This window comes from Lissotriton vulgaris (genome assembly GCF_964263255.1).
Source record: "Lissotriton vulgaris chromosome 5 unlocalized genomic scaffold, aLisVul1.2 SUPER_5_unloc_1, whole genome shotgun sequence".
Taxonomy (NCBI): domain Eukaryota; kingdom Metazoa; phylum Chordata; class Amphibia; order Caudata; family Salamandridae; genus Lissotriton; species Lissotriton vulgaris.
Window position 1 is genome coordinate 2,087,603 of NW_028240613.1, and position 144,179 is coordinate 2,231,781.

The following is a 144,179-nucleotide window of genomic DNA, read 5'->3' on the forward strand; positions in this document are numbered from 1 at the left end:
AGAGAGTATTATGGCGAGAATCATATATTTTAATATATGAATTTATTGTACTTTAGAAAAAAATAGTGCTTATGAAATGCACAAATGTACACAATTACAATGCACATCTATAATTACATTCACAGTTGAGTCTGAAAGCATTACTAAGTAGACATTCCCTCATATTAATTCCTAATGTTTCCTCAGATAAAAGAAGACATAGCTGCAGTGGCAGCCGACATGGCTTGCGGGTGGCGGGAGGAAAGGGGGCCATTGCCTGGGATAGGGAGGAGTTCCACGGGGGGGGGGGGGTTAAGTGCATAATATAGAAGAAAATAAAAACGTACCTTGGCGCCAGTCCCTCTTCTCTGCTCCTGCTCTCCTCTTCTTCGTACAGGAAGCACAGCCAGGCCCACTGACCAAACACAACACTGCAATGTAGCGTTGTGATTGACCTGAGTGCCGTGACACGGTGCTAAGCCAGCGGATGGAGGGGTGGGCATGTTCTCCATGCAGGCCGTAATGCAGCCTGCATGGAGAGCAGGGAAAGTGCGGATGGCTGGTTTGGGCGGCCCGAGAGGGCCGACCAAACAGTCCCTGCGCACATAGGAGTGGGCAAACCACTCCTCCCCTGACCTGCTCAGAGAGCAGAGCAGCCCCGCTCACCCGCCCGCAAAGCGGCATGAAGAATAAAATGATAATAACGTGAAGTTATTATTTTATGTTTCGTGCTTTACACTGCTCAAAAGCAGTGGGCGACGCTCCTCCATTATAGCGGAAGAGCCGCCACTGCATAGCTGTAACATATATTCAGTGAAAGTATCACATTTATAGTGGGAAACTGACTTATATCAGGGACTGCTGATTGGAGAAGGTACACTTGCCCTTATCCGAGGGCTCGGAACAACACCTAAATAGCTGGGTGCACTTCCGATTTGAAAACAACCTACCAGTTAATCTTCAAGTAGTTTCTAAACATTAAACAGCTTTACGATGTGTGGAAATTTCTTTCATTATCCATCTTCCATTCTCCAAGGTGGATGTACTTTTGCATCAAAAGCTGGAGGCCATCAGATGCTGGGATACTTCACTTAATGATGCTTTAAAGAAATGGTATATAAAATTGCATTGTAGTTTATCAAAACTCCGCTACCACGATTCACTTTTTGCAGGATGCAAATATTTTTTGGGTACAAGGGCTCTAAATATAGCATGCCCAGCGTCACTGGGCTCGCTTCGGAGGATGGTAGCTCCCCTATCTTTAAATCTATTCTTATTAGTATTGATCTGCTCCACTAGAGCAGTTCACATTTTCAAGGAGCAATTAGGCAAGCGGGATCCAGCTTGACAGCGCATCAGGATCAATAGGGCAACCATTATCTTTACACTTCTCAAACACCTCTATGATCTCGGCCACAGGGCCAGTGGTATCCAGAAGCTTATCCCTGGCATGCTTGTCAACACAACCATCATAGAACTTTACAAACTGACCTATCTACTAATAGGTAAGTTTGTAGAAATCCAATACAGTGGCAACTGCTGATCTTTAAAAGAGGCGGGCGTAATACTTACCTGGAGTTCACCTAATTTTTTCTAAGTTTGCCTTGAGAGTGGCCCATATGTTAAGAATTACCTTCAATGTGCATATTCCAGCATTTTTTATGGGAACGCCTTATACCAATAACTACATACAATATTCCAGTAGCAGAATTATGCCAGTGATATTGCCCATATACCATGGTTGACCTATATGTTAAAAATTACCTCCAGTATTTCGGAGGCAGCATTATTTCATGGTTTTCTTCCACAAACTCTCAACCTTTGTCACCATAGGCCATGAGTGCCCTCTATAAGTCAAAGAATTGTCGCCAGTATGCCAGCACCAACACTTTGCCATAGGTGTCCATTTATGTCAAGTATATCTTCTAGTATTTCGGGGTCTGCATTTTGCCTTGGGTGCCCTCACTTATACAAAGAATTACCTCCATGTGCCAGCATTTTTCCACAGTGGCCACTTACAAAAACACACACTCACCCTTTCACACTCAATGTCTCTGGACCCTGGTGCAACTTTACCTGCTGCACCATTAATAGCTACATACCTAGTGCCCATCCAAGCTTTATCACAACCTTCATTCACTCACCCCTTATAATGCCCTTACATTGCTTGACCCACTCCCTCGCACTAACTTAAACTTATTCATACACTCTCTCAAACTCAGATTCACATTAATTGACACTCAAACCCATTCAAACACACTTTAACTCAATATGAAGTTCCTGTCATTCACTCACAAACACTCGCACATACACACGCATGCACAGAGAAACATTTTTCTTTTACTTCATAATCAGCATAATAACATGTATAATTCAGACGAAATCCTTTAACAGCAGCATAACAATTCAAAGATAATATTAGATGATATAAGAGTTAATAAAAACCATTATAAATATTAAAGTTAAGAAAAACATCTTAGCAATTCCATTGGAACTTGATTATACATGGGTAAAAACCAGAATAGACTTCAGGGCAAACCAAACTGTCTCTAATAAAAGAGAGAGGGACCCTCTACCAAAGGGATGGGGTACCAACTGTTGACTTTGTCAAGAAAGCAATTCCCTCTGGCCTCAATAATCAAAATAGCATAACATCAAACATATAACACACAAAACAAGCAAACTAAAAAACAATGCAGTAGTGATCAAAATTCTGAAACAGCAAATAAATTACCAAGTGCACAAGTTTATTTAAAATATTAGTTAAAAACTTTCACGGAGAAGTCACGCGGGAAGTCTACTTGTTCCGTTTTGAAGGAGCATCGGCCACCATTGAATGGGAAGACTAAGACAGCCCCATTTTATCTTGGAGTTGGCATAAAGATTACATAATTGCTTCCATATCGGGATGTTTTTATCGATTTAACCATATTACCGCGTGAATATATGATTTCCAGACGTCATTATATTTCTGGGGAAGACAGCTAATAATTTCCTGAAGAAGACGGCTATATCTTTCTGGCTCGTCGAAACGCGTTGAGGATTGGGGGAGAGAATTCTAATTACTAACTAAGGACTATTCTGACTGATGCTGAATATAACCTTTTTGTGTTCCTCCTTCCCATTTACTTTAGGAACTTGTGTGATGAACTGTAAAGAGTAATTGTTCCTTATATTGACTGTTTTCCCTTGATTGTGATTAGTATATTTTTATTTCGGTTTTTAACTAATATTTTAAATAAACTTGTGCACTTGGTAATTTATTTGCTGTTTCAGAATTTTGATCACTACTGCATTGTTTTTTAGTTTGCTTGTTTTGTGTGTTATATGTTTGATGTTATGCTATTTTGATTATTGAGGCCAGGGGGAATTGCTTTCTTGACAAAGTCAAACCAAACTGTCCCCAGAAACTTGCTCACAGTGTAAACATTAAAAATCAGATGTGCTTCAGTTTCTGAAGGACTAGAAGAACCAGAATAACCCACTTACTGGGTCTCGGCGGCGGGGGAATCGCTCAAGTCTTCCATACCCTCCATACGTAGTAAAAGGAGACACAGGAGCCTTCGTCTGCACGAGGAACCCAGATTTATTCAAATAGCCCGGGCTATGGAACAGAGTCCCAAGCTTGTCAGAAACAAGACAGAGGAGGCTGCTGCTTTACTCCGCAGCTTACAAGCCCATTATACTTTTTCATTCTGGTCTTTTGGCTGTTAGTTCATTGTTCAATCAGGGCAGTGTTTGCAGTTGATAACCAGATCCAGACGGCGTATGTAGATGGTGACCTGATCAAGGCTTGGTACACAAATCATTGTTCACTCGGCTTGATCAAGGCTCAGTCTTTTAGGTCATTGTTCACTCAGCTTGATCAAAGGCCGGCCTTTCAGGTCATTGTTTAATCACCCTGATCAAGGCCCAGCAATCAGACCATTGTCCAGATAACCTGATGACGGTGTCAAGGATGTTTACCAGGCTGGGAGCAAGAGATGGAAAAAAATCATTTACACAGGGTGTGAGTGTCTCATGGCTTTCTGTTGAACTGCAAGAACAGGGGGGGTTGGGTGTGCGACAGTTCCTGGGCACAAATGCAGGCTGCAAGATGGCTGTTGTCGTGTTAGTTAGATTTTCTTCAGGCATCAGCAGTAACAACCAGGTGGGTTGTGTGGAAGTGTTTGACACGAGATGGCAATGAAAAAACAATGGAGTTTCAGTACAAATGATGCCGATCAGAAGAACACTTTTCCTCAGACTAAAGCGTACAAAAAGGTAATGGACGAAATACTTGAATTAATCTCAGTCGTTGGTAATTACAGTAGCGGCCCGTGGAGGGAGTACCCCGGGGCGGTGAGGCAGGGTGGGGGTGGCGGTATTAAACTCCGGCTCATGGCCGACTGGAGTAATGTAAATAAATAAAATGGATTTCATTGCACACGCTGAAAGCATTTTACAATATACACGAAAAAACGGAAGAAAACATTACATTTAAAAGATGGGTCTGTCTAACAAATAAAAGAAGCACATTTTGGTTACTAGTTGTTAAACAAAAGGTCAGGGCGTCTTTGCATGTTACTATCTCATGTTTTAAAAACATTGGTTTTAACAGGGGCATAACAAAGGCCCCTGCAGCCCCCGCGGTGCAGGTGGGCCCGAGCTCCAGGGGGCCCCTTTAGCCCAGTACCCTGTCAGCAGAGCTCCTGAGTGTGGTCGGAGGGGGCCCCCTTTGTTCACTTTGCAGGTGGGCCCCCTCAAGTTTTCTTACACCACTGGGTTTTAAAGGAGTGTGATGTGTTTGTAAGTATTGCGGGCAACTTAGCAGGTATAGCATAGATTCTCTCCTATAATCACAGAACCTACACTTTGCTGTGGTAGGAACCTTTTTCCAGTTCACTCTAGGGGCCCGATGTAGGTGGCCGTTTCAGGCCATTTACCGACCGGTAAAGGCCGATTTCGGCCGTTACCGACCGGTAAATGGCCAATCGGTATGTAGGGGCCTAAATCCAAGGCCACATGTAGGTAAATCTACATTTACAGAATCGGTAAAATTACTGATTCGGTAAGCCCTAGGGCTTGTATGCCTGCCACATGGCACCCAATCCTGTTTAGGGGGTGCCAGGGGGTGTCATAGTGACACCCCCTGCACCCTTGTGAAATTCAGTATTTACCGATTCGGTAATTACCGAATCGGTAAAGCCTATTGATTCCTATGGGCTTTGAAGCCCATAGGAATCAATAGGCTTTACTGATTCGGTATGTACCGAATCGGTAAATACCGACTTTTACTGATTCGGTAAAAGGGAACATCTGGATTCCCTACATACCCACCCCTCACATTTACCGATTCTTAATTACCGAATCGGTAAAATTCGGTAATTTTCGGTAATTAAGAATCGGTAAATGTTACTTACCTACATCTGGCCCTAGATGTGTTAATTGGGAGACTATGAGCCTTGCTTGAATGATTTCATTTCTACATTCCTTATTTAGTTCCACTTTAAGTTATTCCTGCATCTTCATTCTTTATACAATTTTGAGATTAACTTTGCATGGGAAACTGATTGCGGGTTTTTCAGTTCCACCTTCCATGAGAGTACCTTTACCTCCTTCTTTAAAACATTTTTTTATTGCTAAATAAGAAATGGAACCTTTCTACAGAAGAGGTCTTCAGATTGTCAACGATCAGATGTAAATCCCTGATGGCATTAGCTAAATATAAAGACCAAGGATTGGCCTCCTCCTTAAAGATGGTCTAGAAGAGCATCTTGAGAGTGCCAGGAGTTGCCCTGTGGACTGAGTAGTAATATTTAATAAATGCTGCCTTGCAGTCAAGCTTCTGCCTGGTCAGTCCAAAAGTCAAGCGTATCAGGGATCGTCAAGTGTATTTGAGAAAAATGGAAAATCTATCTAGCTGCAGTGCATTGCAGTTTGCCCACCAATGAAGAAAATGTAGTTGGATAGGCTTGATGTAGTTGGATAGGCTTGGTGCCTGTATGCAACTGTCAGAAGCAATTTAGCTTGGGTCATTTTTATAATAGCCTCCGTTCATGAACCAGGCAGAGAGCTATTTAATTTGTACAGTGCAAATATCACCCCTGTGGCCTTTCTTGTAATATCTTTTAGCTGTAGGTTTGTTTTCCCACTTTCTTTCATCCAGACATTCAGGTAGTTATATTTTGACAGACATCTTATTTTTAGGCTGCCCAGCCTCAAGTGCTGCTGAGATTTGTTCTTATATCTCCCAGAAACAAGCACCTTAATTTTTTCACATTATTCACCAGCTTGTTGCTTAGGTTGTATTTGTTTAACTCATCAACAGCACACTGCATGCCAACTGTTGTGTGATCAAGGATGACCAGAACATCTGCATACTGAATAATCTGTAGCCTGTAGGATCCGTTTCTTGGCAGGATAATGTATGCTTTGATAATGAAAATTGTTCTTCACTCTTGTGTAGGACATTTTCAATTCTTTTAAGGACACGGAGGCAAGGATTATGCTTTAACTCTTTCCTTTATTAATCAGCAGCCTTTTTTAAGTACATTTTCTTTAAGCTTCATCTTTGAGTGAATAACTAACAGTCCCAAGAGTAATTGGGAATGGATTAAGAAAAAACAGCCAATGAGGATCCAACAGTAGTCCATAGCCATGGCCAATCAGGAACCATATGTCTCTGTTATAGTCCTCTCGCCGCTTTGATCTCCGACTTTCTTCGCACGCGTCATGCCACAGTAATTTTCCTATTGGTCCAATTTAGAGCCATCCGAACCTGAGAACAAAAGAGACGGATCAGGGATATTCGATGTACTGAGCATTTCAAACAGACAACAACTTGCAGGATAACTTTATTATGACTTTGCCAGATTAGACAAACAAAAAATGTATTTGAAAAGTATTACTTATTACTTAGGGTGGGTCTTTTATTCATATAGAAAAACTTCTCACCTGGTAGGTTAATCCTCACCTCTGTGTCCTTAATAGAATTTAAACTTTCCTACACAAGAGTTAGGAACAATTTTCATTCTATGGCAGGACTGGGGGCGAGGATTATGCTGGTTCAAAGCTTGCTCACCACCACATGAACCATATCCAGCACTGGCTTGAAGTAAAATCTCTTAAAAGTGGAGTCTGCGGATTCATAATGTCCTCCAACCTTGCCCCAGGGAGAAAGCCTTAGAGGCCATTGCTCACCTGGTAGAATGGGCTCCGAACATAGGCAGGTCAATGCCCGTCTCCTGCATGACCCATCTAACCCATCTTGCAATCGTGGGTGAGGAAATTGCAGCGTGCGTTTTTTTTAATGCAATGAGTAATTGTCTTTCGCCCGTGGGGCGAAACTCCTCAGACATCAGCTCATATTCCTTAAGACAGTGGACTATGCAGAGTTTGGCGAGTCAGGGAAGGCTGGGTATTCTATAACCCTGGTATTAGATTTGGTTCTTCTAGACACTGTGAAAGACACCCCTGAAGGGGAAAATGTTCTGCCCGTTATATCCAAGGCCTGAACATCGGAAACTCTTCTGCAAGAGATAAACACAGCAGCATTGCCAATTTGGCAGACAGTTCTTTGCGGGACAGGAATCTGTTTGGTTGCCAAGAGAGAAACAGGTTGAGAACCCTGTTAACATCCCAAAGAGCTGAATATCTTGGCGATGGCAGTAACAACAGCCTAATTCCACGCAGGAGCCTACCTATGCGGACATGCTCTCCCACTGGAACCCCATCAACTGGGCAGTGTCCAGCGGATATTGCAGAACAGAAGGTGTTTATGGATCGCTAGGCCAAGTATTCAGTTGCCAATTCCACCAAGAAATTGACTTTCTGCACTACCTAAGTGACTAAGGGACCAAAACCCAGTTGCAGATACCAACGTGTTATGTTATATTATGTTATAGGACATTTGTATAGCGCATTATCACCAAAGAGGCCTCTAAGCGCTGTCCGAGAGGAGGCCATGAGAAGAGGCGGAAAGACAGAGGGGTGCTTTACCTGGAACTCCAGGCTTCTAGGAAGAGAACAGTTTTTAATTTCTTCCTGAAGATAAGCAAGTTGGTCTCCTTGCGCAAGCTTTCCGGCAGTCTATTCCAGACAGGCGGCATTGTGTTTGAGAAGACTCTTCCACCCAAGTGATGACCGCTTAAAGCGTGGACATACCAGGTGACCATAAGGTCCAAGCTGACCTGTACCTTTTGACTGTACTGTCCTCCCAAGCTTTGTCCAGGAGTTCTTGAGCCTGGTGCGAAAGTCCTCGGACTGACCATCATCCCCTGTAATGCACCATGCCATTAGCGTTAGGGCGCCCTCCAGGACTAACTGGTGGAGATCTCTGTCCGGATTGAGAAGCAGGTATGGAAATCAGGGGAGTAAGATTTGAGAATCCCAGGAATGTTCCAGTAGAACCTGAAACCACACTTGAGATCTCCAAATCGAGGTGACCAAAACCACTTCTGCACATTGGAGTTGCATCTGGGCCGAAACTCGGGTGATCATGGCGAAGGGAGGAAAGGCATAACCCTGTTCCTGGATCCAATCCTGCAGAAAGGCATCCGTTGCAGCCTTCAGCGGATCGGGTCTCCAGCTGAAAACCTGGGGAAGCCGGTGGTCTAAACGTGACACAAACAGATCCACTGAGAATAGACCCCTTCTGCTCTGTAGGTGTGCAAATACACCTGGGTCTAGCATCCACAGGCTGGAGTCTCCCAAGTGGCATGAGTGCCAGTCTGCCCGTGGGTCTCCTGTCCCGGAAGGTATTCCGCAGTCATGGAAACATGATGCTCCAGGAAATACTGCCAAAAACTGGTCACCAGGTCTGAGAGTACCTTGGAGCACGTACTCCAGAGATGGTTGATAGATCTGACAGCAGACACATTGTCCATCTTGAGTGGCACACAAGACTGAGCTCTGTCCTACATCCAAAATCGGACTCCAAAAGAGCCTGCTAGCAGCTCCAAACAGTTGATGTGTAATGATTGTTCTTGAGGAGACCATGACCCTCCTGTGGACAAATCGCCACATCGAGCGCCCCAACCGGACATGCTGGCGTCCGACTCTGACTAGGTCCAGAGCAGAACTAAAGATCATTCTCCCATTCCATGCATCCATGTGTGAGAGCAACCATAAGATTTCTCCCCTCACCTCGTCCATGAGGCTGACAATCTTGAAGTACGTGAGGCCCTTTTGGAGATAGGTTGCCTTGAGTCATTGTAGGGCCCGGTAACATAAGGGGCCCGGAAAGACGGCCTGATTGAGGAGGAGAGGAGGCCTACTAGATAGGCAATCTGTCGCAGCGAAGTGCGAGGTCTGGCCAAAGTACAGCGTAATTTGTGTCTGATTTTTGTCATCTTCCGGGAAGGCAGACTGAGGGTGGAGGTTGTGGAATTGATTGTAAATCCCAAGAAGACCGCTGTCTGAGATGGAGTCAGGAGGGATTTCCCCCCTCTAAGTGGTCTACTGTGGTTTGCAAGTGGAGCGACAGCTGGGCGGGGCACTGGGCCATGATAAGCATGAGTCCAGGTACACGATAAGGCGGATTCCTTGCGCTCGCAGGTGTTCCACCACTAGTTTGAGAACCTTGCTGAAATACCAGGGTGCAGAGGACAGTCCGAGGAAAAGACTTGAAAATTCGAACACCTGTTGGTGCCACAAAAATTGAAGGAAGCGCCAGTGCGGCAGGAAAATGGGTGTCACCAGGTACACATCCTTGAGATCGAGGCTGTACACTCACCAGCATTAGGGTTATTGGATTGTCCCTTGGAGCCTCGTCCTTGGAAGAGCTGACCTCTGGTGGGATAGAAGCTTGTGAAGCTTGCCTGGTCTTGATAGCCGTTTCCACGCCTGGAGCCTTTCCCTCTGGAGTAGGGTTGGAAGGCAAAACGGCCAGCCGAGGAGCGCCTACCACGGCCGGCCCCTTGAAAAACTTGGGGGGTGGGAAACCTTTTTTTATTGAGGTATGGGCTTTATCAGGGGAAGTGAAGGTGTTAACAAACTTCCAGAGTTCATTAATAAACAGCTCCCCAAATAGTACACACTGGGCCACTGCCCCTCCCTCTGAAACAGCTAGGTCTCCAAGCTTCGGGTCAACCTTGATCAGTAGTTACCATCTGCGCTCCGTGGACAGTGCGCATTTGGCATTACCTAAAAAGATAATCACCCTATGCGCCCATCCCGAGAGATCTACTGGGGAGACCATGGCGCCTGAAGTCTTGGCATTCTCAGCCATATCGAGGATCTTGGTTAAGGGGCCCACTGCTTCCAGAAGCTTGTCCTGGCGAGCCCGCCATGACCGGTCAATCCCCTTTTTTGGATCCTTTACAAACTTGGTCAGGAAGGTGGCCATTTTAGGATCTATATTTGGTGTTTGAGCCACTTTCCCCTCTAGAGAGGGTCTAGGACATTCTGCTCTTGGGCCGCTATGCGCCTCCTTCTCTAGCAGCTTGCGCAAGCGTTTAGCCACATACTGCGTCACCTTGTCGCATGGGACCGAATCCGCCGACCGGGGTGGAGAATCTGGTCGGGGTCGAGCATATCCGACTAGTTGGCCTCCACTGGTATCTCATTAGGAGTGGAGTGGGGGAAGGTCACCAAGGTTTGGATGAGCTTTTTACCTCATCTGAGGGATCATCCTTTTGGAAGTCTAGGGATGGCGGTTGGGCCTACCCGTGAGTCTCTGGTTCCGGGGGCAGTAGAGTAGAAAGGGTCTTTGCCATGAAGGCATGTTTCAGGTGCTCAAAAGTGTCAATATCTACCCTGTCCTCTTTAGGGCTCTTTACTGGACGCACATCAGGTCAGGAGGGACAAGGTGAAGAGAAGGTGCAGCAGGCGATGGTTGGGATCTCTTTGCGCATTTGCCGGCAATAACCTGGATGAGGCACTCTTCTGTGGGGGCTATAGCTTCATCTATAGTGTGGTAGATCGAGGCATCTACCGCATTGTAAAAATCATCATCCCCTGGGACACTGTCTAAAGGGTCTTCATAACCCCCTTCTGAGGTTTCCATCGTAACTGACAAGCTCTTCAACCCCAGGGAAGAAACAGTTAAAGGATTGTATATATTAAACTATAGACCCTAAGTGCCACACATGCAGCACCCACTCTTATAAGGGAAATACGGGCAGACAAGCAGCTGAAAACTTTAGAACTGCTGGTTCAGTCACAGATGTCTTGTGGGCTGAGCCGCATGCAGGGGTTTTAACCCAGAAAGCACCTCTCCCCTGGTGCAACAATCAATGGGGAATACTGCCTGGGGAAAGACTGTGCTCTCTTATGGACCTTCGCGGTCACTTTCAAAGGCTTCACCGACCTCATCAGACATCTCCAGAAATGGTTACAGACCCTGTAAACAGGGTGTAAATTGGGTATTACAGACCCCTTCAGCGACGTCTACCTCCAGGCAAAGGCTTGAGGCGGCTCCGACTCCCAAAGCGTGACCGATCCTGTCAGTTGAAACTGAAAGGAATTGGGCGTTACGGGGAGTAGAGAGCAGCTGGAGTCATGTGCCACCCAGCGGGTGGAGGACTGCACCATGGCGCAGCACCAATAGCAGCAGTTGCGAAGGAGCGAGAGGCGCTCCTGCGACCGGCAATAGCAAGCGATATACGCTAAAAATGGGAACAAGCAATATTAGGCAAAACATATTTGACCATTCAAATAAGTAAGCATAAACCACAATCCCCAGTGAGGTGAAGGCCTGCGAGCAGCGAAGAAAGAGGGGGATCAAAGTTGAGAGAGGACTATAACAGAGACATGTGGTTCCTGATTGGCCATGGCTATGGACTACTGTTGGATTCTCATTGGCTGTTTTTTCTTATTCCATTCCCAAGGACTCTTGGGACTGTTAGTTCGTTGCTTTAAGATGAAGCTTAAAGAAAATGTGTTTAAAAAAGGCTGCTGTTTAGTAAAGCGAAGAGAGTTAAAGCCTAATCCTCAACTCCGGTCCTGATATAGAATTACACTGCCTCGGTCCACTGTGAAAAGATTGAACAAAATGGGGCTAGCACAAAGCCCTGTTTTAAGCCCCAAATGATGGGGATCTGGCTGGTGACTTTATTCCCTTGGATAGCTTAATGCGCATCCATGTGTTGGCGTAAAGAGAGTTGATTGCTTTGAGTAGGGTAATTGGTATGCCCATTTTTACTATTATAGTCCAAAGGATGTTTCACTCCAAAGAGTAGTCCACAAAGCATGCAAAAAGAGGCAGGTGGCCGTTCATTGTTCATTTGTCCTCTAAACCCTATTTGATAACAAGCATAGGCAAAGCCAATAAGTCTTGCTTATGTGAGACTCATTGGCTTTGCAAAGGTTTTTTAGCTATGTTGCAATTGGCTGAAAGTAATGTAAAAAGCTGTACGGCACAGCCAGTGTTGTACATATTATAGCGCTTTTTTCTTTTTTTCAGTTATGCTGCACTGACGCTAGCGCTGCTGAATAATATGGCTAAAACATAATTGACAAGACCAACAGATCTCGCTTAGGCGAGACCTATTGATATTGCCAATGTTTGGCATGAAATGCTATATGGTAAGTTATGAGTATTTATATCCTGTTTACATTGGTGGAAGTGCTAATGTTATAGAATGGAGTATGCCGTTGCCAAGGTGTTAGTGTGTCCTGATTCAGAAGCATTTTAGGGCCATATAAAATCTGTGGAAATGTACCATATAAGTGCTCTGAATGTAACCTAAGTTGTAGGTAGTCAGAAAAGTTCACTAAGTTACAGCTTTTATTACACTTATGCTTTAGGCAATGTGTTACTTTGGGCGCAATTGTAACAAATGACCACAAAAGCACTCCTGGCTGCTTGTTTGGTAGTAAAATATAGCAATAATCGGTGTTCAATGGGTTTCCTAGACATTTTGCCCCTGAGCCACTGCACCTGCTGCACCATTAAAATCATGCCCCTGGTGCCTGCAAGTTAATAGCACCTGTGACTGCTTGTTTAGTAGTAACATATAGCAATAATCGGTGTTCAGTGGTTTTCCTACACCTTTTGCCCCCTGTGCCACTGCACCTGTTGCATCATTCAAATATACCCCTAATGCCTGCAAGATAATTGTACTTGTGGCTGCTTTAACCTTCTTATAAGCATGTAGGTTCCTTCCCATTTGAGGCACTTAAATCGCAAGCTGAAATGTTATTCTTGATGGATGGTGGTCACCTTCAGGGCACTCTGTTACATTAAAGTCCTTGAGTAATTTCAAAAGGAAGATGCTCATGAACCTATTAACCAGTGTTGATATTCCCCTTTATGTGTAAAGGGGTTTTAGGGATTTTTTAGATGCTTGAAAGAGGGATAAAGAATTGAGGTTATAAACCTGGAAGCAGTTAATCACTGTCCTCGTTAAGTAGTCTGGAGAGATTGTACATCAGCTAATTGCTTGCCCAGATAATTCATATTAAAGTATCCCATCAAAATAATCTCATGGGATGCAACTTTGTAAATTAGCTCATCAAGTACTTCACAGAAACCTTACACTAGTGATTTCTTATCCAATCTGTGGAGATTTAAATAAACATTGATGAGAAGTATTGCTTTGATGTATCTGCTAATATTAAAATCATGGATTATTATGACTACCTGGCATGCAGGTTGTTCTATGTTGAGTGCAGTTGTCATTACATTTAAATTCGTGGTAACATAGTTTGATAGACCTCCGGATGGACGGCCAAATAGTTTTAGATGCTATTTGATGTATTTTGTAGTATCCCGAAATCAGTGGCAAAATCACTGCCCATGTTTCCTGTAAATAAAATACGTTGCCACGTTTTATAAATTTAAGCGCTTCCGTTTGATTAAGAATCGCCCTAGCCCGTCGAGGTTCCGTAAAATTGTGCTTTATTGGCCGTGCTATCTCAAAATGCAATTGGCATTTGTTAGGAATAATGTGCATTCCTTGTGGCTGATCTGGAAGCAATCCAGCTCCAGTCTTGGCATTATTTTGCCAGCTTAGATGTAAAAATAATGCAACTACTTTGCTGGTTCCAATTAAGATTGAGATGAACTGTGAAGTTTTTTTTCGTGATAAGTTCAGTTGCACTGTTTGTATCTTTTAATACGCTTTTGGTTACTGGGTTTGAACTGCCCAGTTACCTGATGTTGTTGACAATAAAGGGATATTTCTCTGGTTCTTTGATTCTAATGTCAATGACCCAATGCTTGAATGCTAATTTTTCAAATGCATAGGGAATCTCCAGGTGACTATGGTAGATGTTGTGTTTGGAGAAGAGTGGGTTGTTTCGAATTGAATTCTAATGATATCCTCAGACCCATAGTGATGCAGAGAGGGGAAATACTACAATAGGCACAATATGCTTGACTTATTGAGTCTGTACTACTTCGCCAGGATGTGAATAGGGAAGTAAAATTAAGATCATTTAGTAAATCTTGATCTTCAAAGTGGTTTGTGACTTCCTCTTGAAGGGTCCCACCCGTTCGTATTCCTCCTGCTGCTGGTTGATGAATAATTGATGTAATTGCTAGTTTGATTATTAAGCATATTTTCTTTGGACCTTTCCCCTTTTTTTGTTGGGCCTCATATTTTGCTCCTATTTTATTTTTTGGGTGTAAAACATGTAGATAGATTGACTCCTAATCTACCTACTATAGGGTCTGGGATTGTTGTTTGGATTGCCCAACATCCTGTGCTGCTCCTGTCGTGAGGTAACAGCTGTTTTTCCTATTAAAATTCTGTCTGTCCACATCCGTAGCGGCTACATGGATATTACTTTGCCTAGCTTGAGACCGGGCCATCTCCCTTGGGGATTTGCCATTTCTATTGCCCGCTGGTTCATGGGTGTTTTCCATCACTTCTGTACATGCTGTATTGTCGCTGGCATGCAATTTGTCCAAATGCATGTGCTGGACTGGAGGCCCATAGTCGTTTATTGTAGCGTTTCATATCTTTGTCGACAAGACGTTTCAGTACTTTCGGAAGAGTACAGATGTGATCTACTATTTGTGAGCAGGTGCAGTTTGTCAAATCTGTAAAGAGTGGAACTTCCTTAATTGAACATCTAGGCTATTAACATCTGTGAATATGCTGTTTATGGAATTGGCAACAATTGCATCAAGTCAATCTGAAGTTCCAATCTGTGAGATTGCCATGTTAATGCATTGGTTGCTGCCAGTAAAGTAGAGTTAATCCACGAAAGTATGGTGTTGGTTGATAAATTGCAAGTCAATTTATTCATTTAAGCTGTTTGATTAGTCCTAAAAGGAGTTAGTTCAATTTCTTCTAACAATTTTCCATCTGAATTATTCAGGAGGAAACTGCCTGTATTGCCAGGCTGATTTACCTTCCCTTTGCTTCGGTTGAGAGTGGGCATCAATACTAGAGTTTTTCCAAGTTTTCGGACTTCTTCCACAGTTACCACTGCCACCTTGTGGGAATTATTGATTTGCACCAGTCTCTATCTATAGTACGACGTTGCTGTATTGCTGGGATGAGTTAGTAACAGTTGTAATTGCTTGAGTTTGCTACGATAAAGAATTGTCTAATGGGTTTATATTTGAGGAAGGTAACATTATTTCAGTCTTACTGCCCTTATTTCAGCATCGCTGAACTTGTGCTATGTTTCCAGCTATTTGATTTAAACTGGCATCATCCATGGATACCATTTAGGTGACACCAGGGGTCGTCCTGGTGTGCCCCTCGTGACTCCTTGCACGGCCTTTGCGACCCCTAGACTCAAAGGTAGCAAAGGCAGTGCAAGGAACAGCAATTAAACAGTGCTCTCTCTGAGCTGTTGTTACTTTCTGTCGCCTGTAGGGAACGTAAACGTGTAAAGCACATTCAGTAAAAACAAATGCTACCATATTAAACTATGTGCAACCTGGTTGCTCCTTTGTGAGATGCCCCTAAACATTTTTGCAACTTGTGCATGAAGGCATGAACTATATATTAAAAAAAAGTAACAAACTTAAAAAAAAGTGTTTCTATTTCTCTAGCTGCCCCTGGAGGGGAAGGGGCATAATATAGAAGAGACAAGAGAGAGAGAGCCAGGGAAAGCGGAAGAATGGAAGGAATAAAGGATACTACAAAGTAATGTGATAGATGAGAAGGTGTGTGTGCATGTGTATGAGAGACAAAAGTAATACAGAGCTGGGAGAGATAGAAAAGAGTTGTGAGCGAGAAATGCATTACAGAGGTTAGAGGGGTAGGGAAACAGAGACATGCAGGAAGGAGACTGGAACATGAAAGGAAAAACAAGCCTTTGCAATGCAATAGGTCTCGCATTAGGAAAGTTTGAGCTATTGGTCTTGTAAATGACAATTTATTTATTTATGTGTTGGTTTTGAAAATAGCTAAATTAATAGCTTTGTCATTTACAATGCCAGTAGTTATAATTTTCGCAAATGTGACACCTATAGCATTTGTAATGCAACATGTTTTGTATTTACGTGACTTAGATGTATTGATATTACAAATAACAACGGCTTTTAATTTTTTTAAATAATTAATACTTAAATAAAAGTGATTGTAATGTATAATGGCAATAGCTTAAACTTTTGTAAATAACTTTTGTGAAGATTATGTTCAGTGTATTTTATTGTGACGAAAATCCAAGAACAGAATTGAAATATTAACATCTTTTTGTGACGTTTGTAATAAAGCTTGAAACATTGAGAGAACATATTTGAACCACTTGTTGTTGAATGGTTGCACAGATTGATGCTGTGGTGGCAACGTGTGATGCTGTGGCGTTCAGTGATGCTGTGGTAGCGCATAGTGAAGTTGTGGTGCCCCTGAGTGATGCTGTGGTGGCCCTGAGTGATGCTGTGGAGGCCGTGAGTGATGCTGTGGAGGCCGTGAGTGATGCTGTGGAGGCTGTGAGTGATGCTGTGGAGGCCGTGAGTGATGCTGTGGAGGCTCTGAGTGATGCTGTGGAGGCCCTGAGGGATGCTGTGGAGGCCCTCAGTGATGCTGTGGAGGCCCTGAGTGATGTTGTAGTGGCGCATAATAATGCTGTGGTAGCACATAGTGATGCTGTAGTGCTCCAGAGTGATGCTGTGGTGGTACTGAGTGTTGCTGTGGTGTTGCTGAGTGGTGCTGTAGTGGTGATGAGTGATGCTGGGGTGGGGCTGAGTGATGCTGGGGTGGCCCTGAGTGGTGCTGTGGTGGTGCTGAGTGGTGCTGTGGTGGTGCTGAGTGGTGCTGTGGTGGTGCTGAGTGATGCTGTGGTGGTGCTGAGTGATGCTGTGGTGGTGCTGAGTGATGCTGTGGTGGTGCTGAGTGGTGCTGTGGTGGTGCTGGGTGATGCTGTGGTGGTGCTGAGTGATGCTGTGGTGGTGCTGTGGTGGTGCTGAGGGATGCTGGGGTAGCGCTGAGTGATGATGTGGTGGTTCTGTGGTGGTGCTGAGTGGCGCTGTGGTGCTGCTGAGTGATGCTGTTGTGGTGCTGAGTGGTGCTGTGGTGGTGCTGAGTGATGCTGGGGTGGCGCTGAGTGAGGCTGTGGTGGTGCTGACTGGTGCCGTGGTTGTGCTGAGTGATAATGTGGTGGTGCTGAGGGATGCTGCGGTAGCGCTGAGTGATGATGTGGTGGTGCTGAGTGGTGCTGTGGTGGTGCTGAGTGGTGCTGTCGTGGTGCTGAGTGATGCTGTGGTGGTGCTGAGTAATGTTGTGGTGGTGCTGAGTGGTGCTGTGGTGGTGCTGAGTGATTCTGTGGTGGTGCTGAGTGGTGCTGTGGTGGTGCTGAGTGGTGCTGTGGTGGTGCTGAGTGGTGCTGTGGTGGTGCTGAGTGATGCTGTGGTGGGGCTGAGTGATGCTGTGGTGGTGCTGAGTGATGCTGTGGTGGGGCTGAGTGATGCTGTGGTGGTGCTGAGTGATGCTGTGGTGGTGCTGGGTGATGCTGTGGTGGTGCTGAGTGATGCTGTGGTGGTGCTGAGGTATGCTGTGGTGGTGCTGAGTGATGCTGTGCTGGTGCTGAGTGATGCTGTGGTGGTGCTGAGTGATGCTGTGGTGGTGCTGAGTGATGCTGTGGTGCTGAGTGATGCTGTGGTGGTGCTGTGGTAGTGCTGAGTGATAATGTGGTGGTGCTGAGTGATAATGTGGTGGTGCTGAGTGATGCTGTGGTGGTGCTGAGTGGTGCAGCAGGTGCCTGAACCCACAGAGGTGCCAGACCAAAGTTCATCCATGCGGATGTTTGCGAACCCAGGGTTTTTGTCTCAACCACTAAGTTTAAACTAAATCAATGCTCAGTGAGTAAAAGGCTTGTGAATTTCAGGGGCACCCAACGAACAGTTTTAATGTCATTGGTTGTTTAGGAAACATATATTAGGAGTCCTTATCTAAATGTGTCCCTTGTAATAAATATAAAGGGAGTAGAAGGATTAGAGCGAGAAGGAAAGAAACATACAAACAAAGAAAGGGCATGTAGGTGAAAATAAACGATGCAGGAAGGAAGGAAGGTGGAAAGCATGTAGACGAAGGCAGAAAGAAAAAAACAGAAAGAAACTAGGTTATGAGAAAGTTTAAGGACAAGAAGACGAAAGCAAAGGGAAAGAGGGAATTGTCATACATTTAGAAAAAAAGTGAGAAGAGAAAGGCGAGGAAGGAGGACGTAGAGAAAGGGAGAACATAACAAAAAAATGAAGGATTGCGTGAGAGTGTAAAACAACAGGAGATAACTTTATACTGGACAGGCGGGTGAGAGGGGGAAAACCAAAGATCAAAGAGGATGAAGCGACGGAGTCAGAGGAGGGAGAAGGTAAAACGGGAAGAGTGAGAATGGAATAGACAGAGAGAACAGCGATATGAGCGGAAGACAAAAAAAGTTATCAAGGTAAAGCTTTGTAAACAAGCCACAACAGGCAATGAAAGGAAACGCTACTTTCTTAAGTTTGACATTTAAGATGTTGCTGGAAGCGGACATAATTCATATGGTTCTGCCAACTCTACATGCAAGAAATATCAGCAATATATTTTGAGGCGGTTGCGAACTTTGAAAAAATAAAGCTGACGGTAAAACGAGATGGTGTTATCAACAAGGGGAGGGGCGCATAGGCACAAACGAAGCGCCTACCAACAACCTTTTAATTTTATTATTGCAAACTGAGAAAGCAACAAGGGGCCAGGCAAGGAGCACAGAGCAGGGGACTGTGCGCCCGGCAGGAGTAGCACCATACATTACTTCAAGTCGAAATGACCAGCGGGGTCGATCCAGCGGGGGCGACGCAGAAACAGAAACCTTAACGGAAAACCCCGCGGGCCGAGCGTGGCCTTTATTTACAAACCGCACACAAAAGTAATATTTTATGATCCAGAGTTGCTGGTGCTCCGCGGGAGTCCGCAGCTTTTGTCGGGTTGAGGCGACGTGTTCCCAGCGACAAAGGAGGAATGAGAGAGGGCAGACATGTCAGATGTGCTGTGTTTATGCGAGAGACACACTCAGACCAGACAAGGGGGAGGGGAGCGAGTAGGCATCTGACACGGCCAGTGCTGGTCCACCCCCAGAGACCAGCGTGACAGTGTGTGCTGGATTTGGGGGATCATATTCGTACCGTGGTGAACAAGGCGATTTGCAGATGATTTCACACACGGCCCCTGAACATATAATAATGAAAAGAAGGAAGGGAAGGGACTGAAGGATTGAGGCACGAAAACTGGAAATAAACGCAACAAAGCAGACGCGGCAAAGAGGGAACGGAACTAGGAAAACAATTGGGAGACGCAGAGATAGGTAATAACAAGCTCTTGGCATTGCTGTGGGGGGGCGGGGCGGGAGCGCATTGGCGGGGAAGCAGCAGCCTTTGATGTGCATTAGTGTGCACTCCAGAACCTGTTGAACACCGCTGATCTACTCATTCCGATCAACCACAAATAATCCGATGTAATCCTCTGGAGAAATTATGTTGTCACACACCTCTCTAATTCTGCAATAAAACAGCATTTAAAACTGCCCATGGTGCTATTGAGTGTAGCATTCGTTATCCGGACGGGGCCTTTAACTGCTTTGCTGGTTCACAGACATGTTTTCAGAGCACTGGTATGCCCGATGGTTGCTTGAGGATCGAAGCAAGATCCCAGATTGTTTCAAAGATAGATTGTAAGGTGTGTTATCATACAACAATAAGAAATATCCTGGCACTCAAAACATTTAAAACTCAATTAATGACACAATTCAGTCCAAACTAGCAAGAAAACACAGGAGAAGTACTCTTAACACAGGAAACAGCAGAGCAGGCCTCGCGGCCGTGAAAGTGAAAGGAAACAGCAGGGATGTAATTAGGGGGGAGGAGAAGTGAGGCCGAGCGCGCGCTGGGGTGAATGCCTGAGGCCCAGCGCACGCCGGGGGAAGCTTCAGATGCCTGTGGGAGGGAGGCTGATGGCTTTGATGTGGACGCGCTTTCTGCACGAGTGCACCACACGAACTGTCCGAAATCCGCAATGGTTTCAGAGCCTGGTTTGCCCACTATACTCTCGTCTATTATCCCTTGCGGGATTAAAAGGCGAGACCTAACAAGTGAGAGGTTAAGACAGGTGAGAGCTGAAGGCGGCCAGTGAAAGAGGTGTGATAAAAAAGCAGATTGGTATGAGACATCTCAGAGTGAGTGTGAGCGACCGAAGAGAGAAAGAGACCAATGATAAAGACACTGACTCGGAAGAGGCAACTGAGAGAGTTCAGGAGGATAGGCAGGTGGAAAATAGATTATAGCTAGGAGAGAGGTGGAGACATTTCAGAGAGTGGCAATAAAGATGTAGACAGGTAAGAGACAGCTGAAAGAGGCAAAGAGGGATAGGCAGGAGAGAGATATTGGGTGGAAAGAGAGCCGACAGGTTATAAACAGACAACTGATAAAGGGAAGTGTGAAGAAAGGACAGATGAAAGATAAAGAGGAGGTACAGAAAGAGGTGACAGTGAAAAGAAAGAGATTGGTGGGGAATTTAACTGTGAGAACAGAGGAGACATGTCAGAGATGATAAAGAGACCGACAGGTGGGAACAGATGGCTAAAGGTGGAGATAGATAAAAACGGGTTCGATGCGAGAGGGGGACAGGTAAAACAGTAAAAGAATATAGAAAAGGGAGAGTAGTCAGACAACAACTTGGAGAAACAGGAGAAAAGATGGCAGTTAAGAGCAGTAGCGGTCGGCAGTAGGTGTTTCTATAGGGCGGTGACGTGGGCAGGAGGAGGGGCAGGGTGGGGGGAAATAATGTATGGATTACGGAGTTTTACAGGTAAGTAAACATTTAAATACATAAAACGAATTTCGTTGCGCGCACTGCATCACATTTGGTGATGCAGTGTGCGCAACGAAATTTGTTTTATGTATTTAAATGTTTACTTACCTGTAAAACTCCGTAATCCATACATTATTTCCCCCCACCCTGCCCCTCCTCCTGCCCACGTCACCGCCCTATAAAAACACCTACTGCCGACCGCTACTGGTTAAGAGTAAGAGATGGGCAGACGAGAGCAGTGATATCGGAGATGACGCAGGAGAAAGGACAGCAACAGAACAGGACAAGAGTAATGTGAACCACTGTAGAGAAATACACAATTTAGAAATTAAAGTTAGAGAAGGGGAGAAATAAAAGAGGAAGACAGGGGCAAGGAAAGCCGTCATTTTCTTTAGCAAATAAAAACGGCACAGTTTTCCAGTTGTACAGCACTCTAGCACGATGATGGACAGTAGAGCAATAATGACGAATGCCAGAACATTCAATAGGTGTGCTTGGAAATTTTAGACCTTTTTTTTTTAATTAGAAAATAGGCACTGCACTTATTTCATGATCGTGGATTTTAGTGAAATCACTTCCTAGGATAACTTCAGGACAAAGGTGAAATGATGTCCCTTCCTGTGATGTCACTGGGGTCAAGGGTCCTATGATGGCACTTCCGCTACCCCTGGCATTTTGGTGAATTGACGTTCATTGCATCATCTATTAGTCTTAGGGGTTTACTGGGAAGTTTGGGCGTAGAGGACATGCTGTAGCTGATTTGCTAGAGAGCATAAGGTACTTTTTGATTGTCGAATTGGCTACCTTTATTTTATTTGTGGGCAGGTATAGTGTCCACACTGGTTATTGGTGGTGGAGGGAGGTTGTTCCATGATTGATACCTTCCCACTTGACCTCTGTGAACCTGTAGAGTTGGCTTTAGTTTGTTTACATTTTTCTTGACCTCTGTATCTTTGAGTCCTGTTAGACCTGGCATTCTTGGGGTGGTTTTCCCCTAACGTTTTTGTTTTCAGATCTCCTGTTTTGCTGACTTTTTTTATTGGCCCTAGGCCTCTGTGCACTTTACCACTGCAAAACCGCCCTAAATTGCCTGTGCTCCTTTCCTAAAACATAGTAACAGTGGCCTATAACCAATTGATATCTTTAATTTACCTGCAAGCCCCCAGTAAAGTGCCACTACCTATGCCCAGGGCATGTAAATTAAATGCTACTGATGGGTCTGCAGAACTGCACCACCCATTTAAGTAGCACTCTAAACATCTCAGGCCTGCCATTGCAGAGTCTGTGTGTGCAGTTTTAAGCTGCTCTTTTGACCTGGTTAAGTAAACCCTTTGCTAGGATCAAACCTTTCTTTAGAACACACATAAGACACCGCTAGTGTAGGCCCTTGATATCCCAGAAGGCAGGCTGCAATATATTTAAAACGTTGGGCAATTATGTTTACGTTTTACATGTCCTGGTAGTGAAAAACTCTTAAATTGGTGTTCCTTGCTGCATGGCCTACTTCTCCCATTGAATATAATTGCAGTTACCTAACTACATTTTATAAGTGCAATTTCCAAATAACCCCTTTATATTTGGTGTTCTGGAATTGCAATTTGAAATCCTATCTTATTGTAAAGTTGGATTTTAAATCACAGTTCTGAAAATGCCACTTTTAGAAAGTTGACATTTTCTTGCCTTAGACATTTGGTACCGGCAGTCTGCCTCTGGGTCACATGACTGGGTATGGGTGACAATCGGGCTTTATATATTCCTCCTAGAGAACCACACACAATGGGGAGCTTAGGTGTGACTGATGGGCCATAACTGTCAGGATGGAAGGGAGAGGCTGGGCCCTGCCCCACTTACACTTGAATAGGCTGTGTCCTGTCTCCAAACAAAGAGCTGCATACCCCCCCCCCCCTGTAGTTAGTCTGGAGCCAGGGCTAGGAAGGCAGGGCTCCTGTGCATTTCAAAGGCAAGTCTCTAGAAGCTTCTCCTCACTTCAAAGGCACAACTGTCTTTAAATACTGGACCTCAGACACCACCACTTCAGCACACTTCTGGACCTGTGTATACTCTACCAGGAAGAAGGACTGCTGAGCTTCTGAAAGAATTGCCACTCTGCTGGACTGAGCCAAACTGAGCTGAACTAGCTTGGGCTAGCTCTTGGTATCTGTTATGCCAATGCTTGCTGATCTTTTTCATATGTACATTTATTTTGCTGTGCCTGGTACAACACTACTACTGATCCCTGCTGAGCTCCTGTGCAGCCCCCGAACAGTGGGACCCAGGAGCTGTCTGAAATGAGATTGCCATCAAAGCTAATGGGCAGGTGCAGAAGCAATGGGAAAACAGTAGAAATCGGGAGATGGGTGTTAGAGACGAGTTTCTAGCCTGTGACGGGAAGGCCTCATGCTCAAGCTGCATCAGCGGCTAAGCTGACCGGTTATGCGCTCTGACCGACTCTACTCATCGGTGCCTAATGTGCAATCCAACTCCACCCGTTCACCTTGCTGCTCCAAGCTCCGGTCTCCAGACTCTCTGCATGATCCATGCAGCCCCACACATCTCCTCAAGACCTCTGACCTCCAATTCTTTCTGATGCCACATCCAACGTCTCTTTTTCATTCAATTTGTGCTCTCTATCCCCAATCAAAACAAGATCAGGCTTTTCATTCTTCTGATCTGTTTTTCTAAACTGAACAGTGGCAGCAGAAAGGGGAGACTTATGACAACATATTTATTTTTTCCACGTAGAGTACATTAAAGAAGACATAGTGTCAACGCATCTTTCTACAAAATGTGATTGGCTGCACTTCTTTAATCTGACTTTCATTAAACTTGTCTAATATCTTTTTGCTAAAAATTACTAGCAGCTTTTGGTGGATTTAATTTCGAAGTACAAATTCTACTTTTGTGTTCTTACCAATTTTCCTTAGATGGTTGTATTGTAGGTTGTACATGCATGCATGGGTTTAGAGATACAAGTGATATCAACACAATATTTTGTATTACAGTGCATAACTTTGTCTTATCTTAAATTTTCTGGCTTGACCTGCATTCATGAATTAAAATTATTTACCTAAAGTGAAATCGCAGCAGTTGGATTTGCCACATTTGAAGAAGCATGTTTTTTTTCAAAAAAACAGTTTTTAAAACTTTCATAACTTCGCTATCATGAAGAATATTGCAGGCCGTAGTTCCCCTTTTAAATGTCATGGAAGGTTTGTAAGATATGGAATTCATTATTACTTGAATCTAACGTTAAGATATGCCAACATCTATTCGAAATATATGGTAATTTTTTCAGCATTGGATCTAGTGATATATCTATCAAATAGTTTTATTACTTAATAATGTGCTTCTTGATACCTTTCTGGTATGTTCAGAGGTTTTTGTGATCACATTAATATTGTATCCTCTTTCTCTAAATGTAATGATGATAATGTTTCCTTTTAGATACATAAACATTTGACTCTAAGAAATTCTCTAAAATGGATACTTTCAATTTCATATTTTTGATAGCCTGAATCAATACATAAAATTCGTTTACAGCAGTTACTTAATAAGCACCCTTACTGTGTATAGTATTTTATCAGTTATAATCCAAGAACGCAACTTTAATAACATTGAATTGCAGACATAGTTAAATAATAAGCTCCTTTCTCTTTAAACCTTCATGAATTTCACTCAGCTCTTCCATAGTCCCTATACAAAGTGAAAATAAAATCACTCATGTACATTCAAATGATCAAGTTTTCAGCTAATGATGAACATTTTCCTATCAACCCATGAAAAGGATAGCATAAGAGGGAGCAAACCATGAGCACATTTATGTTCCCCATCATTGTTTGGATAATTTTTTTCATAGTAGAAGTTACGGTGTTACACAAAAAGGCCGTTCTAATTAACATTTGATTATGTGGAAAATGATGACTGATTTAGGGATGAAATATTTGGTAACAGTTGCCAGATTATTATTCATTGTAATTTAAAGATATGTTGGTTCATCTGAAATTACTAATTTACGGTAAAAAAATAAGTTGTATCTGTAGTGTAAGAAGCTAAAGTACAGACCAATGCCGCTAAATACATATCTACATATACAAACATACTTTGTGTGAGAGATTGAATACCATCTAATGTGGGGCTTCCTAGTGTATGTGCTGCGCATTTGTAAATCTTAGGTACCAAAGAAATGACTGGAAATACTGAAGTTAGGAATTTAAAATACCTTTATTCATCATTATTTAAGAGTACGTCATTAAATAATTTTTCTAGTAGACCACATAAGTCACTTTGAGGGGTGTGGAGTTGATATAAAGTGTTCTGTTCATAACATTGTTTAGTGCTTAAGTGTCTTTAAGGAACAAGACACTGTTGTGGTGTTATTCAACCAGTGCAAAGGCAGCTGTTATGCTTTAGAGGACCACATACCCAATGCAGACATTGAATTATATTTGTATTGTTATTTATATAGCATATTCAAAACCACATATGAGGCTTAAACACTTTCTAAATTGTTGAATAGGAGAATACTCCATATGTATTATTTGTGAAGGACTCTGTGGTCCTAACAAAGTCAGGGGAGTAATTATATTGTATGGGGTTACTGACAGATGTGTAGGGAATAAACCTGGACCTTTTCTCATGTGTTTTGTAAACAATATTCTCAAGGTACACCCTTGGCCAGAATTTGTGCACAATATTCTTTGGTCACAGAGGCGATGTCTCGACCCAGCATTTTCAGATTGTTAAATCAGTTTTCTATCCAGTTGTAAACTAAGTCCTGAATTCTGAGGAAAAATGCCTAATTAATATTAATTATGAAGGCCGCTGTCTGTGACCCTCTGTGATTAGATGGAAATGCAGGAATGGGGCCTGCAGTAGACAGCAGAGCACTGGATTTGCATTTCTTGAATCAGTTACCAACCCCCGAGAATAAGTTACTAGCACAAACAACTCAGGGGTTGCAATTCGGGAATAAGAGGGTGGCTTATTTGAGATTCTTTAAGAATTGCAAAAGCCGTTTTATGAGTTGGAAAGACCCAACTGGTAAAAGGGATTTTGTACATTGGAAAAAAAATCCTTTTGGGGTAAAATCACAGGGTTGTAGATGGCAGCACATTTTTTTGTGTATCTGGCCAAAAGTGTTTTATATTGACCTAAACCACTAGAGGGCGATAAAAGACAGATTTTCAATCTGTCCCGCTTTGTTTCAGTGACCAAAATATATTTTCGACCTTTGGACCATTTTAGTGTCTCTGACCTTGAAAAGGCATTTTGTGAATATTCTGTGGCTATATTCGTACTTATGTCGGGTTATCCCTTTCTATAAGCATCCTTTGTAAGAACAACACAGTTGGATTAGACTAGATACGTAATGGTTTAACTTTTTAGGCAATCGGTGGCGAGTCAGAACTTTGATTCATGACAAGGAACATATTAGTTGCAGTCTATGGGCTGACCACTCCCCCGCGTGCCTGAGTGACATATGCATTTCAGATTTATGCGGCGTGACATTCTCTTCAAACTCCTACATCTCACAGAAGGAATGCTCATCAGAACAGGTAAGAATACCACAAGCCCTAAGTGTAAAAGAAGCGAGGTCTCATTTTGAACCAGCGGTCTGTAAATTTGCAAAGTTTGGTTTCGCATTCCTTTTTTGAGGGAACCCTTGCATGGATCTTGACTTATTCTTAGTCCTTTTCCTGCCACTTCTTTTTTTGCCCTTTATCTTCCTATTTTTAATCATTTATGGAATTAAGGAGTGCTGTTTTCTAGAGCAATAGGCGGCTTCGTTTTCACAGCCAGGTAATATCTGCTTTAGATGCCTGAAGCTGAGCAGAGGCGATTTCCTGAATGAAAAAGAGGGTCTCCTGACATGTCTTTTTAAAAATGATAGAAGTGACAGGAGTCGGGCATACTAGGACATTCTGAAAAACAAGTGAAGCGGGAAAAAGGTTAAACATGTTGTTTCTTTGAAACTGTTAACGAGTACACGGTGACACAGAAAGTAATCGATGGGGATTCTTACATTCATGTCAGTCGCTGATAATTATTTTGGCCACATTCTATCATTTTAGTTGGTCTGTCTCATCACTGTGAGGAGCAACCACACTTACTTCAGTCGTGGCCCAACATCAAAGGGACGGTCCAGCCCTACTGCTGAGCAATGTCCCTTCTGAATGGGGATAGAAGAATCCGGGCAGGTCTGAATACTGAGACAGCCTGTTGAGTACAATTCTAGATTCCGCAAGGAAGGTGCGACTCCTCAAGTATCCACGGTACCAGCCTTTACAGAATAATGTATGTGAATATATGTGAAAGATGTAAAGTATCTTCTTCATGCAGTCTTGCAATTCTTGATTGAAGATGAAGGTAACACTGGAGAAATCAGCAAGGCACCTAACTCCTCCTAACATAAGGATGTAGGAAAGAGCCAGGCTATGCTAAGGAAAGTTCCCAGAAGGAACACGAATCAACCTGCTTGAAGCAAAGAATTGGGGACAGAACTCATCACAAGGGATGAAGATCACGACGAAAAATGAGGGAACGAAATGGGCTGTGATGCATGTTCCACTCATAAAGCCTCCATCATATGTGTTTCAAACAAGAACTGATATTACAGGAAGAGACAAAGCAACATTTTGGAGGCGAGGTGCTGGCGAGTGCTAAAGTGCAGCAACGAACCATGCAACAAGGATGCTCCGCATTGGCCTAACAGTGGCATCTGGCAAGGCGCTGATGGAGAGTGTGTCCTTCTGGACTCAAGAGTTCTCGCATTTGCTCTCAGTACTCTCCTCTATGCTGATTCTTGTACGACTGTAACACTTGTTTGCCTCCATCAGTGAAGTGCAGCTTGAGACTGATGGCATGGCTATCTCAATACACTCATCTGGGCATACCATCATTTTAGGAGACTCTCTTAGCACAGAAAGCAATGGATGGAATATTTGAATTAATCTCAGCCACTGGTCATTACTCTGGAACGCATTCCATTCCACTGGCTTTTAACTCACCTGTGCCATTACAGACAGGAACCAACCATTTGCACATCAATCCTGGTCATGCCTCAAAAGGGACAGCCCAGCCTGAACTGCTAGGCAGTCTTCTGAATGGGAACACAAGCAATGCCAGACCAGTGATGGGCTTGTAGAACCTCATTGGTGAGGTAGCTTGAGTCCTATGGCACAGCAAGCTCAGGATTCACAAGGCTCTCAAATTCTGCTGGATTTTAACATACTGTGCCGCAGGGTCGCAACTCCACCATTAGGTTGAACCCACAGACTCTTCATTTGGTGGCTGATAGGATGCTACATCTTTTTCAGGTTTACACCCAGCTGCATCTGTGTTAACCCGTAGCTGCAGAAATAGTTGATGATTTAAGAATTGACTTCTCCAGTTATTACACTCCACTGCTCTTAGGTGTATCACAGCCTCAATGTCTTTTCTGGCGCCTTCTTGAACGATGTCCCTCAGCAAACACAAGTATTTCACATCTTTCTCAAGGTCACAAATGTGTTATCCTTCCCTTAGATTTCTTACACTCCTTATTTGATTTATTTATGTGCAGAGTGCAAGACATACACTCTTAATCACGAAGGCACTAGGATTCCAAACACAATAAAAGAATAATCAATCTATTCTTCATATCACACTTTCCTACTATACATTCCACATCACATTCCAACTTCTTTTTTTCCCAACTCTTGTTCCTGGCTGCCCCCTTGCTAGTCTCATCATCATCTTTCCCTGTTCCACTCCCTTTACCCATCACTATCCCTGCACCACTAACCCCCTCACACTCATTACACAGGATCACATTCTTCTCTTGCTCCTGCTCATGTACCCTGCCCCAAACTATCTGTAATCCATCTCTGCCTTCAAATGTCTGCACTCCAAATTATCCTCCTATCATACATGACCCTTGTACACACTGCGACCCAGGACTCATGACAAAGGAGTTGGACAGTACCTACCCCCCCCCCCCAATTAATGGCCACTGCGGGCCTTTCCTTCTCAATAGCCCCATTGCCTCTTTCACTAGTGAGGTTCCGTGACAATCGTAAGTGGTGTTTCCGACTCGCACGAATATGGTCGAGTCTGGTATCTACGAACCGCAAATGACGAGTTTAGTGGGTGTACACAGTTTCGCTGTACTAGCCTAAACCGTTCGTCTGTTTCGTGGGTTTATCTATCTGTACCCACGGGTTCCATCTTAGATACGGCATCCATTTTGTCTCTTGCCCTCAAGTAGCCAGCGAACGGACGCTGTCCGCTTCGCGACCCTGGGATTCCCAAGACTCTTGCGGAAGACACGTTTCCTTTGAAAGTGTCTTTATGATGAGGGGGATGATACTGTAAGGCAGATGGCCTCGCTCGAGGCTCATCTTGCCGTGCCGGTCTATTGTCTCAGCCGTGCATCTCATTAGGCACGTTCCTTTGATGCCTGCAGCTCGTGTTTCCTGATACCACCCCTTTTACACCCTTTCCGATCTCCCCACTGTTTCTGCCTTCCTCTACACCTGTTCCTGTTCCTTCTTCGATCTGTTTACTGCCGATTGGAATGTACTAATGGTGGGAAGATGGGTTTTTACAGTTGGGAACCACCAAATGTTTCCGTACTTATGTTCCGGGCCTTGAATGCATCAAAGCAACCCCTCTTGGAGATTATGATGGGAACCAAGTTGTAAACCTTTGTGTACCATGTTAACCTATGAGAGAGATGTGTATAAAAGGAGCGACCCACAGTAGCAATTTGAAGCAGTCTCCTCGAACATACACGTGTTGTACTTCCTGTGACTTCTGTGTTCCCTGCAGTAAATAAACCTCGAATCTTTGACGCCGAAGGAAGTGTCCCGTGTCTCTGTCATTTGTACGCCGGAACAGGTTACCCACGAAGGTTTCAGGTGTTGTCCCCTGGCACCGCTGGGTCTTAGAATAACCCAGTCCTTCAGTTGGCGCCCAACGTGGGGCTGCATCAGTGGTACCGGTCCAAGCCCGACGATCGTGAGGAACTTCGTGTGAAATCTCCGAGGGAAGGTGCACCCCGCTTCATCGATCCTGTTGTCGAAACAAGTGGCCCGACGACTTTTCCCGCGAAGATTCCCGCCTCCTGACGGCTGCGACGGACTGCTGCCCTGACTGTAGACCTGTTTTGGCGCCTGGCGTAGACCTTGGTACAGCGAGACGATTGACGGGCCTTCCTGGTGACGCCATCGATCTTTGAGTTAAGTATTTGTGGGTCGCTCCCAGAGTCCTTAGTTGTGGGTGCTTAGTTGTTGCATGGTTCCATTGCATTTGTGGTTCTTAGTACTTGGTTCTTTGTTGTGATATTTGACGTCTGAAGTCGCCAAAAACCGAGGGTATTTGTTCTTTGCAGGGACTTGGTAAATCCCGTAACCCTTGAAGTTTGTGAAACTCGGCTAATGTGCAAGATGCCTGGTCGTAGTACTTTGTTTAGTTGCTTTAGAAAATGTGGTGCGGATTCCCGACTGGAGGACTCGTGTCCGATACCTCCGGTTGGAACTCCAACTTATGAATTATATAGCAAGCATGGGTTAGGTCCGATTGCCTTTAATGAATATTGGATTCACTACACCAGAAAGGACGGTGTCCTTAGTTGGCCACCTCATGGTAGTTTCGAGACCCCGATTTTAGATAACCTCGAGGCTAAATTGTTTAAGAAAAAGTCAAGGCCGGCCATGTTTGATGCCTTTCGGTTGTGGCGCAAAGAAGCCAAACAGAAAGAAATCAGACAGACAAAACGTAATCAGAGAGATGGAGTCGCTGCCATAGTAAAGAAAGCAGAACAGTTTCAGCGAGATAAGGAGGAGAAGGAAAAGGAAGTTTTTGATAGGCTTCAGCGTATGTCTATAGATAAATGTTACCCCGCTCTGCCAACGGAGTCGGATAAGAAGGAGGAATCGGTTGAGGACCCTTTACTGTCCTATCTTCTGAAGTCACCACCTCCGTATGCACAGGGTACTGCAGCTCCTGTGGTTCCCCCTGTGCCTGTTCCTCAACCTGTTCCTCAACCTGTACCCGTTCTTCCGACTGTTCCTGCTCCTTTGCCTACTTCTGTTCCTACTGCTCCTCTGCTTGTACTTCCTCATACTCCTGCTCCCGCTGCTGCTTCTGTTGTACTTACTCCTGCTGTTTCTTCTGTTCCCGATTCTTCTCTTGTTAATCCCCTATGTTATACTTCTCCATCTGTTCGACGTCGTACCCCCTCTGTTGCTGCTAACTTCTTTAATTCTCTTGGACCTATTCTTGAGTCCGCTGGTTCGGACGGTCCTCAAAGACGTAGTCAGCTTCCCGGTAATCGGGAACGTGCCGCGTTGTATAATATGGCGATGGGTTGGATAAAACACCCCCTTAGAAATCCTCCACGTGCGGTGCTTGATACGTTCTGTCAATTCAATATACCGACACAAAGATAAGTTTTTGAAGAAATGTGTAAGGTTTTACGTGATCAAATATCGGCCGATGCATCTGACGATATATTGACTGCTTTGACTAATCTGCAGCTTCAGTTTTCGAGCGGAATGATAGTGGATTCTAATGTTCGACGCGCTGTTGAGCAGTTGTTATCTTTTCGTCCCTCTATAATGCCTCGAGCATTGTTTGTGGAAGACATTGAGGGACCACTAGACGCGCCTGGTCAGTATCCCATGCGCGAAGTTCCTCCAGTGTATATGCCAGGTAACCCTGGTGCTGCTCCGCCGATCCTGCCACATTTTCAGAGAGTGTGGATCCATCTTCCTTGGAAACGATCTGAAGTTTTGCAGGTAAAGCAATCTCTGCCTGACCCTCGCAAAAATCCTGCAGGGTACTATAAGGAGTTGTCGCAGCTTGTGGATGCTACGATAATGAATCTTGCTGATATTGATATGCTGTTTGGCAACGTCGTACCGCAACCGGTATGGGCAAAGATTCGTCAGGAAGACCATGCGGGAGAATTAGGCGGTGATTGGAATGCATTGCGGGCTGCTGACGCTTTGCAAGTTGGTGGGGCCAAGCCTGATCAATTAATTACGGCTCTGCCTCAGAGAATTATAACTCTTATGAAAACGCTTATGCCAGCCATGAAAGTAAATTGGGACAAACTGTCCGCTTGCAAACAAAAGTAGGATGAGAGCGTCTCTGATTTCTTTACGAGATTTGAGGAGGCTTTCATTGACCACAGTGGTCAAGACATGGGTATCGAAGGTGGTCAGAGGTTGTTTGTGGACAAGTTTGTTTCCAATTTACTGCCTGACTTAAGCAACAAATTACGAAATTCTGAAAGTGCGTGGGCTGTTTCTACTTCTGCTCAAATATTGGCTACGGCTCAATATTATGAGAATAGGGAGAAAGAGGAGAACGATCGTGCTGACAAGAAAACGAAAGAGCTCAAAACTAAAGTGTTGTTGCAACAGGCATACCCTCCGCGTTCGAATCAGAATGACTCGCAACAGCGTAATCGATCGCAGTCTCAGTCTAATAGGTCACAATCACGAAATGATTCCTCATCACAGAGATCGTCGTTAGGGTACAATCAGTGTGCCTATTGTAGACAGGAGGGTCATTTGAAATTCGATTGTCCAGTCCTCAATGAGCGTAATAGTGGTAATTCGTCTAGAGGAGGTCGTGGTGGTTCTCAACAGACATCACGTGGTAGAGGTCGCGGTGCTCAGAACGATCGTTCCACTAATACTTCTGACTCCAATAATTGTTTTGATCAGCGCGGATCGTCGCAAGGGCGATCTGCTCAGTACAATGTAGATGATTATTACGTCGATCAGGATGCTGACGACGGCAATTACTAGGACAGCCATAGACAAGGAGAGGGAGTAGTATCAGTTCCGGTTGATCAGAGAGGGCCTTACGTCGCAGTTGCCACCTCGGGCGTCGTTGAGCCTTTTCTGTTGGACACTGGTGCAGCGAAAAGTTCCATAATGCATTCGAAACTCCCTGGCGCACCTTTGTCTGGCTTAACAAATGTTTCCGTTGGATTCTCTGGCGCCCCTGTTAGCAATCCGGTTTTGCGCCCTTTGCCTCTTACAATTGGGCCGCGTGAGCTGAAAGCTCCGTTGATTTTGACCACTGGTTGTGGTGAAAATCTTTTGGGCCTGGATTTGCTGAAACTTCTGTATGCGACTTTGGATTGTTCTCCTGCGGGAGTAAAGCTTACTTTGGGTGAGAGAATTATCTCTCCAATGTACTTGTCTCTCGATAAGCTTCCTCCGGAATTGAGCTCGCTTCCTGCATCTTTGTGGGCAACAGGTCCCAATGACGTGGGCCTGCTTGACATCTCCCCTTATGTTGTTCACTTGAAATCTAATGTGCGACTGCCACGTATTCCCTAGTATCGTATCTCCCTTGATGGTGAACGAGCATTGTTAGCTATTATCTATGACCTGATTGAGAAAGATGTTATCGAGGAGACACGGGGAAACGTGTGCAACAGTCCTGTGTTGCCCATTCTGAAACGTACTGATCCTTCGAAACCACCTGTTTATCGTTTTGTTATCGATTTACGGGAGGTAAATAAAATTGTGATTCCTCAGTTCCCTGTTGTGCCTGACATCACGGCGCTACTGACTCTGATTCCAGCCTCGGCATCTTGGTTTTCAGTGATCGATCTGAAGAATGCGTTCTTCAGCATCCCGATTGCTGAGGAAAGCAGAGACCTTTTCGGTTTCTCTCTTGGTGGTCGCAGCTTCCGGTTTAAACGTGCTCCTCAGGGCTACTGTGAAAGTCCATCGATATACAGTCAAGCCTTGAAGGGCCAACTGGATGCGTTTGTGTTGCCGGCTGGTGCAGCCTTGATCCAATATGTTGACGACTTATTGGTGGCTGCAGATACTCAGGACATTTGCAAAATTGCCACGGTGTCGTTGTTGCAACATCTCTGTGACTTACATCACAAGGTGTCTCCTTCTAAACTTCAATATTGTTGTCAAGAAGTAACCTATCTAGGTCACTTATTGTCAAAGGAGGGAAGAAGGTTGACCCCAGAGAGAATTGCAGCGATTGCCCGAATGACTGTGCCAACAACTCAGAGAGATGTGCGTGCCTTTTTGGGTATCACGTCATACTGCAGGCAATGGATTCCAAATTTTTCATTGCTAGCGAAACCATTGGTGGCTCTTACGTGCAAGGATGTTCCAACTCCTTTACCATGGACGGAAGAATGTCAGAAAAGTTTTTCTGAATTGCGTGACGCGTTGTGTTCGGCTCCTGTGTTAGGTACCCCTGACTACAGTAAGCCATTTACACTATACGTTCACGAGAGAGAAGGTTGTGCGTTGAGTGTTTTGACGCAACAATTCGGTGGTAAGCAGCGTCCATGTGCATATTTTTCCTCGACCTTGGACCCGGTAGCTAGAGCATTGCCGAGTTGTTTGAGAGCAACAGCGGCAGCTGCGGTGTCCATCCGACAATCTGCAGGATTTGTCATGGATAATATGCTTACGGTGATGGTTCCGCACGCAGTTGACACTCTTTTGAATCGTACGAAAACTCAGCACTTGACGAGTGCGAGGTTGTCTGGGTACGAGTTGACGCTTTTGGCAAGTCATATTCAGATAAAACGTTGTAATGTCCTGAACCCGGCGACTTTATTGCCAATTAGTATGGAATCAGATGAAGTAACAGCTCACGACTGTTACTTAAGGACTGAGGAGGAAACAAAAGGTCGCGTGGACCTTAAAAACACTCCTTTGGAAGATCCCGATGGGACCTTGTATGTGGATGGTTCATGTTTTAAATTGCCGAATGGTGATGTGACGACTGCGTATGCTGTGGTAACTTTGAATACTGTTGTGGAAGCTGCGAGATTGAATCAGAACTCTGCCCAGGCTGCAGAACTGATCGCTTTGACTAGAGCGTGTGTGTTGTCGAAAGGGAAATGGGTGAATGTGTTTACCGACAGCCAATACGCTTTTGGCGTCACCCATAGTTTTGGACGATTGTGGAGAGAGAGAGGTTTTATGACATCCCATGGTACTAAGATTCAGCATGGACAGCTTGTGAATGATCTTTTGGATGCACTTACGTTACTAAGCAGGTAGCGATTGTTAAATGTAGTGCGCATCGTAAGGTGACGGATGATGTTGGTCGTGGTAATGCGTTTGCGGATGAGACTGCTAAGGAGACTGCCCGGAACCTTAGCACTAGAATGTATGTGACGAGTTCGGTTAGGTGGCCTACAGAGACTAGTATGTGCGAGGATACCATCGAGAGTGTGAGAACGATACAGAACGAGGCCACCGAGACTGAAAGAACGAAGTGGAAAGAGAGTACGGGAAAGTTGGATGCGAATGGTTGTTGGATTGATTTGTCAGAGCACAAGAGGTGGATGTTGCCAGATGCGTATGTGCTAGCTGTTGTGACGATGGCACATGGGTTAGCACATATTAGCGCGAAAGGTATTTGTAAGTTGTTGTCCCCTGTGTGGAAGAATGATGGTATCACGAAGTGTGCTGAGAGATTGGTGAAGAATTGCATGATATGTATGATGTACAATCCTGGTAAGGGAACCCCTACACCTCCTGGCCATTTTGCTCCCCCTTCATGTCCCTTTGAAGTGATTCAGCTAGACTTCATCCATATGGAGCGATGCAATAACCTGAAATACGTTTTAGTTGTGGTTTGCGCATTCTCCCGATGGATCGAAGCCTACCCTCTTAAAGACAATACAGCCCTGTCCACTGCGAAAATCCTACTGAAGGAATACTTTCCTCGGTATGGAATGCCACGGATTGTATGGTCTGATAACGGAAGTGAGTTTGTGGGGAGTGTGATGAAGAGTGTGTGTAAGGGCCTTGGAATTACTCAAAAATTCCATAGCGCCAACCATCCCCAGTCAGCGGGTTTAGTTGAGGGGTATAATGGCACCCTTAAACTCAAACTAGCGAAGATTCAGGCTACGACTGGTCTTTCGTGGCCTGACGCTTTGCCTCTAGCTCTGTTGTCAACAAGGGCGACAGTACACTCCCGAGTAGGGCTCAGTCCCTATGAAATAGTGTTCGGCCGTCCTGCGAATGTTTGGGGGGTTCCTAGACCGAGTGTGTTTTCTGATCTTGAGTATCCGATGTTGATTGATTATCTTCATGATCTGACTGCTAAACTGAGGTTAATTCACCAACAGGTCTTTGAAGCACTGCCGACGCAGACGGAGGGTCCAGGCCACCAGCTCCAGCCCGGAGACTGGGTGGTGACGAGGAACTTTGGAAGAAAGAGAAATCTCGAGCCTCGTTTTACTGGACCCTTCCAGGTCCTCCTTGCCACGAGAACTGCTGTCCGTTTGGAAGGCCGGAAGAACTGGGTGCATGCCACCCACACCAAAAAGGTACCTATACCTTTACCGGCAGACTCGTGGGTGAGGAAAGGCATTGCTTCGTCTGAAACGGAAAGATTGCAGACCTTCGTACCTTTTAGCGACGCCGAACCTGTCGGAGAATCCTCAGTGCAGCAGAACGACATTGTTGAACATTTGTCACCGCAAAGCTCAAGATCTGAACAATTGACTGATCAACAGAACTCTGTTCCCTCATCGGATCCATTGTTTGACGAACAGACACGTCCTGGAAAGAGCCGATACTTTTTGCGATCTAATACCAAGGACAAATAAAATTTGCTCTTATTCCTCGACATTTACGTTACCCCATTGCCACGATCAGTCTAAACACTCGTATAACTGTGATTTTTTGTAAATATTGAGTTTTTTCCACCTCTGTGTTTTTGCTTCCACAGCTGAAAGACTTTGTACATATTTGTGAATTAAGATACCTTGCATCCAGGTGTACCGTAGGGCCGCGCGTGTACTTCCTTCTGGTTAGTAGGTCTTGACACTAGGTCAAAGGCCGTCGGTTCCTGGGAACTCCTAGGGATTGACTACTGCTACACAGAACGAAGTGCGTCAAGAAACGTTGCGGACGGTTTTAGGGGATGGCGTTTTCAAAGCTTGTGGATTTGGAAAAAGCTCAGGCGCAAAGATTCAAACCTCAACAAATTACTCATACAAAATGCTTTATGTTTCAGGTACTCCTTCTGTTTCTAATTGTTTCCTCGTTATTGGCGGGTGGGGTGTATTATATGATACAGTACTTCCTATCTCCTGCCATACCTACTCCTACTTCTGAACATAAATTTATTACCACTGTGTCCCCTCATTCCTTTCACATCTTACCTCAACACGAGCAGGCTAGACGTGCAGAATTCAGAAATAATTCCTTTATTCAGCTCCTTCATCAGCATCAGTTAGTGGTTAATACTACAAATTGTTGGGTGTGTGGGTTAATGCCGCATACAACGGATAAGGGAATTCCATATCTGGTCCTTCCTTATAGTTCCCAGGGTTCAGCTCGAGCATTTCAAACAATGTTTCGAAGCGCACTAGATTCCTACCCCAATCGAGAGCCACGTCCTTCCCACTTTGGTCCTGGTCCGTATCACAAACCTTTGGCTATAGCGATCGCTGATTTAGATAGGGATATCTATGAGCCGTCGCTCATCCCAGAGGAAGAGGTGCGAGCCTATAAGGACCTGAGTGAGGCTGAGTATAGTGCGCTTGTGGGTGAAAGACAGCTTAGAAGCTCGTCTCCGATATGGATCGTACCCCACCTTAGTAATTTCTGTCTAAAAGGTCGTGGCCGAAGACCGAGAGCTCATCTTGGAGAGAGTGCTTGCTCCGAGACGTACGTCTTGCCAATGCTCTCGTCCCCTGTGTTTCTGACTGCCAAGGGTACGTACTTTGTCTGTCATGATCGTGCGTATACGTGGTTGCCCTCCGACTTTGCGGGCACATGTTATATCGCAAATTTGTTGCCTCCGACGTTCAACGCAGATGCAGACTATCACAAGACTAGAGTTGTGAGAGGCGTGATTAGCGAAGAGGACACTGCCGGTCAAGAGGCAGGAGACTTTTTCAAGGGTTTCTTTCCGTTTTGGGGACCTATGGTCAATAGTAGGAACCTGAGACAGTTGACTCGAGTGGTGGAATCGACAGCTAATATCACTGCCAGTGCCCTTGGTAATATCACCGCAGAACTTCAGGCGGATAGGCTCATGACGTTACAAAACCGTATGGTTTTAGACGTTGTTTTAGCAGATCGAGGTGGAGTATGTAAGGTGATCCATTCGAGCTGCTGTATTTTCATTCCAGATAACGCTCCGACTGTCTATCAAGCCATCTCAAAGTTGCATAAGATCTCTGAGTCCATACACATGGACGTAGGGGATTGGACCCTACTTGGGTGGTTTTGGGGCCTAATGTCGACTTGGGGTTGGAAGATTCTGATGATCATCGGAGTCATTGCAGCATTTCTGTTCACGTGTTGCCTTTGTGTGCAGTGTGGTCCTGCCTTATGTGGCCTCTGTGCTACAACATGCATAAGACAGCCGCCTGTTACCAAAGGAGCTCAGATGGATAGAGTTATGTTGCAGCAACATCTAGATGGTCTGATGAATATCGAGTATGATTCTGACTAGTGCTTGCCTACATGAGGGCAAAAGGAGCGTCTGAGGTTCCGTGACAATCGTAAGTGGTGTTTCCGACTCGCACGAATATGGTCGAGTCTGGTATCTACGAACCGCAAATGACGAGTTTAGTGGGTGTACACAGTTTCGCTGTACTAGCCTAAACCGTTCGTCTGTTTCGTGGGTTTATCTATCTGTACGTTCCCCCACTTCTTCCCACTGGAAACAGCAACCATCCTTGTCAGGTTGCTGCTCGACTGGCCCTGGGAGTGGGGGGGCAGAGAGGAGTGGCAAGAAGCACTGCTACCACTTTTCTTACAGGGGGCCGATATTGCAGCACTGCTGCCACACTGGCCCGTTGTGAGAAAAGCGGCCCGCGGCCACAAAACTGTCCCCACCCCTCCAGCCCACCGGTTGAACTGTCCGGTGCCCGCTACCGCCAGTCCGGCCCTGCTTTCCATCATACATCCCGTTCTGGGCCTCCTATCTTAAACCTCCTACTGAACTCCAAAGCCTTTCCCCCTTGCCCTTCCCTGGTAACACTCCAAAGTCTTTCTTCTGCCTTCTAGTGGCTTGTGGAAATAAACCCTTTCGGGTCCCAAATTGGCCCCCCACCATGACACTACTATTCCTACTCCCCTACACTAATCACCATCTGTACTGCATCTTCATCAGTGCTAAATCCATAAACAATCATGGTCGGAAGATCAATGATCTAACCATTGACTCTTACCTGGACTCCCTCCTTATAAAAGAAACCTGGTTAGGATTAGACACCTCTTCTAAAACAGGGCATCACAGAAAACAGGTGAATGAGCATAAGTCATTGTAAAGAGTTCCTTACCCACTAAGAGCTTCTCTGATATTTCAACCACAAACTGTGAATCCACACTTGTAGATGGTCATTGTTTTTGACAGAGCGTTGGTAATTACACCGCAATCTCTTAGTAACGTCGTCAAAGATTTTTCCCCATTGGTCATATGGCCCTTTCTTGATTCACGTTAAGCATTGAGAGGGAGAAGACAACAACAATACATTTCGAATTTGTGAAGCCAATGTGACTCCACAATAAGGACCAAGAATCACCAAATATGGCAAAAGGAATTTATTTTGGATTACCAGTTAAAGGCGGTGGCGTAACTCAGGCCCACGCAGACTCCGCAGTGCGGGCGGGCCCCAAGCTCCAGGGACCCCCTCAGCACAGTACTCTGGCCGAGAACTCCTGATTGAGTCCGGAAAGGGCCCCTCCTCGTGCCTTGCAGGGGGCCCTCTCAAGTTTCGTTATGCTAAAGAGTTTTTATTTTGGATTCCCAATCAATCAGAGTATAAGCAAACCAATAGTAAGTTCAATAAGTATAACAATACAGCAGATAAGCTGAGATATCTCAGTAGATTGAGTCGAAGTAAATTGAGATACATAATAGTGACAGACACTACAGTAAAAAAAACTGATTACTGCAAACGGGTGTTCCATAAAGAAAAAAATTCCCTTCTCTCTTCTAAAAATAAGTCAAACATAGGGTCATTTACTAGGGGTCTCTATTGCAGAAGCTTAGAATGTGTCATCCCGATCAGGCTTCTGTCTGTAGAAGTCTTGGAAAAAGAAATAAGCGTTTAGCATAAAGCTTTACTCTTGCAAGAATAGGGCAAGCAGAAAGATCTGTGACCCTTGAAGTCTAAAGGGAATCTCTCTTCTCTAACTGTGAGAACACCAAGTTAAAAGTAACAGGAGATTCGGAAACATCCTTATCTCCTTTCACAACCACCAAGAACCAACCAAATAATTCCTCCTGTGCATCTGCAACATTCCTTCAGTTTCCCACTGCACCGAAGCGTGGACTGTAGTTATCAAGCTTGAACATCTATCCGTCCTGTTACATAATGAACAGAAGGCCTCTTTCGACCATTAGTTTTCCACGTGTGTTTCCAAGTTCTTCCTTCCAGGCCTTACTATTAGCAGTCTAATACAAACAATAAGCCATCCTCTAACGAGAATCATGATAATACACCTGCAAAGAAAGAAAGAACATGCTAGCAGGGAAAAACATGCTAGCAGGGCAAAATGCACTTCAATTGATGCTTGTAGCCAGGCTAAGTTAAGTTAGCAATTAAGATGAACTTCAAATAGATGATTATACGTACACACGTGTAACTTGAAGAATAATTGCAAAATGTGAATAAAGAATGCATGATTACATGTTTCAAATAAACATTAGTGTACACGTGTATAAATCTCTAATCTCTACAATGATTACATTTCATTAATGCATTTAAATGTTTCACACATGTTAATAAAGTTAAGGCACCCAGTGAATTTAATGTCAGTTATGAGTATATAATTGCATTTTGTGTCGTATTATGGTAAAGTCTAAGTTGCGCTGTTCCATTTCTTACAAGCTCCTTGTCATTCCTACTATTCTACAGACTTTCCTTGCACAAACCTGACTTTTTAGAAGCAATTGATCACATCAGGTTCAACTACTGGTTCACAAGGAATGAGCCCCTAATGCCCACAACCCAAGAAAAATAGTATTGATTCAAACCTTCAACCAATATAGTGAGACTAGAGCACTGAGCACTTCACATTTGGGTCAACAAAGGGGGTGGTGCCAACTTTCTTGATTACAGACAGCAGTGGGTGCTGTAAAACAATGTGGAGCCAGCTCCCATAAACTACCACCAAATGCTTTTTTGGCTAATGTATCCAACTGGCAGGACTTCCCATCATTGATATGCGCCAAATGATCCAGGTATGCCAATCGTCATTTCAGAAATCAAGCGAATGGGACTTTTAAGGTAGGCCTATGCATCTATTCCAACATCTAAATGTGTCGGATCACCGGTATTGCAGTGTTACCCTCCACTCACTAGGTCTCATGACTTCCAGGCTAAAAATTTCCAGGGGCTGCTTTCTTTCTACAGACCGCGGGCACATGATGAAAAACTGAATTACATGTACTGCCCAGTATGTAATGGAAGGCCGACATGTTTGATTGACAAAACATTTTATGGCAATTTCTTCTGTGCAAAAGGAACACAGTATCACCCATTAGTTCATCACATCAGTTGTCCACTAGGTGAGAGCCTACCCGTGAACAGTTGTGCTAAAATGCTGATTGCAATTATGTGTTCATGACCACCTGCAATGCATAGTGCAGTTGCGTCCATATAAAGATATGCCTCGTGGGTGACATCAACACATGGTTTGATAAACCCAAACTACCTCACATCAGATCCCTCTTATCTAACCTTGAATATCCTAACCTTTTCATTCTCATGATTTCAACTAGACACACCCCTAATGCAATCTTCACTTCCATAGGATTCATCATCCTAACAGGAAACACCTCACTCCCCTGGAGTGACAAACAATCCATAAACCTCCATCTCCGTCTTCCATGTGCACTGAATATACCACTTAACTCAAAGAGAAAGACTTCTTCATACATTGGAAGAAAATCAACATCAGTTCTCTCTGATTTACTATTAAACACTAAAATTACCACAGAACAGCAGTTTAACCTAGAGTTAACTACCACCTTTCACACAAAAATCAGTCTCTGAACCATGATCCTCAGAAAACCCAACACAAACTGGCTGGATCCAGGCAGTAAAAGCTGAAAACAGAGTCGTTATAAGAAGTTGTTCAACAGGAAAACAAGCTTTCTTTGTAACCAGTGCCACATACACTGTCTGAGCAGTATTGGAATTCAATGTACTACCCTGCCAACAGATCTAATATAATTCTCCTCCTTCCATTCACATGTATTCCTTTCCTATCTGATGAAGGTATACCACAAGAATACACCATTGTGCCATTCCTATTAAACACATTCCACAGTACACTTTCAGAAATCATGAAATGATTTACAGTCACATGGGTGGTAACCCTTCATAACTGACTGGATTTTTAAAGAACAATATAGACCTGCTAGTTTCCATTCACCCGACACTGCCACCAAATTAGTTCAACCCATCATCATAAACTAAACCTATAAACTGATTCAGATTCATCGAGCCATGGAGACCCCTGATAATGGTATATGAAGTGAAATGCAGTGCTATCTTCCTTTCAGCCGTCTGCAGCACTAACTTAAATATGCATTGTGTCAAGTCTGCAATGACAGTCCTTCGCGTCTGTCACTCAGTGCTTGAGGAGGAATCCTGGGGCATTTCACTGGCCCTGCCCCACATTGCCCTCTGTTATACTACAGCCATCTAAAATTGGATAGACGAATGAAGCACACGTGGCACGGCTTAATACTCACTACTAAGCTTCTGTATGCATGAAGCTGAGTGCCTCACTTTGGCCACTGCCTCATACAACCAATAGCGAGAAAATCTGGGGATTATCATGTGGCACTCTCAACAAACATACTGCCGCTCAGACACACACCAGCAACATCGCAAAACGCCTAAAAAATTGGCACTCTTTCAATGCCCAGTCACACTCCAAGAGCAGATAAAGCCACAAAAACAATGCTGAAGCTCATCGTCATAGTCCAACCAAGGTTTACCAATAGCAACATATGTCCATTCAATATAAGATAAATCTTGATGCACCCCCACTCCATCTTATAACCTCCTCGTCGTCTCATACCATCAGCAATGACATTTGACTCATTACTACAGGAGAACTCAAGGGACATCCACCACCCAAACACAAGACTAACAAGATATGCTCAATGAATTGTGCACCCATCCTCACATTCTGGCACATACTACCAACAACAAAAATTCTCGGCTACACAAAGTTATCTCTTTGGACATGTACCACCACCCTAACACTGCATCTTGACACAAAATCCTGCAGATGACATAAAGGATAAATCTTAGGAAACCCCTTCTATTCCACTATGTCCCCAGTACGTGCCACCAACAGCAAAAAAGTGCCCGAAATGTCACGGACAAATGCTGGAATGTCCTTTCTACTATTCACTGTCCATAGTTGCAGACAAATACCAGCAACATCTAAAGATGAAATAAACATCAATGAAAAGACTTGGGAGAACTCCCCGCACACCACCAGAGCAAATACGATCCTCCAAATTAAGGACAAATCTGGGGCAGGCTCACCAAGTTCTACTGTCCCACAGAGAAATATATCAATGGCACAAAGCGCCCACAATATCAAGGGTACTTCTTAGGATGACTCCATTACAACACAACTGCCCACAAACAATTACCACAAAAAGTACTCAGTATTAAAAAAATTATATTAGGTACTACTGCCCCCATTTAACAATTTTACTACCCACAGTAGTAAAGCCTGGAGTCCTGTTAACACAAGGCAAATATAGTGTAACAAAATTCCCCATACCCTTTAGGCGTGCTGCCTTCCTCTTGTTCATCTAGCTGGGAAAGAAATTGTGTTATTGAACTGTGCGAGAAGTGAATAATTGTACACTTCCCATATACAATTGCCTATGTTATTACTACATTGTAGTTGGTGTGAATTGATTTTGGGGAAGACTTTTTGGTGATTTCGGATTATTGTCATTATGTGTTATTTAATAATTTGGTATGTGTTGAATGGTTTGAGAATGTATGAGTATGTGGTTGTGTGATGGTTAGACAGAATGAATGTGTGTGACTCATGATATTAATTGATATTAACCGTTTGAGATTTAACCTAATGATTTTTTCTGTACCATATGGACTAAACAATAATAATAAAGAAATACATATTTCTCCAATTTATGTGTACACATCACATATGGGATGACAGTGTGTTTGTTGGACCCAGTTCTGTTTATCGGTGACGTACTAGCACCAATTTAAGTGAAACTTGGGCAGAGGGGTGTGTGTTCTCTGCACTGTTTTGTATGCACGGCACTTTCACCATCCTGAATCAGGGTTGAATAAGAACCTAGAGAAATACAAGGTGATCCAGATAAAATCTTGGTAAAGAAAAAGTAAAGCAATAATCGGAGACATAAAAGCTGCCGAGTGGGCGATAGGAACACAAAGAAAGATCAGGGACATGATGCAGTACAGCACATTCATTTGAAGGCAATGCATCCTTATCCTTAAAGGTGATCCAAGCAAGATATATATTACAGCACAAGAAAAGAGGTTTGCATCATCTGAGTTTGGAAACTTCAGGCTACAACCACTTGAATGTAACCATCTTAGATAGACTTATTTTGAAGGCTAGCTATGCCTACATCAAGCGACTTTGAAGTACGCGAAGAAGAATCCCATTCTTCATTTGATTCCAGCCTCCGTGATTTGACCACCATTTTCCCAGTCAGGGCTCCACACAGAGCGCGGAACACTCCTCAAGATGATTGTGGACAAGGGACCACCACCACTGATCAAACAGCTTAGGGCAGGATACCTTCCCTCACTATGAGAACCAAGACCCAAGATACGCTGCCTTATTACTTACTGATGACAAAGATCAGAGACTCGCTTCCTTCTTTTCACAGGACGACAGATGAGAGGGGGGTCTCACTTTTTTAATAGCAGGCTAGGATTGAGGTGTGTCAGGAGAATGGTCTGTGAGTGCCTCAGGCCAATGAGGTTCATTGGTACAGAGCTTGTATGAAAGTACCAGTTTCTGAATTGCAGGGGTTGCTACAAGCCAATAATGAGTGCTGTGACAGAGCTAATAGTGGGCCACGATGCTGCAAAAGCTATCACTGACGACTTCAAAATTGAGGTGCAGTGATAGAGCTGAGTGTGGGTCTCAGTAATGTACTGAAATAGGAGAGGGTGCTGTTAGTTTGGGTTAAAGTGCACTAACAGAACTGTGTTTGCATCTGAGTGGTAGAACAGCAGGGGATCTTCCCGGTCAGAATTGTGCTTTGATGACAGTCGTGCCTCTGGGTCTCAGTTCTGGAAACAGGGGTACTCTAGGTCAGGTTTAGAGTGCACTAACAAAGCGGTGTGTGAGTTTCAGTACTGAAACAGCAAAAGGTGTTTCAAGTTATGATGGAAGTGTACTAACAGAACTTTATTTGAGGTTGAGGTTCTGCATGCAAATCCCTTGGAGGGATAGTCAGAATGTATTGTCCCACAAAAAAATTGACACCCTGGATCTCTGAATTTATCAGATGTGATAAAGTGCACTTATTTTGACGTGTGGATTTTGTTGCTTACCACACCAAAATATTCATAATAAATACGTGAAATGTTCCCCATTTAAATTCTGGCCGGTATGTCCTGCCATCATTTGATGGAGGGGGCGGGGGTGAACTGTATCACACCCATGCACTACTCAATTATAATTGTGATGCCGACAAACAAGGGTTTGCACAGGGATTGCAATTTTACGGGCCCCTTCTAATCAGTCCCTTAATGGTAAAATTACTTGGGCTGATGCAGGTCAACATTGAAGTTCACCAACAGAGCTCTATGTGTGTCTCAGGGTACCTTGCTAGGACTGAGCTGCATTTGTTTGGATGTTGTTTGTCAAATAGGTCTGCACCCCAGAGTCGCAGGTGCAAAAAGAACAATTGATGGACAGAATGCAGAACAATGTCATGCATTCACCCTAGTACAGAGATCTGGGCCTAAATCCATAGTTTTTTTGCTCACCATGCCATTCCAGTTTGGGCCAAGCCATATGCAAATCAGTCTTTACGCTGCGCCCAATAGGAACAGTCCAGCCCGAACTGCCAGGCCAGGTCCTCCCTGGACTGGAAACAAGCATCTTAGGACCGGTTTCACCCCTCATCAGCCGGGAAAACTTGACTCCAGTGGCATGGAGAGCAAGGGACCCATGTCTGTGCATACTCATCTCACTTGGGGCGACAAATGCAAAAAAAAATTGATGGACAGAATGCAGAACAATGTCATGCATTCTCCCCAGTACAGACATCTGGGCCTATATCCATCGTTTTTTTTTGCTCAACATGCCATTCCAGTTTGAACCCAGCCATATGCAAATCAGTCTTGACCCTGCGCCCAATGAGAAAAGTCCAGCCTGAAATGCCAGGCCAGGTCTTCCCTGGACTGGAAACAAGCATCCTAGGACTGGTTTCAGGGTTTCACCCCTCATCAGTCAGGATAGCATGACTCCAGTGGCATAGCAGTTCGGACTGGACCATGAGGCACAGGGTCAAGACTGATTTGTATATGGCCAGGTCTAAACTGGGGTGGCATGGTGAGCAAAAGAATGATGGATTTAACCCAGATCTCTTGACTGGGGGTGAATGGTTTGATGTGTTCTTCTTTCCGTACATCAATTGTGTTTCTTTTGGTTTCTCGCCCTAAGTATGCCAGGTATGACCTGATGTGGGTCCCGGGCTCAATGTGCCACTGGATTCAAGCTATTCTGTCTGATAAGGGATGAAACCCCGAAACCGGTCCTAGGATGCTTGTTTCCAGTCCAGGGAGGACCTGGCTTGGCAGTTTGTGCTGGATTGTTCCCATGAGGCACAGGGTCAAGACTGATTTGCATATGGCCAGGTCTAAACTGGGGTGGTATGGTGAGCAAAAGAATGATGGATTTAAACCAGATCTCTTGACTGGGAGTGAATGTTTTGATTTGTTCTTCATTCCGTCCATCAATCGTGTGTCACAGGTGACACCTATTGTCTTTACCAATGCTTGTTAGAATTGTATGTATGCTGAAATGCTAAAAACAATTTAGTACAATACCACCTGCTGTTGTGCCATGGTGGGAACCAAAGTAATTAACAGATGGACTAGTTTCAGGTGTTCCATAATTTTGTTGAGTTTCAAGGGAGGAAGCTTATCAACTACCATAAATGTTTTGAGGCTTCATAAGTTTATACATTAGTGAATTGTGCTCACTTTTCTTGCAACAACCAAATGGGCCAACCATTCTTATTTCTATTGCTATTCAATACCTTCACTGCACAGCCACTGCACATTCAGAAGTATTTGAATCTGCTTCCCTCACATTAATAGTCAGTGCCCCTGCCGTGCGTGCTACATGTACTGAGCCTGGCTTCATCACTTGGCTATGTGTGTTATTAGTCTTCCCCCTTTTTACCTCCATCATACACTTTAATCTCAGATGACCCCACCCAAGTTAACTGTGGGAGAGCACCCTGCGAACTCTACCCGGGTCTACTTCACAGTTTTGTCGGGAGGAAGAGTAAGAGTTGCAAACTCTATGGTAACTGAGAGAAGCACCACTTGGTGTAAGTGTGACTAGAGGGGTTCGTTGGACATTCCTCAATAGGGCTCAGTTGGTCCTTTTTTAAAAAACTTGTTTTTATTAGTATTTGGCACAAAAAGAAAGGCACTCTAACACAGCACATGCTATTGGAGCCGCACTGGGCTACAGTATGACAGTAGAATGATGGATTGCCCAAATTTGCAATATAAACAGTAAACAATAAGACAATAACAATACATATCCTACATTAAAGTAAAACAGCAGCCGACCAAAATGAAGCGTCATGTCACCAGGATTGAAGACCCTCACACACACCACCCCTCTGGGAGATGGGAAAAGGGGTAGATATGAGATGGAGTAAGGAGCAGTGGGCCCAGGAAGAATCATCATGGGGGCGGACACGACCACAACATCGCAGACTTGTCCCTCATTCCGAATCACATACAAACAAAGTAACTTGGAGTCAATGTCCAACACAGTGTTTGAAAATGTGTTGAGAGGAGGGCTTTTGGTAACTCCTCTTCTGACAAGCTATCTAACATGCTTTCCCATTTCTCCATATTATGCTCAGCATACTCATCCGTGCACACTGCCCGCAGCTGCAGCTCCTCAGCCACTCCCCATTCTTGCAATTACGACAAACATTTCTCGCTTGCCAGAGCAGGGGGTAGCATCCAGTGGATTGCCACCCATCATTTTGCCAGCACCAGTCCCAGGAGTGCAAATTTATTATTCATCCGGGTCCCATGTTTAGGTGTCTGGAGCGCCCCAAGCAAACAATGGTTGATGGAGGACTCCAACGGCACATGTATGACCGGCCGTAGTGTTCTAAAGCCCTCACCCGAAAAACTCTTGTAGCTTGCTACAATCCCACTCCATGTGGATAAAGGACGTTCCAGGTGATCCACATTGGGACGAAGCGTTCGAGCGAGCTCAGTCAATTCTATGGAGACGCTGTGGAGTCAGATAGGCCTGGCATAAGTAGTAAAACTGTGTCAGCTGTAACCTCGGGTTACTTGCCACTTCCCAGACCTTGGCAAACGCTCTCTTCCAGGCTCCGTCGGTGAGAGGCTCTTTTAGAGCCTGCACCCATCTGTCCCGAACTACTGGTACCAGGGCACAAGTCCTATAAAAAGAAGTGGGGGGACTGACCATGTAAGACACTACACAAGTGACATCATGACACGTGCCATGACGTCATAACGTAGCGCTATACAAGATATACAAGAATAAAATAATTGCTATTTAAATTATTTCTGTAAATACTGGGACAGACCACCCCATCTGACAGTCTTACAGTGTCTGCATGTATATAAAGGGACAGAACAAAGGTAAAAGCATGCATCTCTGAAGTACCTGTGAAGAGATAGCAAGCTGTGTGCCTTTGGTTTCCTTCCAGTGCATTTACATTTCAGTGTGAGGTTTGAGGACGCTTCCAGTCAGGATATTCAAACAAAAGGCGGCCTGATGGCTCTTACCTTTGGCCAGGCTGGAGGTGGAAAAAAAGCCCCCTCGCTTCCTGCACTTTACTGCTGGAAATGGAAAGCAGGCAACATGCATGCGCTGCTGAATCTGTCCTAGTGTCTTACACTGGGAGAAGTTCAACATATTTCTGTGAGACCCAACTTCCTGGCAGGGAGGACGGAGTCCACCCTGTGAAAATAGTGGGTGGATGCCGTGTACCTGCATGTAGCCCCGATTCCTGCCCTGACTGGTATGTCGACATGGCGATTCCCTTTAAGAACTCTGTAAATATGTGAGATTAAGCCCCAATGTGACACATGGTCCAATAATATCTATAATGTCTGACTCTTCAGGCTTGACGGGGACATCAGTCCAAATCTTGCACAAATTATTCGGGATACCTTGGCGTATTGCAGGAACTGGCCTTGGTGAAGGTTAAGCACATCCCGTCCCTCCGCCATCATGAGAAACGTGTTGTTAAGGTAGAGATCGCCAGCTCAGTTGATCCTTAGTTTGGGTGACCAGAGGACCTGAGAGCAATGGCAAAAAGTATTGTTTTTCTGGTTTGGAAGGTGTTTGGAAGTGGTGTATACTTAAATAGGATCCCTTGCAAGTCCTTATGAATGTCTTGGACTGTTAGGAAGAAATAGTTGAAAGACAATAAATATAGACTCAATCAGTACTATATTGTAGAAATCTGTCAAGCCGGACAGATATTTAATGTGCAATCAATTCAATATATACAAAGGGTAAACAAGACGCAGTTTTAAATGGGACACAAGCCTGTATCCAACTATAGCAAGAAAGATGTACAACATAAAGTGAAGGGTTCAGGCAAGGGAAAATGTTTGTTTTCAGCACATTTCTCATAGAACAAACTGTTGTGGGGATTCTGCACATATACAGAATTATGCACAGGAAAACAGGACCTCAGTGAATAGGTGGTGTACCAACCTACCACATCCGTACCCAAACCCCCAAACCGACTAGCTATAGTGTCTCATTCGTTCTCCATCTACAGTAGAGCTACCAATGATTAGACAACCCAGAACACGCACTCTATCTTGGGAAATTGCGGGAGCCAGACACTCTTTCGCTTAGCCACTCATACTTGTCCACAATGTGAGTAATCAGAGACGCAGTATAGTTTAAAATGTTTATTTCAACTAACGCGCTCTATGGTGCAGTACACGAGCCAATACTAGAAGCAGAATGCATAAACACAATATAGTCAGCATTGTTACAATACCATAGAATACGAAGGGGATGTCATGTCATAAATAACAGTGGAGAAGGACTGAACGTCCTAACCACCCTCCATGTGACAAGAGATAGTTTATTATAAAACAGAAGACCTCTGGGCTTTGTCAGCAAACCCCATACCTCAAGGCCTAAATGCAATGTTCACATCGCATGACACAAATAGGTTTTCTCTCTGGAAAGGTGTATCTCTGAGTGTGGAAAAACAGGTTGCGGTTGCAATATTAGAGTCCACGATTTCCAGAAGTGCAGCTGGTTGTAGCATGTTATGTACAAGTGCAAGGGGCTGGTCAGAACAGAATAACAAGGGGCATTGTTGTTTAACCTTGAACATCGTGTGCAGACTAAAACCTCAGAGCACATCAAAGAACTTGTAAGGTAGACAGTCCTCATGTGAAAGGCGCACAGAGTCTTGCGAAATATATGCATGCAGTCTTGTGCACAAAAGCAGCCTCATGGCAGCGAAGCTCATGCTAACTTAGCAATTGTCGACAATGGACCTATAATCCTTACTACACCCTCCCCCTGATATGGCCATCGTATGTAGACTAAACAAGAAAGCAAAGTCCAAAAAGCATGAGCAGATATCAATAGGTGTGTCCATGAAATTTGGAAAAAGCAAAACAAAAGTTTGTGCAAAACAAAAACAAGTCCTGGAAGAAGTCAAAAGCCGAGAAAGTGATTACATGAAAATTGTTGAAAACAAAGCATCCGAAGACCCAGGCAATGTCTACTGGCAAAATGTACCTGATTAATCCATCATGGTGTAAGTGCAAAAGAATGCAATACTCTCCAGAAGGACATCATTTTGGTCGGTGGAAAAGTGAGATGCCATCCAATTTAGTAAGCTGAAGGAACAAGAATGTTCGTCATAGTTGGGTGCTTCCATTAGCATTGCTGGATAACTTGCGTGATAATGAATGTAGCTCTGTAAGAGGAGATTCTATTGTGCCAAAATACCAAGGGCAGCAGCACGAGCCGTCAAGCCAATCCCATTACACTCCTGCTCATGAGCAACTAAGGGGCCTTTTAGCCGATCGAAATGCGGGACTGGACATGGCGTGTTGGTGAGACATAATTCCAATGCCCACTTAAAGTCACAGCAGAGGCACAAAAACACAGGTTGCATGCAAGTAAAATAAGCAAAACAGAACGATAATCCATGAGACACACTGAGTGTCGCAAAAGTGTACCTAAGCATTCCTGCATCCGGTTACGAAGCAGTTGCAGCCGGCCTGGCCTGCGCAGTACCACAAGAGGAGCAGCCATTGCGTAGCAGGCACAGCAGAAGCAGGATTCCCGCTGCCAAAGACAGTGGTAACAGAAAACCGCCAAAGATAGAATGAATGAATGAGGGTATCACACCAAATATAGTCTGAAAAGAAGTAACGAGGCCAGAACACACATGTTTAAAAAAATGAGCCTGGCCTTGAGTATTCAACGCATTGAATATGCAATGAATCAACTCCCCAAAATGTAGTGGGAGGTTAGTATTTAAAAGCGTTTGAATCTCAGACGCCGCACTAGCCACCTGGAGTGTGAAGGTTTCACGTGCGGAAGTCAATGCAATTCTTGTTGCGTTAAAAGTGCCTTTAATCTGCTCAGCTTGTTGAAATCTGCTTTCATAGTTGGGATTGAAGGCCACACTGAACTATCTTGTGGCCCATGCGGGGGTGGAAAAAGCACATTATTGCAACAAATTACATTCTGGGAAACCGTTACAATGTCAAGCAAGCCGCAGCATTTTTGGTTATTTAAAATAAGATAGCTACCGTTAGTAAGCAGTGTGAACGTGGGAACAATGGCGGGCGTTAGTTTACCCTTTAAAACACACATGAGATTTGGAGCTGAAAGATTACATTCTCCGTGCAACTGTATGTTTTTGCAGACCAGGGAATGTCCCACAGTGGAATTACAACCCTACACTGTTAGATAAACCTTGGTGTTGTCCCTCAACCACTGATAAGTGAAAGACAAAACCATACTTCATGTAAAAAGGCACTTCCAATGGGTTCAAAAGGGCCCACAGGGTAATGCTTCATACAGGATGTAAACTGAAACAGGTAAACCTATAACCCTATGGATTAACCAAATTGCAGAATCCGATTCCGCTACCGAAAAGGGCAAAGGGTCTATTTTTTCAGTGTGCAAAAGAGTGTAAGTGGCATCCTTCATGGACATAAAATGCTGTTTGTCTGTCAAATTAAAAGGAGAAAATAAAGCAGTTGCATTCAAAAAATCTCATGGCACTTTTCATATTTTCAATGTTTGCAAAGTCTATGCAAATTGCATCATGGAACGCAATTGGTTTTGACTGTGATATAACAGAGACATCTTCTTGCACAATGTCAATAGCAGAGGAAACAATATTATCTAATGTAAAAATACGGGAAGATAGTGTATTGATGCTGTCGACAACAGCTAAAACTTTTTCCAAGTTTGCCTGGTCTATCTCCCGTAAATGTGATGCTGCTTCTGTATGAGATAGTTTCCAAATTTCATTGTAAGCAGCATATATCCATCTTTTTGTTCTTGGATCTCTCAGGCCTAAGACAAAATTGGCAAAATTAATATTATTGGACAGCAAAGATAAATGTTGTTTAACAGACAAAAGTGTTGAGTGCTGTAACCATTGTTGACACAATTTACCAACTTAGTAGGTCGTCACAGTATGTGTATGAGAAACTCTATGGTCGGGTCTGTCTTGTTTGTAACCTAAACTTATGAAAACGAATTTGGCAGGCATTGAAACAAGTTGGGCAAATTAACCAACCTAGGAGACCCATGTCAGATTCAATAAATGAATTGTTTTGCAATAAACTCTGTAAATCCTCAATGGTATAATTTGTGTGCGTGCGCCAATCGTTACATTCAGCTAATTCTGGAATGGCTGGGGCGTTAATTTTCTTAGCAGATGCCAAACCAAAACATGTGGTCTGGTATACTGAATTATTTAAAAACAATATTTGAGTGGGGATGAGGCATGCACGATGCAGGGCCTCGGAGCCCCGCATCTGCCAGTCTTCAGAAATCCAAATTGATTTTAGATCAATGGTTTCCTTCCAATGCTCGTAACCTTTTATGGACAGATTATGGTGGAAGGAAGAAGAATATATTAATTTTCTACGTGTTAACATGAGTTTCTGAGAGGAGGGGCTATTTAATTTAAAATAGAAAGATTCAGGATAAGATTTATCAAAGTATGTAAACTTTTTTCATAGAATTTTTGAACTGCCTTTCAATTGCATAGGGCAAGGCTCCCACTGAGTGTAATTTACAACAGGACGTAATGTACTAGTCTTGTGTATACAATGATGCCCATAATGTTGATAACAGAAGAGGTCAGCATAATTAGCAGAATTCATATACAAGTCTTCAGTATTAAAAGCAGCATAATATTTCAAATCTGAAAATAAAGCTTGAATCGCATGCACATCCCAATCATCAGAACAAATGTCTTGTGTAACCACATCACCCACAGAGCATCTAAACATGTATGGTACGTTAATCAGCTCTGTCGGACCATGAATTTGGAAATCCACTTTATCCCAAATCATACCATCCGAAACTGGGAACGCTGAAATGTTACCAAGAATCTGGTCATGCTTCATGATGAGGGAAGATGAATGGGGGCCAAAATGCCAGCGACGAAGTTTGCATCAGAGCGTTCAGGCAAGTAGTAACGATTGATGAGTAGAAAAAAGTAAACACAGTCAAGTTCAAGTTCAGGAATTTGTATAGCGCACTACTCACCCAGAGGGTCTCAAGGCGCTTGGGGAGGGGGTTCATCATTTATCGAATAGCCAGGTTTTAAGTTCTTTTCTGAAGGAGATGTAGGGCGGAGGTGAGTGGGGAGTGAGTTCCAGGTCTTGGCCGCCAAGTAGGTAGTAGTATCAACCAGATGTAAGTCCACGGAGGGACCAAATAAGTCTGTTTAAACCAGGTTAAAAAAATGGATAATTTTGTCGGGTCCCTTGCGGAGGCGGAGGATGAGTCAAATGAAAATCTGCCACGGTGTAAAGGAGTATCCGGCAAATCCTGCAAAGAGTCACTAGTGGGATATGCGTATCCACAGTCTGTGGTGTTGAATGTCTACAGCAGAGCTACCAATGATTAGACAACCCAGAACACGCACTCTATCTTGGGAAATCGCGGGAGCCAGACACTCTTTTGCTTAGCCACTCATACTTGTCCACAATGTGAGTAGTCAGAGAAGCTGTACAGATTAAAATGTTTATTTCAGCTAACAGGCTTTATGGTGCAGTACACGAGCCAATACTAGCAGCAGAATGTATAAGCACAATATAGTCAGCATTGTTACAATCAGGGGCGTAACACAGGCCCCCTCAGCCCTCGCTGTGCGGGTGGGTCCCCGAGCTGCAGGGGGCTCCCTCAGTCCAGCTGTCGGAATGTTCAAACAGACTATGCTGTCAACAATTGCAGTTAGGTTTAATAGGTGTGATTGGGCCTCTGCCTCTCCCCCTACTAGGAAACTCAATCTCTGAGGAGTACAGTAGGGGCTGCTTCTTGAGCTCTCATTTTCTGCTCTTGGAGCTGACGACTATGTATTCATATGTTAAAAAGCTGATAATGTCTCTCCACAATAGGTCGAGGAATCAAATTTTGGCCTTGGCTAAGGTTAAAAAATACCAGCAGGAGACTAAATCATCAGACGTTCAGGGTGTACAGAACGACTCAATCTCTTACACATAATAAAAATGCGTTCTTCATATAATCCTTTTACTGGTAGCACTGCACACAGAACCTTTATGAATGCATTTGCCATTACTTCGAGAAAATCTTCGTGCAATTTATCTTTTTACGTGAATAAAAACAGGTCTTCTGATCACCAAAACTGCCTTCATCTTCATGAGAATGTTAAAAGTCTACTTAGACAAAGCTGAACTTACATCAGGGTTCTTCAAACTGTGGGGCGCGCCCCCCTGGGGGGGCGCGGCACCATCCCAGGGGGGGCGCCTGCTCCACTCCGATCTTCCCTTTGTGCAGCGCGATGTAGAGACTCTCTGTGAGGGCGGGCGATTTCGTCAGAGTGGGGCTGCAGGGGCCTAAGAGCTGAACAAAGCTCATTAGCATGCGAATGGTCTCTTAAAGAGGTGTGAAGTGCTCGGGTGCGGCTGCCTGGCTGAGTGTGTGTGTGCCCAGAAGCTGTGTCAGCCCGGGCACACACAGGCATGGTGAGATGAAGAGAGGGAGGGAGGAAGGAGACAGAGACAGGCAGACAGAGGGAGAGCGAGGGAGGGAGACAGGCAGACAGAGGGAGAGCGAGGGAGGGAGACAGGCAGACAGAGCGAGGGAGGCAGCGCGAGGGAGAGCGAGGGAGACTGAGGCAGACAGGGAGAGCGAGGGAGAGTGAGGGAGGGAGACATGCAGACAGAGGGAGAGTGAGGGAGGGAGTTAGGCAGACAGAGGGAGAGCGAGGGAGGGAGACAGGCAGACAGAGGGAGAACGAGGGAGGCAGAGTGAGGGAGAGTGAGGGAGGGAGACATGCAGACAGAGGGAGAGCGAGGGAGGGAGACAGGCAGACAGAGGGAGAGCGAGGGAGGGAGACAGGCAGACAGAGGGAGAGCGAGGGAGGCAGAGTGAGGGAGAGCGAGGGAGACAGAGTGAGAGAGAGAGAGGGAGACAGAGGGAGAGCGAGGGAGACAGAGGGAGAGCGAGGGAGGGAGACAGGCAGACAGATGGAGAGCGAGGGAGGCAGAGTGAGGGAGAGCGAGGGAGAGCAAGGGAGACAGAGTGAGAGAGAGCGAGGGAGACAGAGGGAGAGTGAGGGAGACAGAGGGAGAGCGAGGGAGACAGAGGGAGAGCGAGAGAGGCATAGCGAGGGAGACATAAGGAGAGCAAGGGAGACAGAGGCAGCTAGAGGGAGAGCGAGGGATGTCGGGTGGAGCCGGCCACCAGACGTCCGTTATGTTGCCAAGTGGGTGAATAGATGTATGGGTGGAGTGGTGGATGTATGGGTGGAGTGATGGGTGGAATGGTGGATGTGTGGGTGACATGGTGGATGTATGGGTGGGGGGTGGATGGATGAGTGAGGGGATGGATGGATAGGTGAAGGGGTGGATGGATGGTGGGAGAGAGGATGGATGCATGAGTGGAGGGATGGATGGGAGTGAATGGATGTGTGTATGGTTGGAAGGGTAGATGGATGGGTGGAGGGATGGATGGATCAGTGAAATGGTGGATGGATCGATGGGGGGTGGATGGTGGATGAGTCGGTGGTGGATGGATGAGAGAGGTGATGGATGGATGTATTGATGTATTGATGTATTGATGTATTGATGGGTGAAGTGGTGAATGGATGGATGGATGAGTGAAGAGGTGGATGTGGGCATGGATGGGTGATTGAGGAGGGTGGATGAACGGGGGGATGGATGGAGGAGTTAAGGGGTGGGTGAGAGGTCAATGGATGGATTCATGAGTGGATGAGTGGATGGATGAGTGGGTGGTTGGGTGAAGGGTGGATGGAGGGAGGGATGGGTGGGTGGGTGGGTGAGGGGGGAATGGAGAGAGAGGGGGAGGATGGATGGATGGATGAGTGAGGACATGGATGAATGATTGGCAGAGTGGATGGGCAGGTGTGTGCATAGATGGGTGAGGAGAGGAGCATGGAGATGGATGGGTCACAGAGTGCATGCATGAGTGGGGGGAGGGTGGAGAGCGGGAGGGATGGATGGGTGGGTGGATGGATGAGTGGGGGGTTGAGTGGGTGGACGGATGAGTGACTGGGGGGATGGATGAGTGGGTGGGGGGATGGCTGGATGGGTGAGAGGGTGGGTGGTTGGATGGATGAGTGAGTGAGTGGATGGGTGGAAGAGTGGATGGATGAATGGAGGAGTGGATGGATGAATGAATGAATGGAGGAGTGGATGGATGAGTGGGAGGATAGCTTGGGTGAAGGGGTGAGTGGTTGGATGGATGGGTGTAAGAGTGGATGGATTGGTGAGGGGATGGATTGGGTGAAGGGATGGATGGATGATGGATGGATGGGTGAGGGGGTGGATGGAGGGATGGATGGGTGAGATGCTGGATGGAGGGATGGATGGTGGATGGGTTTGCAAGTGGTTGAAGGGGTTTGGATGTGGAGGGGGCACAGATGGAGGGAAGGAATGAATGGTGGGGGAGTTGGTGGATGACAAGGTGTACATGATGGATGGGGAGGGTTGTGATGACTTCCTTTGCCTTGGAGGATTGTGTTTTGAGCTGTGTGGTATGCCTCTGTCGTTTCGCCACACCCACGCACAGGCCTGCAGTTTGCTAGGCACTCTTGTTGTGTTGAGCATTGTTTGCCGGATATGGCCCGTGGTGTGCGCGTTGCAGTCAATCATGTGGTGTGCCGGATTCCCGAGGTTTCGGTCGGGTGGTGGGGGGGCCCAACATCTGGGGGAATTCAGCTGGGGGGCTCAACCTGGAAAAGTTTGAATACCTCTGACTTACATCCACAAATACCTTTGGGAACTGGGCTCCATGCGGTCATGTGATTCAGTACCCTTATCTACAAGGACTGAGAGCGCTTGGAGACCAGCTAAACGTAAATCACAGACACTATAAAAACACCAGGCTATTTCCATAATCCAGTTTGCTCATATGCAGTCAATACCCAGGCGCTGTAATTGGGTGCAACAGTGCAGCTGACTGAGCTTCTGGGCTTGCTGTTCACGGGAATACCTGGACAGGGGTTCACTGGCACACAAATGTATGCACTCTGGTGGCAGTATCTCGTGCAATTTTTACCAGAGCATGGCAATCATGAAAGAGGCATGTCTCCTGACCAAAGCATCAAATCACATATTATTACAGCAATGTTCTTCCACTGGAGCCTCGTCTGCATCTCTGCTTCCCTCTTCAGCGAATGAACGCCTGGTCCTGCTTGTTGTGTAAAAACATCCGATCTATCTGTACTTCAGTGTGACAACCCTTGTGTAGGGAAGAATCGGAGCCTTGTCTTCCCATGGCATTGTTGGGTGACACAGTTCAATGGCCAGTATGTCCGTGTGGGACGAAGTTTGGGCAGCTTTGCCTAGATACGTGAAATTTAAAACAAATTATGTGCAATTACATGAAATGCAAAACCATCATTTTGTGCTAGATTTTAGCATGAAAACCATCCATTTTGGCAGCTAAAACATAATTTGCCTTAAAAAGTGGGCAATAAACCACAAGCTCTGCAAACACCCCGCTCGCGTTCCTATCGATTGCGTTGCTCCCATGCGCTTCACTACCTTTTTTCCACAAAGGTGCATGATTATACGACGAGGCATAAAGTAGGCATAAAGAGTACCTCTTAAGAGACCTATATTGCTTTTAACAAAAGAATATATCCAAGAAACATTTACATGTAATAGGATGCTATAGACATGAGCCAAGACTTATAGATATTGCAAAAACATTGTTTTCTTTTCTTTATCTTTTTAAAAAAAACAAAATTTTGTGCAACTGTACATTTTATATTTTATAATATAACAATACAAGTAGAAATTTGTAAATGTTTGTTATACATTTTATAGATTTCAAAACAGTGCGGTTGAATAAAGTGCAATTGAAAAAAAGGTTTGAGCCCCTAACAATATTGTGTCATACTAACATACATACTCTCTCACATACCAGTCATACATCTACATTCATTTAAAAATACATGAAAACATGAAGACAGGACTTAACAAAATGAGACGGTGCATATGGTGGTTCACTGTTGGTACATGCATTACATCAATTAAGCATTGATCTGTGTGTTGTTAACCAATCTTTGATTCATTCTCCAGATCTTATTGGGGTGTACGGCCTACGTACGTTTTGGAGATAAGATCACCTTCCTCAGGGCCAAGATGATTAAACGCAAAGAAAAAATAACATTTACACTCAAACAATATACCAAGGTTTAAAAAGACCTTGGTATATTGTTTTGTAATGTTGCTTAATTGATGTAATTTTCAAATGCATGTACCAACAGTGAACCACCACATGCACCTTCGGGTTACCGTCTCATTTTGTTAAGTCTTGTCTTCATGTTTTCATGTATTTTTAAATGTATTGTTATATTATAAAATATAAAATGTACAGTTGCACACATCTATAAAAAGAAATAAAAAAAAAAAAAAAAGATAAAGAAAATAAAACAATGTTTTTGCAATATCTATAAGTCTTGGCTCATGTCTACAGCATCCTATTACATGTAAATGCTTCTTGGATATATTCTTTTGTTAAAAGCAATATAGGTCTCTTAAGAGGTACTCTTTATGCCTAGTTTATTCTTGTCTCCCCCTCTGGACCTCAAATTAACTGGGAGAACTCCTCCTTATTTCTATACGAAGAGGCGTAACAGCGCAATTTCATGAAATTTTGCATATTCAGCTCAATGCAAAGTTACCAAAATGACGCACTATTACACTGGTGTAACGTAAATTTCACCTACGACTACTTGTGACACACTTTTATAGCCTCAAACAGGTTACCCTCCATTTCATTCTTCAATGTTACTTTGTTGGCTGTGTCTGCCGTGACACATTCATGATGGAAATGTTCCTGGTCTTTATTTTGATGTGACTGACTACTCATGAGGGTTGGATGTTAACGTAAATGTCGCATAGAAGTAGATGTTCAGTTTTACTTTTGGTTACACTTACTAAAATAGGGAGGACAAAGCAACAGTTGCCTTCCTTCCCAGTCTGAGCAGATTATATATGGACTGTGGAGGGCCATTAGCTGCAGCAAGGTGAAACTGCACTGATCCAGTGTAGAGGCTAGGCGGGTGTCCGGGAAGCAGATGAGTTGAGCACCGGTCCCATTGAATATTAATTGTAGGTTGTTCCAAAGCGAACGGGAGATCAAGTACAAATGCGTTTATAAGACCATTATTATTTTAAATTTACTTTGTCCAAACTATATTATTCGGCTTGATTCTTTTGAGGGGACAAATTTAATTTTTTTAAATTTGTACAGTCATTTTATCTGAAAGAAACAGGTTAGTGTTAGATTCTTTACCTTAGAATATCCCCAGGCGTCAGACTGGATCCGGAAGGTTTTGCATAGCAGTACCCCTGCGCGTCGGTAGGCGTTGTCTGCTGCTCCGCGTCCGTCGTCGGCGTCGTTGGCACCGGGATGACTTTGCCAGAGTACTTAGACACCGCCCTCGTGAGCTAACGTCAGTTCTTCTTTTTTCCGCGCCAGCAAGCGCAGATGCGGAAAAAGCAGTACTCCTTAGTCACTTTTTGACTAACTTTTTCGATCTTTTTGATCCTGGTTCGAGTCGTAAGACTATCGGTGCCGGTAGGGATGCCTGGGTTCAAGCCCTGTGCCGATTGCAACCGACTGATGTCGGTTACCGACCCCATCGCTGGTGCCTGCATTGCCTTGAGGCCAACCATGATGACAAGTCGCGTCCCGACTGCCGGGCCTTAACGTCAAAGGCTATGCGGGAGCGGTCCCGTAAGCGCCTCGAGCTCCGGCAGTCGGCCCGCGCCGCTCACGGTCCAGGTCGAGGAGGAGGTCGAAGGACCGGTCACGGGACCACAGTCATCGCAGCTCGGCGAGTCAACACCATTCGTCGGGCTCCAAGTCCTCAGGTAAGAGGCAAAAGAAGTCGAAGAGACGACATCGCTCTTCCGACTCCCCCCGACGCTCGCGCGATACGGCCGGGGGTTCGGGCAACACCGCCCACGCGGCTCCGCCGGAGCCGCAGGCGCCTCTGCCAGCTCCATACCTGCCGGTCCCTAGGCTGAACGCGACGCCGGAGGAGATTGATGCCTTCCTCATGGCCATGAGGTCGCTCTCTCTTTCGTCGGGTCCCGCTGTGGCGCCTTCGGGCCCCGACTGGGAGCCCCGGGGCCTCGGCCCCAGTGCCGTTGGGTGCTTCCGCCCGGCGCCGATTCTGGTCCCCACGCCGCAGGGCCCTTCCGGATCCGGGTCCGGGTTGCCGCTGCTCGACCTTACGACCCCTCTGCTGGCGCCGACCCCCAAGGTGTCGCCCCCGACGCTGTCCCCGGACGATGTCGTCCCCGGTCCCTCCCACGGTCCGGATCCGGCATCGGACCGGCATCGCTTGACACCGCATTCGACGCTGAGAGAAGAGCAATTCTTCTATGATCCGGCCCATCCTTTGAAACTGACTATCAGGAGATGGGAGGTGAGGGGGATTGGGAGGGGTCTGAGGACCCTCTGGCACGAGTGTGCCAGTCATTTCAGGACTGGGCAGTGGATCTAGGGGAGGCCAGTGGTTTGGACACTTCGCCCGACACTGGCTTTGTCTCTCCTCCTACCGTGGCTACGGAGGAGGGGGCTGCTTACAGCGTGGTGCTGACTAGGGCGACCAAGGCCTTGGGTCTTGAGCTCCCCGTCGCGGCCGTGAGGACTAACCTCCTCACTGACGTCCTTAAACCCCAGGCAAGCTCTTCGGAGCCTCTACTGCCGTTTAATGAGGCCCTTACTGACGTTCTGTTGGGCACTTGGTCCAGGCCCACTACAGGTCCCCCTGTAGATAGGAACATGGCCAGGCGCCACCGCCCAGCCCCGGGCGACCCTAGCTTCCTGTCCACCCACCCCACCCCCGAGAGCCTGGTTATCCAGGCCTCTAACTCCCAGACCGCATTCCCGACTGCACCACCTGATTGGGAATCTAAAAAGTATGAGCGGTTCGGTAAGAAGCTGTTCTCCTCACTTAGTTTGGGTTTGCGGTCGGTCAACACCGCTTGCCTTTTGGGCCGTTTTACCCACTCTCTGTGGGACACGGTCGCAACGTGCTGCCAGCTTACCCGGAGGAGGCCCGGGTCAAACTTGCTCAAGCACTTGCGGAAGGACGGGATGCAGCACGGTATTCTATCCGATGTGGGCTGGATACCACAGACTCGCTGGGCAGGGCGATTTCCATGACGGTGGCGGTTCGCCAACTTTTCGGCTGATGTCTAGAAATCCCTCATGGACATGCCGTTCGATGGCCATTGCCTCTTTGGCAACAAGGCAGACAGTGCGCTGGAGCATTTCAAGGACTCCAGGGCTACGGCCAAGTCCTTGGGGCTGTCGAGCCTGCGCCAGCAGACTTCTGCCTTTCGCTCCTTTTGTGGCCAAGGGAGGGGCGCCCCCTCACGTCCTGCCAGCCACGGGCCGCAGTCTAACATCCAGCATGGCAGCAGCCGTGGTAACCACCGCGGCGGTGCCAGGGGACAGTGGCGCGGCCAGTCCACATCCACCCCTGCAGCATCCACCTCAAAGCCTTCCTAGTCCGAGCTTTCAGGCCCATTCAATGCCAGTGGGGGGGCAGGGTTCACCATCACCTCCTCCACTGGCTCTCCATCACATCGGACAGGTGGGTGCTGCAAATCGTGCGAAGGGGCTACTCCCTCCTCTTCGAGGCGACCCCTCCAGCCATGCCATTGCAGTACCACTGCGTGTCGGGGGATCACTTGAAACTTCTGCAAGAGGAAGTTACGGCCCTCTTGGCCGAGGGGGCCATCGAGCGCATTCCTGGGCCAGACGTAGGGTGTGGTTGTTACTCCCACTACTTTCTGGTTCCCAAGAAGGGCAAAAGGGGCCTACGCCCTATCTTGGGCCTGCGGAAGGTCAAAGGCTTCCTCCGGAAGGAGCAGTTCAAGGTGCTGACTTTGGCTCAGGTCTTAGCTGCTCTAGACCAGAAGACTGGATGGGAGCGTTGGACTTTCAGTTTACCGTGCTCCCCTTCGGCCTTACCAGCGTCCCTCGGGTGTTCACGAAGATGATGGCGGTGGTCGCAGCCCATTTGCGCAGATTAGGGGTGTCAGTCTTCCCCTATCTCGACGACTGGTTGTTGAAGGCGGCTATCCCCAGACAGTCGTCACCCACCTCCAGACTACGGCTTACCTGTTGCACCTGCTGGGGTTCTCCATCAATGTGCCGAAGTCACACCTGTGTCCCTCTCAGAAGCTTCTCTTCATCGGAGCGGTTCTGGACTTTGCGCAGTTTCGGGTTTATCCTACCGAACAGCGGGTTCAGGATATTCAGGCTCTGATTCCGATCTTTCGGCCTTAATCCCGAGTCTCGGTCAGGTTGACGCTACGGCTCATGGGGCTGATGGCCTCCTGCATCCTTCTGGTACATCACGCCAGGGGGCGGATGCGGTCTCTGCAGTGGAACCTGAAGTTTCAGTGGGCCCAGCATCAAGGCAACCTGTCCGGCCACGTCCTGATCTCGGAGGGCACTGCAAGACAGTTGCAGTGGTGGCCCACGGACCGCGATTGGGTCAGCGGCAGATCCCTCTCCCTACCCCAACCAGAGCATGTAGTAGTGACGGATGCGTCCCTCCTGGGATGGGGGGCCACATGGGAGAGGCGGAGATCAGAGGCCTCTGGTCTCTGGCGGAGTCCCGGCTCCAGAACCTTCTGGAGCTGCGGGCGATCCGATTTGCACTGAAGGCATTCCTTCCCTCTGTCCGGGGAAGTGTAGTGCAGGTGTTCACGGACAACATCACCGCCATGTGGTACTGCAACAAACAGGGTGGGGTGGGGTCGTGGACCCTTTGTCAGGAGGCTCTGCGCCTCTGGCAATGGCTGGAATGCCAGGGCGTCACCCTGGTGGTTCAACACCTTGCAGGTTCCCTGAACGCCAGGGCGGACGAACTCAGTCGCCGGTGCATGATGGATCACGAATGGAGTCTGAACTCGGACGTGGCGCAAGGCCTCTTTCAGCGATGGGGAGAGCCTTGGTTAGATCTATTCGCCACCGAAGAGAACGCACAATGTCATCAGTTCTGCGCGTTGGAATTTCCAAGGCGCCACTCGCTCGGAGACGCTTTTCGTCACGAGTGGAGCTGCGGTCTATTGTACGCCTTTCCACCTATACCACTTCTGCCCAGAGTGCTGAAGAAGATCAGGAGCGACCGGGCCCAAGTCATCCTTGTGGCTCCGGACTGGGCACAAAGATACTGGTATCCCGAGCTACTCAGCATGTCAGTCGATCCCCCGATTTGTCTGCCTCTTCAGGAGGACCTTCTGTCGCAGCAGCAGGGGACGGTCCTCCACCCAAACCTGTCCAGTCTCCACCTCCATGCGTGGAGATTGAGCGGCGACAGTTGAAGCCATTTGATTTGCCTCCTGAAGGCTGTGATGTCATTCTGGCAGCCAGGCGTCCCTCCACAAAATCGGTATACGCCTGCAGGTGGAACAAATTTGTGGCATGGTGCACGGCAAAAGCCGTGGATCCCCTTTCTGCCCCCCTTTCAGAGGTTTTCCTCTTTCTTCTTTCTCTTGCCCAGCAGAGCTCTGTCTGGGCACTGTCAAAAGCTACCTCTCTGCCATTTCAGCCTTCTTAAGGCTTCCTGATCAGCCATCTCTTTTCAAGTCCCTTGTTGTAAATAGATTCTTGAAGGGCATCACGCACATGTCTTCTCCTGTTCCTTTCGTGATGCCCCAGTGGGACTAGAACCTTGTTCTGACTTATTTGATGTGCGCTCCTTTCGAGCCACTTCACAATTGCCCTCTTCGTCTTCTCACTCTTAAGACTGCCTTCCTGGTTGCCATCACCTCTACCAGGAGAGTGAGTGAGCTCCAGGCTCTTTCTTCTAAAACTTCTTTCCTTTCTGTCCATCCGGACAAAGTTGTCTTGAGAATGCGCCCTCTTTCCTGCCCAAGGTAGTCACAGCCTTCCACATCGGGCAGTCCATCACCTTGCCCACCTTCTTTCCGCCTCCGCATCCCTCGAAAGAGGAAGAGAGGCTCCACCGTCTGGACCCAGAACCTGCGCTCCCATTCTATCTGGATCGCACACGCCAGTTCTGGGAGCGCGACCAGCTCTTTGTTGGTTACGTGGGCGCTAAGAAGGGACGGGCAGTGCACAAACGGACCATCTCTCAGTGGGTTGTGTTGTGCATCGTGGTATGCTACTCTTTGGCTAAAAAGGAGCCTCCTGCTGGGTTGAGGGCCCTTTCCACTCCGGCCATGGTGGCTACTACTGCCCTGGGTCGGGGAGTCCCCTTGCAGGACATCTGTCAGGCAGCTACGTGGGCCTCGCTGCACACGTTCACTAGACACTACTGCCTGGAGAGCCAAGTCCGGAGAGATGCTTTTTCGGCCGTTCTGTTCTCCAGGACTTTCTGGTGTGATCATTGGTTCGCAGGCCCACCACCGGGGTTGGTATTGCTGGGGTCTGACGTTTTTTGTGCGGATTTGAGTTAGATTCTTGTGCCAGTGCGGTTAGGGAAGATTCAGAATGTATATTTAGCAATATAAACCAAGCCGCGGATGTATCCTCGAGTAGAGTTCCGAAACCATGCTTCTCCATTCTTTAGTCAGTCACGACATGAATGTGGCCGGTCACAGCAGGTATTGCTAAATATACATTCTGGATCTTCCCTAACCGCACTGGCACAAGAATCTAACTCGAATCCGCACAAGCGGCTTGCTCCAACTTGAACTATCGTCATCTTGGAACCCTGCCACCTGGTCTTAGGCTTCCGGTATCTCATCCCTCGTACCTGCACCCAGACCTTTATTTAAATGGTCCCATGCCGGTCATTTTCTATCTTGCCTCCATAAGCAGCTTGGCCATTAACCCAGGAAACTAAGTCATATATAAACAGGCATGCTTACTAAAATGTCCTGAAGATAATCCCAGTATTTTCTTAAGGGATTGAAATGCCGTCGACAACTTGTACACAATATACGCTTGTTTAAAATGTCCTAATTTTTGTGTAATGGTGTCTACTGTATATTCTGTTTGTTCTATGAGAAATGTGCTGAAAACAAACATTTTCCCTTGCCTGAACCCTTCACTTTATGTTGTACGTCTATCTTGCTAAAGTTGGATACAGGCTTGTGTCCCACTTAAAACTGCTTCTTGTTTACTCTTTGTATATATTGAATTGATTGCACATTAAATATCTGTCCGGCTGAACGGATTTCCAAGATATAGTTCTGATTGGGTCTATATTTATTGTCTTTCAACTATTTTGTGTCTGGGGACCGCTGTCTTTAGAAAAAAGTACTATTACCCACAGGTCCCTGACCAATTCGGAATTGGGTCTCCTTGTCCTTTTACAATATGGACTGTTAGGAGTCACATTGGCAGAAACATGTTGACACTTTAGTTGTTTTGGAATACTAGTTCCCCTACACTCCTTGCCCAGTTTTAATTCCAAGTAGTACTCCACCGTAAAATACATACCGGTTTACCACATGCTTTTAAACCTGTTTAGTGGGCCCCTAGCTCCAAAAGAGCTTAAACACTGCCTCCTTGACTCCAAGGTGCAGACCCCCTCTCCATCAAACCGGGCTTTTGGGGAGCTTAGGGTTGTCCAATGATGAAGCAATACACCTGGTAGGTGTGTGAAGACATCCCTGCAACTTTTGTGTATGTACCAAAAAGATGTGAGACAGATATAAAAAAAGCTGGTCTATAGAAAGCGCGAAGTAGCCCCGAGTAGAGTTCTTCAAGTGCTGTGCCACAGCTAACTCGGTGGCCTTATGTGAATAGTTCCCTATCTCAGATAGACTTTTGGGGTTTTTCAGCTCACGGCTGAGGTGCAGTGGCAGAGTGGTGCATGTGGCCTGGTGCTGAATTAACTGGGCCTGCCTCAGGCGCATCTTGGTGTGGGTCTCGATTCAGAAATAGCAGGGCCTCATGTAGGTTAAGATGGAGGTGCAGTGCCAGAGCTGTGTGTCGGTCCCTTGGTGCTGAAATAAAGACTCTCCTCATGTCAGGATTGACTTGCAGTGACAGAGCTGCGAGTGAGTTTCAGTGCTTGAATTGCATGGTCTGCTGCAGGTCAAACTGTGGGGCAGTGGTAGAGAAGTGATATCTGCCATTCCCATGAAAGTTGGATATATGTGCAGTCACAGAGGACAGTACCATCTATGAATGCACATATGTTTTAAGAGATCGCACTGCAAGTCAATTTCAGGGTCAGTCAAGGGACTGTGCAGGTGACGTGAGTTGAGTTCCATTCTTGCATAGGAGCAATAATATTAATTACAGTTTTACAAACAAACAGACTGATGAAAGACCCAGATCCGGTCGCAGGTAACCTAACCCAGACAGATCCTTTCAGGTGTGCAGAGTGGGATTAATAACGAGGCATCAGCATTATATCTTCTTTTGTTGTTTAACTAGCTGGAAAATGTTTTTTTACTCAGCAATGCCATCTGTCATGCCCACTGCAGGTAACAAAGCGGCTCCCCCCAGAAAGGCAGATGGGGGTCCCAGCTCCTGGCTGATAATGAGTGGGGAGGGAGTCATTAAGTTGAGCTAAAGTGGGGAGGGGGATGCAGTGCTGCAAAGCCGCCTGGCTTTGGGGAGTCGTCCAATTACAAACTGTGCAATTAACTACATGCAATTAGTACCACTGTCCTAATTATTCTGTTTACCTCTCTTAACCCCTCTATTCGGGTAAATAAAATTGGAAATCTTCTGAATAGGCTGGGAAGAGAAATGGCCTTTGTCTGCGGAATATTTCTTAAGCTTGACATCGAATTCAGCTCCTGGGAAAGTTTTGGGGTAAAAGGTACACATGAAAAATAACCTAAAAAAGCGTGTACCCCTCAAGACTGTGTCGTCAATTAACACAGCGTTTTTGGGTGATTTTCTGCAAATTTGTTGGAAAAATGACCAAAAGTGCAGCCTTGGAGTCAATATCAATGTTTTTAAAATATGTAGTCAAAATTAAAGACTGCAGTATCTGAAGTTGTTGGTGAAATAGGGGCCATCGTGAGAGGTCCACTTTTTATATTGTAACCTTAAGTTGATCGTTGTACCACACCTTATTTCACCATAGGTCTACTCACAGCTCTGCTGAAGGAACTGAACAGTGGGGCTTGGCTTACTTAAGTGGGTTGGGGACAGGACCAGGCCACAGCTGCAACCAGCCTTTGGCTTACTCTAAAGGAGTCGGCCACCTGAAGGAGGTAGGGCGCAGTGAGGGCTGGCCACTCGCAGCAGGTTAGGCCCAGGGCCTGGTCACAGGCAAAGCCATGCACCCAACCCACACTGTGCAGAGCCAATGACCATGCACAGCGTGGTAAGCCGGCAACAGAAAGGTGGGCGCAGGTCCTGGCTGGGGCGCATAGTGATGCTGAAGGGGATGGGATATATAGCAGATGAATGAAGTATATCATAGAAAAATTGAAATTCAATAAAGAAAACATTGTTATGAAGTGAATTATGGTTCTAAGCCAGACTCGAAAAAACGCTGAAATGTGCCAATTGTTGCTCATAGTGCAAGACATAACTTGCTCCACCCTTTTGCGTTGTGAAGGTGACCACACATGATATAAATAATAACATCACATGTGACATCATTGATAACATCACCACTGACATCACTGCCATTTGTGTTTCTGTTATGTGAAAGATTTTTTCTGTGTAAAGTACAAAAGTAGATCGATTTACAATCACAGCTATGGGATGGGTGGATAAGTAATTTCTTTTTGGTGGAAGACGAGTTAGTAATAGGACTGGTGAAATATGAACGGATTTGGTAGATGAACGTGTTGGACATGGCGGGTTAGTCATCTTAGCTAGTTGTTCTATAGCTTGTACAATGAAGATTCAGCTTGTGGTTGTGGAGAGAAAGGTGGAGGTTGTTTGTATGGGGCTGCTAAGCTGTTAGGCTGTTGGTAAGGCGTGTGGAATGTGTGGGTCTTAAGTCTTGATGTTGTGCCCCTGGGGGCTTAGGCGTATGTGCGGGCCATGAAGATTGACATGGGCATGTGTGAGATAGGACCTGTATGATCTCCATGGCCAAGCCATCTCGCCTATTTGTCTCTCTCCTTTCAGCACCTCGTCTCTCTCTTTATCTTTCTCTCCTCCCTTTCTCTCTTCCGCCCTCATTTTCTGTCTATTTAATCTCATTTCACCCTGTCTCTCTCTAACTCACTTCCTTCCTTGTCCTTTCTCTGTTGCTCGCGCTCTCTTTTGCTTTATCTCTCTCTGTCATCATCCTGTGCCCTATTGTTCTATCTCTCTTCCTTCCACTTTCCCTGTTTGACTCTTTCTTTTTCTCTCTTCCTCTCTCTTTCGTGCTCGCTGTCTCTTGCTATCTTTCTCTCCGTGTCTCTGTTCCTCCGCCTTCCCTCCCATTCCATTTGCTTTTCTAGTGTTCTGTTTACTAGGAGGACAGTGATTACATACATAGCAAGCACCTGACTACAAACAGCCGCTACCCCAGTGAAATAACACTGGGGATCTTTTTTTTGTATGTATGTGCTCAGTGCTCCCCACCACAGACTTGCACATGCGGGGCCTGCAGGTTACAAACCATTGCTGACACTGTGCTGTGCACGTGTGGGTTCAAATCTCAGTCTCGTCGCCAATTTATTAAAGTGAGCTGAGACTGAGTTAAATCAGACGGTCTGTTTTATTGAAATCACTAGCACCTTTCAGCAATCATAAACAGCTGTCCTACAGCACAACGATTCTATTGCTGTGGCAACAGAGTTCACTAAACAGAACACGTTGTGTACACCACACAAAGGAAACAGAAAAGATCTTTCAAGGAAGATGCTCCATATCTCTTTTCTTAAAAGAAGCAGGGCTGTGTTTAAAAAGTAAAGTTTTATTTTAAGTCTGTTTGAGAGTTGGCAGTGGTTTCTTGGACGACTGCTTGTTCCTTCCTACAACTTTTTCTTTTTCATTTGCAAAGGGTAAGGATCCAAAGGGACCCTACCCCTTTGGTAAATGTGTTACCACCCCAACTTGGGAGACAGTAACTGTTCAATGTTTGCATCCTGATTTCGGTCACAAGCAATTGTGCAGGAAATTCTGAGAAAAAATGCTGTGATTGTAATAAATGACAGAGTGACCATACATCACAATGTAATATGCCATTAGTGATGTCTTTTGGAGTCATGCCCATGCATAGTGGAGATGTCAAATGGACTTCCAATTCACCCTCAGCATCTTACCCCTTTATTTCTGATTAAAGATCACACCGTGGGCACATTTTAGCCTCATATTAGTCTGCAAATAGCAAGCTGACAATCATGTAATTTAATGTGCTTTTAAGAGGGATAACTGAATTTAACTGCAATGTTCGAATTGCTAAATATGTTCGGAACTGCCAAGTCGCCACATGTCTTATGCAACATCCTCAGCCAGTCCGAGTTCTTAAGCCCAAAATCACATTGCAATTTGAAACGTGTAGTTTCACAGTTAGCATTAGAAGTATGGGCCCAAAATTTCCAGTACTTTTTAGGTCTAGGCCTGCGTAGGCTGCGCTTGCGCAGTCTCGCCTGCAAGATCTTATATTTTAGAGTGTGGGGCTTGAACCCACCCCTCTTCTCCATTGGCTGGCTTCCTAAACGGAGGCCAGCCATTGGAGAAGAGGGGCGTCTTTCCGTTCAAGCCCCGTCTTTTTGGGATTTGGGGGCGTGTTTTTTCATGTTCTTTCTCTCCTCTTCCCATTGGCTGGAATTTTACATTCCAGCCAATGGGAAGAGGAGAGAAAGAAAACACGCCCCCGAATCCGAAAATGACGCTGCGATTCTCCGAGGCATTCCTGCTTCACCCTGGAGAAACATGGTGGTGTCATGGTGGAGCTCGCTTGTTGCTTGTTCTTCGGAAGGGGTGGATTTTCCTACCCGCACTCGCAGTATATTTCAAGTCCTTCTTCTGTACTTTGTCTTGCGGCGCCGAATTGATGAATGTTGATGAGTTTGTAACTGTAAATAGGGTGACATTTACACTGCAAGGCACGCTTCACCCCTTTCAATAATCCTGTTTAATGGCTGCGCGTGCTCAGGCGAACAAGCCGGCATTTACCATTTACTTCTGCTGATAAGGAGTGAGTTTGTAACTGTAAACCGGGTGACATTTACACTGCAAGGCACGCTTCGCCCCTTTGCATAATCCTGTTTAATGGCGGCGCGTGCTCAGGCGAACAAGCCGGCATTTACCATTTACTTCTGCTGAGAAGGAGCGGACCGGCCCCTCCCCCTCCCCCCCAGGGTGAATGTGACACTTCTGAAATACGCTTCATCAATAATTAAATGCACCATGGATATGCGGCCGGCCCAGCGCTCCTGCGGCCACGTTTGATTACAGGTTGGGAGTTAGCTCTCAATGCTTAATTCACCAATACTGCAGTCGGAGGCTGAACTTGCATTTTCATTACGGAAAATTAATTTGTTTTTCTTGGGGGGCAGCCAGATATTGCTTACAATAAAGTTTGAAGTTGGGCCAAAGCAGCTGAAAGATCTGACGCCAGACGAGTCCAGTGCGGTGAGATGAACTGGGGGTTTGAGGTGCTTCTATGCTAGATGGTTGTCCCATTAGTCATGCCTTACTAGATTGGCTGAGAGTGCAAACCAGTGGCCTATAATAACTGAACTCTGCTAACCATGATGCCAGGGTGTTCACGTTCTCTGGGCAATTGGAACTAGTCCCTTTTTGAAGATTTAGTCACGAAGTGCGTAGAAAGGGAAATGCGGGGCCATGCATGAGGTACATTTTGTTTGTAACCTGGGGAAGCAGATTGCTAGAGCTTATCATATCCACAACCGTGTCTGTATTAGCAGTCCAACTTGATACTGCCCTGCTTCCCCTAGAAAAGAGGGAGTGGTCTAAGGAGGTACCCTTTTGACCACTTAGATCGGTTTCCAATTATTGTGCTCATTCACTATAACCAGTGCTTTAAATGGGCCGGCACTGTCCGGTAATGAGTAGCGGCACTTTTTTTATTTTGAGAAGTACCGGCACTTCTCATAAACAAGCAGGTACTCCCGTACAGAGTACCTGCACTTCCGTTTTTCCTTTTCAAGCACTGACTATAACCTGTATGGAAAATTTTATTTTGAGACCGAGCACAGGAGTAATATACAGACGGGTATGACAGTGGTAACAAGTAGCTTGTTTCCCTGCTCTCTCTATGCGTTGTCCTGGTAATGGCTGGGTCGAGTGCATAGCTTTGTCCCTCCTTGAGAGTCGCCATGTTTCAACGTGTGCAAGGAGTGGCCTTTTCCCTCCTGGCAAGGTCTGTTGAGTTTTATTCATTCATTCATTTAATCTTTATTTCGGCACATTGTGGCCATAAAAGATGCATAAAAACAACAGTACATATCACATTCATAATAGAGGAATAAAAGATTTACATGGTGTCGGATGGGGTTTGCAGGAAATACAATAAAATCCATAATTTAGTTAAGAAAGCATATGTATAACGTTTACTTTAAAAAAACAATTTATACAGTTCCAGTAATTTGGTTTCGCAGTAGCAAATCATTAATATGCAATCAATTAATGATCAGCACAACCTTATCCAGTACAAAATATTTGCACACAGACCTAACCATTTATAAATCTAGACCCAATTTCTTATGAGCATAACTTGCTGACAATAAAAATCTACTGACACAAAAGACAACAACTTGTCTGGTATCTGTCTTGATAATCCTATATGCTTCGTCATAAGAGCGTACACCTATGGCATTGCACAGGGGCTTAATCCACTTTTTCCTTGCTAATAGGTATGCTGCACAGATAAAGAGGATATGATTATCGTCCTCTTTAGAACTGGACTGACAGCACATACACTTCTCACTTTTTAGAGGCCCCACTGTCTTGGACCACCTTGCTAGGGTTACATTAGTTTTAAGCATTCCATTCCTGAACTTCAAGTATAGGATTTTTTTCAAGGGTTGTCGGACCTCATCTATTTTTTTTTTATAGAAAGCTGACTTTCAATGTCACAGACCAAGTTCAGGAAAAAACTTGCACCACTAGTGGACTAAAAAAACGATAGAACCTACATTTTAGGTGCAGTGTTACAGGCAGGTGTTGGTATACTCCAAGCTTTTAAAAGATTGATTCTTGTGTGCTTAACGGTGAGTGTACAGGTTAATGGAAGTTAGACTTGTATCCTGCAGTTCCCACTGGAAGATGAGAGAAAGTCGCCACTGATTCAATGAGATTAGTTGAATTTTGTCAATTTCGAACCACTGACAATTTGCCAGTCCAGGTCTGCAGACTTTCCAGGCAGTACTTAATTTATCCCTTTGAAGCACACCCAACACCTCTTTGTAATGCAACTATCTCAAAACCTACTGTAGGGATTTAAGATAATATCGAATAATGGACTAAGCAAAAACACATCTCTGGGAATTAAATAAGAATTACTGGAGGAATGGCTAATTACAGGTTTGAGTTCCTCAGTAATTCCTGATTTGTTTCTGGAGTTTAACCCAGAGGTTTCAGCTGCTTTTACAATTCCAGGGAAACATTCATTCAGATCCAACTCCCCTGGTAATTCCTCATTTATTTCTGAAATTTAACCCAGAGATTACACTGGCAGCTCATAATTCTGATGGGCTGGAAACCTCAATCGAAATTAGCAGACTACCCATAATAGGAGTTTTGATGTTGCGTACCATGGCGCGATAACATATTGATAATTTGGTGGTCTCAGCCAAAAAGAAAAATGCTGGGATGTTCTACCTATACATAAAGAGTGACTTTAGACTTGTGATGTCTTTTTTCGGCTGTAAGTTGCATTAACCTCTTGCATGCTGCCCCGATTCTGCGCCTGTGCGGCACATTCCGATCGTGGGTGCGGTCATGACACCCGGGAGCGTCATCAGCACACGAACACTGTGTGCCATGACGGCTCCCGGCCGTCATCAGCATACAAGGGGTTAAAAGAAGTACATGCATTATAGTGGTCCGTGCATTTTTTTATATCATAATGTTTCCCTTCCCACCACGTGGTGTAAAACCTGCATTTCTTTTTTTGACTATGTTCTAGAACGTATATTTGCTTATTTAACATAAAGGAGATCAACAGACTGAAGCAATCGTTAAATGGTTGGTTTGGATTAAAAGTTGTGTGCCGTTGTGCCTTGCTTTTTTCTTTTTAGGTCTTGCATATTAGACAGAGCGCTGTCTGTTGTGAGACATATTGTTAGATACAGGGGCTTAGCGCCCATCCATTGCTTACCATTGGTTAACTTCATTGCTAATCACATTTGTTAGCGTGAGTAGACTTTCCTTCCTCTTCTTGTTTTTGTCTCTCGTCTCTCACCTGGTGCATGGACGCATTATTGTGTCCTTTCTCTGCTCGCTTTTTCAGGAACTATTCTTTGTCTATTGAAGTACTCCAAGAGACTGCTATGTTTTCAATTTGTCTCCCTGTAAGCTTCTCTTTATATGTATGCTTCACTCTCATATGTTCAAAGTCTTCACCCCTCCCCTCAAAACAGCACTGGGATCGCTATTCACAGTCGCAAATATGCAAGGTGGTCGACACCTGTGTGTTTGTATGTGACTCTGTGTGTGTGTGGCTCTGTGTGTGTGTGTGGCTCTGTGTGTGTGTGGCTCTGTGTGTGTGTGTGTGGCTCTGTGCGTGTGGCTCTGTGTGTGTGTGGTTCTGTGTGTGTGTGTGTGGCTCTGTGTGTGTGGCTTTGTATGTGTGTGGCTCTGTGTGTGTGTGTGGCTCTGTGCGTGTGTGTGTGTGGGTGGGTGCAAATGCAATAGGTCTCGCATTTGTGAGAGATTAGGCTATTGGAATTGTAAATAACAATGCCATTTATTTATCTGTTTTCAAAACAAACACATAAATAAAAATGTTGTCATTTACAATGCCAACAGCTCTAACTTTTGCAAAGGCGAGACCGTTGCATTGTAAATGCTTGTTGCTAACAAGCCGGGACTACTTGAAGGTGTCAAACATGCGCATCAGTAGTTGTCATTTATTTGACGCCCTCACAATCCGTACACATTTTAACACAAGTACATTTTCAATTTCACATATTGGTTTTATTGTGAGGAAACATAAGCTAGATAATTACTTGAGGACAATTGTTTTAAAATGTCCCTCTGCCCTGTGATATCGCTTGTAAAGTTTGACTTGCTTGCTGTGTTTTACAGTGTATACATTTCCGATCATACATTGAAAAGCTGTACTCCACATCAGTTTTGTCTATGTTTGTTCGAGGGTGTGTCCTCAGGCCTCACAAACATCTTAAACTTGCTAGCAGTATTTATCCTTTTATAGAACAGCTTGTCAGAAAATGTGTTTGTTGTTTTAGGGGTGGAAGCAATGAAATAATTGTACACAAGGGGACGGTGGGGCAGCGAAAAGTTTGATGCCCATTACTTTAGGGGCTGACCTAATCAACACCTCTTTTACACAGGGGCCCGAATCTCGTTTTGCTGCCTACAGGCACATTCAGTGTGCCATGTACGGTCTAATATTATTAATTGAAAGACGTCTGTAACCTTTCCGCCTCAGTGACACTGTGCCAGTGTTGACCTACTTTAATGCCTTTCTTTAGGAGGCAGCATTTTTGTTTTTTCTCCCAAAAAATCTTCATAGGAACATTCGGGGTTTCTCCTTGCGTCTCAGATTTTGAGTCCAACCTCAATGAACAGGTGCGATTTTCTCAGGGTAACGCAAGTTATTTTTTTTCAAATGCACCGTCAAAAAATAGAATTTCTTCCTTTGGCTTAACTACCATACCATGGCTTACATAAAAGCAGTTCAACCGAGGCTACTTCTACCCATCTTTTTCAAGACCCCATTTCTCCATCTCTTCCTCTCCCATCCATCATCATTCATCCTCAATCCTGGCCTCGCTTTTTTTTTACCAGACAGTGCTTTGAGGCCACCCGTGTGTTACCTAAAGCGCTATATAGATAAGGCAACATGACAACCATTTTGCTACTCCATCTCATCCATCAGCCCATTTCACTTATCGCTCACTTTTGCGACCGTACACCAGAATACACTCCTGAGACCTATGTTCTGCCCTGTTATCGGAAGGAATTGCACCTTCGTCTTGAAACAAAGCTGTCATTGAGCCCTTGTTCAAAAAATCATCACTTAATTCTTCTGATCTCAACAACTTTCGATGTTACTCCCCTATCTATCCAAGGGTCTGCAGAAACGAGTTTTTCTCCATTTATCAAATGTTGTAGCGTCTAATAGCATCCTTGACAGGGCCGGACTGACAATGCCGGGCACCGGGCAATCCCCCGGTAGGCTGCAGGGTGTGGGGGCCGGTTTTGTGATAGGGGGCCGGTTTTGTTGCAGAGGCCGATTTGGATGCTGAGGGCGACGTGAAGACGAGCAAACAAGCACATTTCTCTGCATAAAATGCAGCAGCTGCTGGTGCTGTCCGTGTCCATGATGCTGCATGTTATGTCACTAAAATGTTATTTCTAGCCACTGCGAGGAGGACTACATTTATTATTTAAAAAATCCACCGGCACGCATTGCCACTGGCTGATTGGCTGCCTGCACGCAGCGCGCAGTGATGTCATTTCGCCGCGGCGGTAAACATTCACCTTTAGGATGAGGTCTGGTGCGCGTGACTGCGAGGCAGAGAGAGGAGGAGGCCATGGTCACTACTCCAGAGAAACAGAGGCTGGAGCAGAACCTGGAGGCACTTCTTTAATTATTTCCCAGTGTCTCTGCCGCCCAGCGCCCGCAGTTGAGGCACTGTCTGCAGGGGTCTTGGGACTGGGCTGGAGGAGGCGTCGCGATCCAGACCGTAATTACAAAAAAGTAAAAGCCTGATTGATGGTGGTTACTTAGGCCCCAGCCAGGTTCCACGAGCGCAGTGGATTTCCTGAGTGAGAGCAGTGCAGTGCTCACAACATAAATCCTGAATAAATCCACAGCGCTGCGGTCGCGAAACAGGTCCGAACCTAAAAGTTGTAATGGAATCTCAGAGTCAGCCAGCCAGGACTCATTAAGAAAGCCAGCAGCCTGGACCGAAGTCTATGGTGGATTGAATGAGTTGCTGACGCGCCAGTCACGCTGGGCTTAAAGATCATTCCATAGTAAGTAGACAGTTGTTTACCAGCCATTTGCTACCCCAAACTGTTCGTGTTAACACAAATTAAATCACCAATGCCTAGGGGCACGCGATCAGGGCGCTGATGCAGCTGCTTGCTGTTGTGTCACTTAGTGCTCCATCACCGAGATACAGGTGGGTGGGTCCGTGACTAACTGTTGTGCTGAGGCCTATCACATGATCCCTGCTGTTGGGCTGGGTGACGTCAGTCGTGTCACAGAGAGTGGCCCGAGTCCTGGGATGGTGTTCTCCAGATTGATTTGGCTTTCAAACTCAGTGCTCTGTTTTTTGTCTGCCTGCTCGACTGTGACAACACTAGGCACCAGTGTGTTGGGGGCTCACACATCCTGTTTGGGCCAGGTCTCAGACCCACGAGTGAGTGCTGGTATACACATTTACAGAATTACTGCTAATCCGAAGCACTGTTAGACAACTTAATGTACTGGACTGTCCAGTAAAACAAGATGACCAGTCATAACTCTTTCCGCCTCTATTTGCGTGAATGTTTCAAGAACTGCTTGTTTCGGTAGCTCAGTCAGTCTCGTATCTCTCAAAAGACAGACGCTACCTTTATCTACCGCAATGGCATTGGATTTTTCGACCTTGCGCCAGTACTCAAACATCCGATCCATAAGTTTAACATTCATGACAGAATCGAACATGTAACCCACAGAGCCAGGTGATCTATCGTATTCAAAAACATTTATTTGTTTCGATTACTACTTTAACAGAAGAATTGGCTGGGTGATGGAAACGACTGAAGATGTAAAACATGGCAAGATAACAGCGTGGAAGGTGGCTATCTTTGGCGCTTGCTCCTCTTGGGTGCTTGTGTATGCAGAATGCTACAGGGAAAAACGTGAGGTAGACTGCATGTTGGATGGGAGGGTACATTCAAATTAGAGTTAAGCGTGTTTCGGTACACATTTGTGACAACCATTGCGAAGAGAAGAGCTTAAATGCAGCCCCAGTCGCCCGAGCAAAAAACAATTCTTTGTAGGCCCTGGGCTTTTGCATGTGGCCTGTCATTTGCTGCTGGGCCAATGTGCTCAGCATCTAATTAAAATGATTGTTGCACTGCTCAAATGAAAGATTGGGAGCCCGGTTAACACTGCTAGTAGCATTTCTGTTTCTGCAATAACTAAACCTCCCAGTGCTCGCATTCATGTTTTGAACTGATTCACACATATATTCACCAGCAGACAAACAGAGGAAATTACGTTTCTTCTTGTGACTGGGCAAACATAAATCATTTCCTGTGTAAGATATGTACCGCACACTCAAACATCTTTACTTGTTTCAACCTCTTTCTTACTGCTATATATTATACCAGGGCTAATTGTTTGCTTTTGAATGAAATATATCCAGTGTATATCTATTTGCAGAACTATTTTGCTCCTTGATGGTGTTGGAAGGCGCAATTGTGGAATGATTTTTGCCAGCTGATGCAAAGTGGTGTCTCATATGCACCACCATTTGGGCCACGTTTGATGCTTTTAGTAACAACCTGACACTTCATAATACTGACAATATTCAGAGAATGCATATATGCTTGTAGGTGTAACTACCTGGGCCCATCAAAAGTCAATATGCCGGCCTACTGTAAACTCAGCAGCTGATATGGTCTCTGTTCCTAAAATAGTCGTTTTTGGCTTGAAAAATCGGGGTTGCCCCTCCCGAATCAGGTTTATTGGCATGTATCAGTTAACCGTGATCCCGAGTCCTGCTGCTACTGCTGAATCGTCTCACCACTTTCAAATGTCACCAGCCACCACTAACTAGGGTAGTGCCCTTCCGTACCAGGCGCTTTGCAGTAATATTACGATCTCTTAAAGTTTCTCTTTGGTGAAATGGGTGTAATTTCTGATATTTATATGCTTCCATCATCTTTATTACTTGACTTAAGCTTGCGAGAAAGTGTCACTCATAGTCGTTGAAATGTCACTCATAGTTACACTGAAATGATGAAAATGTCACACATAGCAATCTAAAACCTTGGCAGCTATGGTAACCATGCTTAGGGTGGACAGCGGAGGCTCTGTAATACCTCCATGACCGGACATGCAATATTTTAAATTCTTTTGGTTCAAGCTCAGGCCAATCTCTGTCAATCAAACAGAAATCATGCATCATGCACTTTCCAGTGCTTAGAAACACAGTGAACATTATCGGTCCTGTTGAGTTGATTTTTGATGATTGCCCATTCGCATGTATATTTCTTGACTTTGCCCACAAAGCAGGCCGGTTCGATTCTTGTTTTTCTACATTTTCTTGTGCGTATTGCTTTGAACATACCAATAGATACCAACATTTATAGGCACACACCAGATCATACTGATGAGTTATCTTGTTTTTGCCATTTTTGTTTTTCACATGTTTGCTTGGAGGGGACTGTCTCCTCTAATAAGATATTGTATCACTTTAAAAGTGTGAATACTAACCGTGTGTTCTATTCTGCATTTTTGTTGGGGTAAACATTAGCTTGAAAAATGGCTCAGCTCTTGCCGTTGTATAAATGTTTGTAACAAATTCCCAATAATGCAACTGAGCTCTGCTAAGAGCTGGGAAAATCTGATGCCACGGTTCAGTGATCCAGATTAATACATGGTCTTTCATTGCTACCGACCAGTTTGCGAATACATTTTATAAGTATCAGGGTACAGAGTCTACTTTGGTCTGGTTTCTATGCCATAGTTTTTCCACCCTTTGTGCTCAATGAAAACCTGTTCCAGTAACTTTAGCGTCTCTGGCAGAAACCCTCAGGTTTTGTTATCACCAATTGTACAGTTCGGTGATAGCATAGTGTCCTCTTGGAATATAGTGGTATGCTCTCCAAAGAGCTTTGAGAATATAAACTATTCTTTGTTGGTAAAATTGAAGATTCACGCGGTCAGGGTCATGTTTCACATGCAGTCATTGTTTTCTATTACCCATTCTCTGAACAGAGCCATGTCCATTTGAACTCTTTAGAGTTGGTCAAATTAATCTCTACTGAAACACCTTAAATTAAAGTAATCTAAACCGGAATCAGAGGGAACTTGTCCCTACATGCTCAAACAACATGCTCTCATTTGTTTTTTAATCAGTCTGTCTGTGATGCCAGTGACATGATCTTTATAAAGGTTTGCAACAGGGTGAACTTGGACAACGCAGCGCAGGAGCTCATTTTGGGCGAATGCAGGCCGGCCTCGTTGGAAATCCGCAGCTTAAGCACAGATTCCTGCTGCAGACGTTCAACACACTGAGCTATCTCACTTTACTAGTAAAATGATGAGACGCGTTTTACAGCATGTTTATGTCTGTAATATGATGACAGTTCACAGCAGAAGGGTGTGGGGTCCACTGGCTGAGACCGGACTCTCTGCATATCGGGGTTGTGAAGATGGTCGTAGAGACTGTGTCTTCAAGATAGCACTAGACGGGCCACTTGACTCCCCCCCCCCCCAGACCCCATACCCTCACTGGACAAACACAGGCACTCTGCAAATTGAACCACAAGCAACGGCAAATTAGCATTTTTTGCTCCCAAATAAACAACATTATGGCTTCTTTTGAATTAAACTCCCATTGGGAGTCTATAGTAAAAGGTGTTGTACATGTTTCAGAGCGCCCTGCACCTTACACAGCCTTACTGTGGAGTTTTAGTAAGGCACTTCAGTCCAAAATCCTCATCTTTTCACCAAAGAGTGCCTCTTTTTATCTCTTGTGTACTCCAGGCACATCCACAGATGCATGCTACCCTCTGAGTTTGAGGCTGCCAATAGGAAGCTACCGGCGACTATTCGGGGAAGTGATGGCTGCACTGGCTGGCCTGGCCTCCTGGCTCTAGGGTATGAGGTTGGACTTGGAGCAGGACACAGCGTCATATTTGCACATTCTAATGAGGCTTGGGCTTGGATTGTTGCCATACTGTACTCACTACTAATTGAAAACTGGCAACTAGCTTGGACTCAATTAAAGTCATTTGGGGTTGCTTTCCCGCTGAATCAGGACTGTGTTTCTTTCCAGGAGTTCACATTCACCCTATTTGCATGTCTAAATGTAGAATCACCACCTAAAGCTGCCATAGCAATACATAAATGCTGTAGCTTCCCCCTCTGGTCACATCCCTACACACAAACTATCCCTAGCAGCCACTTCTCTATTTCCCCAATCAACTATGTAGGCCTTGTGCACTACTTAACTGAAAACAAATACACTATCAGATTTTATTTTAGCACCGCTCTACACTACATAGGGACTAATGAAGTAATTTATGGATGTCAGTCAGAGCATCCAGTGTGGTTTGCGCTTTCCCAGGCTCACTGCGCGGATTAAAAGCACAGTATAGGCGACCACTCACACCCTCAGATTACAGGGAACTGACTGTGCTCATAAGTACACTCGGCCTGTAGGATAACATTCTGAGCCCGGGCTGAGCTGAACACAGAACCACTCTGTCATTTACCGAATACACTACAGGCTAGATGGCTGCTTTCAGAGCAGGATGGGCTCCCATGACCTGCACATAGCCGCATATCCCAATTACAGTTGTGACCCCCTGTAGTTTGGAGCTGATTTAAACATCTTCCAGTCCAGCCCTGCCTGAGATCTAAATCTATATCTGTGCATAACCAAGTGCCAAAGCACTTCATTTTTATGATGAGAATTGTAGGTTTGAGTTGAGTTGTCGTTGGAATGTTGCCTAACTGGAAAAGGGAAAGTGAGAATGAATATGTGTTGATTTTTGGAATTTAGAATGGGGAGGGAATTTGGAGTGAGTGGCAATTGGAAGTCAGTTGGAAGATAGCCTCTTATCCTGCACCAATTTCTTCCTGTTTTAAATTTTGAAGTACTGAAGGGGCGCCAAAGGCAAGTCTGTCTGCGCCCATCCATGTCTGTACAGTACTCAGAACCTGGGACTGATCACCATGCGAGCGGCACACACGGCAGATACAGCTGAAGTTGTTTTATGAGGGCAAAGGATGCAGAGTCCATTATCCGCACTTTGAATGGGGCCTGAGAAGTGAGAACAAAAAGGGATAAAAAAGGAGCAAACTGCCAATAACACAATTTCTTATTGCGTTACCTAAACATAGCGCTTTAAAACCTTGGGGGTGGTGCGGGTGCTCAAGTCACAAGTGTTCACGCCAAGCAGGCCACAAGGAGAACTGCTCTAGTTGTAGTTTTAAGGGCATATGCTTGATGACCTTAATTAAATGTGATGATGTGTCTTGCTTGAGTCACACTCACGGCTTTGAAGACGTGCTCAGAGTAAACACCAGTTAGTCTGTTTTTAAACACTGGGGTCTGACTGAGCACATATTTTCCCAGTTACCTCCATAAAGACGTCCTGCGTGCCTCCCTCTCTGTGTTAGAGACTGGTCTGTTCATGTGATCTGTGTTGTCTCTCTAGTAACATACTATGCATTGATTTGTCAAGACCTGATTTCACTCCGTTAACTTAGTTTACTCCCTCTTTTTTAAATTCTTCCTTAATATTGATTTCACATGTTCTTTCTTCGATATACTCTGTTGTATGCATATACGGTCATTTCCATGCTATGTATTCTACGGAGTCAGTCAGCCTGTCTTTCTGTCTTGTCTGTCCGTATGTCTATCTACATTTAAATGTAAATGTTAGTGTCTATCCACATTTAAAGTTACATTTTATTGGTGGTGCTGGAGTCTCTTCATCTGTTTGTCTCTCTTCCTACATGACTACCTACCTAATCCATCTATCCATCAAGCCACCCATCCATACCTCCATACATCCACCCATCCGTCCCTTGCACCATTGCGTCTACCCTTCCATTTATCTCTCTGTCCATCTCCTCCTCTCTAGGCCACATTGGTGGGCAGACAATGGCCTCCCATGTGGTCTTTTGAGCCCTCTCACTCACTGTGGGTGTGACGTGGAATTAACAGCTGGCTGGTAGATGTCTGTCAGCCACAGTGCGGCCGGCCCGGTCTGTGGGTGGAGGCTGGCCCGCCGGGAGCTGGCCCATTGCTCACGGTGCTGAAGGCTTTGTGGGGCATCACTGGTGGAGCGCATGGCCTTTGGGAAATCCCGGGCTGTCGCTGCAGCTCCTCTGTGAGGGGGGACCCGTCTCAAATTTAACCCGAGACATTGTGGCTAATTTTCAGAGCAGGCAAGTGGTGCACAATGTCAGCAATCAGAGCCCCTGCTAAATAGGGCATCAAATTGGCGCGACTCATACAGGGTGTACACAACACAAAACACATCAATCCATTGTAATTGGTAAATCAGTTGTGAAGTCACTTGACAACTGATTTACCAATTACCATGGATGGATCGATGTGTAAAGTCCCATGGAGCCTGGTGTGTGTGAAATTAAATTCATGTTTGATGTGCTTTATTACAGCAAAATAGGCCATTTTTGTTGGCCCTTAGGGCTCAGTGAACTTTACCACCACTAACCAGTGCTAAAGTGCTTGTGCTCCTTCCTTTAAATATAGTAAAATTGGCTAACACCCAATGGGCAAATTTAATTTACTTGTAAGTCCCTAAAAATGTGGCTCTACATGTACCCAGGGATTGTAAATTAAATGCTGCTAGTGGGTGTGCAATACTTAATGTCCTACCCACGTAAGTAGCCTATTTGAACATGTGTCAAGCCCAGGGCCTGTCATTGTAGTCTGCCTGTGCAGTTGTAAAACTGCCATTTTGACCTGCCAAAAGTAACCTTTTGCCAGGTCTAAAAATATTCCTTTTTACTACATACGTCACCAGGATGTCACCACTAGTGCAAGCCCTTTCCATAAGGCAGAGTGCTGCGTGCAGTGTATTTAAATGGTTTGGCATATACTTTTAAGTTGTATATGTCCCGGAAAAGGTATGGCTGAATTGCTACCCTTGTTGTGTGTGTAATTCTTGAATTTTTCACAATCCCATGACTTCATTGATGTACAGGCTACATTGATGGCAGCCCCCACACTCTGAAAAGTGTTCCAGTGCCACTGGCCTGGGTGCCTTTGTGTGAATTGTTCAGGCTTTCTGACTAGGGTGCCATGTGAGACATTTCCATGCCTTCTGGTAACCTGGGTGCTTATGTATGCCGTTTCCATGCTTTCTGGGCTTGGTGCTTATGTGTGCTATTTCCATAGTTTCTGGCCTCAGTGACCTGGAGGCTCTGTAGGAATGTCTGTGATTTATAACTGGGTATCTTGGTGCTCCATAAGGTAATCATTTACTATGCTTTAAAAGTTGATGCAATCTAATATGTAATAAAAAAATGTGTTGAAAAATGCTTTGTTTTGGCCTTTCGGTATCCATAATTTTCTTGGGGGGACAACTTCCCCAAACTCCCCCTAGTAGTGGTTGCTCACTGCACTTGCTTGCTACACACCATGTGGGGGCTGGTCTCACTTTTACTTTATTCTCTCGGATTCACTACTTGTGTCTATTTTTGGAAGAATGACTATGGGTACATATGACTGGGTGGGTAACCTTGTGCTCTTTAAGGTCATCATGTACTATTTACTGTGCTTTGAAAGTTGATACATGCTTTAAAATTCACCATTTTGGTCTGTCTTTGTCCAAAATTTTCGTGGGGGGAGAACCCCCCCAAGCCCCCCTGGTAGTGGTCGGGCTCGCTCGCTGCGCTCGCTCGCTACACGCCGGACAGGGGCTGGTCTGTCAAAATTTGCCAGGGCTGCTTTCAGTTCCCAGTCCGGCCCTGATCCTTGACCCCTACGTAACAGAATTCCATTCTCGAAAAAGCACCGAACATGCTTGGATGACCTAAGAAGACAAATGGACACTCAGTGTCCAAGCACTTTGGTGCTCCTGGAACCCTCGTCAGCCTTTTAAACCATTGAGCACAGAATTCTAATCTCAAGATTTAAAGAAGCCAACTTCAATTATAAAGTAGTGACAGGGATCAAAGACTTCCTGGCAAACCTCCAACTGACAGTAGCGATGCTTCCCTACTTTTCAGATTTCAAAGTCATGTACTGTGGGGTTCTACAGGGTTCTATTCTATCAACATTACTTTATATTCAACCTCTAACCAATTTACTCCATCTAACGGCAACAAACTTTTACTTGTATACAGGCAATACACAGTTTATATTTTGTCTTTCTCCTTACTCCGACTCAACTCTTACCTAGAATCATTGCTGTCCGACAGTCCATCGGCCACCTGTTGATGGATACCTGTTAACTACTTGAAACCAAACCGCAATAAAACAGAAGTGCTACTAACATCATCTAAGGTCCAGGTGAATGATTTGCATTGCCCAGCAACTGTCAGCCCTCCACCTATAGCTGCCTCTGGTGTTCGGAACTTTGGCATTCATATTGACTCTAACTTGTTCCTCAAATCATGTCCCATATATAAGAAAACCATGTTTTTTCACTTGAGAACCTTACAGAAAATAATGACAGTACTCAATTCCAAACTAAAGATTCCTTTGACCAATTCTTGGATTTAATCCCAGATCGATAACTTAAATGCTGTCCTTCTGGCAGTCCCCAAGCGACTGATCTTGCGGGTCCTACTTTTTCCAAAATGCAGCAGCCATATTTGTTTGTGGGGTAAGAAAATGTGATTCCCTCTTGCTCAACATACAGTAATTACATGGCTTCCTGTATAGAAAAGGATTATTTTCAAAGCAATGACTATTGTGCATAGCCGGAATTTCTTGTTGAACGTATTTGCCTGCAGTAAACCAGCAAAAAATCCGTACTCACACCAGAAATGTCTGCTTCAAATTCCCAGAGTATGACTGCTACCTATGGAAATAATTCTTAATCTATTTAAGCAGCCAGGCTCTGGAATACCCCCCTTGTAATTTGTGCAGTTGTTATCTCTACTTGAATGAAAGAAGGCTTTGAAATTTTAACTTTTCAATGCATTACCATGATGTTTCCATCTAGAACTTTTTTCAGCATGTCTCACAATAACAATCTCACTAGTGACAAGAAACGTTGGTGGTTGTATGCTATCTAAATAAACAATATCATAACAATTGCTCTCCTAACTCACTGACTAATCATGGCCAATGTATTGGTACTTGATCATCTTCACCACCCTACCTCTGCAGGTCCCGTATGCTCTGTCCTCTGCCATTCCCTCTTCTCCCTGTCGACCCCCCATTGTCAATGTAATTTGCAGTGTCTGGCTCGTCATATGACCACGTTGAAGGTTCTACTCACATCCTTGTCTCACACCCTCAACGACTTGCTGTGTAGATGCTTTATGTGTCTGAACTGGGGTGGCGAAGTGAGCTAAAGAACAATGATGGATTCAACCCAGATCTGTGACTGGAGGTGAGTGTCTGAAAAGTTTCAGCGCTCCATCCATCATCTGCTTGTGTTTGCTTAGATGCTATTAGTCACCAGGCGCCCCTAGTACTTTCAAATGTGCTACTGTCTATTCTTCCTACAGGCCCAAGTCTGTGGGTAATAGGACAATTATTAAAGTGCTTTGTGTTATCCTTTGATTACTTCGCAGCGCTACAGGGTGTTGCAAATGTACACTTTGATAAGAGGCGGGGAATGCGGGGGTAGTTCCAGTCCATCAGGTGGGTGAAAAGCTTGTATCTGAAGTTCTTCGATTGTAACCCTTGTTCTAAATTGAGTTCATTTAGTATGGTGAACAGACCCCCTTTTTTTCTTCGCAATTATCAAATTATTTACTTATTAGAGCAGCATATTTTTTTTAAATATCTTAATTGGTCTAAAGGGTTGTTCCTTGTAGGCTTTGCGAGACATTTTTTGCTTACAGGAAACTGAGCCTAGTTATAGGATTTTACTTTGAGACTAATGTAACATCCTTGCAAGTGAAAAAGAGCTGGATTTAGAAAATACTTTTTTATCGATAATTATGACTTATGTGTCCAAGACTTAACAAACTAGTTGTCAGCACATACCATCAGGCACCGTTAAGCTAGTCTTGCTTTTCAAAGGAAGACATTTTCAAAGTAGATGGAATTTATTTATTACTTATTTATTTAGGAAGCTTATAAAGCGCGCAGCTACCCCCGACGGGGGTGTCCCGGCGCTGAGAATACAGGTTAATCACGGGAGGGGGGACTACCAGGTTCATGTGTCTCCTGACCTGAAGCTATGGAGGGCCACAGGCTCGTTTAATCAGAGTTTGGTGAACAGCCAGGTTTTTAATTTACGTCGGAAGACTTGCTCTGACTCAATGAACCTAAGGTCCAGAGGAAGGCTGTTCCAATACTTAGCCGCAGTCACTCCAAATGTTCTGCCGCCACTCCTGGCAAGCCTAAATCTGGGTACCACCAATAGACGGAGACTGTTAGATCTCAGATGTCTTGCTGATACAGATAATTTGAGTCTTTTACTAAGGTAAGCCGGGCCAGATCCATGTATAGCCCGAAAGGCAAGGATCAAGATTTTGAATTCAATGCGACGGGCGATGGGGAGCCAATGTAGGTCGTTCCGGTATGCTGTGACCGAATTGCGGGTAGGGATGTTTCCAATAAGTCTGGCTGCCGCATTTTGAACAATTTGCAATCGGTCAATGAGATAGAGGGGGGCACCGGCGTACAAGCTGTTGGCGTAGTCCAAATGTGCCGTAATAAGAGCATGGACAATCGTTTTGCGGGACGTCTGGGGGAGATATGGAAAGATCTTCCTAATCATGCGCAGCTTTCCAAAGCAGGCCACGGTAACTCTGTTGACCTGAGCTTTGCAGGACATGGCGTTGTCGAAAAGGAAGCCGAGATTGCGGGCCGACTGTACAGGACTGGGAGGGGGGTTCAAGACAGTAGGCCACCACAAGGTGGCGGAGGGGGGCAGTTTCTGGCTAAAAAAGATTACCTCTGTTCTAATCATGAAATACTGTGAAGAACAGAAGTCTTTAGCCCAAATGAATGTGCGTAGTAGCGCTGTGATAGGGGGACCATATCGGGTATAGGTAGGGACTCTCCTGATATTTTTGTGATACCTGATCGACTAGGAGTTAAGTAAAGGCCAAGTTTAAACGTTCGTTTCTCAGGCATCTCCTGGCCTGATATAAGGTGTTATAACATTCCACCGTTTGGTCCTAAAAGATGCTATTTTCAGCAGGAACCGTGGTCCTCTGCCCAAACACTCTTTATACATAGTTCAAATGACCTTGAAGTATATCTATGCTTATACCCGGGAGACAGTTAAGTGATTTTAGGGTATCTTTTATTTGATTTTGTTCTAAAGTGGCGTAGATGAGAGTGGTGTAGAGGAGAGTGAAGTAGACTGGTGTAGAGTGGAGTGGTGTAGAGTAGGGCAGAGTAGAGTAAGATGCCATAGAGTGGCATTGTGTGGAGTGGATGGTGTGGAGTGGCATAGGAGTGGAGTAGAATGGCATTGAGTGAAGTAGCATAGAGTGGTATACAGTAGAGTGGCATAGAGTAGATTGGTATAGAGTGGAGCGGCGTATAGTGGGGTGGCGTGGAGTAGAGTGGCATGATGTAAAGTAGAGTGGCATAGAGTAGAGTGGGATGGCATACAGTGGAGTGGCATAGAGTAGTGTTTTCAAGAGTAGAGTGGTGTAGGTTGGAGTGGTATAGAGTGGGCTAGAGTAGAGTAGCGTAGAATAGTGTGGCATAGAGTGGGGTGTAGTAGAATAGCATGGAGTAGAGTCAAGTGGGATAGAGTACAGTGGCATGGAATAGAGTGGCATGGAGTGGGGCGGAGTGGCATAGAGGGGCATGGAATATAGTGGCTTACAGTGGAGTGGGCAGAGTGGCCTGGAGTAGAATAGCATGGCACAAAGTGGAGTGGCATAGAGTAGAGTGGCATGACATGGAGAGGCTTGGAGTGTCATAGATGGAGGGATGTAGAGTGCCAAAAAGTGGCATTATGTGGAGTGGTGTAGCATAGTATAGATGGGTGTACAGTAGATTGGAGTGGCATAGATTGGCGTGGAGTGGAGTAGAGTGGCGTAGAGTACTGTGGCATAGAGTACAGTGGCGTAGAGTGCCGTCGAGTGGCATTGGTGGAGTTGAGTGAAATAAAGCAGAGTAGCGTGGAGTAGAGTGGAATGAAGTGGCATGGAGTAGAGTGGTGTGGACTACGGTGACATAGTGTGGAATGGCATAAAGTGGCATCAAGTAAAGTGGAGTGGCATAGAGTAGAGTGGGTTAGAGCATAGTGGTGTAGAGTTGAGTGGCGTAATGAGCCATAGAGTGGCATTGTTTGTGGTGGAGTGGCATAGAGTATAGTGGAGTGGTGTAGAGAAGAGTGGCATAGAGTAGTGTGGTGTAGAGTGGTATGGCGTGTTGTGGGGCTGAGTAGAGTGGAGTGAGATAGAGTGGAGTGGCATAGAGTAGAGTGGAGTGGCGCTCAGTAGAGTGGCACAGAGTTGAGTGGTGTAGAGTAGAGTGGCATATGGTGCCCTGGCATAGAATAGAGCGGAGTGGCGTAGAGTAGTTTGGCATAAAATTGAATGGTGTAGAGTAAAGTAGGGTAGAATATAGTGGTGTAGAGTAGTACTGTTGTGGATGTAAGTAACCAAAGCATCAATAGAGATAGTAGATAGAGTGAAAGCAACTTAACCCCTTCGATGCTCATGACGGAACGGTTCCGTCATGAGCATCGGTTGGGCTGTGGTCATGACGGAACCGTTCCGTCATGACCACACCCTTTTTCATTGGGGCCCAGCACCGGCGGAAAAATCGGAACCGCACGGAAGGTGCTAAATACGATGCTGTATAACTGTGTTCAAAGTAGAAAAGCACATTGCACAACCAGGACGAAGAACAATGACGAGGAACAACACATGCAATTGGTCCATGTACTAGGCAAGGGTTAACACAAGAAAGAAAGGGAAGCCTATGGGAGCTAAGCAATTGAAAGATTGCAAAGGACAGTGAGACCAAAAACAAATAACGGTATGCTGTGGACAGGTTGTAAGCCCTCTGAATTGTAAACAATATGTCTTGCAGCACAGCACATGTACTTTGTAGGTGAGACCTAAAAATGGTGGCGGAATCAGTCCTTGGAAAGCCTCACTGCTATGTTCTAAAAGGCACAGTTAAGGCTAAGTGTAGCTCCTCCCAAAAAAAACTTATTTTTGTCTTAAAATTAAGGTGATGCTGTTGGTGTCGACAGGTGCAATAAAAGCAACATCCCAGCATTACCTCTATCCATCTCCAGCCAGAGACACAAACTGTTTTATTTTGAAGTTCTCAGTAATTGGCTGAATAGTATTTAAAGGTTCAGGTTAACTCACTAAAATGGAGCTGCCACCCTTACAATTTCTTCTGAACCTTGGTAAAACATAAGCTTTGCTTCACCATATCTAATAGCACGGAATTGTTACATCTTGGATGTAAGAAACAAAGGATATTGATCATTTTTAGTAGCTAGCCTTATTTGTATAACTTTGTGCACTCTTAACAAAAGGTAACAAATGGTTGTGGGTGATATGAGCTATTGTCTGGCATTAAAAATAAATAAATCGTGTCTGAGACATTATGACACCACTGAATATTACATAAATCATTGTTTATTCTAGTCCAGAAGTCCCTGGTAGTGCTGCATGCTGGGGGTGGCTTTTGTGCTGGACACTGGCCTTCAGGAATCTTTAAGTTTGAAAAGAGTTGTATTGTATTGAAGCATGTATATAGTACTTATCACCCCTATGTGGGACGCAGAAGTGCTTGGGTAGTGTGAAGCTTCTCTTGAAGAGCAGCAGTGTGGTGGTGGATCTCAGTCAAGGATATGGTAGCGTGCCAGAAGGGAGAACTATATGAATCTCAATGGGATGCCGTGGAGTTCTAGATCAAGATGAGAGAGGTGTGTTGTGGAATAGGGGAGTGTGGGAATGTCAGTGTTAAGGGTGAATGTGTATGGCCGTGAATGAGTGTCATTACTTTCTGCAATATGATATATAACTGCTTGACCTTCTTCATCTCCTAGATTGGGCCTTTCCTGATTCACTGCTCTCCCCTTTGGAGAGTTAAGATGTAAATAGGAAAGCATTGGCTCCGCTTGGCAATGGAACAAGGCACGTGACCCTTTGGACACCAGTAATAACCAACAGTTACTCACCGAAGGACTGCTCAGCAGTCCCTCACAGACCCAGGAGCTGGAGAAAAGATATTATAGAGCATCAGAAACAGCAGGGTGAAAAGGTGCACTGTAAATTTATAGAAAAAAAGGAGAAAAATGTAGGCTAGAGTTACTTATGCCCATAGCCTTAGGTACTTATTCAAATGCTCCTAGGCTGTAAAATGGACTGCCTTTGTTTCTATCAATACTGAAATGCCAGTACCTGCCTAGTGTAACTGCTAATATGGAGATGTTGGTCTCAACGAGATCTGATAGGACGAGTTGTATTCTTCCATCCCTTGAGCTGAATCTTTTTATTTTCAGCACTCCATCGGATGGCTTGTTTCATTGGTCTCTACCCCTGTTTTTCCTATTTTTTTCTCCCTTCCCCCACACGCCCAATGCACTTTTTTTTTCCTCTCCCTGCTCATCCGAGCAGAAACCTATCAATCAATCAATCAATGAGAGTACTTGTAAAGCGCACTCTCCTCTATTCCACGCCATTAGCTTTCAAGCACGTTGAAAAGCACGCATTTGAAAAGCCAATAGTTCTCACAAAGGCGAGACCTATTGACTGCCAATGCTTGTATTTAAGTATTTACATGTAGCATCTCGCTGATTTTTTTCTGTCAAGCAGGATCCCTCTCTTACATGTCATAACACTTGGCTGGTTTTTAGTCTTCCATAAAAGCCCTGATCCGAGCCATACTGTATTGGGGTTCTACATAAACATGTACAATATTTTAAGTATTAGATTTTAATGAAATCCATATGTTCTACACTGTGTGAGAATCACATCTGCCCTCTTTCCCCTCCCCGTCCCCATTTACCATTTTAACATATCAAAAAACTAGAAAGGTATAATGATTACAATTTGTCTTGAGAATCACAGATTCATAAACGATTTAACACTTGTATTTTCCAGTGGAAGCGGCTTAGAAATGTTATTTCCTTCATTCACCTTTATTTACACCTCACAGTGGTTAATACTCTAAGTCCAGTAGCGCATGGACAACAAGACAGCTGACGGCTGGTGCAGAATGCAGGAGCACTTTTGGCAGTCAGTGGTTTGCTTAGAACAGCCCATATCTCATCTACTCCGCAGTCTCTTCCTTGGTACCTCTATGGAAAATAATTCTACTTAAGCCATGGCTATTATACATAAGGCAATGTATCAAAATGTGCCTGATTTTGTTGGCAGCTGCATTTAGCTGGTACTCGCCTCAAGCGTTCAGATCATCCACTTTAGCCTTATTGATGATTCTTAAAAGGAGATAGTAGGACTCCAGTACCTCACAGATATAGTCGCATCACGCCCCATATTGCTATGACACTCTATATGGACCAAGGAAGAAACTAGTTTTTCAAAAGCAATTATAAAAGACTTCTTTTCCCTGGATAATGCTATGACAACCCCCTGGCTAAGTTATATTAATTCTGTGTATAGTAAATTGTTTAATATGTCAGTCCGGACTAAACCCCTTCAAGTTTTATCACTTAGTAAGCTGTCTATCAAAAAAACGTTGATGAATAATAGGAGGGAAATCCGGCTTGCTAGTCAAAGCAGGAAACCAACTGTCATGTTTTAGTGAACACTTACCTTAGCAGCCGGCTGTCAGGATTATCTAATTTATATTCCCAACCTTATTTATGCATCGTTTTGTCCCAGGCAGATTCAGATTGGGAATTGTCCATGACTTACTTGCCTTTCCCACAATGAAAACCTGTCCTTTGGACGGGTTCCCTTGCCCATGCGATGGACGGAGTAAACAGAGCACTGTGCATTTTATGCTGTTTTGTGACTTTTATTCTGATTTTAGAAGTTAAACCACTTTTGCTTGCATACGGCAATGGATCGCATCTTGCTAAAGTAAAATATGTGTCTGAACTTAGTGATGCCAGGGTCTGTCTCAACGTGGCACTTTTTATTACAAACTAACTTAATATACGTAAAAGTATAATTGTCCCAATATAGTGCTGAGCCCATGATGATTTGATGAAATAAATTGCTTTTTAAAATTGACATTTTATGTTTTCTTATGATGTGATTAACTTTGACCCAGTGTTATCTAACAAGTGCCATACGACATGTTTTTATCCGATACTAATCATTTGTAACGTATTTGTTTTTATGCATACTATCGTGGTTGTTTCATACACACCGAATAAAGTTTATTGAATTGAATTGAGATAGATCCCCGGGGTCTGATAGATTTCGTTCTGAAACCTCCTTTGCATTTTAGAAAAGTGCTCAGGTTAATCACTCTAAGACTGTCCTTAGTTATATTGGTTATTTTCTTTAGTGTGCCAAGAGATTCCTGCATAGGAGCACTTTAGAAATAAACAACAGCATAACTTAACATATTGGAACTCAGCGATTCTAAATATGGACCTGGCAGGCCCATATGGAAGTGTGAAAGGAGAGGCAATTCTGTCAGTAGGAGTCCCTAGGTTATTATATATTAATAGTATATATCAGCATTTTACATGTTATTACAAGAAACCTCGGCCCTTATGGAAACTGTGCAAGGCGATGCAAGTCTGTCAGTTGGAGTCCCTGGGTTATTATATAATAATAGTATATAATAGCATTTTATAATATGTTATTACAAGAGACCTCGGATCGTAGGGAAAGTGTACAAGGCCTGGAGGCAAAAACATCTCACTTCTCCTCCAAAATCTTAGCCGCGGAAAACCAGTCCAAGGAGATATTCACCATCGTCCACAACCTAGCGTTCTCGGACAGAACTACTCTTAAACCGGCCCCCTCCGAAGTACTCTGTTCTTCCCTCAACAACTATTTCATTCACAAAATCATCACCATCAAGGCTAACATCCCACCACCCTCCTCCTCTTTTGTCGACCCCCAATGCCCCCCCCCCTAAGGGCGAGCTTCTCTCACTTCCCCTATCACTCGGGAGAGCCTGATCACCTTGGTTCCCCTGGTCAAATCCGGCTCTCCTCTTGACCCTTGTCCCGCTCACATTCTCCGCCATATTTTTGTTTCCTGTCCTGACCCTCCCCTTCATCTTCTTAACAGCTCTCTCGCTCAAGGCATCGTCCCTAAACCCTTGAAATCCGCGGTAATTGTGCCCATTTTAAAAAAACCCGGGGCAGATCCCTCTGTCCCCGCCAATTTCCGTCCTATCTCCCTCCTACCATTCCTGGCCAAGGTGCTCGAGCGCCACGTCACCTGCGCTCTGAGCTCCTTTGTGGAGAATCATGGTGCTCTTGCCCCCCGTCAAGCCGGTTTCCGCCCGCACACTCTACGGAGTCCGTTGTCCTGTCGGTCCTGGACACCCTCAGGGAGGGCATGGACACCAATCAGCACCAGGCCCTTGTGCTCCTCGATCTCTCAGCCGCCTTCGATACGGTGGATCATACCATCCTCCTCTCCCGTATCGGAGCGGCGGGGATCGGGGGGACCGCCCTGGTCTGGTTGTCCTCCTTCCTGAGCGACCGCACCCAGGCTGTTCGACTGGGTGACTTCACGGCGGACGTCCGGAAAGTTCAGTGCGGGGTTCCCCAAGGTTCCTCCCTCTCTCCCCTCTTGTTTAACCTGTACATTGCTCCCCTAATCTTCTCTCTTCAACAGATGGAGGTCAGCGTATTTAATTATGCGGACGACCTCCAGCTTGTCTTCAATCTGTCTTCTCCTTCTTCTATTCTAAACTTTCAATCTGTTATGCTTCACATCAGGGACTGGATGAACCACAACCACCTTAAACTCAACCCCGACAAAACCGAGTTGGTGTTGACGGGTGGTTCATCCAGCCCCTGGTCCCCTCTTTTCTGGCCCCCTTCTCTTGGCCCCCCTCCTACCCCCGCTTCCTCAGTTAAAACACTTGGCATAAAACCTAATTCTCAACTCACCCTTCACTCCCAGGTTAGCTCTGTGGTATCTTCTTCCTTTCTTTCACTGCGTACTATACGTAGGGTGTCCCGTTTCTTCACTGTCTCTGCTCTAAAGCTCATCATCTTGGCCATGGTGGTATCCCGCCTGGACTACGGCAACGCCCTGTATGCCGGCATCCCCGCCTACAGTCTGCGTCGCCTGCAACAGATCCAAAACCAGGCGGCCCGCCTGGTTTTCAAACTCCCCAAATTTCACCACTCTACCCCGCTCCTGAAATCACTTAACTGGCTCCCTGTGCGAGCCAGAATTGAATTCAAGCTTGCTTCCATCACCTTCCGGGCCCGACACGGACTCGCACCTGAATTCATCTCCTCTGAGATTGTCTCCTATGTCCCCACCAGGGAACTTCGTTCGTCCTCCCAGTCCCTCCTCACCATCCCACGCTACCGGAGAAAGAAGTGGGGAGGCTCTAAATTTGCCACCCTTGCCCCTACCCTCTGGAACTCCCTTCCCCTTGAACTCCGCACCATCTCTCTTTACCCACAATTCCGTAAACAACTTAAGACCTACCTATTCACGAAAGCTTTCGAATAATAACTCTCCTGTTCCCCCAGCTTTTTAACTAGGATCCTGTCAGTAATAGCGCCAAGAAACCGCAGGTATACGAGCGCTCTATAAGAAATTTTAAATTCAAATTCAAATTCAATTCTGTCAGTAGGAGTTCCTAGGTTCATCACCTAGGTTTTATTATATAATAATAGTATGTAATAGCATTATATAATATATTATCACACGAAACCTTGGACCATATGGAAGAGTGCAAGGCCTGGCAATTCTGTCAGTAGGAGTTCCTAGGTTCATCACCTAGGTTTTATTATATAATAATAGTATGTAATAGCATTATATAATATATTATCACACGAAACCTTGGACCATATGGAAGAGTGCAAGGCCTGGCAATTCTGTCAGTAGGAGTTCTTAGGTTCATGACCAAGGTTTTATTATATAATAATAGTATGTAATAGCATTATATAATATATTATCACACGAAACCTTGGCCCATATGGAAGAGTGCAAGGCCTGGCAATTCTGTCAGTAGGAGTTCTTAGGTTCATGACCAAGGTTTTATTATATAATAATAGTATGTAATAGCATTATATAATATATTATCACACGAAACCTTGGCCCATATGGAAGTGCGCAAGGCCTGGCAATTCTGTCAGTAGGAGTTCTTAGGTTCATGACCAAGGTTTTATTATATAGTAATAGTATATAATAGCATTATATAATATGTTATTACAAGAAAGCCGACCCTACTTGATGGTTTCAATGGGATGATGGGGATACTATACACTCAAAACAAACTAAAACAGAAAAACGAATGTATTGAAATCGGTTGTAGAATGTGAGAACAACGTATCAGTAAATTAACTGCTTTTTCATAAGAATGATTTTACGCTCTGCTAAATTTCATTAATTATAGAATTATTTATTTAGGTGCATAGAACTCCCAGAGGGATTATGAATAAAGACTGCAAGCTGTATGTTTAAGTCTGGTATTGTACAGCTGCAATACCTGGGTGTGTTTTTTTCGTTGTTTGTAAAAAGCAAAATTTCTCCCATCCTGGCTCTTGCTTTACCAACCGAGCCTAGCCCTGTGGGTGGGGAATGCAATGCTGACACCAGGATTGCCAGTACACCTGCTGTCTCCCATCGGGCCTGGCTCAGGAGGCAGCTGGAAGCAAATTGTTATGATTCCCTTTCTCCCAGCTTCTCTCAGGGTGACCCCTGGGGAGCTCGACAGAACCTGCCACAGACAATCTGTCAGGGCAAGTCTTACCCTACAAACAAGGAGAGGACCACTGTTCGGAGATACTGAGTCTGAATGCATCCGAATGATTCTGGGAAAATAGTAGCCAATTCTTTTCAGTCTATCAACCCCTATTTTTTGTCTTCATGTGGGTCCTATTTACATTTGTTAAAATATGATGTGACTTGTTAAATTCACTGAGAGGTGTGTATGGGCTATATATATATCAATATATTCGAGTGCCGCAGGCCATAATGGTTGTTTACACCCTGAATGAGTTAAAGGCCCAAGACATAGCTAGGGCCTATAGCGAGGGTTAGGGCCCTTGGCAACCGTTACAACCCGAGGCAAAAGGACCATAATGTTGCTTGAACATTCCTCCCCCAACTGAGGGTGGAATGCTCCAAACTGAAAAGGGAGAAACAGAAAGACAGATATTGGCATGTTGGAGCAGAACGTGTGTACCAGCCATTATTTGCTCTGAGCCACTTTGTTGTCTTTTTGTGGAGCTCTCAACTTTCCAAAGTTCTAATATATATAGACTCACTCGTTTTCAGACAAATGCACTCTTCCTCCAGATGTAGTTGAAAATAATGTTGATATGTGGGGTCATCCATTGAACTCTCTTTGCAACAAAAACGGCCCTTTGGTCTCCTCTCGGTAGTTTCCAATTGGAGATCGGTAGATGAGGCTTCCAAAAGAATCTGGATCTAGTGGCATGGTGGAGGTGCTGAGCAAGATAGTCTCACAGTGCTCAAGCTCTGCCACAACCCTCCACTTAGCTGATTTCAAGCAGGACCTGAACACACATTAGCCGCCAACGCAATAGAGTCACTGAACGAGGGCGGTACTCATTTGCGCATACCTGGACGATAAAACTAACCTCCCAGCGAGATTGCAACTCTAGGACCAGGTTTATAACAGTGGACAAGATGGTGGAGTGAAAGAGAAATGATGGCCTCGGCTGGTTGGGGGAGGAGGGGGGTAGTTTGTAAAAGAAACAAGCATTTGCAATGCAATAGGTCTCGCATTAGGAAAGTTTGAGCTATTGGTATTGTAAATGACACATTTCTTATTTATGTTTTATTTTTGAAAATAGCGAAGTTAACCTCTTCGGTGCTCATGACGGAGTGGTTCCGTCATGAGCGCCGGTTGAGCTGTGCGAATGACGGAACCACTCCGTCATGGCCCCGCCCGCTCTATAGAACCTTCAGCACAGCGCGAAAATTTGCGCCGCGCTGAAGGGGTTAATAGCTTTGTTATTTACAATGCCAATATTTATAACTTTCGCAAATGTGACACCTATAGCATTTGTAATGCAATATGTGTTGTATTTACGTGAAAAATACAAGTTATTGTAATTTATAATGGCAATAGCTTAAAGTTCTGTAAAGTTCTGTAAATAACTTTTGTGAGGATTATGTTCAGTGTATTTTATAGTGATGCTATATGCTATTTATATAATAAAACCTAGGTGATAAACCTAGGAACTCCTACTGTCCAGCCAGTTGCTCCTATTGTGCAACCAAGGTGACAGCCATGTGCGTCCCTTCCCCTGTCCCCACTAAAATTCAGATGCTCCAGCAGGAGATTCATGAGCTGATGGCCATTGATGAGGAGGTCTTCCAAGACTAGTACTCCCTCTTAGTTAGCTACATCACGCTAAAAGGAGGGTTCGAGGAACCGGAATTCACTCCCGCATTAGCGAAACATATAGTTGCATTTGATAATTAGCGTGATGCATCTAGTAAGACTAACGAAGAAACGCAAATATTAATACACACACGAAAGGAAGTAATTTAGGAATTAGCATACACCATATTGCATATTTTTGTATTTAGATCACAGACAGCACTGCTTGACTCGACCAACGCCATTTTGTGGCCTCATTCGATCTCTGCATTAGCAAGCCCTATCCTTGCATTCTGCCAAAGCCGTTCCCCTGAGAAATAGCCCAACTGTTGCAAACTGCTGTTTCTGCACGTTAGGCCTGTCAAGGTTATAGGTAGAAGGGGGAGGCTGGATAAGCACATTCCGAGGGGTGCTGCGCGGACTCTCTCAGAGTTAGCAGGAGGGAGTCACCCTCACGACCTTGCTATAATGAGATGAGCTAAACCAAGAGCGCTTTGTTTCCCATATATGGTCTTTCCCTCTGCACCAACCTGTACCAACTTGTATTTTTCCATCTTGGGTAACGGTTTCGAAATGTAACAGTATATATGTGATGTTCTGACAATGTGCCAGCAGTCTTCTTGGTGGACCTCGTGGGGTTAGGTCGCAAGGAGCTCCTCTGGCAGAGTTTGTTTGTTATAATAATCGATTGGACCTTCTACACTGCCAACCGACTGATTATTGATAAATGGTATTGGGCTAGTTGAAAGTATGGCTCTAGGTGGGTTGTAATAATTTTTCGGTACTTCAGTTTTGGTAAGCTATGTTTTGTTATGCTATGCTATGCTATGTTTTGTTGTGTTTGGTATGCTATGTTTTGCTATGCTATTATATGTTTTGTTTGATATGCTATGTTTTGTTGTGTTTTGTTACGCTATGCTATGTTTTGTTGTGTTATGCTATGTGTTGTTGTGTTTTGTTATGCTATGTTTTGTTATGTTATGCTATGTTTTGTTTTGCTATCCTATGCTTTGGTTTGTTATGCTATGCTATGTTTAGTTTTGCTATCCTATGCTTTGTTTTGTTATGCTATGCTATGTTTTGTTGTGTTTTGTTATGCTATGCTATGTTTTGTTGTGTTTTGCTATGCTATGTTTTGTTATGCTATGCTATGTTTTGTTATGCTATGCTATGTTTTGTTTTATTATGCTATGCTTTGTTTTGCTATGTTTTGTTAGGCTTTGTTTTGTTATGCTATAGTTTCTTATGCTATATTTTGTTTTGCTATGCTAAGCTTTGTTTTATTATGCTATGCTATGTTATGTTTTGTTATGCTATGCTATGTTTTGCTATGCTTTGCAATGCTATGTTTTGTTATGTATGCTATGTGTTGTTATTCTATGCTATGTTTTGCTGTTTTGTTATGCTATGTTTTGTTATGCTATGTTTTGTAGTGTTTTGTTATGCTATGCTATGTTTTGTTCTACTATGCTGTTTTGTTTTGCTATGCTTTGTTATGTTATGCTATGCTTTGTTTTGTTATGCTATGTTTTGTTATTCTATGCTATGTTTTGGTGGGTGAGGGTGTGTGAGGGCGAGGGTGTGTGAGGGTCAGAGGGTGTGAGGGTGAGGGGTTGTGAGGGTGTGAGGGTGTGTGAGGGTGAGTGAGGGTGTGTGAGGGTGAGAGGGTGTGAGAGTGGGTGAGGGTGAGGGGTTGAGGGTGTGTGAGGGTGAGGGGGTGTGTGAGGGGTGCGAGGGTGTGAGGGTGTGAGGGTGAGGGGGGTGAGGGGGTGTCAGGGTGGGTGAGGGTGTGGGGTGTGAGGGTGAGAGGGTGTGAGGGTGAGGGAGGGTGAAGGTGGTGAGGGTGAAGGTGTGAGGGTGTGAGGGTGAGGGTGGTGAGGGGTGTGAGGGTGAGGGGGTGTGAGGGTGAGAGGGTGTGTGAGGGGGTGTGTGAGGGGGAGGAGGTGTGAGGGTGAGGGGGCATGAGAGTGAGAGTGAGAGGATGTGTGAGAGGGTGTGTGAGGGTGAGGGTGTGTGAGGGTGAGGGTGAGGGGTGTGAGGGTGAGGGGTGTGAGGGTGAGGGGTGAGGGTGAGGGTGAGAGGGTGTGTGAGGGTGAGAGGGTGTGTGAGGGTGAGAGGGTGTGTGGGGGTGTGGGGGTGTGAGGGTGAGGGTTTGTAAGGGTGAGGGGTGTGAGGGTGTGTGAGGGTGAGAGGGTGTGTGAGGGTGAGAGGGTGAGTGAGGGTGTTAGGGTGTGTGAGGGTGAGGGTATGTGAGGGTGAGTGAGGGTGTGTGTGAGGGTGAGGGTGTGTGAGGTTGAGGGTGTGTGAGGGGGTGTGAGGGTGAGGGGGTTTGAGAGTGAGGGTGTGTGAGGGTGAGGGGTGAGGGTGAGGGGGTGTGGGGGTGTGATGGGGTGTGGGGGTGTGAGGGTGAGGGGGTGTGAGGGTGACGGTGAGGGTGGGTGTGAGAGGGTGAGGGGGTGTGAGTGTGAAGGGGTGTGAGGGGGAGGGTGGATGAAGGTGGGTGAGAGGGTGTGTGAGGGTGGGGGTGAGAGGGTGTGTGAGGGTGGGAGGGTGTGTGAGGGTGAGGGTGTGAGTGAGGGTGAGGGTGTTTGAGGGTTAGGGTGGGTGAGGATGAGGGGGTGTGAGGGTGATGTGGTGTGAGAGTGAGGGGGTGTGAGGGTAATGAGGTGTTTGAGGGTGAGGGGGTGTGAGGGTGAGGGGGTGTGAGGGTGAGGGTGTGTGGGGGGGAGGTTGAGAGGGTTGTGAGGGTGAGGGGGTGAGGTGGTGAGGGGGTGTGAGGGTGAGTGAGGGTGTGTGAGGGTGGGTGTGGGTGTGAGGGTGAGTGAGGGTGTGTGAGGGTGTGAGGGTGTGTGACGGTGAAGAGGTGTGAGGGTGAGGGTCCGAAGTAAATGTTGGCAGGGCAGATATCATAAGACAGAGAGAAGAAACTGCGTGGTGACTGCGGTGGTCAGTTTCAGAATCAGGAGGGGCAGAGTCAGCACAGTCTGCGAGGGATCAACGTGTCTAGAGGCGAAGCATAGCGGATGTAGCATTGCAGCTAGCAAGTCGAGTGTTTTCAAGCTTAGTGTCCCTAGAGAGATAGCAACACAGCAATAGCATTTGAGGAGCAAGGCTACTGTAAACAAGCACGGTAGGCTTTCACTTTCGTCCAGAAAAAAACCTGAAAAAGGTGCAGAGAACACTGAACAAAACACGGTTTCCCCGCGAAATGGATGCAAAAAAAAATACGCTCTCGGCATTGCTGTGGCGGGGGAGCGAGAGCGCATTCCTTTGAAGTCTGATGCCAAGGCTCTGACAAATGGTGGTGTGCGATGTGCACGCGGGGGTTGGGGGAGCGGCAGCCTTTGAAGTCTGATGCAGAGGCACAGACAAATGGTGGTGTGTAATGTGGCTGGCTCTGTGCACGCGCATAGCTCAAATGAACTGAATGCGATCCGCAGGCTAGGTAGACTTTTCTTTTCCGCTTACTATAATCTTGCCTATTTATCCTTGCGGGGTATAATAGGCGAGACCTAAAAAGGATCTCCTTATTAGGAACTGGAGAGCGAATCCGATAGACCCAAAGGAACTTTTTGGTGATCACACATTGACTCTCACCCAAGCTGACAACCTCAAGCCAGGCAAAACAGATGAGTATGCTAAGGTGGTAAGTAGGGAAGAAGAGTGGGACTTCTGCGTTTGGACCCCATGGCCTGGTTCCATCACCTCTTATCCTGGGAGGATTGCATGGAATGTGACCTATGAATGGGGCACACCAATGCATTCGGGACCACTTTCAAAACATTCGGGAACCTGCTTCACGGCGTAGCCTGGCCTGCAGGGACTCTCCATCATTAGGTGGTCCCGCACTCCAGAGACTGGTAGAACTGTGCTCAGAACTAGCACTTGAGTATCAGACAAGGCAATTGAACTATTCCTTCACCCTTCCTTCTCCCCCCTGGAAACAGAGCTCAGAAAGGTTCATCGAAATATAGGAGAAGCTTCTGAGAGTAAGCATTTATGCCTGGAAGTGTGAAAGGAAGCCTAAGTGTATTATTGTGGTGACACCAAAACCCTATATCGATAGCAAACCACCCTCATTCAGAGGCGACTTGCAATTAAAAAATAACTTTAAAACTAAGCAATTAATGATGCCACTGCTCCGCAACCGAAGTCACTGCACATTCCTCCAAAGAAGCGAACACAAAGAAGAGTCACCTTCACCCCCCTAGACTACAAAAGCTCAGTCCTACAATAAACCTGCCACAATCTCAAGGACGATGGTGCTAACCAAAAACAACTCACTGGCCCGTCTGCATGCCTTTAAAAGTGAGTTGAAAGTAGTAATTAAGGCCAATGTTTCCAAAGGACTCACTGACTCAAACACTAATGTAGGGGAAAGATTGCTGCACTACAAATTTACATTGACTCGGTGGGCAATCGAGTCCTAGACATAGTATACAAAACCAAGAACTTGGGTTATCTAAAGCAATACCTACTGACCAGATGGCCTCCTTCCAAAACCAGAGGGACTCTTTAGTTCTGAAGTGCATGCACGTGGAGAATCAAGGTTTGAGAGAGAACATAAGAGAGAGAGAGACTTACAAAAGGATTAAAAGGATTCGACCAAGAAGCATTCTCAGAGGTAGTAGGAAATTACTAGATTCAAATCCAGCTCGACAGAGTTCAGACATTGGGTCAAAAAAGATTGGAGACACAAGGGGACCTAGGGACATGTTAGCAAAATTCCATACCTTCCAAACTAAAGAAATGGTCATAACAGTAGCACAACTTTAAAAAGAAGTAGGATACCAAGGCTTAGAGCGCTCTATCTTTCAGGATGTTTCGCCCAGCACCTCGTTGCATCAACATCAATTCAGCCTCATCACCTAATAAGCATTTACAATGCAATGGCCTCAGCTTTGTTAAAGTTAGAGCTATTGGCATTGCAAATGGCATTTTTTTCATTTTTTGTTTTTATAAACATAAATAAATGGTATTGTCATTTACAATGGCAATAGGTGAGCATTAGAGAGTAGTAGAGAGTATTAGCGGACACAGAGACACACACACAGAGAGCCACACACACACACACACACACACACGCACACACACACACACACACACACACACAGAGCCACACAGAGAGCCACACACACACACACAGAGCCACACACACACACAGAGCCACACACACACACACAGCCACACACACAGAGAGCCACACACACAGCGAGCCACACACACTGAGAGCCACACACACACAGCGAGCCACACACACAGCGAGCCACACACACACACACACACAGACACACACTGAGAGCCCCACACACACACACAGAGCCACACACAGCGAGCCACACACACAGAGAGACACACACACACACACACAGAGCCACACACACACAGAGCCACACACACAGAGAGCCACACACACACACAGAGCCACACACACACACACACAGAGCCACACACACACAGACAGCCACACACACACACACAGAGCCACACACACAGAGAGAGCCACACACACAGAGAGCCTCACACACAGAGAGCCACACACACACACACACACAGCCACACACACACACACACAGAGAGCCACACACACACACAGAGCCACACACACACAGAGCCACACACACACACAGAGCCACACCCACACACAGAGCCACACACACACACACACACAGCCACACACACACACACACACAGAGCCACACACACAGAGAGCCACACACACAGAGCGCCACACACACAGAGAGCCACACACACACACAGGGCCACACACACACAATCGAGCACAGCCAGGGAACTGAGGCAAGAAAACACAAGCACAGCTAGGGAACAGAGGCAACAAACACGCGCACAGCCAGGGAACAGCGGCAAGAAGAAAACGCGCGCACAGCCAGGGAACAGAGGCAAGAAGAAAACACGCGCACAGCCAGGGAACAGAGGCAAGAAAAGACGAGCACAGCCAGGGAACAGAGAGGCAACAAACACGAGCACAGCCAGGGAACAGAGGCAAGAAGAAAACACGAGTACAGCTAGGGAACAGAGGCAACAAACACAAGCACAGCCAGGGAACAGAGGCAAGAAGAAAACACGAGCACAACTAGGGAACAGAGGCAACAAACACAAGCACAGCCAGGGAACAGAGGCAAGAAGAAAGCACGTGCACAGCCAGGAAACAGAGGCAACAAACACACGCACAGCCAGGGAACAGAGGCAACAAACACGAGCTCAGCCAGGGAACAGAGGCAACAAGCACAAGCACAGCCAGGGAACAGAGGCAACAAACACAAGCACAGCCAGGGAACAGAGGCAAGAAGAAAACACGTGCACAGCCAGGGAACAGAGGCAACAAACACGAGCACAGCCACGGAACAGAGGCAAGAAGAAAACACGAGCACAGCTAGGGAACAGAGGCAACAAACAGGAGCACAACCAGGGAACAGAGGCAACAAACATGAGCACAGCAGAGTACATAGACAAGAAAAAACGATGCAAGCAGAGAACAGAGGCAAGACAAGTGGTGGTGTTGGGGGCGTCTGGAGGGGAAGGGGTGGCCTGACGCGGATGGAGTGAGTAGCTCACCTCGGAGCTCCTCGCGACAAGCATGATCCAGCGACATCCTGAAACCCCCCCCTCGCCCCATAGAACTGCGGGGGCAGAACATTGCTGAGTGCGGCACGACCAATTAGAAGGTGCTCCGTGGCCTGGAATCCGCCCAACCAAATTGATCCACCCGTAGATTCGGGTCCAAAGATAGGGGAGCCTGAAAGACCTGACAGAGTCTGGCGGAGGGAGTCAGAGTACAGTGGGGACTGAAAGCGGACCTGAAACAAGATCAGGGACCAACTCACCCTGCCGCCACAGTGAAGTGAGTCTGCGGGGGCCGACTGTGACCCCGAGGTGAAGGGGAAGGTGACCGGCAAAATCTAAGCAACCCATCTGCGCGGCGAGATCCTGCTGCGGGGGCGGGCCACCGGGTGGGGGGCCCTGCGCTGGTTTGGGCACCAGAGAGATCGGGCCCAGCAGGGGTAACTTGCGGCGGCTTTGAGCTGATGCGAGCGGAGCTTATGTACAAGCAAGCTTGCGAGCGCCGGGAGAGCGACGAAGAGCCGGCAGCCAGCTACAGCGGACATGCGTTAATGCCGGACAGGTAGTGGTGCACAGACCCAGAAGGGGGTAAAGATTGGCAGCCATTGCTGGCCCTACCTCAGAAATCGTACTGAGATTACCCGGCCAAGAGGGCTGACTGTAAGGGTCCAGTTACTGAGCAGCACAAGGAGAGACTCCCCTTGAGGGGGGTGGGGGGGGGGGAGGCCCGAAGCTGCTGCATGTGGAGGAGACTTGGCCGTGGGGGGTGGGGGCTGCGCTGCATACGCCTGGGACTTGTGTAGGGGGCAGAGCTACTGTGAGGAGGTGAGCGAGGGCCCCTGCCGCCTTAAGGACAGCGGGGTCTTGCAGGCTCGAATGGGCGCCTGAGGCCTCACTTGACTAGTGACCAGAGAGGGAAGGACTGGGCTGTATATCGCCTGCCGAGCCGACCCACCTGGTGCGACGACTAGCAGTGGCCTGCCTCAAGAACTGAGAGGCCAGTGGAGAGATGCCTACATTGCCCTGGGGGTATGGGAATGGGCCTGCGCGGCGCTGTCTGGATAAGTGGAACCCATGTGGCTGTCGCTCTAGGAAAAAGAGGGAGAAAGATCGTAGAGCAAAGCTAGCCCTAGCCCATGGGAGCTAAAAAAAGAAACAAGCCGTCAGATTCACACGTGGCCGTTAGCACAAGAGTCAAACACCGCCATGTTTCTCCGAGGCGAAGCAGAAATGCCTCGGAGAAACCACCGTCATTTTGATTGAGGGGCGTGTTTTTCGTTCTTTCCTCTTCCCATTGGCTGGATTGTAAAATTCCAGCCAATGGGAAGAGGAGAGAAAGAAAAGTGAAAGAACCTAAAAAACACCCCCCCCCCCGAATCCAGGCTTGAAAGGAGTGACGCCCATGTCCTCCAATGGCTGGCCTCCGTTTAGGGAGCCAGCCAATGGAGAAGAGGGGCGGGTTCAAGCCCCCATACTGAAAAACAAAATTTCTCGCCAGTGAGACTGCGCAAGCGCAGCCTACGCAGGCTGAGACCTAAAAACTGAAAGCAGAAAAAATCCGCTATATCCTTTGAATACCACACCAAGATACACCAAACCTCCAGCAAAACAGTGGAGAGGAGATTGACAGGGGATGCTGCCGCTGACATTTGGAGCCCATGAGCGGAGACTGCAATTCCCAAAATCCCGCTGTGAAGCCCAGGGGGAGGGGCCAATGTATTTAAGAGCCTGCAACACATCTGTGGGTGCGATACGCTGCGGCTGACACTTGTAGACCTTAAGCCGGGACTGCAATTCCCATAAACCTGCTGTGAAGCCCAGGAGGAGGGGCCAACATGTTTAAAAGCCTGCAGAATCCCCGCGGGCGCGGGATGCTACTGCTGATATTTGAAGCCAATATGTAGGGACTGCAATTCCCATAAGCCCACAGTGAAGCCCAGGAGGAAAGGCCAACGTGTTTAAAGCCTGCAGTGCACCCGCGGGCCAGTCTGCGCCAGTTAGACATCGGAGGAGGCTGTGCTGGGCTACCCCTCTTGGTTCTCTGACAGAGCCTTATCACCTTTACATTTAACAACTAACAAAGTTGGTGATTGTTATTTCTAATAGCTTGTAGTTTCGAATTGATTGCATCCTGTTAATCTTTCATGTGATAAATGGGGAAATGCAAGGCGATTGATCCGCTGCCATTAGGAGATAAGAAGAAGAGAACAAGCGTTTGGAGCATTCCATCTAACTGCTCCATTAGAGATATAGACACACTTATTAAGGAAGCTAATTGTCTATTAACCGATAAACCAACAGCTCTCCCTCAAATTCCTCCTATTTTATCTAATACCTACAACCAACTGCAATATTATATCATTAATAACGCTCCACAGCCCTCTAAAGAAACACTGAGCTAAAGGATGACTACTCCTATGCCTAAGAGATTGCCAGTGAGAGAGGTGGTTGAAGCCACAGATGCAAGATCTTGACGTTGAGGAGTACAGACAGTTCTCCATTAGATGTTTTTGTTGAAACTGTTGGTGGCCAAAAACCAGGAAACAAAGAGAATCGAACTGCCCCAGCTGAAAATAATCCCACTACGGGTAGTACTCTTGATAGACTCAGTGAGGCTGTTTGTGAGAGAATCCATTAGCTTAGTGGCAGCACACCCGTCCCCACTGAGCACCCTTGTGCGAGTCCAACGCCTGATCATTTAATCAACAGTGAGGCTGTAATTTCTGAGCTACATAGCCTTAAGACTGAAATCCATGAATTAAAATCTTTGGTGATGTCGTTAATGGGGATTCTCAAGGCAGCTAAAATCAAAATCTTTTCCACATCCAATCCCACCAATTTCACCACAGGCTGTTGTGCTAATAATGTTGCGAATAAAAGGCTGTTACATTTTTATGTGGCTACATCGCAGTACAATTCTAATTATGTGTATTAATCATGATTCTGAGCCAGTACAAACGAGGCATAATCAACTCCTGGCAAGAACAAGGCTGTTAGCACCAGCAGCTACGGTGAGGGAGGACATCCCAACTGGCAATTGTCAGGGTTCGCAATAGCTGATAAACAAAGTTTCTTTGCCTCACATGAATCTCCCCCTTGAAGCCACCCCCTTTCTCTGGTGATTAATAATGTTCCAAAATCTACAATGCACGAGTCACAGGAATCTCTAAGAAATAAGTTTGTTCACTGGCTTTGGGCTTACAGGAAAGACATAAACATCAACACCAAGGAATTCATCACTGTAGCTTGGGTAGCCTGGATTGGACTTTCAGTGAACGAAAGCAAAAGTGACCCTGTGATTATTAATGTCCATTTGCCCCATTTTGTGCACTTTTTGTGAACATCTTATGCTAGCACAGTTCAATTTGAAGGCCCCCAACTTGTGCCGCTTGCCTATTTCTATACACCTTAACCCAATGTCAGTATGTTACCAGGTCGCTTATGCCCAACGACCAGAAGTTTCCTAACTATGTGACCTGCATTCAAGTTACCCCTAACTAATCGCTTGCAGCATCTAGTAAATGTGGAGGAAGTTGATCGACATGTGACAGTTGTTTTGGTGTACATAAACCGAGGGGGAGTGGGGCGTCTCTGGTCCCCCATCCCTTGGACTATCAATTGGACCAGCACGACCTCTCTGAATTGGTACATACAGAAAAGTTCAAACTGTATAACCATTAACCAAGGGACTGAGAAGCTAGGGGATCCTTTTAACCGTAACTCACTACCTAACCTTATTGACGGCATTAGCCCAGTTACCTCTATAGCCCCTAGTCGGGCACTTGCCAATTACAATACGCTTCCACCACTAAGCTAGTATCCTGGTTAACTGAAAAACTAGCATGCCCAGGTTGGTGTCAGTTCATCAATAGGTTTAATATTTGTCTCTATCAGGAGACCTGGTGCATCAGGGGGATAACAATTTGGGTGAAACCCCCTTGGACTCTGTAGCTAAGGAGATTGACCAGGATTCCCTAGATTTAATCTGTGTCATCCTGCTCTTACCAACAAATGAAATGTACCACATTTTTAATGTCTATTGTAGATCAGTGGGCAGTAACTCTGAGTCCCCGATCATAGAGCTCTTGAATTCATACCTTCCGGTAGGTATATATTAGATCGTTGCAGAGGACTTTAATTGTTAGCTTAAACCATTGGATTCTAATGATGAGGCTCTCACGAGTGAGGAAGACCATGTTTGGTCAATCCCATGGCTTACAATCACCCCTATCTATAAATGGTCTGCAGCGGCTGTTCAACTAAATGCGTTTACTTTAAACAACAGCCTATGAGTTTACAAAGGTAAAATGGCCTCTGATAAAGAGGGGTAACACACGTTCAATTGTATGTACAACACTAGCCTGATTGATTACATAATGCTAGATAATTAGATAGTGGTCCAACCTGGTTGACTGCAAGCTTCCCATCAAGTTAATGATCATAATACCCTTGATCTCACTCTTAGGCCACTGGGAAACACTATATCTTGCATTGTTACTGAGTCTTTTGATAGAAGGCTACGATTAACCAACAATTGGCGCAGGATAAAATGGTGTGCTATGGTGCGGTCCCCGGATTTACTGGGGGAGGTTTATAAGGTGGTTGACAATGGTATAGGACCATACTCCTGTCGGTTCCCTCCTTGGAACAATTGAATTCTATGGACAGAGTCAGTGACATCCACAATCAAATATTCTCAGCACGAAGGGACCATTTTATTTTTCTGAGACTAAGCGTTCAGTAGGGAGAACATCTTTACTTTCCTGGTATATTAAATCTTGCACACCTACCAGGAAGGCACTTTCTATTGCTGTACAAACTCATAATAGATCCCAGATTCAAGATGTTAGAGGGTTATATGAAGCTACCCCTACTACGGGCAAAAGAGACTCAAAGAATGACAGGAGGGCAGGCATGTTGAATGGTGTCAAGGCAAAGGGCCATCGCTCCTTCTAGAACTTTCTCGCCACTGGAAGTACCGATGGACAATGCCTTATAGAAAACAGTATTTCAGCAGCCGATTTGTTTGACGATTTTTCAGATCTGTATTCCTTTCTGCAAGTACTGGAATTTCTCCAGAGTGACCCAGTAGGGCTACTGGAGATGAACCCTGGTCCCAGTGCAGAATCTTCAGGGCTAGTAAATCAGCAAAGAGGTCTAGCTGTGCAGAGTTCACTAAATCATGCCATTTATATTTCTGCCACTGAAATTCATAAAGCCATAGAACAGATCACTGTCAAAAAGCAACCGGGCTAGATAAGATCCCTGGGGATTTATTTCATACTGAAATAGACATCCACGTCAATACTTCCTATTTTGTTTCAATGCCATCAAGAGGAGCAACTATACCCCCGACATGGGCTGGGGCAGAGATTATCTCAATCTTCAAAAAGGGTTACAGGGCACTTCCCACTTATTAGAGGCTGATCAGCCTAATTGATGTGCCCACAAATTAGTTTCTAGGATTATTTTAGATATGCTGTGTGAATGGTTAACCTCCTCTGATATTCTTTGACCCCTGCAAGCTGTTTTTTAGGAATGTACAAGCACTATCAACCAGGTGTTCCGGCTTCTGTTACTATATTGGAAAACTGTTACACGGGGAGGGTGCCTATATGTGTTATTTGTAGATTTGCGGTCAACATTCAATTTAGTACCAAGAGCCACTCTGTGGCAGGTGCTGGCTTAAATGGGGTTCCAAAGTATTTGCTGGACATAATTCTTAGATTCCATTTCAACAACTACGAACAGGTCAGGTGTGGGCCGATGGTTTGCTGACAGAACCGGCCACAGAAAACAATGGTGTCCCCCAGGGGTGCGTCCTCGCCCGTACTCTGTTAAGCATGTTTATCAATGATTTGGTAGCTTACCTGGAGAAATACGAGAATGATGCACCAAGGTTAGCTGACAGCAGGGTCCTCACCCTCCTGTTTACAGATGATACACTCTTGATATCTAAATCACCCATGGGGACTTTAAAAACTGTTGGATCACTCACCTAATGGTGTCATGAACCTGTCTATGCATGATAAACCCTGACTGGTCGGGGTGAATAAAGTCCAGTAAAACAGGTTCCCATCTTGCAGCCAGAATCTTTGTATATATTTTTGCATCAATATTTTAGAGTGGAATTGGTCTATATGAAAAGCACAATTTGTTTAAGAATCAATGAAATGTTGGCTACTGCCATTGTAGGTGTCAATCCTGTATCCTGGGGGATTGTGTTCAACAGTTTAGTGAAGTGAGGAGCCAATATTGCAGAGTTCTCATCAGCGCCCTACGTTCCTGCATATTGTTGTTGAATCAGGGGATGGCTCCCCCCTTCAAACTTTTGCACAATAGTGATTTGAAGTACCTTATCCTTAAAGACTGTTTTGCTGGTGGCAGCAGTTAGTCAGGAGGGCAGTGAGCTAAAGGCCTTGTTGACAGCTTTGCGCTGCCTTTTCCAACAACGAAGTGACTAGATGGGTGATAGAGTTTATTTTTTCCTGCTTTCAGCTATCTCTAGGGCAGAAAAGAAGCCACACAAACTACACCCAAAGATGGCTGTCGATCATTACTTCTCCAGATTACTACAGGACTGATAGACAGTTTTTAGTTGCCTTTGGAATTGTCTTCCAAGGTGTGGCTATAACAAAATGATACATTTCGTCATGGATAGTACCATGCATCACGGAGTACCATAAGGCACAAGATAGGGTGCCATCTAAAGGAATAGTTGTACATTTTACAAAGTGACCAACGTTGCTTTCTTGAGAGGTATGTCTTTTGCAAAACCCTATTGCCTTGATTCAGATGCCAGGACTTCCCTGTAACCTTTGTTTTTTTTGTGTGAATATCAATTTTTTTTTTACATTCTATTTCCGAACTATAACAACCCTATAACCTTCGGTATATATATATATATATATATATATATATATATATATATATATATATATATATATATATATATATATATATATATATATATATATACTGAAAAAACATAGGTTTCACACCAGTTATAGTTAGCTGGACATTTTACTGACATAAAACCATTGAAATTCCCACGTTATAGTTAGTTGGACTCACTATAACTTGCGCGCCTGCAATGCACTGCTGATGACGTCACATATTACATCACTCATGACATGGTCAGTGGCATCACTCATGACATCACTGATGACACCATCCAGTGAATGTGTGTCTTTCTGAAAAATAAATATGTTTTATATATGTATTTGTAAAGGTTGATGGAAGAATAAATGTTTATATAAGTGTGTAAATGGATGTTTTTTTAATAAAATATTGATTGGTTAACTGGCTTATTAAGTGTATCTTAGTGAATACATATATTAGCGAGTACGTTTTAAATATTTAAATATATGTATCAGTGTTTCACTTTGTGTATAAGTGGCTGCATGGGTTGATGACTGACTCACTGTTTGTAGGTGTTTTGAAGACAGCATATGTGCAGGACTGTATGGGTGGATGAGTGTGTATATATGTGTGTTAGTGATTGAATGCCTGCCTCACCAGTGTCTTTATGAGTACCTACATATGTTTTAATGTAGTATATGTGAGTATTGATGTATATAAGTATATGTGAGAGTGAGAGATTGAAAGAGTTCCTGTTTAAATAAGTATGTGTTTCTATAAGTGATTGTTTAAGAGAGTAAGCATGTGTAAGTTTCCTTAGAAGTAATGTGCTAGTGTGTGTATAGCTGTATATGCAAATAAATGGATGTTCAATAGTTTATTTGCAAGTGTGAGTATGTGTGTGAGTAACTTTTGGAAGACTGTCGGTGTGTAACAGGATGTATAGGTGTATCACTACATATGATGAGTGAGTATATGTATGAGTGACTATATAGAACTGTTGCTGAATGAGTGGATGTGTATATCGATGGTGGAATTACTGAATTGGTTGTTGTAACTGGTATGAGTATCTCCATTTTTTTGAAAATGTTAGTTTCTATTTTTGAATATGTGTTTCAAGGGTTACATTACACTGAAAGGAAAGGAGGTCTGTCAGTCTGTCACAAGGATGGTGTAATCAGTGATGTCATGAGTGATGTCACTGACCATATCATGAGTGATGTAATATGTGACGTCATCAGCAGTGCATTGCAGGCGCGCAAGTTATAGTGAGTCCAACTAACTATAATGTGGGAATTTCAATGGTTTTATGTCAGTAAAATGTCCAGCTAACTATAACTGGTGTGAAACCTATGGTTTTTTCAGTGAATGTAATAGGTTTTTTAAATGCTAATTCCTAACTATAACTGGTGTGAAACCTATGTTTTTTTTCAGTGAATTTCATAGGTTTTTTAAATGCTAATTTCTAACTATAACTGGTGTGAAACCTATGGTTTTTTCAGTGAATGTCAAAGGTTTTTTAATAGCAAATTTCTATAGCTATGAAATGTAATATTTTTTAAAATGAATCCTATATGGTATATTTATATAATATTATTTTTTTTATGTTTTTTTATTTTATTTTTTTATTTTTTTGCCGCGGAGCGCTCCCGGGGCGCGTACCGATGCGCTTACCGGTAAGCGCAGTTTTGCCGCGCACCGGTTCGCGTACTGGTGAGCGCCCCGTTTGCGCTATTGCCGCGAACGAAAACATCATCGTGACGTATCACGTAGCCGCATGATGCGTGTTATGACGCACGGCGTAAGCGCACCCGGAAGCGCTTGAGCACATACGATCGCGCTACATAAGCCCCCCAGGGCGCGCCCTAATGCGCTTACGCTACGCGCCCCGGGGCGCGTAGCGTAAGCGCGTCAGGTCATGTGACCTGAAAATAACACTTTTCATTGGTTCAGAACACTTTTGGTTTCCAAATGATGAAAGCCTTTTTTCCTTATTCTGACTTTGTCTTTTGACTGAGGAAGACCTGCTTGGAGATCTGTGACTAATATTTTGAACTTTAAAATGGCTACAGTAGCAGCAGCAGCTGGAGCATCTGCACCACCACCAACACAAGGACCACCACAACATCACATTGGTGGTCAAGAAGAAGAGGAGGAGGAGGAGGAGGAGGAGAGAAGGCAGACAAGGCATTTCCTGCCTGAAGACAAAGCCCCATATAAACCTAAGGAGCACTTTATATGGGAGTTTTTTGAAATCCCAAGGGGTGCAAAGAAGGTAAACGCTGCAAAGGTGACTTGTCTCATCTGTGGCGCTGTACTATCCAGGGGGAACCCTGCAAAAAAATATTCATTTGGGAATCACACAATGATTTGGCACATGCAACGATTGCACCCCAATAACTATTCTGCAGCAGAGGTGAGAGAACTGTGCAGAAACCTTCACAATCGTCTGCCAGCACCTCAACAACCAAAGAACCCTCTCCATCGGGACCAGAAGCAAGTCAGATGGTTCCAAATATACAAACTAAGTTTGGTGGTTTCAAAATTGTTTGCATTTATTGTGGCAAAACCATTACTTATGGTGAGAAGAGTATTACCCTCATCAACATTGCTGGTGATAACCACAAGTGCCCAAAGAAACCCTAATTTTTTTAATGTTTTTTTGCTCCAGTTGAGCCCTTTATAATTCCGTTTTTTGTTTCTCCCCATAAAAAATACAAAACAAATATAAAACTGTTCAGAAAAGCCAAAAAAAGTAATAAATGTTCAAAAAAACAATAAAAAATATAACAACAACAAAAAGAATAAAAAAAGTTCTTTTTAGAACTACCTCCAATTTATTAAAATAAACAACATTTTTTTAAAACTCTGTCATTCTTTTTTCTCTAGGGTACGCTCCGCGGTGCGCGTACCGGGCGCTCCCCCGCGCAAATCGAAAAAATATATATTTTTTTTTACCCCGCGGGGCCCTTTTATGGCCCCCACATCAAACTTAGGGGTCAGGGGGGGTCTACCCTGCCCCCTTTTGGTCATTTCCCCTCTTTGTTTTTGCCACCTCTTGTGTCTCGATCCTACCGAGACAGAAGATGGCGGCCGCACCGGACTGTTTGGACTGTTTTACAGACACCCGAGAGCCAATCAGCTTTCCGCTCGCGAACTCGCGTAGCGCGCTGGTTCGCGCCCCGGTGCGCGTACCGGGGCGCGCTTACAGATATATATATATTTTTTAACCTAAATTACTCAAAATACACTGGAGCACATATCTTGAGACATAGCAAAGGCACATCGGGCTACCAGTCCCTACAATTTTGCCAAGTTTGGTGGAAATCCATTCAGCCGTTCGGGCTAAAAGTGAGGTTGACCGCCCTATGGAAATTAACTTGGGGAAAACACGTTTTGGGACCCCCTGTTATCTCAGCCCCCGCTTGACGAATCCCCCCCAAAGTTTCAGGGAAGGACCGGAGCGCCGCGAGGCAAGTTTGAGGAAATTTTCAGGCAGATTCCTCAACCAGCGCCAAAGTTATTCCCAATAGAATGTTGCGATTTTCCTATTGAAAATAATCCTAACTATAACTACCTACTGGCGACTGCCAATAGGTAATATATATATATATATATATATATATATATATATATTCCACAACTCTCGTCTCTCAATCACAGAAGAAACGTTTCAAAAGAGTGCACTTCTGAGCCATATGGAGTTTTTGAAGCGAAAGATTAAATATTTATTTTAGCCGTTACAGCAAAAATTGACAGACGCGTTACAGCATTTCCGCCTTCGTCAGTGTCAATTAAAACTTTACTCAACAGTGTTTAAATAAAAAGTGCATTCATTTCATTGACCTAGAAAGTGTCCGTGCAAATAATAAAAAGCAAAAAAGGACTTATTTTCGTCGGCCATCTTAGAATGGTGTACAAGTTTACATTTGAAACAGTCATATTGCACCATTTTTTACTGATATATTTTCTTAATATATTTTCATTGCATATTACGTTCAGCACATAGTTTTTCAACATTTTAATTTCATGCTTGATGTGTGCTGAACGCTGCATTTTATATTGATCATTATTCATAGTATTTTTATAACAATATTTTCAATTTTGTGGCCAATTGTTCATATTTGTGCCCTGAATGGGCCAACTTATATGCAGCTGATCTTAAGCATTTCAAAAGAAACAAACTATACCGTGTGAGATTCGACATTTGTTACATCCTTGCAATTAGTTTCAATGCATTTTATACAGAAAGTGGTTTCCTAATTCTGATTTTGTTCAGGAAAATCTATTTTGCGTGATTTAACCTACATGAATCCACATTTCTTCCTCATTGTTGAGTCCCTTTGGTGCTTTTGTTTGTAGTTTAATGATGTACCTGGACTCTAATGTGCGGAGTTTCTTTACATTGTCACCCCCTCTTTCTGACTTGATAATCTGATCTAAACAGAAAAATTTTAGGAGGCTGTTGTTGCTATTGTGTTTGTCCTCAAAGTGGCGGGCTACAGGATAATTGTGATCTTTATTGTTTATTGCCCGTAAATGTTCTAGGATTCTGTTTTTTGTTGGTTTAATCGTGCTCCCCACATATTTTCTATTGCAAGGGCAGCTCAAGCAATATACGGTGTAATCAGAATTACAATTAGGTAATTTTGTGATTGGCACCTTTGCTTTTTTCCCAGGAACATGATAATCTTTTACTTTGTGGCTAAACCTGCAGGCCTTACATTTCATGCAAGGAAAGAATCCAGTTATCGTTGAGGATTTTTTCTTCTTTTGTTGATAGTGACTGTTTACCAGATGATCTTTTAAGGAATTACCTTTCCTGTATGTAATTAAGGGATGTTCTGGTAACATTTTCCCTATCACATTGTCAGATTTGATGACCTTCCAATTTTTATTTAAGATGCTGTGGATTTCTGAAGATTTTTCTGTGTAGTTAGTTATTAATCTCACATTCTGATCTGCCTTTTTGACCTTATCTGTTAGTAAGAGGCTTCTTTCTGTATTCTTGCATTTTGCTTCTGCTCTTTGAATCAGGCCTGTGCTATACCCTCTTTGCCGGATATTTCTATTTTGAAAATCTTGTGTGGTGGAACAATTACGTTTCATTCTTATAAACTCGCCTACAGGGATATTGCTTATGACTCTATTAGGGTGACAGCTTCCCGCATGAAGGATTGTGTTCCCCGCTGTCACCTTTCTGTGTAGTGCGGTTTGAATCCTGTTTTTTTCAATATATACTCTTAGGTCAAGGTAGATTACCTCCTTTTGGCTGATGCAACCCGTAAATTTCAAGTTTAGCTCATTCTGATTTAAGGCTTCCACGAATTGCTCTGCTTCGCTCTTCGGACCGTGCCACAAGATGAAAAGATCATCAATGTATCGCATCCAGAGAGCGATATTTTCCATCCACCTCTCATTGGTGCCCGCCCAGGCCACGTGCTTCTCCCACCAGCCAACGAAAAGATTCGCGTAGCTGGGGGCGAAGCACGTGCCCATCACAGTCCCCTGTTTTTGTACATACATTTGTCCTGCAAATAATAAAATGTTGTTATACAAACAGAATTTCGCAAGTTCCAATAGCATTTCATTGTGTTTCCGAAATTTCAGAGGTCTTGTATCTAAAAAAGATTTCATGGCAAAGAGTCCTTTCTCATGATCAATTGACGTGTAGAGACTTGTTATGTCTAATGTTATTAAAAGCATATCTGATTCCCAACATATTCCTTCAATTAGGCACAAAAGTCTTTGGTGTCACGAAGGTATGAATTGAGATCTTTCAGCATTGGTTGGATGAAGTGATCAATATAAATTGAGGTGTTTTCCAATAAACTATTTTTGGAGTAGACGATGGGTCTCCCTGGAGGCCACAATTTGCTTTTATGTATTTTTGGCAGGTGATAGAATGTTGCTAATTCAGGATATTCACATTTCAGAAAACACCAGTCTTCCTGGTCTAGTGTTCCTTCGTCTCTCCATTTGTTAATTAATGTTTCAAAGTCTGAGATACTCTCCAGAAATCTCTGTTTGTTGATCGGGAGATAATGTTCCTTTTTATTCAACTGCAATAAAGCCTCATCTTCATATTGTGTTTTGTTTAGAACCACCACGTTTCCTCCTTTGTCACTTGGTTTAATGATCACAGAGTCATCTTCCTTTAATGTCTTTATTGCTTCCCATTGCTTTTTGGATACGTTTTTTTCTGATTCCTTAAATTTCTTTGTTTGTAATAGTTTCAAATCCTCTATGATTAGATCATGAAAAGTATCAATTGCATCATAGGGTGTTTTTGGGATTATCTTAGATTTTTTTCTTCAGATTGCTTTTACACGTACGTTGGTTAATGCCCGATTCTTCCAGCATTTGTGTGACGTTTGTTGCAGAAGATCCTTCTTACCCAATAGTTTCATTGAGGAGTTGTATCATTTCCAAATCTGTTCCTTTTAAATCATCGAACTGTTCCATTTGTTCTGAGGATTTTTGATTTTGTCGTGGGTGGAGTACATGTAATTTCATCAATTTTGCCTTCCGAATAAATAGATAAAGTTCAATTCTCATTTGTGTGTAGTCGAAGTTAGGAGTTGGACAGAACGTTAAACCTAATTCTAGAAACACTTAATTCAGTCTCAGTTAGTTCTTACCGAAGGTTCACAAGACTCTAATTGACCCACCTGGGAGGCCGATAGTATCCTCATGTGATTCCATCTATGAAAATATCTCATCATATGTGGACCAGTACTTAGCACCCATGGTTAAAAACTTAGCCTCATATGTCCAAGACACAGGAGACTTCCTACGCATACTATCTGGCATCACTTGGGACCCTTCTTTCTTATTGGTGACAATAGATGTCGTGTCCCTATATACATCAATTGAACACAAAATAGGATTGAATGCCTGTGCTTACTTTCTTAAACAAAAAAATATATCTCAGTTGGAACACTCAGCAATACTGCTAACTCTGATTGACACTTGCTTGAATAACAATATCTTCCTTTTCAATCATGACATCTACCAGCAACTGTGCGGATGTGCTATGGGCATCTCCTTCTCCCCAAATTATGCAAATTTAACAATGGGGTGGTGGGAGAAGGAGGTAGCATGGGGACCAGAGCATCAGGAAGAATTGGAAAAAATAATGCTCTGGTCGAGATATATAGACGACCTCTTTCTCATATGGAAGGGGACCAAAACAGAATTCATGCAATATTTCTCAAAATTAAACAACAATCAAATGGGATTATCATTCACATGTAACACCAGCAAAAACAGAATTGACTATCTGGACATCACGGTGTACATTGAAAATGATCAAATAAACACGACTCTTTACAGAAAAAGTACGGCAACCAATAGCATTTTACATGCCGAAAGCTTTCATCCAAAGTCTGTAATAAATAATATTCCTTTTGGAGAATTTGTGAGAATGAAAAGAAACTGCTCATCAGAAAAGGAAGCCAACATTCAAATCTCAAAATGTGCATCCAGATTGGAAGCAAGAGGTTACAGGAAAAGAACTTTAAAGAGAAATATGGAAAAAATCAAGCAAAAATCAAGATCAGAAATTCTAATACGAAAAACACAAACCATTACAACTAAAAATGAACCCCCAAGACTAATTCTAAGTTACAGCAAAGAGGCACACAAAATACGAGGATGTGTACAAAAATACTGGCCATTACTATATCAAGACGCTGATTTGAAGAAAATCCTGGGAAATGAGACAAAGCTATCTTTCAGAAAAGTACCATCACTAAAAGACATGCTCGTACGTAGCCACTTTGAAAGTACAAATGCAAAATCATCGAACTGGTTGAAAATGCAACAAAATGGTTTTACTAAATGTGGACACTGCAAAGCGTGCAAAATAGGCAAAAATACAAAATCTGTCAGAGATCCGGAAGGCCGACAAATCATAATAAAGTCGAAGATCACACGTACTACTCAATATATAGTATACGTAATACAATGTGACTGTGCACAGATGTACATTGGGAGCACAATTTGCACTTTAAAAAAGAGAATGCTCGAACACATAAGAGCTGTAAAAATGACATGTCCTACGCCACAGCCAAACATATGCTCGAGTGTCAAGATGGAGATTGGAGAAAGATGCAATTCTACGGAATAGACAATGTAGAAGAAAATGAAAGACTGGGAGATCGAAAATCCAAACTCCGCCAACTTGAATCAAAATATATTATCCGAATGAAAACTAAGATCCCGAGGGGGATGAATGTGGATGAGGAACTCTTTGTACATCTGTAAACAAGGACAGCATATAAGGATTTTGAAACTGCATAATGAACTCTAATAATTATTGATGTATGAACTATGGTTTGACATAAGCTCAAGACTCAGCTACACATAATACAATCTTAGGTACTATACCTTATAAATCTCACATCTTGGTATACAGAAGCTGAGTAATCAGTACCATATACTGCAAGCATAGCTAGCGAACAACTTAGGATTCAAAAAAGGTACTATACCTAAAATGTAACGAAAGGTTTTCATTTGCCTTGGTTTTCCTAAATTGCAAACGTTTATGCTTCAGTATTGCAACAATGTGTCATGTAAAAATGTAAAATAACACAAAATACTGTCACTTAAGGTGTTTTCCGTTGTTAACTGAAAAACTACCAATCCCAGAATTCTATGGGAGAAGGTCAAAGTGCATAGCCTTAAAAACTGTGGAAAGAGTAATGTCACCTACTGTGAGAAAGGGCGTATGCCCGAAACGCGTCGGTGTGATAGACTTATGGTGGAGTTTGCTGAATAAAGAAAAGCTACTTACAATTCCCGAGTGCAGCGTTCAAATTTTGCATCAAAAAAGATTTCTGGACCTGTGGTTGGTCCCTCGCTTGCACCCGCTGCAGAGCGCTCCAGCGCTAATCACCATTGTTTTGATATATATATATATATATATATATATATATATATATGTATATATGTATATATATATATATATATATATATATATATATATATATATGTCTCCGTTGGATTTCCTTTCTCCTGGAAACCCGATCCCACGGCGGCACACGTCCAGCAAGCACAATTGAACTCTGACTGCCAGGTCAGTTTTTTGACAAAAGTTATTTTTATTTTAGGCTTAAACAATAGGAATGTAAAAGCGGTGCTTCAATATACAAATATAGACAAATGCATCCTTCTTTCATGTCCATAACCCCTAATTGCAACGAGAGCGATGCCTTCCTTACATTTTTCTTTGGCAAAAAATCCCCGCCATTAGTGATTCACTTCATCACATTTTAAAGGGAAAAAAGTATCACATTCATATTGTCATGTTCGTAATTAATGTAGTATGTTTTTTTCTTTTTTTAGCCTTTCTACTTTTTTCCTTTTTATTTCATTCCATTACGATTCCCCTTTACGTGATGTGTTTTATATTTTCTTCCACCAATACATGTGTATTTACACTATATTTTATCCCCAGACTCGGGCTAAGAATTAATGAATAAATTGTAATAAATCAAAAATCTATTATTGCACAATTTGAACAGTGTTCCTCCTTATTGCACTTCACATCAATTGAAATATGATCTGGCGCCATTACTTCATCTGGAACCCAAGTCAATCTGAGTGCGAATTTGTAAATCACTAATACCCAACATGTAAATTCATCAGTGGAGTACATAGAAGCCCAGAAGATAAAAAATATTAAAATATTTTAAGGTGCACTGTGTTTCACAAGAATCTTTCCCTAATATCTGGGTTCTCAATAAAATGTCTTGTGCAACTACTTTGCCCCCTTCCGGGATTCCTGTAAAACTAAGTGCCAGTAACTAATCATTTGGCAATTTAAAGTGGCATGTGCTCTATTGAGATACTACCTCACTGGTATTTGTAAACATAATGCGAAGATACTATTCTTTAGCCCCTCTATGTTATCCCTATTTTCTTGGGGCATATCTTTGTTTCACATTTGACAGTTCCATTTCATTTGGTTATTTTAAAGTGCAAAGTGTTAGTGCAATAATTATTTTAAAGGAAGAGCATTATTTTTGCAAAAGAAACTATCTATGATAACTATTCATTGATAGAAATTAGCCCCTATTCTCTTTTGTTAAAACATAAGTGTCAAGCATGTGCGCGTGTTTTCCTTATTTTTTAACATAAGATACAGCTAAAAACAGCTCAATCTTTCAATGTCTATACACATAGAGAAAATTATCTCACACCTCTAAAACTTCACAGTTTTAATTCATTCCATTATGATATAATGCATCTGTCCATAATCAATTATAAGTGCACAAAAAGTTTTGCGTCTTTGTTAGGGCCCCAAGGTACCTCTGTTCCCATCAGCAATATCAATCGGGATTCCTGTTTCCGCAAATCACTTTCCCGATTTCCACCTCTCGGATGGGCTTTAATGTGCTTAATGCCCCAATAGGAGAAAGTGGACAAGGGTCGAAGTGGCAAGCTACTGGGTAGGTCTAATCCCCATTTCAAATCGCTCTTATATGCTGCAAAATCCTTAAATTCAGTTTGTTCTTTGTACTGCCTACATATAGTTTGTTGCAGCCACATTTTAATACATAAATTAAAAAATCCGTGTTGCAGGTGATTCTTTCTCTTATTGCCACAGGGCGCCCATCCATCGTGAGATAGTTCTTACTGTTAGCACCATACTCACAGGCCTTGCATGAGCTGCACTTTACAAAGCCTTCCTGATTCTTTGACAACCATGTGCCTTTTTCTTGCTGGTTCTTTCTGGGAATGAAATGACTGGAAGTTAAAATGTCCCCTAGGGAACATACCTTCTTTGATGTGATTTGCGGGCCATTTTCAAAGATTTTTTCTAAATGTTCATCATGTCTCACCACGCACCAATGCTTCTTGAGGACTGACGCCACAGTTGATTATGTCAATTTATATTCAAGAAAAATTCTTTTTGTGTCATGACTTTCCTCTTCCTGGGTCTTTTTGGTACAAAGGGACTCTTTTCTTGACTTTTACATTTGGCGTCTTCAAGGACATTTCTTGGCTACCCCATCTGTCTGAACATTGCAGATAGCCTATCGATCTCTTCATTGTATAGAGCTTCACTGGAGCAGATTCTTCTTGCTCTTAGCATCTGGCTGTACGGAATGCTCCATTTCAATGCACCTGGGTGGCCACTGTTGGAATGTAAGATCGAATTGGTTGCAGTGGGTTTTCTATGGATCCTAGTGATTAAAATTTCTTCTTGGACATCCAGATGTATGTCTAGGAAGGTGCAGTGTTGTTTGCTCCAAATATAGGTAAATTGTAAGTTATACTGGTTGATGTTCAATTTTTTCATAAAGAGCTCCAGATCCTTCGCACTGCCCACCCAAAGAATAAACAGGTCATCAATAAACCTTGTCCATGTAACCACCTGTTCCATGAACATGTTGTTCACCGTGGCCCAGGCAACCTCCTTCTCCCACCACCCCATGAAGAGATTCGCGTTTATTGGGGGCAAAGGAGGTGCCCATTGCCCTTCCTTGTTCTTGCAGGTAGAATTTCACGTCAAATGTGAACACATTGTGTCTAAGATCGTATTCCAACACGTCCACTAGCATTTGTGTGTGTTCTAACCATTCCACTGGCTGATCTTTCATAAAGCTCTTGCAGGACAGTATCCCCATTTTGGGTCTGATTGAAGTATACAACAAGACGACATCCATTGCTACCATGATGTACTCTTTTTTCCAAGGGATGTCGTCTAATTTTTTCAAAAAATCTGTACTATCTTTTATGTAAGAGGGGAGCTTGATCACATATTCCTGTAAGAATAAGTCAAGACATCTGGAGCTGTTCTCTAGTAAGGATCCAATGGAGCTTACTATTGGCCTCCCAGGTGGGTTCACTATACTCTTATGAATTTTAGGCAATAGATTAAAGGTTGCCATTCTTGCATTCTCTGTGCGTAGATATTTCAATTCCTGCCAGTTCAATAGGCCTCTCTCAGACCAATCATTCAATTTCCGATCGTATTTCACTTCCAATTTTGTTGTGGGATTTGTTTTTAAGCAGGTGTAGTGCTGTGGGTTATTCAGTTGTCTTTGTGCTTCCCTCACATATGTAGTTTGATCCATAAGGACGATGTTTCCCCCTTTACCAGAGGGATTGATGATGAGCGCAGGATTATTTTTTAGTTCATTAATATCTTTCCAAACCCTAGTCGAGAAATTGCTCTAGGTGTGGTCAACTTTCCAATCTTTTTGAATATTATTCAAATTGTTGACTATAAGTTCATGAAAGAGGTCCAAGTGATTACCTGGTGGCAGTTGTGGCCAGAATTTGCTTCCAGGTCTCAATCCACTGCGTATGTGTTCATTTATCGCAAGGCACATAGGCTAAAGTTTCTCAATTGGTTGATTCATATTAGGTTCCCCTACTGGTAAGTCCTCCATAGTACTGTTTTGTTCCAACTCTTGAATATTTAGTAAATCAGGGACATCTGCAATTCGGAATGAAGAGTGTCTGCTGGTTTCCGTAATTTGTCGCATTCTTGTTTTCTGCCTCATCTGATGGAATTTATGTAACTTCAATTTCCTTACGTATTTGTAAATTTCTATTCACGTTTCTACAAAATCTGTACGAGATATTGGGCAGAATGTTAAGCCAAGATTGAGCAGGCACATTTGATTGTTGTTCAATGTTACAGATGAGATATTGATTACCAGGGGTTTTGAGTTCATGTCTGTTGTTTTTTCATTAATTTCCGGCTCCTTCCTCTGCCTCTTCCTCCTTCTTGTTCTACGTCCTCTTTTGATTGTACCTCTTGTGTACTGCCCCTTCCTCCTTGTCGTGTTGTCTTTCGGAGTAATCTTAGTTCCTTGTAAATATCCAGTTTCTGACTAGGTGTTTTATCCGCACTGGATCCAGCATCCGAGCTCAATTCGCTCTCACTTTGTGCTGATTGTATGATTGCTGTAGATTTATCTTTTGCTCTCAAGCTATCAAGTTTTTTGGCAAATGTGTAAATTTGGCTGTACTGGTAATTCAACCTATCACTCGTGAATTTTCCAGCTTTTCTTTCCATATTTTCCTCATCATACTTCTGTAAGGATTTCTCCATCCAACTGAGTTTATTAGGTCTCGTGACCTATCAATGCGCATGCGCATTGAGAGAAGCGAGACTAAAGCGACTTAAACAGACTTTACCTAACTGGGCGATTTGGTGCTGTGCCCGTGGCTTTTAGGTCAATGCACAAGCGCATTGACCTAAAATGCACGTGCACATCATCAAATCGCCGTCTGTTGGCTCAGCCGCACTCCTCCCACACCTTTGAAGTGAAGCTTAGCTTCACTTCAAAGGCCCCTGCTGCTTCACACCCTCTCCCCACTCCGCCCCCTCCCCTGGCCGCCGTGTCGCATTTCTCCTCCCCCCTCCCCACAGCAATGCCCTCTAGTGTCCGGGAGCCCTGCGTCTGTCATCGTCTTCTTTTAAAGCAAAGGGGCTATTGCTGGGAGACGTCTGCAGACTGTGTCCAGGAAACGGGCTTTTCCCAAAATACACCCGAATAGCGGGCTTTATTTGGACAAACGGGACGGATATTTGCGAACAGTGTACTCATATTTATTTTACACTCCAGGGAAACACTTGTTCTAGTGTGTACCATGTGCACAGCAAGCCGTTACCTGCGATTTATAGTAAAAAACAAAGCAAAGCTGCAACATTACAACTCAGGACAATGCGCTTTTCATCTCGGCCCGGCCTTTTTTTTAAAGGTTCCAGCTGGAATATTTTTTGCGCGCGAGCCATGAATTCCTCGGCTCCGCGGTGTTTCAAAGCTTTGTGCTGAATTAGAAAGTTTTTTTTAGTTTTCTTTTTCAAGAACAAAAATGCAGTGTTTTTCCAAATCTGTCGATATTGATCACTGTGAATTGTCATGTGTACAATTGCACAAGACGCACACATGATGCGAGGTCCGGTTTGTGTGTTTGCTCTGGCAGGTATCGGGGATTTATGAATCGAGGGTGGTAAAATTACATAACACGCTGCCTTTTCGCAAAGTGAACTGGCCTTCGAATGCTTTGCTAAAGTGTGCCTTAAATGTGAACGCCTCGGGGTTCACTGCAGCCACGCATTCACACGGAAACAGTTGCAAACACACAAACATGTCTACAACAGATGTCCCTTTAACCATTTTCTAACAAAGACTGACAGAGACACACAGACCTTCCCAGAATAAATGCACGTGAAAACAGACAGACACGCACTAGGACACACCACACAGACGCACACTGTAGGGGTGTAACAATGTCCTACCACTCACGCCTCCAGGGTCACCAGGTCACGTGCATGTTACCCACCTGTGTGCCACTGCTGTTATTTCAATAATGCCCAGCTCTGCTGATGCAAGGCCCCTAGACAATATACACAACCAACTCATTCACCACCACCACCGCATCCACCACCACCACCGCATCCACCACCACATCTACCATCACATCCACAACCTCCACATCCACATCCACCATCACCTCCACATCCACCATGACATCCACCACCACCACATCCACCACCACCGCATCCACCACCACCACCACATCCACCACCACCGCATCCACCACCACCACCACACCCACCACCACTACATCCACCACTACAACCACCGCCCCATCCACCAATACCACCACCACCGCATCCACCACCGCATCCACAACATCCACCGCATCCACCACAACATCCACCGCATCCAAAACCACATCCACCATCACCACCACATCCACCATCACATCCACCACCACCACCACATCCACCACCACATCCACCACCACCACCGCATCCACCACCACCACCGCATCCACCATCACCACATCCACCGCATCCACCACCACCGCATCCACCACCACAACCACCACTACATCCACCACCCAATCCACCACCACCACCACCACCGCATCCACCACCACCACTGCATCCACCACCATCACAACCGCATCCACCACCACATCCACCACATCCACCACCACCACCACCACATCCACCATCACCTCCACCATGACATCCACCGCCACATCCACCACCACCACATCCAACACCACCGCATCCACCACCACCACCGCATCCACCACCACCACTACATCATCCACCACAACCACCAACCCATCCACCACCACCACCACATCCACCACCAGATCCACCATCACCTCCACATCCACCATGACATCCACCGCCACATCCACCACCACATCCACCACCACATCCACCACATCCACCATTACAACCACCGCATCCACCACCACCACCGCATCCACCACCACCACTGCATCCACCACCACATCCACCGCATCCACCACCACCGCATCCACCACCGCATCCACCACCACCGCATCCACCACCACATCCACCATCACCACCATATCCACCATCACATCCACCACCACCACATCCACCATCACCTCCACCACCACCACCACATCCACCATCACCTCCACATCCACCATGACATCCACCACCACCACATCCACCACATCCACCACCACCGCATCCACCACCACCACCACACACACCACCACTACATCCACCACCACATCCACTACAACCACCACCCCATCCACCACTACCACCACCACCGCATCCACCACCACCTCCGCATCCACCACACCCACCGCATCCACCACCACCACATCCACCGCATCCACCACCACATCCACCATCACATCCACCACCACCACCACATCCACCACCACATCCACCATGACATCCACCGCCACATCCACCACCACATCCACCACCACCACATCCACCACCGCCACATCCACCACCACCACCACATCCACCACCACCACATCCACCACCACTTCCACCACCACCGCATCCACCACCACCACATCCACCACCACTTCCACCACCACCACATCCACCACCACATCCACCACCACATCCACCACCGCATCCATATCCACCACTTCCACCACATACACCACTTCCACTTCATCCACCACCACCACATCCACCACTTCCACCGCATCCACCACCACCACATCCGCCACCACCACCACATCCACCACCACCACCACATCCACCACCACCACCACAACCACCACCACATCCACCACCACATCCACCACCTCATCCACCACCTCATCCACCACCGCATCCATCACCGCCACATCCACCATACCCACCACCATCACTTCCACCACCACATCCACCACCACTTTCACCACATCCACCACATCTACCACCACCACATCCACCACATCACCACCACATCCACCACCTCCACCACCACCACATCCACCACCACATCCACCACCATCACCACCACATCCACCATCACCACCACGACCACAACCATATCCCCCAGATCCACCACCACCACATCTATATGTGTGTGGCTCTGTGTGTGTGTAGGTGCAAATGCAATGTTCTTGGATTTTCGTCACAATAAAATACACTGAACATAATCTTCACAAAAGTTATTTACAAACGTTTACCACCACCACCACCACCACCACATCCACCACCACCACATCCACCACCACATCCACCACCACATCCACCATCACCACATCCACCATGACATCCACCGCCACATCCACCACCACATCCACCACCACCACCACATCCACCACATCCACCACCACCACATCCACCACCACCGCATCCACCACCACATCCACCACCACATCCACCACCGCATCCACATCCACCACTTCCACCGCATACACCACTTCCACCGCATCCACCACCACCACATCCACCACTTTCACCGCATCAACCACCACCACCACATCCACCACCACCGCCTCATCCACCACCACCACCACATCCACCACCACCACCACATCCAATACCACATCCGCCACCTCATCCACCACCTCATCCACCACCTCATCCACCACCGCATCCATCACCACCACATCCGCCATACCCACCACCATCACTTCCACCACCACATCCACAACCACTTTCACCACATCCACCACATCCACCACCACATCCACCACCACCATCACCACCACATCCACCACCACCACATCCACATCCACCACCACCATATCCCCCAGATCCACCACCACCACATCTATATGTGTGTGGCTCTGTGTGTGTGTAGGTGCGAATGCAATGTTCTTGGATTTTCATCACAATAAAATACACTGAACATAATCTTCACAAAAGTTATTTACAAACGTTTACCACCACCACCACCACCACCGCATCCACCACCACCACCGCATCCACCACCACATCTACCACCACATCCACCATCACATCCACCACCACCACCACATCCACCATCACCTCCGCATCCACCATGACATCCACTGCCACATCCACCACCACATCCACCACATCCACCACCGCCACATCCACCACCACCGCATCCACCACCACTACATCCACCACCACATCCACTACAACCACCACCCCATCCACCACTACCACCACCACCGCATCCACCACCGCATCCACCACATCCACCGCATCCACCACCACATCCACCGCATCCACCACCACATCCACCATCACATCCACCATCACATCCACCACCACCACCACATCCACCACCACATCCACCACCACATCCACCACCACCGCATCCACCATCACCACATCCACTGCATCCACCACCAACGCATCCACCACCACATCCACCACCACCACCACTACATCCACCACCCCATCCACCACTACCACCACCACCGCATCCACCACCACCTCCGCATCCACCACACCCACCGCATCCACCACCACCACATCCACCACATCCACCACCACATCCACCACCACCACCACATCCACGACCACATCCACCATCACCTCCACATCCACCATGACATCCACCGCCACATCCACCACCACATCCACCACCGCCACATCCACCACCACCACCACATCCACTACCACCACATCCACCACCACTTCCACCACCACCGCATCCACCACCACCACATCCACCACCACTTCCACCACCACCGCATCCACCACCACATCCATCACTGCATCCACCACCGCATCCACATCCACCACTTCCACAGCATCCACCACCACCACATCCACCACTTCCACCGCATCCACCACCACCACATCCACGACCACCACCACATCCACCAGCACCACCACCACATCCGCCACCTTATCCACCACCTCATCCACCACCTCATCCACCACCGCATCCATCACCACCACATCCACCATACCCACCACCATCACTTCCACCACCACATCCACCACCACTTTCACCACATCCACCACATCCACCACAACCACATCCACCATATCACTACCACATCCACCACCTCCACCACCACCACATCAACGACCACATCCACCCCCACATCCACCACCATCACCACCACATCCACCATCACCACCACCACCACCACAGCCACCACCACATCCACCACAGCCACCACCACATCCACCACCACCATATCCCCCAGGTCCACCACCACCACATCTATATGTGTGTGGCTCTGTGTGTGGGTAGGTGCAAATGCAATATTCTTGGATTTTCGTCACAATAAAATACACTGAACATAATCTTCACAAAAGTTATTTACAAACGTTTACCACCACCACCACCACCACTGCATCCACCACCACCGCATCCACCACCACATCCACCATCACATCCACCACCACATCCACCACCACATCCACCATCACCTCCACATCCACCATGACATCCACTGCCACATCCACCACCACATCCACCACCACCAAATCCACCACCGCCACATCTACCACCACCGCATCCACCACCACCACCACACCCACCACCACTACATCCACCACCACATCCACTACAACCACCACCCCATCCACCACTACCACCACCACCGCATCCACCACCGCATCCACCACATCCACCGCATCCACCACCACATCCACTGCATCCACCACCACATCCACCATCACCACCACATCCACCACCACCACCACCACATCCACCACCACCACCGCATCCACCACCACCACCACCACATCCAGCATCACCACATCCACTGCATCCACCACCACATCCACCACCACTACATCCACCACCCCATCCACCACCACCACCACCACCGCATTCACCACCACCACTGCTTCCACCATCACCACATCCACCACATCCACCACCACCGCATCCACCACCACATCCACCACCACCACCACATCCACCACCACCACATCCACCCTCACCTCCACATCCACCATGACATCCACCGCCACATCCACCACCACCACATCCAACACCACCGCATCCACCACCACCACCACCGCATCCACCACCACCACACCCACCACCACTACATCCACCACCACACCCACCACAACCACCAACCCATCCACCACCACCACATCCACCATCACCTCCACAACCACCATGACATCCACTGCCACATCCACCACCACATCCACCACCACTGCATCCACCACCACCACCGCATCCACCACCACATCCACCACCACTGCATCCACCACCGCATCCACCACCACCGCATCCACCACCACATCCACCATCACCACCACATCCACCATCACATCCACCACCACCACTACATCCACCATCACCACCACCACCACATCCACCATCACCTCCACCACCACCACCACATCCACCATCACCTCCACATCCACCATGACATCCACCACATCCACCACCACCGCATCCACCACCACCACACACACCACCACTACATCCACCACCACATCCACTACAACCACCACCCCATCCACCAATACCACCACCACTGCATCCACCACCACCTCCGCATCCACCGCATCCACCACCACCAAATCCACCGCATCCACCACCACATCCACCACCACATCCACTATCACATCCACCACCACCACCACATCCACCATCACCTCCACATCCACCATCACCTCCACATCCACCATGACATCCACCGCCACATCCACCACCACATCCACCACCACCACATCCACCACCGCCACATCCACCACCACCACCACATCCACCACCACCACTTCCACCACCACCACTTCCACCACCACCGCATCCACCACCCCCACATCCACCACCACTTCCACCACCACCGCATCCACCACCACATCCACCACCGCATCCACCACCGTATCCACCACCGCATCCACATCCACCACTTCCACTGCATGCACCACTTCCACCACATCCATCACTTCCACAGCATCCACCACCACCACATCCACCACCACATTCACCACCACATCCACCACCACCACCAAATCCACCACCACATCCGCCACCTCATCCACCACCTCATTCACCACCGCATCCACACCCCACCACATCCACCATACCCACCACCATCACTTCCACCACCACATCCACCACCACTTTTACCACATCCACCACCACCACATCCACCACATCACCACCACATCCACCACCTCCACCACCACCACATCCACCACCACATCCACCCCCACATCCACCACCATCACCACCACATCCACAATCACCACCACCACCACCACATCCACCACCACCGCATCCACCACCACCACCACATCCACCACCACCGCATCCACCACCACACCCACCACCACTACATCCACCACCACATCCACTACAACCACCACCCCATCCACCACTACCACCACCACCGCATCCACCACCACATCCACCACATCCACCACAACATCCACCGCATCCAAAACCACATCCACCATCACCACCATATCCACCATCACATCCACCACCACCAACACATCCACCACAACCACCACCACTGCATCCACCACCACCACCGCATCCACCATCACCACATCCACCGCATCCACCACCACTGCATCCACCACCACCACCACCACTACATCCACCACCCAATCCACCACCACCACCACCGCATCCACCACCACCACCACTGCATCCACCACAACCGCATCCACCACCACATCCACCACCACATCCACCACCACCACCACATCCACCATCACCTCCACATCCACCATGACATCCACCGCCACATCCACCACCACCACATCCAACACCACCGCATCCACCACCACCACCGCATCCACCACCACCACCACTACATCCACCACCACATCCACCACAACCACCAACCCATCCACCACCACCACCACATCCACCACCAGATCCACCATCACCTCCACATCCACCATGACATCCACCGCCACATCCACCACCACATCCACCACATCCACCACCACCGCATCCACCACCACCACCGCATCCACCACCACATCCACCACATCCACCATTACAACCACCGCATCCACCACCACCACCGCATCCACCACCACCACCGCATCCACCACCACATCCACCACATCCACCACCACCGCATCCACCACCGCATCCACCACCACCGCATCCACCACCACATCCACCATCACCACCATATCCACCATCACATCCACTACCACCACATCCACCATCACCTCCACCACCACATCCACCATCACCTCCACATCCACCATGACATCCACCACCACCACATCCACCACATCCACCACCACCGCATCCACCACCACCACCACACACACCACCACTACATCCACCACCACATCCACTACAACCACCACCCCATCCACCACTACCACCACCACCGCATCCACCACCACCTCCGCATCCACCACACCCACCGCATCCACCACCACCACATCCACCGCATCCACCACCACATCCACCACCACATCCACCATCACATCCACCACCACCACCACATCCACCACCACATCCACCATGACATCCACCGCCACATCCACCACCACATCCACCACCACCACATCCACCACCGCCACATCCACCACCACCACCACATCCACCACCACCACATCCACCACCACTTCCACCACCACCGCATCCACCACCACCACATCCACCACCACTTCCACCACCACCACATCCACCACCACATCCACCACCACATCCACCACCGCATCCACATCCACCACTTCCACCACATACACCACTTCCACTTCATCCACCACCACCACATCCACCACTTCCACCGCATCCACCACCACCACATCCGCCACCACCACCACATCCACCACCACCACCACATCCACCACCACCACCACATCCACCACCTCATCCACCACCTCATCCACCACCTCATCCACCACCGCATCCATCACCGCCACATCCACCATACCCACCACCATCACTTCCACCACCACATCCACCACCACTTTCACCACATCCACCACATCTACCACCACCACATCCACCACATCACCACCACATCCACCACCTCCACCACCACCACATCCATCACCACCACATCCACCATCACCACCACCACCACATCCACCACCACCATATCCCCCAGATCCACCACCACCACATCTATATGTGTGTGGCTCTGTGTGTGTGTAGGTGCAAATGCAATGTTCTTGGATTTTCGTCACAATAAAATACACTGAACATAATCTTCACAAAAGTTATTTACAAACGTTTACCACCACCACCACCACCGCATCCACCACCACCACATCCACCACCACATCCACCACCACATCCACCATCACCACATCCACCATGACATCCACCGCCACATCTACCACCACATCCACCACCACCACCACATCCACCACCACCACATCCACCACCACCACATCCACCACCACCGCATCCACCACCACATCCACCACCACATCCACCACCGCATCCACATCCACCACTTCCACCGCATACACCACTTCCACCGCATCCACCACCACCACATCCACCACTTCCACCGCATCAACCACCACCACCACATCCACCACCACCGCCTCATCCACCACCACCACCACATCCACCACCACCACCACATCCAATACCACATCCGCCACCTCATCCACCACCTCATCCACCACTTATCCACCACCGCATCCATCACCACCACATCCGCCATACCCACCACCATCACTTCCACCACCACATCCACCACCACTTTCACCACATCCACCACATCCACCACCACATCCACCACCACCATCACCACCACATCCACCACCACCACCACCACATCCACCACCACCATATCCCCCAGATCCACCACCACCACATCTATATGTGTGTGGCTCTGTGTGTGTGTAGGTGCGAATGCAATGTTCTTGGATTTTCATCACAATAAAATACACTGAACATAATCTTCACAAAAGTTATTTACAAACGTTTACCACCACCACCACCACCACCGCATCCACCACCACCACCGCATCCACCACCACATCTACCACCACATCCACCATCACATCCACCACCAACACCACATCCACCATCACCTCCACCATGACATCCACTGCCACATCCACCACCACATCCACCACCGCCACATCCACCACCACCGCATCCACCACCACTACATCCACCACCACATCCACTACAACCACCACCCCATCCACCACTACCACCACCACCGCATCCACCACCGCATCCACCACATCCACCGCATCCACCACCACATCCACCGCATCCACCACCACATCCACCATCACCATCACATCCACCATCACATCCACCACCACCACCACATCCACCACCACATCCACCACCACCACCACATCCACCACCACCACCACCGCATCCACCATCACCACATCCACTGCATCCACCACCAACGCATCCACCACCACATCCACCACCACCACCACTACATCCACCACCCCATCCACCACTACCACCACCACCACATCCACTACCACCTCCGCATCCACCACACCCACCGCATCCACCACCACCACATCCACCACCACATCCACCACCACATCCACCACCACCACCACATCCACGACCACATCCACCATCACCTCCACATCCACCATGACATCCACCGCCACATCCACCACCACATCCACCACCGCCACATCCACCACCACCACCACATCCACTACCACCACATCCACCACCACTTCCACCACCACCGCATCCACCACCACCACATCCACCACCACTTCCACCACCACCGCATCCACCACCACATCCATCACTGCATCCACCACCGCATCCACATCCACCACTTCCACAGCATCCACCACCACCACATCCACCACTTCCACCGCATCCACCACCACCACATCCACGACCACCACCACATCCACCAGCACCACCACCACATCCACCACCACCACATCCGCCACCTTATCCACCACCTCATCCACCACCTCATCCACCACCGCATCCATCACCACCACATCCACCATACCCACCACCATCACTTCCACCACCACATCCACCACCACTTTCACCACATCCACCACAACCACATCCACCATATCACTACCACATCCACCACCTCCACCACCACCACATCAACGACCACATCCACCCCCACATCCACCACCATCACCACCACATCCACCATCACCACCACCACCACCACAGCCACCACCACATCCACCACAGCCACCACCACATCCACCACCACCATATCCCCCAGGTCCACCACCACCACATCTATATGTGTGTGGCTCTGTGTGTGGGTAGGTGCAAATGCAATATTCTTGGATTTTCGTCACAATAAAATACACTGAACATAATCTTCACAAAAGTTATTTACAAACGTTTACCACCACCACCACCACCACTGCATCCACCACCACCGCATCCACCACCACATCCACCATCACATCCACCACCACATCCACCACCACATCCACCATCACCTCCACATCCACCATGACATCCACTGCCACATCCACCACCACATCCACCACCACCACATCCACCACCGCCACATCTACCACCACCGCATCCACCACCACCACCACACCCACCACCACTACATCCACCACCACATCCACTACAACCACCACCCCATCCACCACTACCACCACCACCGCATCCAACACCGCATCCACCACATCCACCGCATCCACCACCACATCCACCGCATCCACCACCACATCCACCATCACCACCACATCCACCACCACCACCACCACATCCACCACCACCACCGCATCCACCACCACCACCACCACATCCAGCATCACCACATCCACTGCATCCATCACCACCACATCCACCACCACTACATCCACCACCCCATCCACCACCACCACCACCACCGCATTCACCACCACCACTGCTTCCACCATCACCACATCCACCACATCCACCACCACCGCATCCACCACCACATCCACCACCACCACCACATCCACCACCACCACATCCACCCTCACCTCCACATCCACCATGACATCCACCGCCACATCCACCACCACCACATCCAACACCACCGCATCCACCACCACCACCACCGCATCCACCACCACCACACCCACCACCACTACATCCACCACCACACCCACCACAACCACCAACCCATCCACCACCACCACATCCACCATCACCTCCACAACCACCATGACATCCACTGCCACATCCACCACCACATCCACCACCACCGCATCCACCACCACCACCGCATCCACCACCACATCCACCACCACTGCATCCACCACCGCATCCACCACCACCGCATCCACCACCACATCCACCATCACCACCACATCCACCATCACATCCACCACCACCACTACATCCACCATCACCACCACCACCACATCCACCATCACCTCCACCACCACCACCACATCCACCATCACCTCCACATCCACCATGACATCCACCACATCCACCACCACCGCATCCACCACCACCACCCACACCACCACTACATCCACCACCACATCCACTACAACCACCACCCCATCCACCAATACCACCACCACTGCATCCACCACCACCTCCGCATCCACCGCATCCACCACCACCAAATCCACCGCATCCACCACCACATCCACCACCACATCCACTATCACATCCACCACCACCACCACATCCACCATCACCTCCACATCCACCATCACCTCCACATCCACCATGACATCCACCGCCACATCCACCACCACATCCACCACCACCACATCCACCACCGCCACATCCACCACCACCACCACATCCACCACCACCACTTCCACCACCACCACTTCCACCACCACCGCATCCACCACCACCACATCCACCACCACTTCCACCACCACCGCATCCACCACCACATCCACCACCGCATCCACCACCGCATCCACATCCACCACTTCCACTGCATGCACCACTTCCACCACATCCATCACTTCCACAGCATCCACCACCACCACATCCACCACCACATTCACCACCACATCCACCACCACCACCAAATCCACCACCACATCCGCCACCTCATCCACCACCTCATTCACCACCGCATCCACACCCCACCACATCCACCATACCCACCACCATCACTTCCACCACCACATCCACCACCACTTTCACCACATCCACCACCACCACATCCACCACATCACCACCACATCCACCACCTCCACCACCACCACATCCACCACCACATCCACCCCCACATCCACCACCATCACCACCACATCCACAATCACCACCACCACCACCACATCCACCACCACCGCATCCACCACCACCACCACATCCACCACCACCGCATCCACCACCACACCCACCACCACTACATCCACCACCACATCCACTACAACCACCACCCCATCCACCACTACCACCACCACCGCATCCACCACCACATCCACCACATCCACCACAACATCCACCGCATCCAAAACCACATCCACCATCACCACCATATCCACCATCACATCCACCACCACCACCACATCCACCACAACCACCACCACTGCATCCACCACCACCACCGCATCCACCATCACCACATCCACCGCATCCACCACCACTGCATCCACCACCACCACCACCACTACATCCACCACCCAATCCACCACCACCACCACCACCACCACCACTGCATCCACCACCACCACAACCGCATCCACCACCACATCCACCACCACATCCACCACCACCACCACATCCACCATCACCTCCACATCCACCATGACATCCACCGCCACATCCACCACCACCACATCCAACACCACCGCATCCACCACCACCACCGCATCCACCACCACCACCACTACATTCACCACCACATCCACCACAACCACCAACCCATCCACCACCACCACCACATCCACCACCAGATCCACCATCACCTCCACATCCACCATGACATCCACCGCCACATCCACCACCACATCCACCGCATCCACCACCACCGCATCCACCACCACCGCATCCACCACCACCACCACATCCACCACCACATCCACCGCATCCACCACCACCGCATCCACCACCGCATCCACCACCACCGCATCCACCACCTCATCCACCATCACCACAACATCCACCATCACATCCACCACCACCACATCCACCATCACCTCCACCACCACCACCACATCCACCATCACCTCCACATCCACCATGACATACACCACCACCACATCCACCACCACCACCACACACACCACCACTACATCCACTACAACCACCACCCCATCCACCACTACCACCACCACCGCATCCACCACCACCTCCGCATCCACCACACCCACCGCATCCACCACCACCACATCCACCGCATCCACCACCACATCTACCACCACATCCACCATCACATCCACCACCACCACATCCACCACCACATCCACCATGACATCCACCACCACATCCACCACCACATCCACCACCACCACATCCACCACCACCACCACACCCACCACCACTACATCCACCACCACATCCACTACAACCACCACCCCATCCACCACTACCACCACCACCGCATCCACCACCGCATCCACCACATCCACCGCATCCACCACCACATCCACCGCATCCACCACCACATCCACCATCACCACCACATCCACCATCACATCCACCACCACCACATCCATCATCACCTCCACCACCACCACCACATCCACCATCACCTCCACATCCACCATGACATCCACCACCACCACATCCACCACCACCACCACACACACCACCACTACATCCACTACAACCACCACCCCATCCACCACTACCACCACCACCGCATCCACCACCACCCCCGCATCCACCACACCCACCGCATCCACCACCACCACATCCACCGCATCCACCACCACATCCACCACCACATCCACCATCACATCCACCACCACATCCACCACCACATCCACCATGACATCCACCACCACATCCACCACCACATCCACCACCACCACATCCACCACCGCCACATCCACCACCACCATCACATCCACCACCACCACTTCCACCACCACCACATCCACCACCGCATCCACCACCGCATCCACATCCACCACTTCCACCACATACACCACTTCCACCGCATCCACCACCACCACATCCACCACTTCCACCACATCCACCACCACCACATTCACCACCACCACCACATCCATAAACATCACCACCACATCCACCACCACCACCACCACATCCACCACCACCACCACATCCACCACCACATCCGCCACCTTATCCACCACCTCATCCACCACCTCATCCACCACCGCATCCATCACCACCACATCCACCATACCCACCACCATCACTTCCACCACCACCACTTTCACCACATCCACCACATCCACCACCACCACATCCACCATATCACCACCACATCCACCACCTCCACCACCACCACATCAACTACCACATCCACCCCCACATCCACCACCATCACCACCACATCCACCATCACCACCACCACCACCACCACCACAGCCACCACCACATCCACCACCACCATATCCCACAGGTCCACCACATCTATATGTGTGTGGCTCTGTGTGTGTGTAGGTGCAAATGCAATGTTCTTGGATTTTCGTCACAATAAAATACACTGAACATAATCTTCACAAAAGTTATTTACAAACGTTTACCACCACCACCACCACCACTGCATCCACCACCACCGCATCCACCACCACATCCACCATCACATCCACCATCACCACCACATCCACCACCACTTCCACCATCACCTCCACATCCACCATGACATCCACTGCCACATCCACCACCACATCCACCACCACCACATCCACCACCGCCACATCCACCACCACCACATCCACCACCACCACCACACCCACCACCACTACATCCACCACCACATCCACTACAACCACCACCCCATCCACCACTACCACCACCACTGCATCCACCACCGCATCCACCACATCCACCGCATCCACCACCACATCCACCGCATCCACCACCACATCCACCATCACCACCACATCCACCATCACATCCACCACCACCACCACCACATCCACCACCACCACCGCATCCACCACCACCGCATCCAGCATCACCACATCCACTGCATCCACCACCACCACATCCACCGCCACATCCACCACCACCACCACTACATCCACCACCCCATCCACCACCACCACCACCACCACCGCATCCACCACCACCACTGCATCCACCATCACCACATCCACCACATCCACCACCACCGCATCCACCACCACATCCACTACCACCACCACATCCACCACCACCACATCCACCCTCACCTCCACATCCACCATGACATCCACCGCCACATCCACCACCACCACCACCACATCCAACACCACCGCATCCACCACCACCACCGCATCCACCACCACCACACCCACCACCACTACATCCACCACCACACCCACCACAACCACCAACCCATCCACCACCACCACATCCACCACCACATCCACCATCACCTCCACATCCACCATGACATCCACCAACACATCCACCACCACATCCACCACCACCACCACCACCGCATCCACCACCACCACCGCATCCACCACCACATCCACCGCATCCACCACCACTGCATCCACCACCGCATCCACCACCACCGCATCCACCACCACATCCACCATCACCACCACATCCACCATCACATCCACCACCACCACTACATCCACCATCACCACCACCACCACATCCACCATCACCTCCACCACCACCACCACATCCACCATCACCTCCACATCCACCATGACATCCACCACATCCATCACCACCGCATCCACCACCACACACACCACCACTACATCCACCACCACATCCACTACAACCACCACCCCATCCACCAATACCACCACCACTGCATCCACCACCACCTCCACATCCACCACATCCACCACCACATCCACCACCACATCCACCACCGCATCCACATCCACCACTTCCACTGCATGCACCACTTCCACCACATCCACCACTTCCACAGCATCCACCACCACCACATCCACCACCACCACCACATTTACCACCACATCCACCACCACCACCACATCCACCACTACATCCGCCACCTCATCCACCACCTCATTCACCACCGCATCCACCCCCACCACATACACCATACCCACCACCATCACTTCCACCACCACATCCACCACCACTTTCACCACATCCACCACCACCACATCCACCACATCACCACCACATCCACCACCTCCACCACCACCACATCCACCACCACATCCACCCCCACATCCACCACCATCACCACCACATCCACCATCACCACCACCACCACCACATCCACCACCACATCCACCACCACCATATCCCCCAGATCCACCACCACCACATCTATATGTGTGTGGCTCTGTGTGTGTGTAGGTGCAAATGCAATGTTCTTGGATTTTCGTCACAATAAAATACACTGAACATAATCTTCACAAAAGTTATTTACAAACGTTTACCACCACCACCACCGCATCCACCACCACCACCGCATCCACCACCACATCCACCACCACATCCACCATCACATCCACCACCACCACCACATCCACCATCACCTCCACATCCACCATGACATCCACCGCTACATCCACCACCACATCCACAACCACCACATCCACCACCGCCACATCCACCACCACCACCACATCCACCACCACCACTTCCACCACCACCGCATCCACCACCACCACTTCCACCACCACCGCATCCACCACCGCATCCACCACCGCATCCACCACCCATCCACATCCACCACTTCCACCGCATACACCACTTCCACCACATCCACCACCACCACATCCACCACTTCCACCGCATCCACCACCACCACATCCACCACCACCACCACATCCACCACCACATCCACCACCACCACCACATCCGCCACCACAACCGCCACCTCATCCACCACCTCATCCACCACCACATCCACCATACCCACCACCATCACTTCCACCACCACATCCACCACCACTTTCACCACATCCACCACATCCACCACCACCACATCCACCACATCACCACCACATCCACCACCTCCACCACCACCACATCCACCACCACATCCACCCCCACATCCACCACCATCACCACCACATCCACCATCACCACCACCACCACCACATCCACCACCACATCCACCACCACCATATCCCCCAGATCCACCACGACCACATCTATATGTGTGTGGCTCTGTGTGTGTGTGTAGGTGCAAATGCAATGTTCTTGGATTTTCGTCACAATAAAATACACTGAACATAATCTTCACAAAAGTTATTTACAAACGTTTACCACCACCACCACGGCATCCACCACCACCACCGCATCCACCACCACATCCACCACCACATCCACCACCACTGCATCCACCACCGCATTCACCACCACCGCATCCACCACCACTTCCACCATCACCACCACATCCACCATCACATCCACCACCACCACCACATCCACCATCACCTCCACCACCACCACCACATCCACCATCACCTCCACATCCACCATGACATCCACCACCACCACATCCACCACATCCACCACCACCGCATCCACCACCACCACCACACACACCACTACTACATCCACCACCACATCTATTACAACCACCACCACTACCACCACCACCGCATCCACCACCACCTCCGCATCCACCACATCCACCGCATCCACCACCACATCCACCACCACATCCACCATCACATCCACCACCACCACCACATCCACCACCACATCCACCATCACCTCCACATCCACCATGACATTCACCGCCACATCCACCGCCACATCCACCACCACATCCACCACCACCACATCCACCACCACCACATCCACCACCACTGCATCCACCACCACATCCACCACCACATCCACCACCGCATCCACATCCACCACTTCCACCGCATACACCACTTCCACCGCATCCACCACCACCTCCACCGCATCCACCACCACCACATCCACCACCACCACCACATCCACCACCTTCACCACCACCACATCCACCACCACATCCACCACCACCACCACATCCGCCACTTCATCCACCACCTCATCCACCAACTCATCCACCACCGCATCCACCACCGCATCCACCACCACCACATCCACCATACCCACCAC